The following is a 144,179-nucleotide window of genomic DNA, read 5'->3' on the forward strand; positions in this document are numbered from 1 at the left end:
TAAGTCTAGAATTAGCAACTTAACACCGCAGTGGCCCCTCAGTATATAAAATCATGACGATTAGTGATACCCGTTAAGAAATATACAACAGCGAATGATTGTCGAAACTCATCTATAGACATTAAAAATTGGTATGTATTTGTATTTCTTAGCTAATTTCAGTTATTAACCACCCTTGTATCAGCTTAATACCCATGATCAGGCAGCTGCGTCGTCAATACGTAATACCTACAGATCTGAAGAGCAACCAATTCGTATAATACGATCTCGACGTGGATACTAAAATCGTTTTAGAGTGATGATACAGCAAAAAAGGTGCCAAATACGAATAAACTACGATATGTTGTTAAGACACCACGTATAAAATCGAAATATACCTTGATCAGCCACAACATTTTTTTCTTTAACATCAATACTGCATAATAGGCTATATTTCCTTAATGTTATGTAGAAACTGTAACTCGTTCAATCTGAGTATGCCTGGTTAGGTGTAAGAGAGGGCCTGAAGGCCCTAATCTTGCCAGGTAAAATAAATGCATAAATAAATAAAAAAATAAACATTATGACTATGTACCTAATACCCGGTATGTCCACCTTAGACACGGATATTAGCGGGGACGCCTTGTGGCATGGAAACAACGAGGCTTTCGTAGGTCGCTCTACAGAACTGCAACCACATCTCCACACACATGTCACCTAATTCCCGTAAATTCCGGGGAGAGGGCGATGAGCTCAAACGCCACATTCAATCGCATCCTAGATATGTTCGATCCAGGGCAGATCTGGCGAGTTGTGGTGCAAGCACGTCAATTGGATCTCGCCACTGTTTTCCTCGAACCACTCCATCACACTCCTGGCCTTGCGACATGGCGCATTATCTTGTTGAAAATTGGCACTACTGTCAGGGAACATGATCGTCATGATGGGGTGTAAGTGGTCTGCAGCCATTGTACGGTACAACACTCGGTCATGGAGCCTTACAATGGATCATGGTTGCGCACTGAATATTACCTACAGCATAATCAAGTCGCCACCAGCTTGTCTCCGCCCCGCAGTAGAGTTGTGAAAAAGTTGTTCCCTTGGAAGAGAAACAATTTGCTCCCTCCCATCGACATGATGAAGAAGATATCGGGATTTGTCAGACCATGCAGTGCACATTTCATTCATAGTTGCAGAAGTCACGGTGTAAATATTGGCATGTGCGTGGGGCGTCAGCAGTGGAGGCCCGTCGTTAGGAGTGTCTGGCGCACTGTGTGTTAAGACACTCTTGACTCTGGCCAGCATTAACGTGTGATGTTAGTTCCGCCACAGTTCGCCGCCTGTCCTATTTTACCATTCTGCCAAGCCCACGAAGTTCTCTGGACGTCGTTTCACCTTGGTTTCGCTTCTTGTTGAAGACACGTACCACAGCAGTCCTCAAACACCCAACAAGTCGTGCAGTTTCCAAAATGCTCGTGCCGATCCTCCGATCCATCACAATCTGCTCTCCCTCAAACACAAATACATCGTGCCTCTCTCCCATTCTACACGCGGACAGCACGCTCACAAATACTACCGACTAGCAGTCATTCCTCGCCAGGTGACGCTGCTATTACCTGGACGAGTTTGTATCGACAGTAGGTCGGTACTCATAATATTCCGTCTGATCAGTGTATTGCGATATGTACGTGTTTAAGATGAGTCGTTTTAATGCAGTCTTTGATGTACTATTGTAATATTCTGGTTTTCTTCCGTCTCACAGTGAATGACACTAAATGCCTGGTCATCGTCTTTTTCCTCCCACAGAGGAAGCGACCATGTACTAGTTTCGATTATTTGTTTTTCCTTGGGCGGTGCATGGATACTGCATATCGTAGAAGGCTGGTTCCGCTACTGTTTTCTTTCGTCAAAGACTTCTTTCCCCACATTTGGACCCTCATTAATTAATCAGAACTGCACGAATAACAAAATAAAATCAGTTGGCGGCCAGTTGGCTCAGCCACCTAATTGGAGGGGTTTCCTTTCGTCACACACATCGTCTCCTTTCCTTCACGAAGGAAGCGGTCCGGGTCGGTGACTAATCGTAAGCGTCTTTTGCAGCAAGGAAAGGGAGGAATGGAACCCGGTGCCTGTAAGTAACCCCTGTGTCAAGCATAACATCCCCATCTGACGGACGGCGTGACTTCTCACCTTCTGATAACTCTATAAAAAATACATTTGTGGTTAAAATTTGCCCCATACATTGGGTCAGTGGTATTAAGGAATGTAGAAAGGGATAAATAAATGAGAAAATTTCATGACGTAAATGCTAGCACTGACGGGAATCGCAACACCAAGGAGTTGCGCGACATAAACGGAAATTGTTAGGAATGTTTCTACATCTGAAAGATGTTGTCTATTCAAATTTCAATCCGTCGGATTAGAGATGAGCTAGTTGCATCACTATGATGATGCGAATCTGGCTTGCTTTTAAGTACACGCTGTAACGGTCGTACGAGTTAGACACCTTTGAGACTGGAAGTGGTAAATTGATGTTAGTCAAGAATATCTGTAAGGCGACAAAGACGCCAATATCAGCACCTCACTGAGTCTGAATGAGGTTGTGAAATATGGGTACGATAAGATGAATGTTCATTCTGCGATACCGTGTCCAGTCTCGGCAGGAATGTAACCACTGTGCATGGATGCTGGCGTCCGCCTAGACAGCTGAGTAGTCAGCCTGACTGATTGCCGTCCTACAGCCCCGGGTTCGATTCCCGGCTGGGTCGGGTATTTTCTCCGCCCAGTACCTGGGTGTTGTGTGGTCTTCATCATTATTCCATCGCCATCCGGCTCGCAGGGCACCCAATGTGGCTTCGAATGGAATAAGACCTGCACCAAGGCAGCCGGACCTGCTCCGTAAGGGGCCTCCCGGCCAATGACGCCAAACGCTCATTTCCATTTTTCCATGGCTGCTGGCGGTGATGGTCACGAGAATGTGCAGTCGCAAGAAGACCGGTCTCCGAACGGCCGCTTGGTACTACGGACAGGGAAGGCCATCGTGTTCAGGGTATGTCTCTAGCGCATCGTACTGTGTCTGCAGCTGCAATTTGAGCTGCCGTTGGCACCACAGTTACACAACGAACTGTTACAAATCGATTACTTCAAGTCCGCAGCTCGTGGTCGTGCGGTAGCGTTCTCGGTTCCCACGCCCGGGCTCCCGGGTCCGATTCCCGGCGGGGTCAGGAATTTTCTCTGCCTCGTGATGACTGGGTGTTGTGTGATGTCCTTAGGTTAGTTAGGTTTAAGTAGTTGTAAGTTCTAGGGGACTGATAACCATAGGTGTTAAGTCCCATAGTGCTCAGACCCATTTTTGTGATTACTTCAAGGACAGCTCTTAGCCAGACGCCCTGTAGCGTGTATTGCTCTGACCCCAAACAACCTCGATTTGCGACTTCAGTGGTGTCAAGCGAGAGCTATTTGGAAGGCAGGCTGGACGTCTGTTGTATTTTCTGATGAAATCTGGTACTGCCTCTGTGCCAGTGATGGCCGTGTGTTGGGTAGTTGGAGGCCAGTTGCGGGCCCGCAACGGACCTGTCTGTGTGCTAGACTCACTAGACCTTCGCATCAAGTTACGGTTTGAGGTGCAATTTCGTAAGACGGCACGTGCATTCACGTGTTTATTCCACGCTTCCTGACTAGAAAATCGTATGTCAGTCTGGTGATTCGACGAGTTGTAGTATCACTCATGAGCCTTCACAAAAGAAGACGAAGTAAATATTCCAGAATTCGAATCGAGAACAGCTGCCAACATGAGTAACGTAGAAGTAAATATCCTCGGAGTAGTGAACCAACTTAAATCACTTAATAAAAGCATGTCTTCTGGTCCAGACTGTATTCCAATTAGTTTCATTTCGGAGTATGCAGATACAGTGAAGTTAAAATCTTCTGTGTTTTTAGGCCGCGTCATGTTTCTTCTAAAATGTTCGACGTTTCGCCCCCTCTGCTGGGATCTTCCTCAGGATCGTTTGGTGTTCACTACTGCTAGAACACTTTCAGAGACGAGTGTCGCGTCCACTTATAAAGGGGGAGTTTCCTGGCGTTCGTGCTGGAGTATAGTATTGGTTAAAATTCATATGGCTACCATTGGTGGGTCACAGTCATAGGCTAATGCAGAAGAAGGGGAGTTGGCGGCTCATCTCCTGTGGATACCATTGGCGGGTCATCGTCGTTGGACAGAAAGGCACTACTCCACACTTATGCTGGAGAAGGGTTATTGGCTGGAATGCCTGCTACCACTATTGGTTGATCGTCATCAGTGGCTACATTCGAAACGGGCAGACCAAGAGATGGGGAATGTTTACCCAAAATGTTATTGTCCGCCCAGGTGACTTGCAGCTCGTTGTTTCCACCGCGGCCGCGTATTTACTTCCTTGATGGCGGGGAGCCACGATGCCGGAAGCCTATAACCGTCCTCTCTATTGAAATTAGATGCATCCTTAGAAATTTCAACCGCTTCTCGGACCTTTCTTCTATAAATGTTTGTATCTTCAGCAAGTGTACGTACGTTATTAAAATCGATGTCAGAGCCACAGTTCTCGTCATGTTCCGCTACTTCCGATTTTACACTTTGTTTCAGCCACATGTGCCGTTCGTGTTCCTTAATGCGTTCTTTAACAGTTCTTACCGTTTCTCCTATATACACTTTGCCGCAGCCACATGACACTTGAAAAACCGCCTACATTATGGAAGAAATCAGGTGCATACGTTTTCCGTCGGAAAAAGTCTTATTTTATTTTGACTAAAGAAAGATGTCTGAATACCATTTTTCTTTAAAATTCTGCTTATGCGTCAGTGACCCCAGAAACGAACGGTAACCTGACGGAGTGAGAAGGCGGTCCCTTTTCACTCTTATTAGCGGTATAAATATTCCGCCTGAAAGCCCTGTCGATTGAATAACTATTATACCCATTTGCCTTCAATGTCCTCTTTAAAAAATTCAACTCCGACTCTAAGTTGTCTTCATCGCTGATACTGAAGGCGCGTGAAGACAGATAACTCCCCCGTTATAAGTGGACGCGACACTCGTCTCTGACAGTGTTCTAGCAGTAGTGGACACCAAAACATCCTGAGGAAGACCCTAGCAGAGGGGTCGAAACGTCGAACATTTTAGAAGAAACATGACGCGGCCTAATAACTCACAAGATTTTAACTTCAGTGACAACGACCACGAGAGCCTGCAGATTTACACATGCTGATGCATTAGTTCCATAATAACAATCATATACAACCGTTCGCTCGACGAAAGATCCGTATCCAAAGACTGGAAGGTTGCACAAGTCACACCAATATTCAAGAACGGTAGTATGAGTAATCCATTAAATTACAGGCCCATAACGTTAACGTCGATATGCAACAGGATTTTAGAACATATATTGTGTTCAAACATTATGAAATACCTAGAAGAAAACGGTCTATTGACACACAGTCAACATGGGTTTAGAAAACATTGTTCTTGTGAAACACAACTAGCTCTTTATTGACATGAAGTGTTGAGTGCTATTGACAAGGGATTTCAGATCGATTCCGTATTTCTGGATTTCAGGAAGGCTTTTGACACTGTACCACACAAGCAGCTCGTAGTGAAATTGCGTGCTTATGCAATATCGTCTCAGTTATGTGGCTCGATTTGTGATTTCCTGTCAGAGAGGTCACAATTCGTATTAACTGACGGAAAGAATCGAGTAACACAGAAGTGATTTCTGGCGTTCCCCAAGGTAGTGTTATAGGCCCTTTGCTGTTCCTTATCTATATAAACGATTTGGGAGACACTATGAGCAGCCGTCTTCGGTTATTTGCAGATGAAGCAGTCGTTTATCGACTAATAAAGTCGTCAGAAGATCAAAACAAATGGCAAAACGATTTAGAAAAAGTAACTGAATGGTGCGAAAACTGGAAGTTCACCCTAAATAACGAAAAGTGTGAGGTCATCCACATGAGTGCTAAAAGGAATGCGTTAAACTTCGGTTACACGATAAATCAGTCTAATCTAAAAGCCGTAAATTCAACTAAATACCTAGGTATTGCAATTACGAACAACTTAAACTGGAAGGAACACATAGAAAATGTTGTAGGAAAGGCTAACCAAAGACTGCGTTACATTGGCAGACCTGCTGAGGAGACTGCCTCCACTACCCTTGTCCGTCCTCTTTTAGAATACTGCTGCACGGTATTGGATCCTTACCAGATAGGACTGACGGTGTACATCGAAAAAGTTCAAAGAAAGGCAGCACGTTTTGTATTATCGTGAAATATGGGAGAGGGTGTCACAGAAACGATACATGATTTGGGCTGGAAATCATTAAAAGAAAGACGTTTTTTGTTGCCACGAAATCTTCTCACGAAATTCCAATCACCAACTTTCTACTCCGAATGCGAAAATATTTTGTTGACACCTACTTACATAGCGAGGAACGCTCACCAAGATAAAATAAGGGAAATCATAGCTCGTACGGAAAGATATAGGAGTTCATTCTTTACGCTCGCTAAACGAGATTAGAAGAATAGAGAATTGTGAAGGTGGTTCGATGAACCCTCTGCCAGGCACTTAAATGAGCTTTGCAGAGTATCCATGTAGATGGTAGATGTAGACAGACCGTTGCTGTAAGTCAACATGCTCTACTAAGTTTAAACCTGTTCCCTTGGCCTGTTCGATCACCAGATGCGTCTCCAATCGATCACATATGGGACATCATTGGTCGCAACTCCAGCATCATTCACAAAGAGCATTAAGCGTCCCCATATTGCCCAATCAAGTGCAACAGCCATGGAAGACCGAAGTCCATGTCAGACTTCTCGCACTTGTGCAAAACCATGCACACATGTGTGCATGTTTACATTCAACATTCTGGCTGTTACACTGCTTATTAATGTGCCAGCAATTTACACTTGCAATGGCTTATCTCGTTCTTACGTTAACGTGTAATCTTGCAATGTTTATTACTTAAATATGTTACCTAGAAAAATGTATTCCCGACATTTCGTTACTGTAGATTAATTATTTTATCATGTTGCGATTTTTTTCCGTTACTGTATTTTGTTTGTTTGCATTGCGGTAGTTTCAATTGATTTCCGCGGAGAGTGCGCCAAAAGGAATCCTTGGGAGGAAAAGTGAATCTCTACAGATACCGACGAAGCCACCTACCACACCATAATGTGAAGTACGGTATCTCGCTCAGAGTACGAAGTAATGCGAGCCTCATGAGATATATTTAGGACACCCATACTTTACTGCCGAAGAATACAGATTCTGAAAGGTTTATAAAATGCAAGTCAAAAATTACTCTCAAAACAGTTTACAAAAAAAAAAAAAAAAAGCTTCAAATGGCTCTGAGCACTATAGGACTTAACATCTGAGGTCATCAGTCCCCTAGAGCTTAGAACTACTGAAATCTAACTAACCTAAGGACATCACACACATCCATGCCCGAGGCAGGATTCGAGCCTGCGACCGTAGCGGTCGCGCGGTTCCACACTGTAGCGCCTAGGACCGCTCGGCCACACCGACCGGCAAAACAGTTTACATTCTACATCTAAACTTAAGTGCCTGGCAGAGGGTTCATCGAACCATTTTCATACTACTTCTCTACCATTCCACTCTCGAATGATGATCATTTCTCCCTACGTAGGTAGTGTCAACAATATATTTTCGCATTCGGAAGAGAAAGTTGGTGACTGAAATGTCGTAAATAGATCCGCCGCAAAGAAAACTGCCTTTGTTTCAATGACTGCCTCCCCAACTCGCGTATCATATCAGTGACACTCTCACCCCTATTGCGCGATAACACGAAACGAGCTGCCCTTCTTTGCACTTTTTCGATGTCCTCCGTCAATCCTGCCTGGTAAGGATCCCACACCGCGCAGCAATATTCCAGCACAGGAAGTGTAATGTAGTGGGTTTGTCGCATCCTCTAAGTGTTCTCCAACAAAGCGCAGTCTTTGTTTCGGCCTCCTCACAATATTATCTATGTGGTATATCCAATTTAAGTTGCTCGTAATTGTAATTCCTCGGTATTTAGTCGAATTGACAGCCCTTAGATTTGTGCAATTTATCGTATACCCAAAATTTATCGGATTTCTTTTAGTACTCATGTGGATGACCTCAAACTTCTTTGGTTAGTGCCAGTTGCCACTTATCGAACCATTCAGAAATTCTCTCTAGATCATTTAGTAATTGGAATAGATCGTCTGATGATTTTGCTAGACGGTAAATTACAGCGTCATCTGCAAACAATCTAAGGGGGCTGCTCAGATTATCACCTAGATCATTTATGTAAATCAGAAACAGCAGAGGGCCTATGAAATTACCTTGCGGAACGCCAGATATGGTGTTATTGCAAATTACTGCTAGGAAAACTATTTTTGTGAATGGGAATGAGAAACATGACATGAAGTAGCGACTACTGTCTTGTCTAGATAATTTCATAGGATTATGCAGATTGTCGTCTGCAGCAACAAAACTCTATTTTCCTTTTTGCGTTGTTTTGCGCAACTATAGAAAGGCTTTTTATTTGGTTTTCTTTTTCCTCATTCGTTTATTTGGTGCTGCTCTATCAGACAGCGACTGTAAAATCCATTAACATGGACGCCTTGCAGCTGGTGACCCACTTCCTTCCACGTCGTTCCTCAATTGGAAGTGGCAGTCGATACGGTCTGCGAGTGTCGTTTCGATAGGAGTCGCGGTCGCCATTATCAGAAGCGCGCCAACGGCTCCGGAAGCCGATGGAAATAGCGCCGTAGCCGCGCCAGTAAACAACGCACCAAATGGCGCCGGCTGCCATTATGCGCAGCCAGACGTATTTTTTAATATCTCTGCAACCGCTTAGTCCCTCCGTTTTACTGCTGGAGCAATGACTATGTCGGCTTTTATTGAAACGTTCTCTACTTCCACGATTGCAAACATTCGCAACATACAGGTGAGGCAATGGATCTTTTATTTTTATGTCACGCGAGCGGCAACTGATGTAAAATTGCAAATGCGAAAGCGGCTGATGCTGAGTCTATAGCATAAGCAGAACAAATACATGCTTAAATGAGATGTGGACATTATATTGTGTGTGAAATAAAATACGTAGATGGAAGAAATCAGTGTGTTGAGCAATACATTTCTGGAATGTAAATGGCGTCAATTCTAAACGCCCCCTCGAAGTTTCAAGAAGCACTCACTCCTTTCCCACCCTCTAAGGTAAGGGTTAAGTCTTCATTAGAAGATTGGAGGGGATGTTATACAGTAACATCCCAAAGAAATAATTTTATCACTTGGAACTAGTTATCATCTGAAAATTGAAATTATCAGATACCTACAAACACTAACTTTATTTTTTTATTTAACCTGATCAGATTATAACTTTCAGGCCCTCATTTACATCGGATAAGGGTTTCACACGTCCTATGCTTTTTATTTCGCGGTTTCTTAAAAAATAATAATTTTAATTAATACATAGTAATAACATAACAGACAATTCAAAATGGTTTGCAACGGTATTTGAATCCCCCATTTGCAGTAAGAGTAGTAAGAATCTACAGCAATAATACTAGCTTTATCACTACTACTGCTAATTATGATCCTAGCAAAAGTGACAGCAGAAGGACAAAATGTGTTCATGAGTGTACGAAACTGAGATCTGATGACACGGCGAATTCGGGGAGTGAGAAATTCAGTCAGACTGCACCAGCTAGGGGCTTTGGGAAATGAGGAGTGGCGGATGGAAAAGAAGGTTACTTAGTTCTAATGGATAAAGAGTGCATAGTGATCAAAGGCAGACTTTATTGTTATTCTAATAGATACGCTATCAGCTGCAATTCGAAAATGAATATGCATTTAGGTGTCTGGTTTAGGGAAAATGTTCATTGCAAAGTCGGTTTCTGCTACTGACAAAGACGAAAAATTTTTGCTCTGATGTGGGCGAGTTTTTCAGTTGTGTTTTTCAGACAAGACCGGACGTATACGCTTATAAGATGGTTAAGGAGAGAATGTGTTAAACTCGCTGTACTTTTGTGTACGTAGCCATGATAGCTCTGGTGAAATTAAAAAGTCGAATGCTGAAGTATATCGTACGCAGAAGTTGATCACCAGCTCCAACCACTGTAGGCTCCCCTGAGATAGACCTCGCAAATTACTACTGCTGTAATCAGCAATTGGAAGTATAAACGGTCTGTACAAGTTTCTTTTTCAAGTCAAAAGTTAAGAGCCTTATGTATTTTTGGACAGAGAGGGCAATCCTGAAATTTCGGTGTTATGTGTCTAGAATGACAAACCAGAACCGTTTGAGTTTTGGATAGTTTGAGCTTAAACCCCTTACACTGCACCCAGTCTGATAATGCAGACAGGTCGGCATAAACGCTTTCGATATCTGTCTTGAAACTGATTGTATTTCACGTAGGCATGTTGAAACAATATTTAGTTACACTTTACAATAAATGAATAAAGATACGAACTCTCAGTTTCAGTTTTTGAACAATTTGCGGCAAAGAATGTTGCAGACATGTAACGACACTCATTCTCAGTAAGTGTAACATAAAAATAACGGTGTCTGTCAGTTCAGAACTAGCTAATGTTTATTTTTGCCACAGATTCCACGTCTTTGTATGGTAATCAGAGTGGCCTCAGTCCCGGGTTCGAGTTCAGCTACTACATTTTGAATAAAAATCGTCAGCAACATAAACAGGCACCCTCTTTCTGCCCAAGTCTTTGTCAAAGAGGGTGGAGAGCCGATCAGAGGTTGGGGACTCCCTCTTGCCCTTGAGGTATGTCGGAGAATCAGCAACGAACAACGGCATGAGAATTCAGTAAGTGATCAAAACCGTTGCGTTAATGATAAATCGTACTCACCTATAGAACATATGACATATAGAAAAGAAAAAGTGTCATAAGGCTGGCTCCTTGGTAAAAGATGCCACTCGGAACTTCGGTAGGGGATTGCCGAGGTAATCACAAGAAAAGGACTGAAAAAACAACGAAAAGGTAACATTCGAAGTGTCGAAGCGTGCAATGTTGGAAGTCTAAATCTATCAGGGAACCTAGAAAAATTGGAAAGGTTAATGAAAGTGCCGAGTCTAGATATAATTGGAGTCTCTGAAGTTCGGTTACACATATCGACGTCGCGAGTAGAATACGTGATAGAGAATTTGAGGGTACTGAACGTGTACACCAGTATTTGAAAGTAGATGAAGTCTAATGTGTGTGTAGTCGTGTGACTAGGGCCTCCCGTCGGATAGACCGTTCGCCGGGTGAAAGTCTTTCGATTTGACGCCACTTCGGCGACTTGCGCGTCGAGGGGGACGAAACGATGATGATTAGGACAATACGACACCCACCCCCTGAGCGCAGAATATCTCCGACCCAGCCGGGAATCGAACCCGGGCAGTACGACGGTATGTCGCGCTGGCCACTCAGCTACCGGTGGCGGACATGAAATCTAATAACCATGAGCGAATGGAACACTGTGACAGGAAAGGAACATAACACGAACTTACAGGAGAATATGAGCTCAGTAATGGGAACAAGCCAGGAGAAAAATTTATTGAGTTCTGCATTAAAATTGTTTTAGAAGTAGTATACTGCTCAGATATCCCAAGAGGAGGTAATATACTTGGAAAAGACTAGGAGACACAGAAAGATTCCAGCTGTATTACTTCATGGTCCGATAGAGATTTCTAAATCAGAAATCGGATTGTAAGGCGCAGTCAGAGACAGCTAAAAACGCGATCACAATTTAGTAATGGTGAAGAGCAGAATGAAGTTTTAGAAGTCATCTCGAAGACTCCTTATGGAAAGCAGAGGGATACTGTAAAAATGAGGAATGATGAGTTGCGTTTGAAGTTCTCTAAAGCAGTGGATACTATGATAATTAATACCACAATATCCAGTTCGTTGGAGAGGAATGGGCGTCTTTAAAAAGGACAATCACAGAGTTTGGACAGACAACTACAGGTACGATGAAGGGAACTGCAAAGAAATATTGGGTAACAGAAGAAATAGTTTAATTTCACAATGAAGTGAGGAAGTACACAAACGTTCAGGAAAGAATAGGAATACAGAAATATAACCCATTTAGAAATGAAATAAATAGGAAGCTCATGGGGGCCAATGCTAAATGGGTGCGGGAAAAATGTGAAGTAATCGAAAATGAAATGTTTGTTTAAAGGACTGATTAAGTCACAGAAAATTCAGAATAATCTTCGGTGAAATTTAAGGCCAAAGTGTCAATATTAAGAGTACGGAAAGTATTTAACTAAGAAATTTCACTGCTAAAAGCAGAGGAGAGGGCCTCTGTAAGGGGTAGGAACCTTCTGACGTGGTAGAAGAAGTAATTGGAATCGATTTGGAAGACATAGGGGATCAGTATTGGAGTCAGGATTTGACACAGTTTTGAAAGAATTGCAATCAAGTAAGGCGAAAACAATAGATAAATTACCTTATAAATTTCTACAATCCTGGGAGGAAGTTGCAAACAAACGAACAGTCCAGTTGGTAAGTAGCTTGTAGCTATAGGAGGTGACTTTCTGTAAAAGTATCGTCCACACAGACACGAAGGTAGCAATGGCAGTTAAGTGCGAGAGCTAAGAATGGAAAAGAGAATCTGTTAGATGACTGTCACTTTGGCTTTATCAAAGGTAGAGACTCATAAGAATAGCATTTGTAGGCCTGGAAAAAGAATTCGACAATGTGAAATGGCGCAAGACGAACGATATTCTGTGAGAAACAGAAACGAGCTACGAGAAAAGACCAGCTTCCCCAAGAGGGAACGATAAGTTCGGAAGACTAAGAACGATGTGCAAAGTGAGAAAGGGTGTAAGGCAGGGATCTAATCTTTCTCCGCTACTGCTCAATCTAGACATCGAAGACGCAATGACAAATAAAAAAATGTTTCACGAGTGCAATTAAAAGTCAAAATGAAAGTATATCAATGATGAGATTCATTGATGACATGGCTATCCTCAGTGAAAGTGAGGAAGGATCACAAAACTTGTTGAATGGAACGAACAGTCTAGCGAGGGAAAATTATGAACTGTGAGTAAACCGAACAAGAGGAAATTACTGAGAAGTAACAGAAACAAGACTGGCGATAAATTAAATACCAAAACTGGGAACCGCAAAGGAAGTGAATTGTTGGATTTTTGCTATCCTGGAAGCAAAATAACACCCGAGGAACGAAGTAAGAAGGACATAAAAGGCAGATTAACACTGGCCAAAAGGGAATTCCTGGACAAGAGCAGTCTGTTAGGAACCAAGCATAGGCGCCAGTTTGCGAAAGAAATTTGTGAGAATGTACGAGTGGAGCGCAGAATTGTATGGGAATGAATTATGTGCTGTTGCGAAAAGAAGAAGTAAAGAGTCGAAGTTTTTGTGTTATGGCGCTATAGAAAAATGTTACAAACAAGCAGAGAAATGCCCTTATGCAAGAACAAAAATGGCGAATATGCTCTTCCTTAAAAGACTCTGACTGAAAAGTGGGGTACCAGCTGCACGTTCTTTAGTACTACAACACAGAGTTCCCAGAAGCCTTCTGCTGATAACGGAGATACTTAACAGCATATTTCGCACTGCTACGTCACTTTAGGAATTTCGTTTTCGCCCCACACAGGATTTTACGTACGTACTTTAAGTTTACAAATAGGGTAACTTTGAGTGTCTGTATGTTGGATACAGATAGAGGAATCAAGAAAATTTTCAAGATGGTTCGAGACCTGGATCTTTGAAATATATCGTAAAAATCACAGCCATTTTCTGTGAATAACCGTCTTGGAAACAGCGTCTGGGTTTTTGTATTCAAAAACCATGCTTTTGGGGTGTTTCTCGATAGTGAATAAAGTTTCAGAAAGCAGGAAGGTTGAACTTTCCGAAAGGAAATCAGAGTCGAGTCGCACAGCTGAGACGATACTAAATTGGCATATAAATTGATTATAAGCCGCTTGTGAGGAACAATATCAAAAGTTTTTTGGAAATCTAGGAATCTGAAACCAATCTGAGACCCCTATCGCTAGCACTTATTACTTCGTGAGAATAAAGACATAGGTGTGTGTCATAGAAACGATACTTCACGAATCCGTGGTGACTGTGTGTTAACAGATTTTTTTCCTCTAGGTAATTCATAAGCTCTCCCCTCTTCCCTTACATGATACACTGGCCAACAATTGCCAAGGAAGAGAGACATCGTTGGTCAGGAATGATGACAGATAACGATGGACGATATGAAACACAGCACATACGTAACAGACATTGAGTCGTCTATTTAGAACGAAAAATGGTATACATTTCATCACACGGGGAAGTAGGATAACATACATAAATTACGTTCGTGTTTGACACCGATCAGAATTCCAATATAAATTACGATATCGGATCCTTAATAAGGAATACGCAATCCTCCGTCAATAAAGCACGTTCTGTGTCAGCAATTTATTCTGGCTATCAAACTGCTGAGGAGTCCTGAGAAACACGCCTTCCAAGAGCATCCTTGGCATGCTCTATAGGCCTTTACGTCTGAGGAGTAAGCAAGCCATTCCATACGTTCAATATCTTCGCTTTAGGGTGTATCCAACATCTGAGCGGTTCTGTGTAGGTCGGCATCTTGTCCATAAACAGAAAGACGGGATCTGCCGCACCTCTAAACGGACGAACATGATCCAGAGCAATCTACCTGCAATGCTGTTGCGTTGTTACGGTACCTTGCGCAGATATATGCAGCCGTGTTCCGCCACTAGGCGTAACGCCTGTCCACACCATAACGCCTACGCCATACGGACTACCTCCATGAAAATTCTGTGGCGCGTAACTTGTTCCACTCTCTCTCCACACTAACTGTTGGCCCGAATCAGTTGCCACAGTAAAGCGGAATTAGTCTCAAAACATCACTCTGGACGACTGTTGCTGACCCCATCCAAAATTCTCCCAATTGATGTGATTGATGTGGGATGCATTTGACAGGCTTCCGAGCATACAAATCAGCCTGATTTTCTCACCGCCAAATGATTCTGGCATAAACACGTGTATCGTGTAATATCTGCAGCTGTCTGTCTAAGAGAGATGTTTGCTCTTTTCGCCACTACGTACACGTATCAATCCTCTTGCGGTGTGGTGGCCGTCTACAGCGGCATGCTTTTGCGTAGGATTTCCACCTTTACCACCCTTTCTTAATCGTCAGATGACATTTGGAGATACACGTTACTGTGACCACAGATTGACACTTTGACGACCTTCGAACCGTCCAGCTGCCGGCCGCTGTAGCCGACCGGTTCTAGGCGCTTCAGTCCAGAACCGCGCTGCTGTTACGGTCGCAGGTTCGAATCCTGCCTCGGGCATGGATGTGTGCGATGTCCTTAGGTTAGTTGGGTTTAAGTAGTTCTGAGTCTAGGGAACTGATGACCTCAGATTTTAAATCTCATAGTGCTAGAGCCATTTGAAGCATTTGAACCGTCAAGCTGGTCTTCCATGATTGAAATTCCTGAAATGATTTCTTGCAGAAACTTTGCCACACCACACAGAAGCCGGCCGGTGTGGTCGAGCGGTTCGAGGCGCTTCAGTCTGGAACTGCGCGACCGCTAGGGTCGCAGGTTCGAATCCTACCTCGGGTATGGATGTGTGTGATGTCCTTAGTTAGGTTTAAGTAGTTCTAAGTTCTAGGGGACCTATGACCTCAGATGTTAAGTCCTATAGTTCTCCGAGCCATCTGAACCATCTGAATCACACAGAATATCGCATTAATCGGTTCCACAGCAACCGTCATTAAACAGGGAGCGGCATGAACCATCGAATGCATACAGAGCGTTCATGCACAGGCTTCGCAGAGGTTAACAGGTCCTGCCCTTAATATTTCCTTTTACTATCATTGTTATGGTGTTACGCAGCTATTTCCGCGTTTTCTGTACCAATTAGCAGTTGTTCATTAGCAAATGTCAAGCAGTGTAACTGTGAACGTGATCGCGTGCTTCCTATCAGGTGAACGCCGACTATTCAGTCGGTATCACAGCGGTGTTTACAACTAAGAACTTGTCTGCGAGCAACTCTGCAGCTAACAAAGCACGCCGTGACACCCCCTCCGTGATGCTGCTACGCCGAGACACTCCGCCGCCCTGCCGGGGAACTACGAGTTAATGAAGCGTTAGAGGAATCATCCTTCACGAGGGCGGCGCCTGGTACTGGAGGAGCCGGCGGCAGCTCATCTGGAAGAGCCCGGCCGGCCGGCCCTTGTCTAGCAGCTCATTACGGCGAGTCGGCAGCGCCAACGGCGGAACTTGCAAGACGCCATCCGTCATCCTCAACGTCGGGCCGGCACCAGCGCTGTGGTTGCAGCTGGAAGCCAGCAAGCCAGTGGCACCCGCTGCACGAGACAGACTGGCGAAGAAACATTGTATCTCAATGAGCACTTGAGCCACTTCACGGCTTCCAAATTACTGTGTTGCGTTCTACGAATTCACAAACCAGACTGTAAATGGAAATGCCGTGTGGATAGGGCTTCCCCGTCGTGTAGACCGTTCGGCTCGTGCAAGTCTTTCGAGTTGACGCCACTTCGGCGAAATGATGATGATAAGGACAATACAACACCCAATCCCTGGGCGCAGAAAGTCTCCGACGCAGCCAGGAATCGAGCCCGGGCCGTTATGTACCACATTCCGTCGCCCTGATCACTCAGCTACCAGGGGTGGACAACCAGACTGTGAGACAAGGATAGTAGACACTGAACGACTACTGCTCACTAAACTGTCAATTCATACAGAGCATATGATTCAGTGGATCTTTGTTTTCTGTAGCTTCTAAGGGTAACGCGCTCAGTCGTAATTATCTGTTAATACGAGGGCTTTCAATAAGAAATGCAACACTTTCTTCTGAAAGTTGGTTGTTTCATTCAGAGTTCCAATATACGATATTCTTTCCTACTCTTTCGGACTGAAAACCCTATTTTTCAACATAATGTCCGCTCAGTGCGACGGCCTTACTCCAACTTACTGGGAGGGCCCGTATGCCCGCATGTCACCATTCCACTGCTCAACGCTGGAGCCAAGGTCTTACTGCATCAAGAACTTCTCCAGTATCCACGTACTGCTTCCTGCAAAATAAACCTTCATTAAGCCAAACAGATGGAAGCCAGAAGATGCGGTATCTGGGCTGTTGGGTGGATGAGCAAGAAAAGTCCAATGAAGTTTTGTGAGCTCCTCTCGGACGAGCCGGCCTCAACGACCGAGCGACTCTAGGCGCTTCAATCAATAACCGCGCGACTGCTACGGTCGCAGGTTCGAATCCTGCCTCGGGCATGGATGTGTGTGATGTCCTTAGGTTAGTTAGGTTTGAGTAGTTCTACGTTCTAGGGGACTGATGACCTCAGATGTTAAGTCCCATAGTGCTCAGAGTCATTTGAATAATTTTTTTTAACCTCAGACTTGTGTGAGGCCTTGTGTTGCGATGCAGAAGTCGAATTTCTTTGCATTCCACATGCTGAAGTCGTTTCTTCAGTTTCCTGCTGGTAGCGCAGTGCACTTCAGAGTTAATCGTTGCACCCTGAGGGAGACTATAAAACAGGTTACCCATTTCAGAGTCACAGAAACCAGCATGACTCTGCAGGCTGTGATTACGCTTTGAACTTCACTGTTTTCGGTTCGGAGTGATCAACCCACGTTGCATCGCCTGTGATGATGTTCGACCAAGTAACGACAAGCTGTTCGACACGGGTGGTCGTTCGTTGCCCTTACGGTCTTCTGTTAATCGGTGAGGTACCCAGCAGGACCACACCTTTGAGTACCCCAGCTGACGGATGAGATCGTCAGCAGTACCAACAGGGAGGTCCAGTTGAGCAGCGGCGAGTTCGATTTGGCTAAATTGCAGGAGTTACAGCTGTGTGCGGCCGGTCGGCACGCGAGAGATCAGACAGGTTTGCACGACCTTGTTGCGATGATGACAGACGCCTCGCCCAATGACTAAACCGTGCCTACGTCACTCCCAGGTATCCTTAGATATTCGCAAGCGCCTACGAATATCTGCGATGCTCCGATTTTCCAGCAAAATAAACTCAGTGACAGGGTCTCTGTTCGGAACGCACATCCGTTACAGACACTGTTTTGAGTGCTATACTCCGCCCCTGATAGCTGAGTGGTCAGTGCAACGGAATGTCATACCTAACGGCACGGGTTCGATTCCCGGCTGAGTCGGAGATTTTCTCCGCTTAGTAACTACGTATTGTGTTGTCCTTATCATCATCATTTCATCTCCATCGACAGGCAAGTCGGTGAAGTGGCGTCAACAGGGAAACGGTCTACCCGACGGGAGGCCCTCGCCACACGGCATTTTCATATCACACTATACGAGCTGAAACGGAAGTATTCCATAATGTTTCTCAAGCCCCACAACAAATTCCACATTTTTCAAGAGAAAGTAGTTGAGAAAAAAAATTCTGTGTTAGCTTTTGAACGCCCATCGTACAATTAGGAGCGAGTGGCTTAAAAGTTTATAAAATTCGTACAGTTGATCGATGACGAAAGAAAGTACAAACATTCTCAAGGTGTGTGAGTGCGTGCGTGTGTGTGTGTGTGTGTGTGTGTGTGTGTGAGTGTGTGTGTGTGTGTGTGTGTGTGTGTGTGTGTGTGTGAGTGAGTGTGAGTGAGTGAGTCAATTCCTATGGGACCAAACTGCTGATATCATCGGTCCCTAGCCTTAAACTAATTTAAACTAACTTATGGTAAGGACAAGACACACTGATGCCTGAGGGAGGACTCGAACCTCCAACGAAAAGGGCCTCGCAGTTCGTGACATTGTGCCTCCAACCACGCGGCCACACCGCGCGGCAAATTCTCAAGGAAGTACAGGAAAACAGCAGTATAAATCACTCAGAATGAAATAAAAAGGAAGTGCGGGGCAACGAAGGCTAAATTTTTTCATTGAAAAAGCAGTGACCGTGGGAAGGAACCACTGACCATATCATATAAAAAAGTCAAAACAGCCTTTAGTGAAATTAAAAGTAAGTATGGTAACATTAAAGAATTCAATGGCAATTCCACTGTTAAGTCCAGAGGCGAGAGCAGATGGATGGAAGACTACATTGAAGGCTTCTATGAGGGGGAGCGCATGTCTGATGTGATAGACAAAGATGCTGAAGTCATTATAGAAGACAGAGGGGAACCAATATCAGCGTCAGTATTTAAAAGAGCTCTTGGCGACTTGATGTCAAATAACACAGAAGGGATAAATAACATTCCATCGGAATTCCTAAGATCGTTAGGGGACTGGCAACCAAACGACTATTCCAACTAGTGTATTGAATACATACTAGTGTCCAAAATTAATGCAATAAACCGCTACTTCACCATGATGTGTCTAATTCACGGTACAGTCGTACAAAATGTCAACAGATGTCCGTAAAATAGTGTTTTTCCCGGTAGATGGCATTCATGTTAACGGACAGCCACGTCAACGATGATGTCAGGACACTTATCAAATGCGGTAGTGTTTACCGAGTAGCTCCACATCCTCAAACACTTTGTATATAGTCACAGACGATTCAGTATGGCAGAAAAAAGACGCCTACCAGATTCTCTGCGGTGAAGGGCCGTAAGAAGAATGGAAGCAGGACAGTCGCAGACTGATGTTGACCGAAGGCTTAATTGAATCGTTCTGTTGTTTCTCGGATGTGACAACAATTTATAGAACTGAAACTGTATCGCAAAGACCAGGGCTCCGTCTACCACGTAGAATATAAAAAGGAAAGAACCGTTATTTGGCCTTATGGGCACGATGGTACCGCCATAGTACTGGCATCTGACCTCGCACTGTCCACTGGATGTGTTGTAGCGAGACAAACGGTAGTTTCGGTAGCGTAGCCTCTACTGTCGGATACCTTCAGTATGTGTACCTCTGGTGCGTCTTCACAGAAGGGACGTCTAGAGTGGACTCGTCAACACGCCCCCTAGATGGTCGACTAGTGGACCAATGTTCTTCCGCAGATGAGTGCCGATTTGGTTTGGAGCGTGATTCTCGACGCATTCGCATCTGGAGAGAACGTGGAATCCAAACATTATAGAAAGGGGCCGATATCAAGCAAGATCCTTTATGGTGTGAGCAGCGATTATGTTGACCACTCGAACACCTCTTCGTGAAATTGTGCGCGCGAATAGGCAAAGTTCAACTACTGTCAGGTATCACGATGAGATCTTGGGACCTTACGTGCTGTTGTTGCGAGATGATGTGGGCTCAGACGTCGTACTGATGGACGATAATGTTCGACCTCATAGAGCAAGGGTTGTTGATGTTTCCTTGGAAACGGAAAGTACTGCAAGCATGGCGTGGCCCGCTCACTCTCCCGCTTTGACTCCCATAGAGCATATCTGCGATACACTATGGAGACAGGCTGCATCACGTCAGCAGCATCCACTGGCCACTCTCCAAGAACTGCAAGCAGCTCTGGGGAAAGAATGGGCGTTATTGTTTCAGCATGAGACTGATGACATCATCCACAGCATGCCCCGTCGTTTCAAAACCTGTATTGCAGCCAGAAGGGGTAACACTTCATGCTGAGTATATTAACCAGTTGTCGGGTTGACAGAATGTGTGTACGAAGAACATTTTTGTATATCATTACGCAAGTTTCTGTTGTTTACGTTCGGTGTTCTTTACATTGTTTCTACTTTACTATCATCTATTTACACTGTTTTATGGCAAAATAAACATAACCTGGCTAAACTTAGGCGTGTTGCTTTAGTTTTGGAGACCGCTATATGAGACCGGAGAAGTACCATATACTTTTGGAATATTATCATCCATACAATTACGAAGACAGCAAGGGACATAAGTGCGAGAACTATCGCACAACTAGTTTAAAAGCTCATGAATGCAAGTTGCTGTCAAGAATAATATACAGATGAACGGAAAATAAAATGAAGGATCTGTTAGGACGTTAGGCGATGATGTGTTTGCCTTTAGAAAAGCCGAAGGCACCAGAGAGTTGCGGTTCTGACGTCACATTTCATATGACAGCAAGACTGAACCAAAATCATAACACTCTCATAGCATTTTTCAAGCTACAAAAAGCGTACGAAAATGTAAAATGGGGCAAGATGCTCGAAATTTTGTGAAGTATAGGGATAAGCAATGGGAAAGACAAATAATACAATGCCCAAAAACCTACAAGGAAAAATAAGATTGGCTGAGAGAGCGAAATATTTGGTTTAAGAAGGGTGTAAGATACGGATGTAGTCTATGACTCCCGTTTTTCAATCTATACATCGAAGAATTAATGACGGAAATAAAGATTTAGGAGTCGGATGAAAATTGAAGGTGAAAGGATATTAATGTTGAGATTTTCTGATGACATTGCTGTCATGACTGAAAATGAAGAAGAATTACAGGATCTGTTCAATAGAATGAACAATCTAATGAGTAAAGAGTACGGATCTAGAGTAAATAAAGAAATACGAAAGTAATGAGAGGTAACGGAAATGAGAACGCCCAGAAACTTAACATCAGAATTATGGATTACGAAGTACATGAACTTAAGGAATTCTGCTACCTAGGCAGCAAAATAATCCATGACTGACGGAGCAAGAAAGACATCAAAAGCAGACCACCAGTGGCGAAACCGGCCATCCTGGTCAAGAGAACTCTATTAGTATCGACCGTGAGCCTAAATTAGTGGAAGAAATTTCTGAGAATGAAGGTTTGGAGCACAGCATTTTACGGCAGTAAAACATGGAACAGGAGAGAACAGAAGCGTTTAAGATATGATGCTACAAAAGAATGCCGACAATTGGGTGAAGTGATACGGTAAGAAATGAAGAATTCTACGGAGAATCGTCAAAGAAAGGAATATATGTAAAACACTGACAAGAAGAAGAGACTGGATGGTAGGACATTAGTTAAGAAATCACGGAATAACTACCATGGTACTGGAGGGAGCTGTAGAGGATAAAAGCCATAGAGGAAGACAGATATTGGAATACACACAGCAAATAATTAAGGACGTAGACTACAAGTGCTACTCTTAAATGAAGAAGTTGGCGCAGGAATTTGTGGCGCGCCGCATCAAACTAGTCAGAAGATTGCTGACTCAGAAGATAGCAGTGTTAAGATTCATTGATAACATTGCAATCCTCAGTGAAATTAAGAAGAATTACCGGATGTGTTGAAAGGAATGAGTATTCTGATGAGCACAGAATATGAATTAAGAGTAAACTGGAAAAAGAGTAAAGTAATGAGAAGCAACTGAATTGAGAGCAGCAAGGAATATAACATCAAAACGGGTGATCACGAAGTAGAAGAAGTTAAGGAATTTTGCCACCTTGGAAACAAAATAAGCCACGATGGACGAAGCAAGGAGAACATAAAATTCAGACTAGGTCACTTGAAGAAGGCATTCCTGGCCAAGAGAATTCTACTAGTGTCAAACAAAGGCCTTAATTTGGGGAAGAAATTTCGGGGAATGTACACTACTGGCCATTAAAACTGCTACACGAAGAAGAAATGCAGATGATAAACGAGTATTCATTGGAGAAATATATTATACTAGAATTGACATGTGATTACATTTTCACGCAATTTGGCTGCATAGATCCTGAGAAATCATACCCAGAACAACCACCTCTGGCGTAATAAAGGCCTTGATAATCTTTGGCATTGAGCCAAACAGAGCTTGGATGGCGTGCACAGGTACAGATGCCCATGCAGCTTCAACACGATACCACAGTTCATCAAGAGTAGTGACTGGCGTATTGTGACGAGCCAGTTGCTCGGCCACCATTGACCAGACGTTTTCAGTTAGTGAGAGATCTGAAGAAAGTGCTGGCCAGGGCAGCAGTGGAACATTTTCTGTATCCAGAAAGGCCCGTACAGGACCTGCAACATGCGGTCGTGCATTATCCTGCTGAAATGTAGGGTGTTGTAGGGATCGAATGAAGATTAGAGCCACGGGTCGTAACACATCTGAAATTTAACGTCCACTGTTCAAAGTGCAGTCAATGCGAACAAGAGGTGACCGAGACGTGTAACCAATGGCACCCCATACCACCACGCCGGGTCGCCAACACGGATGCGACCATCATGATGTTGTAAATAAAACCTGGATTCATCCGAAAAAATGACGTTTTGTCATTCGTGCACCCAGATTCGTCGTTGAGTACACCATCGCAGGCTCTCCTGTCTGTCATGCAGAGTCAAGGGTAACCGCAGACATGATCTCTGAGCTGATAGTCCATGCTGCTGTAAACGTCGTCGAACTGTTCGTGCAGACGTTTGTTATCTTGTAATCGTACCTATCTGTTAACTCAGGAATCGAGACGTGGCTGCACGATTCGATACAGCCATGCGGATAAGATGCCTGTCATCTCGACTGGTAGTGATACGAGGCCGTTGGGATCCAGCACGGAGTTCCGTATTACCCTCCTGGACACACCGATTCCATATTGTGTTAACAGTCATTGGAGCTCGACCAAAGCGAGTAGCAATGTCGCGATACGATAAACCGCAATCGCGATAGGCTAAAATCCGAAAAAAAATGGTTCAAATGGCTCTGAGCACTATGGGACTCAACATCTTAGGTCTACTACTTAAACCTAACTAAGGACATCACACACACCCATGTCCGAGACAGCCCGTAGCAGCCCCGCGGTTCCGGACTGCAGCGCCAGAACCGCTCGGCCACCGCAGCCGGCCTACAATCCGACCTGTACCAAAGTCTGAAACGTGATGGTACGCATTTCTCCTCGTTACACGAGGCGTCACAACAACGTTTCACCAGGCAACGCCGGTCAACTGCTGTTTGTGTATGAGAAATCGGTTGGTAACTTTCTTCATGTCAACACGTTGTAGCTGTCGCCAACGGCACCAACCTTGTGTGAATGCTCTGCGAAGCTAATCATTTCCATATCGTAGCACCTTCTTCCTGTCGGTTAAATGTGGCGTCTGCAACACGTCATCTTCGTGGTGTAGCAATTTTAATGGCTCGTAGTGTACTTAAAGCGTTGCATGGTAGTGGCTCACTGACAGTGGCAAAACCGGAACGGGGGGAGAATCGAAGAGTTTGAAGTGTGGCGCTACAGAATAATTTTAACTGTTAGGTGTGCTGATACGATAACGAATGAGGAGGTTCGTAGCAGAATCGGTGAAGAAAGGAACATTTGGCAAAAAAAAAACTGACGAGGAAACGGGACAGGATGATAGGACATGTGTTAAGAGATCGGGCAGTATCCCTCACGGTACTAGAGGAATAGAGGGCAAAATCTGTAGGGGGAGACAAAGATTGGAATACATCCAGCTAATAATTGGGGCTTGAGATGAAGAGGATGGCACAGGAGTGAAATTCGTGGCAGGTCACATCAGGCAATATTTGAAGAATTTAACTGTTAAAGTGAGTTAGTTGCACTATACATGAATAAAGAGCTTATACTTATGGTGCAAACTCACTGCTTATCATAATATTCATATTAACTCGCAAATCCTGAAGCAGCTGTCATCAAACGTAATAATTCTATTACTGAGAGAACTATGTGGGAGACAAAATCAAAGATTTCTGTTATGGACTCAATATATATCCTGTAGGGTGAACTAATCAAACTTATCTTTTCTGGTGGGACTATGTGAACTGTTACTTGATTCTTCTAATGATTCAATACCAGCGTTGCCAGATGCTTAAGCACCAATGATTTATACAAAAATAAAGGAATATATCCTTTGGTCTGTAGGGTTATCGGGAGCTATTTGTTGTTTACAAGAAGATTTGCACCACGAAATTGTCATAAGGAACAAAGAAACTCACGTAAAAGTATGACAGGTAGCCTTGGTTAATCTACGTTCAAATGTCACGAGGTTAACTAACTGCTAAAATGACATCGAGAGGAATTAGACTACTGCACAGTTATTTTACAAAGATCTACTACACACATGGGGAAAACTAAACATGACGAACGTCTTCTTTCAAAAACCAAGAAATAGATGAAGTTTTAAGCTGTCTCAGTTACAAGTAAAACACGTATGCTGGGTCCGCAATGCACTGGGAAACGCAATATAAAAGAGGTGTTACTTCCAGAGACCGCGCTTTAATGGACTATAAATGATGTGGCAGAAATAGTTGCTTTACCTATAGTATTAAGGAGAGATTAGACATGCTCTTCAATTAACGCGTGCATTGGAGAAGTTAACGAGCAAGTCATGGTAATTTATCACTCACTGTAATAAACGTTGAGTCCCGAATCGCAAAAGGGTTGAAATGACAACAATTAGAATGGTGACTGTGGCTGTAAAACTTGATTTCAAGGTTCCTGAAGTTCAAACGATGCTGATCTCAGTTAAATCCTAACATCGCAGCGAGAACGCTTACCATTCTGGTCAGGTCGTGCGTCTGAAACTCACTGCAGCCTCTCTCCACGATCTCGGAGTCTGAAGGCCAAAAGCAACTGAATAGCACCTGTTCTTTCCGCTTTTCTGCTCCTGGTATCTCACCAAAAATACGTAATTCCACCAAAAAAACCGCGTCAGCCTACCGGGGCACTTGCATATATATTGACCTATCGGGTGAGAGAGAAATTTAGTGTTCGCCAACTGTCGTCTAACGAGCTTCAGAAATATCCACGCCACATATTAGCGGCCAATTAGATGTGTTGCCTCGGCATTAGCTTATAAAACATGAACCAATACTCTCATCTTACCCTACCATTCAGACAATTTTTGAAGGAATTTTAACGAAACCAAAGTTTTCGCGGTCTGATAAGCACCTCTAACATCCGTACATTTGCCGCAGCCGTAACTCCACTTTCAAACAGCGGGCTACCATGTATCGGTTGGCACAGGCAGGTCTGTCTTGCGCGTCACCCACCGACAGTCTCTAGGCTGTCTTTTCGTGACTGGTGCCATAGCGTCTGGGGGAGGCGTGTCTCTATGGTTAATCAGCGAAGTGTCCTCCATGGCTCATACCGATAAACTAAATGTTTGAAGGTCCCCTGGGGAGTTTGAAAAGAACTCGTAAGCGACCACCCAAGGCAGAGTGTTCTGTATGCGTTACGTTAGACGAAAAAGATACTGTTATTTCAGTAGAACCTGCTGCGCTTTTCCTTGCCCTTTTTAGAGGAGTATCGAATTATTTATTCTGATTCTATTAATGGCTAGCTACTAAGCAGGCTGATCTCAGTTACCTCTGCTCTGCATCACATTGAAATTAATTGTGCAATCGAATCTTAAACGACTTTTAATTACAGCATGTGGATAGTTCGCTCAAAGTACAAGCATTCAGAAACACGCCAATTCTCCCTATATTCCTTTTATCATTTTACCTCCTTGTCATCCGTTGCCGGATTTCATTTTCATACTAGTTTATTAGGAAAAGAGATAGGAGTGTGGAATCAGATTACCAGTTATCAGAGATGCAAACTTAAAGAATGCAATGCCACCCGTCTTTCCGAGAGTGAAAACATTTGGCAAGTGGCAAAAGCCAATGGACTGTTTAGAAAAGCAAAACGATATGAGAGGTATCTGACAGATATCTCTCAATTAATGTAACTCCCATAACAAGAAGGCGTTTTTCAAAATAATTTTATTTGCATTCACTGTAAGGTGATGTACATGTTTATTATGAAGCAAAGCGGTAACTTGAGTTTATTGTGTGCCTCTGTAATATTATTCATCGTATTAGACCATACTACATGTGTTCATGGAGAAACCTGTTATCCACCCCGTATCGCATGTTCGTTTTCCAAAGTCAGTCGTTTTTTTCTATTATAATCAACACACTTCCGACTGCAGTGAAGACATCCTCACTTTCCTTTTCAGTCCGGAACCGCGCGACTGCTACGGTCGCAGGTTCGAATCCTGCCTCGGGCATGGATGTGTGTGATGTCCTTAGGTTAGTTAGGTTTAAGTAGTTCTAAGTTCTAGGGGACTGATGACCACAGATGTTAAGTCCCATAGTGCTCAGAGTCATTTGAACCATTTCAACCATGCATGTAGATTTGCACCAAGTATTTCTCAGCTTCGCTTGCAATTAACTAGATATTATTTTCAGTGCTATGTTAATGTGTTCTCTTATTTTTGCTCTTCAAATTGTGTTTTTCTGTGTTGTCGCGTGAAATATTGTGGCAATAATCGCTCCAAAGTAAACTGAGAAATGACATTGAAGACGAGAGCAGTGTGTTAGCGCCACCATGTAATGAATTAACTAATGTTCAAAGTAGTAATTTGGTAATATTGCATAGGGAAATGGAGCGGGCTGCAAATAATGGCGTAGGCAGTGTAACAATTAGTGAACAGGGAAGCATTATCGGTCGATCGGTCGGCAACAGCTCGTGTCAGAAAACCAAAATGACAGGACACAATCTAGGAAATACTGTACATTCAGGTTTTGCGTCCTCACCGTTTTCTCAAATAAGTCAAGACACATTTTTTGCTTGTCAAAATGTGAATGTTGCCGGTGCAAATGTACTGCCGAAAAGCATAGAGGAACAGATTCCAGACACTAATACATTATTATTGCAATTAATGCAACAAATGAAACAAAATCAGAGACAAACACAGCAACAGTTAGACACAATGGAACAAAATCAGAGACAAACACAGCAAAATCTTCAAAAGTTAGACACAACACTTGAACAAAATCAGAAACAAATGAGATAAAATCTTCAAAAGTTAGACACAATGGAACAAAAGCTTCAAAAGTTAGACTCAGTGGAACATACGCTTGAACAAACAGGTAAATATTTAACTACTGAGTTGCATAAAATGGAATCGAAATGTCAAAAAGTCTGTAATGACGTAAAAACACAAATTTGTGAGCATTTTCAACCTATTTTTTCGCGGCATGAAAATGCATTACAGAATCACGAAGCAGCCATAAAATAACTGCAAACTATTGTTCATGAAAATCATGAGACCTTGCAAGCTAAAATTGACTCAGTTGCATCTACCGATTCGGTTACGCAACTTGCAAAAACTCAGGAAAACTTAAAGGACACAGTAGATATGATTTCAATCAAATGGACACTCTGAAACTTGGTTCAGAAAAACACACAGAGGAAACAATTTCACTACCGGATAAAGTAGCCGAACTTTCAGATCAGTTCACTAACTTATCTACAAAGGTAGATGATGATCTGAATGACACAAAACCTGTAGCCTTCACTGACACTGAAGAGTATGAACAAATTAGAAAATTCAAACAGAATCAAAATCAAATCAACACACAGTACAAAAGAGAAATGCGGAAAGTACAAGATCAGTTGGCTCAAGTAATACAAGAATTACATATTTCAGGGGACACTCGCGCCTAAGTACAGGAAGAGGGACATAGAAATACAAAACAACCACAAAATAATAACACAGGACATTTCGGAAATTATGAAAGATATTGGCAAGGTGCACCGAATTTTGAGATGGAACCGCCGACACGACGTAACAATGAGCGATATGCGACTAGCCGACACGATGATTTTGACTATAAGTTGTTCATTACTACACGTAAATTCAAAACATTTAAGAATTCTGACAACGACATTCATCCACAAGCGTGGCTTCATCAATTCTCTCATTGTTTTCCTCCCAACTGGTCATTAGAGCACAGATTAGAATTTATGTGTGGCTATTTAGAGAATGAACCAGCTGTAAGAATGCGATCGATCATTCACGATTGCCACAGTGAAGGAGAATTTTACCATGCCTTCCTCTCAGCATATTGGTCCCAAGCCACACAAGACCGAGTAAAACATAGCATCATAATGATGAAACATTTCGAACAATCTGAATTTTCCAGTCTTGTCAAATATTTTGAAGACATGTTACATAAGAATCAGTATCTTTCAAACCCATACAGCCCCTCAGAACTCATCCGCATTTGCTTAATCAAATTACCTGAACATTTACGACATATTATTTTGGCAGGATGCTGCAAAGATGACATTGAAGCTTTTGAGGGACTGTTACAAGAACTGGAAATTGACACTGACAATCGCGGAACGCGAAAACAGGAACGCAACAATTACAGGTCACATCCGTAGCAATTCCACGATGGAAGAAATAATAACTGCACACGACAAGGCTATTCTCACAATACAAATCGTGACCAAAACAGACACCACTCGTGTGACAATCGTTGGCAGACTAGTAATAATTACAGGAAAAGATCACCTCTCCGGGGTAATGAATATGACAGAGATAACCATAGAAACAGACAATATAGGAACAAAAACAATTATTATCAAGGGAGACAGAATAACTTCAGACGCATCGGTCCAGCACGCAGTTACGATTCAGGGAGAAATTCTCCACCACGTGACCGACAAACAAGAAACTATGTAAACTACCGACAAAACGACAGACCTGAATTCCATCAGAACTGGCGAGCTTCAAACAGGGCACGGCCTTCTCGTCTAGGTGAATTTGTAGAAGTTAGGTCTCCTAATCCCAATAACGGCGCGCGCCAACAAAGAGACAGACAATGACTCGCACCGCAGGCAGCCGCGTGCGACGGCTGGCTCAGAGAAAAATAACATAAGCTAACCTTGGGCAAAATTCCAGTGTTCCTTACCGACGTAACCACATGATAACTGCGTTGAAACTGAAACTCTGCGTACTAGGAAGAGTAAAAGATTGCACCACATTTCACATGTGAAACCGTTTATTGAGAGATAATCTGCTTTTTAACTTTGTATTTGCCATATAACTTTTCACTTTACATTACTTGTATGCTTTGTCAGACTTAAGAAATTGTTAACATGCAACAATATTTGAAGTTAAATATCCAGTCAAGAACCGAGAGAACTTATTTAAACAGAAATTACGAATGCATTGTTATTGTGAACAGACGACAGAGTGTTATTGTGTGTGTACATTATTGCTTGTTATTTGCACGATTACGTAACGACCATAAGGCTTACATACTTAGAACATATACTGTTAATGAGATTTTAATGCAACATTTTGGTTTAGTTGAAAAGACATTCTTTATTTGAAGTACTTTCTGTGAGATACCAGATGACACAGTGGTTAGTTTATGTGACAGCTACAGGATTTTATCACGACGCTACTAATAAGTGACAATTTACAATGTTGCTTTTGCGGTTTATCTGTTTTATATCTGCATAGTTTTTCTGAATTCTTCTGGAAAAGAAAACATGTTTTAGTATTAACTTTTGTGGTATAGCTACAATGAGACAGCCTTTTCTGTATCACAACAATACGTTACAGTACAGTTCTTACTTCATCAATAAGCGTAGTAACTACGATATCCATACGCAAAGCATTTTACTTTAGTTTATCATGAAGTAAGTACATTGACTTCTGCAGAACTTAGCTTTCGGAGGACGATAACTACGACATTTCCACAGAGATTTTCTTACAACACGACGCATAATTTGGCGCTACAGTATACGTATTTGCGTGACTAATTTTGTACTTTCAACATTTATTTTTAAAGATGTTTGAAGTACAATGATACAAAGGTTTTCCGTGATACATTTCATTCTATTGCTGTAATCTGCAACACCTGAGGATATAATTACATTAATCATGATTTTTAAAGTACGTTTGAGGCAGATGACACTTTTGAGATGAGCAGAGTATTTTTTTTTAAGTTTTGAAATTATTGCAGAAAGCTATGACGTTTTTGAGATTTGACTGAGGTGTTATGATGTTATTATTACGACGACGATGTTAATTATGCTGCTGAGGTATGTTTGAGCTGAAGCTATATGAGGTATTTGGTTATGCTACGTATCTGTTATGATGAAATATTGAAGAAGTGTCGACGAATATGTATATGTGTAATAAGGTAAGGAATAATGAGTAGTGGTTAGTGACTCTGGTTTGTGAAAAAGGATGTTGGAAACCGAGAATCGTACTTTAAGAGTTATGAAATGTATGTAAATGCGTGAATGTGAAACGTCACCTTAGAAAAATTTATACAGGACTGTGCTTAAACTGACACACAATATTTTTAGCGCAACGCAATCTGACTTTCAATAATCCCTACAAGAGAATGGCCCTGACTAACATTAACCTATATGTTTCACAAATCACTTACCTCACAAAAAAATTGAAGACTATCGGTAGGTAGGTCATCACAGAGCAGACCCACTGTAGTCCTGGTAGTGATTACTATTGGTGGGCCACCAGGGGTGCAGACCCACTGCAGTCCTTGTAGAAATAATGGTATTGGTGGGTCATCAGAGGTGTAGACCCACTGTAGTCCTTGTAGAGATGGCCAGCAGCCATCTGTTTGACTGTGCAGGCGCACAATCACCATTGAAGAGTCTTGTGGATAATATAGCAAGTCCATAACCACCACTTGTGCACTCAGAAAAATTGTTTTTGAAATGTCCTTACAACCAGCAATGCTGTTATCCAGTCCCTTACTGAATTATTAACACATGTGCAAACACTATCAGTCCCTACTTCTCACATATTGTCCATATACTATGACCAACAGAAACGTGTGCAGTGAAATGTAACTTACAAGTTACTTAATTTGATGAACTGGTGTCAATTACAATTTTATAACATAAGAATACAATAACAAAGGTACAAAATATATCATTAAAGAACATAACAGTACAGATAACTTTTGCAGTAATACAGGCTTTACAAAAGAATCGAAATAAGAAATGCATCAGTGTTACAAAAATTATGACATAAGTACATACATAGAAGAGCAGAATAACTTTTGAAACATCAACTTCACACATGAGCATTTGAACAAAACAGAATAAATAATGCGTAAACATCTTTACGAAGTAAATAACATGTTCTTAACGCAAATTATATTTGAGGATAACAGTATTCCTCATCATAGTGAATGTAGCTTAGTATTAGAAGAGAAAAAATTCCATGAAACAGCACACAGAGACAGGAAGAAAACAAATACACAAGGGTACACAAACACATAGTGGGATAACACAAGGAAAGGACAGGGTTTGTTTTACTGCAGTATTTTGCATAGAGATCTCCCTTACTTCATCATTATTCCCAAAAGGTCCTATCTAAACCTGCTTTCTGTATTCTGTTCACATCCTCTTTCAAAAATAGTTTTTCTCCACTGTACACTGCTTTTTTGGCCAAACCATTTTCTTAAAGCTTCTCAATGCTTTTCTTCCAATTCATCATAGTTAGTTTCTTATATAGTCTACCCCCTCTTAAGCTAACTTAAAGCTACTGAGCTCAGATGCTAAACTACAGGACGATGCAATGCAGCAGCACAAAACACTTAACACAAACAACAATGACAAAAATGGAAATTGTGAAAGCAAGCAGCAGCAAATGCAATAACTTATATTAAACATGACAAAGCTGAAGCAGAAAAAATATTACAGTAAAAATGTTTAATACCTATGCCACATCTTAACTCTAGAGTGATGCATCATGAGAACATACGCTAGCAGATAAGTTACCAAATCGTAAAAAAATTATTTTTGCAATTCCTGTCAAGGGAAATGTCTTTTTGAGCTCCTTCGTGTTTTTTAAGTGCATCATAAGGTTATTATTTACTGGATCTGTAGGCATAAAATATTTATATTAGTACATCCATTAAATTTTATAGTAACCAATGCTGCAGTGCAGCTATAAACTAGATATTAAACAAAATAGGCAAAGCAAGGCGTGAAACGTCATTCGCTAGCCATATGGCGTTTCATAGTGCAGTAAACAGTCTTTCAACTGCGTATCAGAAGATTCCAGGTTCGAATCCTGGCAGGGTCGCCATATGAAACGTCCCCTTAGAAAAATTTATACAGGACTGTGCTTAAACTGACACACAATATTTTTAGCGCAACGCAATCTGACTTTCAATAATCCCTACAAGAGAATGGCCCTGACTAACATTAACCTATATGTTTCACAAATCACTTACCTCACAAAAATCTTTGTTACTCGAACTACTGCAATACAGCGAGCGCCACTACTGCCAGCTAACTAAAAGATTCAAACTACAGAAGTCACTAACTACTGAGGCACAGTTAGCAAATGAAAGATTTTAATAGAGAACAAACAATGTATTTACCTTAATAGTCATAATATATATATATATATCAGTTCATGACACCAATTCTTACAAATTTCAAAACTCCGCCATCTCTCTCCCCACGTCCACCACTGCTGGCGGCTCACCTCCAACTGCGCAACGCTACGCACTGTTAGCATCCAGCTGCCGCTGCTCAACACTACAGTGGCAGACAACAATGCAAACTAAACACAGACTGCGCACAGTATGATTTTTCATACCGAGCGCTAAGTGGCGTTACAAATAAGAAAACCTAAACAGCCTACTTACAAATGTATTACAATGCCGACGAAAATTTTTTGGACACTATTATATTTATAGGATTTTATTTTCTTTACATTTGTAACGCAAATTCTAAACCTGTGAAAATATTTTTATATGAGACTGTCACTGTAGCGGAAACTGCTGTCGTAAATAGTTTGTTGTGAAAGGTATGTGACCGTGACGTAATGCGTTGTGAGCGTCCAGGTGTGCCAGCCGCCTTGAGAAAAAGTCGTTAGTGTGTGCCTTTCAGAGGCACAGGTGGAGAAAAAAGGAGGCCATTAACCTCGCTATTGTCATTCCTTTGTAGAAAGTAGTGTACAATGGAGAAAAACTATTTTTGAAAGAAGATGTGAACAGAATACAGAAAGCATGATTGGATGGGATTTTTTTTTTTGGCTGGAGCAAATGTTGAAATAAGAGGGATGATCTATGGAATGAAGTTTTGGGTTGGACTGCAGTACCAAATGTTACACTTAAAATAAACCCTGTCCTTTCCTTTTGTGTTATCCCACTACGTGTTTGTGTACCCTTGTGTATTTGTTTTCTTCCTGTCTCGGTGTACTGTTTCATAGAATTTTTTCTCTTCTAATACTAAGCTACATTCAGTATGATGAGGAATACTGTTATCCTCACATATAATTAGCATTAATAATATGTTAGTTACTTTGTAAAGATGTTTAGACATTATTTATTCTGTTTTGTTTTAACGCTCATGTGTGAAGTTGATGCTTCAAAAGTTATTCTGCTCTTTTATGTATGTACTTATGTCATAATTCTTGTAACACTGATGTACATGCTTATTTCTATTCTTTTGTAAAGCCTGTTTTACTACAAATGTTATCTGTATTGTTATGTTCTTTAATGATGTATTTTGTGCCTTTGTAATTGTATTTTTATGTTTTAAATTTATAATTGTATAGACACCAGTTCTTCAAATTAAGTATCATTTCACTGCACATGTTTCTGTTGGTCATAGTATATGGACAATATGTGAGAAGTAGGGACTGACAGTGTTTGCACATGTGTTAATAATTCAGCAAAGGACTGGATAACAGCATTGCTGATTCTAAGGACATTTCAAAAAAAATTTTGTGAGTGTACAAGTGGTGGTTCATGGACTTGCTATATTCTCTGCAAGACTCTTCGATGGTGATTGTGCACCTGCACAGTCGCAAAAGATGGCTGCTGGCAGTCTCTACAAGGATTACAGCACCTTTGATGACCCACCAATACCATTATTTCTGTAGTGGGTCTGTACCTTTGATGACCAACCAATACCATTATTTCTACAAGGACTGCAGTGGGTCTGCACCTGTGATGACCCACCACTACCATACTCTCTACCAGGACTACAGTGGGTCTACTCTGTGACGACCTACATTCCAATATTTTTCAAAACTTCGACTGACTCTGATGTGGGTTTGCTCTGTTGTGGCCCATTACCTGTCAGCATGTCAAGAGTCAGCACTGTCTTCCCATTGGAGGGACAATATTACTTCTTCAAGACTGCATGGAAATCCAGTACTTCCGTGTGCATTTCTTTTACTGCTCAGATATTGAGCAAAAACACTGCTATTTTACTGTGATGAACGATCAGGACTGTCTTTATGGACTGTGAGAAAATTTTAGCTTTTGACCAACATTGTATCAATAAGTGTGTGCATTTCATTTCTTTGTTATTTCCAAATCTGTATTGGCCACTGCCCAAAACAATTTGTAAAATTTTTGTGGGGAGCGTGGGGGCTATGTAAGTAGTCTGTTTAGGTTTTTTTTATTGGTAACGCCGCCGCCACGTAGCGCTGTGTATGAAAATCACTGGCTGTGCCGTGTGCAGTCTGTGGCTGGTTTCCATTGTTGTCTGCCATTGTAGTGTTGGGCAGCTGGATGTTAACAGTGCGTAGCAGTGCGCAGTTGGAGGTGAGCCGCCAGCAGTGGTGGACGTGGGGAGAGAGATGGCGGAGTTTTGAAATTTGTAAGAATTGATGTCATGAACTGATATATATATTATGACTATTAAGGTAAATACATTGTTTGTTCTCTATTAAAATCTTTCATTTGCTAACTGTGCCTATCAGTAGTTAGTGACTTCCGTAGGTTGAATCTTTTAGTTAGCTGGCAGTAGTGGCGCTCGCTGTATTGCAGCTGTTTGAGTAAAGAAGATTTTTGTGAGGTAAGTCATTTGTGAAACGTTAAGGTTAATTTAGTCAGGGCCATTCTCTTGTAGGGATTACTGAAAGTCAGATTGCGTTGCGCTAAAAAAATATTGTGTGTCAGTTTAAGCACAGTCTTGCATAATTTTTCTAAGGGGACGTTTCAAGACTAATCAATTAAATGAAGAAGAAGGAGACGACCATGGTATTACTGCATCCATTCTAAACTCAACGGCTATCTGTGTTGCATGTCCACGATCTTTTACTTTCACGTTGTCGATTCTCAAACCATTCCTCAGTTTGAATCTCTTTCTCTTATATATTTTCCGTGTATAACGGTCCTCGCCTATTCTGTTTAACAGTTTATTTCAGTAGTCTATTAGAAAATACCTAGAAATCTTTAAAGAGAGAATTTAGTTGACTTTAAAAAATCATTTCTGCAGCACTATAGAAATACATCGATAAAAGCTAAGCAAATATAAACATGGATCACCAGACCACTTCCAAATCCGAAGTATTTTATACCGGTCTTTCTCTCGTCTCCCGAGCCCTGTTTGCACTCTGTGAATCACTTCACGCTTCCAGTTCCCCACAGTAAACCACACCATTCGGCTGTCTTTTAATTGTTAACGACAGTCACTCAGAACTGTTGCGAATGTTCACAATTTCCATGAGTTTTCGAGACATCTGTGTTGGGCGACGTACTTTGTCAACGACGTTCCCCTGGTAGTATCACTTTCGCAACGGTGGGACAGTGACCTGCTGATGCATACGTATTTCCCAAGCTGTTTAGAATACCTGAATGCTCGCATTTGTTAAGCTGCTACACAACGCCAGCTGGAACATCAACAAACACTCCAGCTGAGCTTTGAGCTTATCCTTGAATTGCCTGGGTCGCTGGTGCTTCATCATCTTTTATTGCGGTCTTGACTGATGCAAACTTTCCACGCTATCTGTCCTGTGGAAGTCTTTCATCTCTGCATAACTATTGCAGCAAGTATTTATTTGAATCATTCGGTACTCATATAGTCGAGCCTTCGGTCGGTCCCCTCTACAATCACCCACCCCCCCCCCCCCCGGTCCCCTCGCAAACTCACTTATTCCTGACCTATTTATTCCTCGCTGCCTCCGATAGTGTCATATTATTCGAACCCTCCCTTTAGCCAAGTAGTACCATAAATATAGCTTTCCTTCCGTTCCGTTTAAAACCTCTTAATTAGTTAATGAAACCACCCACCTAATATTCATCATTCTCCTGTACCTTTCTAGTCCCTTCTTGTCCCAGGTGTTTATTGTCCACATTTTAATTCCACAGAGCGCTTCACTCCAGGTAAATTCCTTCAGAAGATTCCCTAATATTTAAATTTGTATTTGATGTTAAGACAGTTTTCTTTTTCACAAAAGCTTTCCTTGCCTTTGACAGTCTGCATTTCGACCACTGTCAGTAATGTTCCTGTCCAAACACATTGTCCAATCACATTACTGATTACTGTGACCACCACATTTGTTCGAGCTCAATGCACAATAACTGATGGCAATTGGGGGAGGGAGGGGGGCGGGGGTTAATAAAACGTGCTGTTGGGGGGAGGGGGCGAGGTACATGGAAAACAGTGCAGTCGAATCACCGTGTTTAAAGTATACCATCCACGACTATGTTATGTTATGTTAACTGGGGACATACAAACGATGGAGAGGCCTCGTCTCCACCGCGGTCGCAGTGGTCCGCAACCCCATGAGGACTACCGCAGTCCACTTCACCCCTCCGCCGCCCCTCACCGAACCCAGGGTTATTGTGCGGTTCGGCCCCCGGTGGACCCTCCAGGGAACGTCTCACACCAGACGAGTGTAACCCCCATGTTTGCGTGGTAGAGTAATGATGGTGTAAGCGTACGTGGAGAACTTGTTTGCGCAGCAATCGCCAACATACTGCAGCTGAGGCGGAATAAGAGGAACCAGCTCGCATTTGCCGAGGCAGATGGAAAACCACCTAAAAACCATCCGCAGACTGGCCGACTCACCGGACCTCGACACAAATATGCTGCCGCCCGCTCAATGGAGGAAGTCCGCGGCCATCGTCAGCTGCGCCGCCAAGCTGTCGTCATGGTCGCAGACGGAGACAACGCTGACAGTACCACTCAAGTGACGCCATGCTTGGCCCCATTATTTGCGCTGTCAGCAACGCCTGATGTCTATTGTTTCGCATAACAGGCAATTATTGCCTCCACCACGCTGTTCTTGGTATACTATGGCTGAGAGCTGGAATAAATAAATTAACTGAACAACTACATTGTCGCCCTGACGTCTTATTTCATTCTTCACAAGTGACAATCCAAGTGTCATTTAACAATCTTTTCAAAGACCATTCAGCGAACGTTGCTGCATATGGCCCTCAACAGCAGGTGCCCGGTTCATGCACGCATGCTGAACGCTGTTCATCGGCGATGAAGAACAATACCTCAACTGAACTTCCACTGTGTGCCAACAGGTGGCCTTTTCAGATTAATCACGTTTTACGCTCCATCAGACAGATGGCCATTTGTGTGTATGACATGGCACGGCTGAAAGCAAACACCCTGCAAACAAGAACGATCGCTATGATCTCCCTGGGTGATCTCGTCATTCTGGAAGACATAATGGATAAATACAAGTATGCATCTCTCCTTTCGGACTATGTCCACTCATAAAAGCTGTTTGTTGTCCACGACACATAGGATTTAGCAGCAGGACAATTCAACATGTAACAGTGTACTAGCGTACTTCGAAGAGACCCAGCAAGACTTTGTCGTACTCCCCTATCCACCAAACTCCTCGGATTTAAACCCAATTGAGAATCTGTGGGACCACCTTGAGCGGGCTATTCGTTGCTTCGATCCTGGTCCGAGAAGCCTAGCGCATGTGGCCACAATACATGAGTTGGCATGGCTCTGCTCTACATCACTGTCGGTACCTTCCATAACATTGACTCATTTCCTCCACGTCTCGCGCTGCAAATATTGGTTTATTCAGGCCTTTGATAGATAGCAATATTAATGTGACTGGATAGTGTAGCAAAACACATCTACTACTGTTAGTCCCTCATTTCTTCATCGAATTTCCTCAGAAATCCCTCCACCACCATTGTGTCATTGCTTCTTTTGAAGACATTGTCCATGATAGTTACCTGCCATGTTTTCAAATGGTTCAAATGGCTCTGAGCACTATGGAACATCTGAGGGCATCAGTCCCCTAGAACGTAGAACTACTGAAACCTAACTAACCTAAGGACATCACACACATCCATGCCCGAGGGAGGATTCAAAGCTGTGACCGTAGCGGTCGCGTGGTTCCAGACTGAAGCCCCTAATACCCTGCCTACAGCCAGCCGGCTGTACAGTCAGTATTGTCTCGTACGTATCTACATCTCTCCAGATTTTCCCAGCCTCTAAGTCGCCTTCTGCAAGAAGCTCCATTCTTCTATAGGTAATTCATGTTATTATTTTGCAGCCACGGCTTACTAAACTTATTGTTCCCTAATATTCACACTTACCCACACATGAATTTTTGCTATTGAGTTTATTACATTCTATACTCAGACAATTGCCAATCAACTTCATGTTCACTTCTCTTCGATCTTCCCCTTGCAGTTTTCTGAGGCACCAGTTATTTTAGATGAAATTTATTCTATATTCAGAGAATTTCCATTCAGCTTCATATTCACTTCTCTCTAAGCTTCTCCTTGCAGTTTTCTGAGGTACCGGTTGTCTTTAGATGAAATGTATTCTCAGTTGCAATTATGGACAACCGTCGGCTATATAATGGAATGGCGACAGAGAAAATTTGTGGCGAACCGGAACTCGAACCTGATTTTACGGCTTATCGCGAGCGGATACCTTACCATCAGGCTTTCAGAACTCGCTTCACGGCCAGACCCAATGTTCCATATATCGTCACCCATGTGTCTACAATCTGCACTCGTACATTAATTATATATATTCCCCTAATTGAAAGTTGCTTCCCCAGGTGTCGGCGGATACATACAATACTGAAATGCCCGTGTTGCTCACAAGTACGAGGGTCACTCCAAAAGAAATGCACAACATTTTTTTTGTTCCATATTTTATTCTAGATGTTTGAAAGTTTTACAGTGTGTAGATACATCCTTTAGGAACAATAGTTTCATTGCTCCACATAATTTCCATTCCTCTCAACTGCTTTATGCCATCTTGGAACCAGCACCAATATACCCGCATGGTAAAATTTTGGACGAACCTGTTGGAGCCACTGTTTGGCAGCGTGCACAAGGGAGTCATCATCTTCAAACCTTGCTCCACAATCACAATGAGAGTCTTTCAGTTCCCCAAAGAGATTATAGTCACATGGAGCCACGTCAGGACTGTAAGGTGTTGACCATCCGAGTTTTGTGATCGCTTCCATGGTTTTCTGACTGACATGTGGCCGTGCATTGTCGAGCAACAGCAAAACATCCTGCTATTGCCGATGTGGTCGAACACGACTTAGTCGAACTTAAAATTTCTTCAGTGTCGTCACATATGCATCAGAATTTATGGTGGTTCCAATTGGCACGATGTCCACAAGCAAGAGTCCTTCGGAACCGAAAAACACTGTATCCATAACTTTTCCAGCAGAAGGTGGGGTTTTGAATTTTTTTCTTGGGTGAATTTGTATGATGTCACTCCATTGATTGCCTCTTCGTCTCTGGTGAAACATGATGGAGCCATGTTTCATCACCTGTCACAATTCTTCTAAGAAATTCATCTCCACCATTCTCGTACTGTTCCAAAAGTTCGCTGCATGCCGTTTTTCTTGTTTCTTTGTGAGCCACTGTCAACATCCTGGGAACCCACCTGGCACAAACCTTTTTTAACGCCAACACTTTCAGTAATCTGCAAACACTTCCTTCCCCTATACCAGCGTAGCGTGACAATTCGTTCACTGTGATGCGTCTGTCAGCAATTCGTTAACTCTCAGCACATTGTCTGGCAGCGTCTCCGTGCACCTTTTTCAACCTCTTGTGGATGTTCCCTACTGTCTCGTTTTCACATCACAGGAATTTTATGACAGCACGTTGCTTCTGACGAACGTCAAGTGTAGCAGCCATCCTGAAGACATGCTGTGACGGCGCCACTCACGGGAACAGGTTGAACTAAGTTTGAAAACAAGCGGGAAGGATGTATCTACACACTATAAAACTTTCATAATTGCAGAATGAAAACTGTATTTTTACAAAAATAGTGTGCATTTAGTTTGGATTGACCCTCGTACATGCATGCTTGTCCAAAGGAACATTGCGTCGTACTTCTGAACAACACAGGCAGTGCAATGTCGTATTTACCATTTATTCTGTAACCTACATAATAAAATGAGTGTCACAGTCATTAAAGAAGAGTTAATAACTAAAATTGGAGGCACGGTTTACAGCACTCCAGCGTTGGCAACAAGAAAAAGATAAACGAATTTAGGGCACGCCTGGGTGTACAAAGACACATTATTATTCGCCCTGTTTTGATGAGTGGAAGGATGAAGCAATTGATAAACCGCGGAACAGTATGCAATGGAGGGCAGACTGTTGATGTAGACGTAGACTGGACTCAAGGAGAGCCAACAGTTCGCCAGATGCCCCTCAGAGGTGGCATCAGTCGACAGCTGCGCAGCCCGAGACAAGGAACGCGAGAGGCTCCATCTGGGCGTAGTGCAGGCGGCCGCAAGACGGAAGCGCAGAATATTGGAACACACCAGGCGGATGGCGGCACGGCTATCGATCTCCAGCAAGAATTCGGCGCCTTGTGGCGCTGCATCAGAGCGTCCCAGCCTGCCCGCGGCCCCATTCCAGAGCTGCAGCTGTGTGTTCACACCCGGCCTCGCGGCGCTGTCGAACATACCTGCCGTGTATAGGCGGACCGCGTAACGAGGTCGGTGCCTTCGGCAGTCCAATACTGAGGACGAACTGCAAACAACACTCGCGCAACTCACGCAACGCTCGTTAGGCATTGCTGTTGATCCTCTGTCTTCGTCTCTATCACTCACGCCTCATTATTACAGCACACAACAGTCCCTCTCCTACACTATGCTTGCACCATTCCGGCACTATTTTCCTTCCTGCAGCTTCGTTCGAAAAACATTTGTGTCTCAGAGACCTACTGCTCAGACTGCTTGTAACGGAACACTTCAGTGAACGTAACTTATTATGAGTCCTACTGCCCACTTCATGGCAAAACACATATGATTCTGTCCACGCAAAAATCGCTTCACAACAGTGGCCTTTTACTTATTTCCCATGAGGTTATAACTGGCGAAATTCTGTGAATTTGGAATTGGTTGCATGATGTTTATATCTATTGGTTCTCACCTTTGTGGCACAGTTTATATTGTGTCTCACTGTCTATCTGTGTCAGTCACGTGTCTACAACATGAACTCGAACTCCACGGTAAAAATCCGGAGGTCGTTCAGCGTAAGTTTCTGACTGTTCCGCCATAAGGACTTTAAGTCTATATCCCACTGGAAATATCTGTGCAAAAGTGCCAATATCTACGTCCGTGTGTCTTCTTTGGAACCAAAGTTGTTGCAGTCCCTGACGATACTCAATATTAATAACAGTAGTATCCTCTCTATAACTCGCCCTCATTCTCCTGCAATTTTTTCTTCTATCAGAGATACTTCTGGGATTACAGTGATTCACACTGGTAAGAATAATTTTACTAATGAAAAATTAGACGGTGTGCATCTCGCGTATAGGTGCACTCACTGCCATGTAAGAGCGATACAAAGACGCAGCGGCGTTACTGCAAAAGATTTCGAGACTACATTAATACACTACAGAAATACAATATCTCGAGGGAGGTACCGACGTCAGCCGCATTTAGGCACTGAAATAATTCGATGGGCACAGCTGAAAATTTATGCCACATCGGGACTCGAACCTAGATTTTGCGTTTTACGCGAGCGGTCGCCTTACACGCTTTTTTATCTCATTTTGAGTACCACAGCCCTTGCTTTGTGCTATTCAACAGTGGAGTACGAGTGCCCAGTGCGGTACATTTCTAGCCACGCCAAGCAAGTGGACATACCGCTTAAGGAATCCTGCCGCATCATCACAGGCAGTCTGAGACCAACCCCGACTGACAAACTGTACTGCCTGGCAGGCGTGGCCCCACCAGACATTAGAAGGAAAGTAGCGGCCAGGAAGGAAAAGACAAAGGCGTGGACCTCACCAGCCCATCCGCTGTACAAACATCAGTCAGCACGCAAACGACTAAAATCTAGAAAAAGCTTCCTGCACACAGCAGAAAACATGGTCGGGACACCGCAACACGTGAGGCTGGCAATGTGGCGATAAGAAAACGCGCACCTTGGGGAATGGTTAGCCCCAAACGAAGAACTCCCTCCCGGCCATATGGAAGGATGGACGACATGGAAATCTGTTAATAGGCTGCGCTCTGGTGCCACACGATCCAAAGAGAATTTGCGCAAAGGGGGCCTCTCAAATGAACCAGCGCTGTGTGACTGTGGGCACACTCAAACCACCACCCACCTCACGCAATGTGTGCTGTGCCCAAGCATCTGCACCATGAAGGATTTGATGAATGCCACCCCGGAAGCGCTGGACGCGGTCAGGTTCTGCTCCAAGACTTCACAAAATACAAAACTACTTGACCCTGCATATATATATATATATATATATATATATATATATATATATATATATATATATATATATATATATATATCCTGGAAATTGAAATAAGAACACCGTGAATTCATTGTCCCAGGAAGGGGAAACTTTATTGACACATTCCTGGGGTCAGATACATCACATGATCACACTGACAGAACCACAGGCACATAGACACAGGAAACAGAGCATGCACAATGTCGGCACTAGTACAGTGTATATCCACCTTTCGCTGCAATGCAGGCTGCTATTCTCCCATGGAGACGATCGTAGAGATGCTGGATGTAGTCCTGTGGAACGGCTTGCCATGCCATTTCCACCTGGCGCCTCAGTTGGACCAGCGATCGTGCTGGACGTGCAGACCGCGTGAGACGACGCTTCATCCAGTCCCAAACATGCTCAATGGGGGACAGATCCGGAGATCTTGCTGGCCAGGGTAGTTGACTTACACCTTCTAGAGCACGTTGGGTGGCACGGGATACATGCGGACGTGCATTGTCCTGTTGGAACAGCAAGTTCCCTTGCCGGTCTAGGAATGGTAGAACGATGGGTTCGATGACGGTTTGGATGTACCGTGCACTATTCAGCGTCCCCTCGACGATCACCAGAGGTGTATGGCCTGTGTAGGAGATCGCTCCCCACACCATGATGCCGGGTGTTGGCCCTGTGTGCCTCGGTCGTATGCAGTCCTGATTGTGGCGCTCACCTGCACGGCGCCAAACACGCATACGACCATCATTGGCACCAAGGCAGAAGCGACTCTCATCGCTGAAGACGACACGTCTCCATTCGTCCCTCCATTCACGCCTGTCGCGATACCACTGGAGGCGGGCTGCACAATGTTGGGGCGTGCGCGGAAGACGGCCTAACGGTTTGCGGGACCGTAGCCCAGCTTCATGGAGACGGTCCTCGCCGATACCCCAGGAGCAACAGTGTCCCTAATTTGGTGGGAAGTGGTGGTGCAGTCCCTTACGGCACTGCGTAGGATCCTACGGTCTTGGAGTGCATCCGTGCGTCGCTGCGGTCCGGTCCCAGGTCGACGGGCACGTGCACCTTCCGCCGACCACTGGCGACAACATCGATGTACTGTGGAGACCTCACGCCCCACGTGTTGAGCAATTCGGCGGTACGTCCACCCGGCCTCCCGCATGCCCACTATATGTCCTCGCTCAAAGTCCATCAACTGCACAGACGGTTCATGTCCACGCTGTCGCGGCATGCTACCAGTGTTAAAGACTGCGATGGAGCTCCGTATGCCACGGCAAACTGGCTGACACTGACGGCGACGGTGCACAAATGCTGCGCAGCTAGCGCCATTCGACGGCCAACACCGCGGTTCCTGGTGTGTCCGCTGTGCCGTGCGTGTGATCATTGCTTGTACAGCCCTCTCGCAGTGTCCGGAGCAAGTATGGTGGGTCTGACACACCGGTGTCAATGTGTTCTTTTTTCCATTTCCAGGAGTGTATATCTGTATACTTTCATACTCTTTTTGTATTTGTTATATACTTGATATATGTGTGTTAATCATTCTGATTTTATGTACGATTATTCTGACACGATCAAATAAATAAATAATTTTTTTTTTTTTTTTTTTTTTTTTTTTTTTTTTTTTTTTTTTTTTTTTTTTTACAGAGAGCAGCTAAACTTCTGACCGAACACATGGACCTACAGTGCCGGCGCTTCCGCTATCCGAGCACGTTGTTCGCCTGACCCGAGTTCTGAACTTATGGCGCGCCACGAAGTAGCGTCCCTGTCTATTTACCTCATTTGCTTACAGCGTTTCCTGCATTCCTGCAAGAGGTACGAACGTTATTGTGTATCTGCACTGAGGATATCATAAAAGTCAAGCTAACAGACACCACTGTTTTGTATACGGCGGTGATAAATATCACTGTTTCGAGGGAGGTACCGACGCCACATTTGAATATTGACTACTATCATATCCTCTGTGCGGACACACAGGAGGGTCCAACCTTCTGCGGGAATACAAATGGTTCAAATGGCTCTGAGCACTGTGGGACTCAACATCTGAGGTCATCAGTCCCCTACAACTTAGAACTACTTAAAGCTAACTAACCTAAGGACATCAGGCACATCCATGCCCCAGGCAGGATTCGAACCTGCGACCGTAGCAGTCACGCGGTTCCGGACTGAAGTGCCTAGAACCGCACGGCCACCGCGGCCGGCTCGGGAATACAGAAATCACTGCTAGCAAAAGAGGTAAATGGACGGGGAGGTATTTCGTAGTGTGCGATAACTTGAGAACAGCCAAAGCGGTTAAAGCACCATTGAATTATTTCAGTGCCCAAATTGCAGGTGACGTCGGTGCCTCCCTAGAAATATTAATGTTTACGGCCGCGGTGCCAAAATCAGTGGTGACTAACCTGTTTGACATGGCTTACAGAAACTGTAAAAAAAGTCCTTCTCCGGGAAGTTCTTCAACTCGCGCCTCACATGGCTTGAATGTCGGTTATGTCGCCAAAGCGTAGACCTACCATGTGAATTTCTGTACTTTGTCGTCTTATGGGAGATTCGTCTTGATCACACTAAGTCTCGTCACCCTTGATGGTCTTTATTTTTTTTCTTTCCAGAAAATAATTGCCGACCTGCGTGGCCGAGCGGTTCTAGGCGCTACAGTCTGGAACCGCGCCACCGCTACGGTCGCAGGTTCGAATCCTGACTCGCACATGAATGTGCGTGATGTACTTACGTTAGTTAGGTTTAAGTAGTCCTGAGTTCTAGGAGACTGATGACCACAGCAGTTAAGTCCCATAGTGCTCAGAGCCATTTGAACCATTTTAAACCAGAAAATAATTATCTGTGTTTTGCATTTCAGTTAAGTCACAGCATGCGTCCGAGTGTCGTCGTTTTTGACCAGGAGTCCATCGTGTACGGGACAAACACACATTTCTCTCTTTCAAAATGTTGTAGAGAATGTCTTGAACACATGATTTAGAGAGGTTACTCCACTGCATTTTGAGAGACAACAATTTCGATACACTATAGCCCTACGTCCACCACTTAACACTGCCTGCTCGCAACTAGCTGGCTGATTGCACGTATATTGTTTGCGGTTGTTAGTTCACGCTGTCATCATAGTTATTGTGCTGACGTCACTTATACGGCAGCAATTAAATCAGCCTTGCAATGTCATGGTAAGTGCTAAGCTGTTCCCGCAACGACGACAACTGCATCACGTAATTATCAGGATACATTATGTAATATAAATACAAAAGTTAAAAATAATACATAAGTCAACTGCTTGTAGTGTGCAGGGTTTATTGAGTACGTACCAGATCCCTGCACTCATCACAATGAAATGGCGAAACCAGTATGGTTATTTTATTGATACCATTATCTCACATCTCTGGGAGGTCATTTAATCGTCGCCCTACAGTCCCGAATGTACCTTCCCACATCTGTGTCTGTTGTGCTAGATTGAATGGACTCCATTCATGTCGACGAGCAGTTCCTTACTGTGACATTTCAAGGCTCTGCTAGCACTAACCGCTTATATGAAATTCATAATGTACATCTTTCATGAGTCACTATATGCTGCATCTTTAGCGAACTCTGTATCATATTTGCATACTGCAAGACATTTGTTTAATACGTGCAAGGCCGGCCGTGGTGGCCGAGCGGTTTTAGGCGCTTCAGTCCGGAACCGCGCTACTGCTATGGTCGCAGGTTCGAATCCTGCCTCGGGCGTGGATGTGTGTGATGTCCATAGGTTAGTTAGGTTTAAGTAGTTCTACGTCTGGGGGCTGATGATCTCTGATTTTAAGTCCCATAGTGCTCAGAGCAATCTGAACTATTTTAATACGTGAAATAAATACGTATATCTGCGAACCAGCTGCAAATGAAACTTTCAAAACCGTGTTTAAAGTGAATAGTCAGATAATAACGTTTCCGTCGCGTCCAGAGAGTGCAGCTGATTGCTGTGGCTCTTTGGACAGAGAGAAGTGTGTCGCACACCGCCCTACAACGATACAGCTGCTAACCATGAGAAGCTGCGATGGTCGTAACACCTGAATCCTTTACTCTGAAAGAAAATTCAAGATGATGTCAAAGCTGTCTATTTGAAGAAGAACTGCCTCATTCTACAGGGCAAGGAAAGATTACGCTGGCTACAACATCAACTGCGGTTTTACACAGGAAGATCATCGACATAATTTCTCCTTTTATAAATCCGCATAAATGCCATAAAAGCAATCTAAACTGTTAAATATCTCTCTGAGCCTATTACATTAGGTCTTCCGATATCTTCTTCGTCGTATGCCATAGTTATGAGCTTAGTTCATTGAAACATGATTAATATTCTCAACTTACTCTCCGGAACGTGGCAGCAGTTATGAAGTGGTGGGGAGGTGGTAAGGTGAGTAGTAAGGCTCTTGGCCAAGCATACTATATAAAATTTTAACATCTGTGTACTAACTTTAAGAGTCACTAAATAAACAAATACTAAACCTGAATGTGGAAGCGATTATGGTTCTACAGAATGCTCCTCGCAAGACAGTATACATAGGTACTACAATTCCCCACCGAGGAAGTAATTTATGAAGACAGTTGATTACTACTCTTTTAGCACCATACACAAATATAATCTTAATAACAACTTTAAAACCTTACAGCACATTCAAAATAAATTGAATACCAAGATTTTAGAAATGAGTTAGGCCTTCTGGCAAATGAATAAATAATAACTAAAAAAGTACAACGTTTATGGCTAATGACGACTTATAAGTTTACTGGAAGTGGGACACAGCAGTATTGTACTTAACATCAACACAGTACCAGAATGGAATGTAGTCGAGGCCCACTGAGATAAGAAAAATAATTTTATGTCAGAATTCTCCGGCAATGGCGCATCCACCGGTTACCCAGGAACGGGCAACGACGTTCCCGCAGAGCATCTGCTATCGAATTTGCATGTGCGTAGCTCAGATATGCCAGGTGTAAAGTTCAAGTGAGAATACTCCCGTATTTCTGTATAGTAGGTACACTGCATCCAAGAAACTTCATTTACTGTTGTAATCAGACATGACCAGTACTTAGAAGTTAGGACTACTTTTGGCATCGATACACCATCTCAAACACAGTATGTTAATTTCCTGTTTTCCTTCAACACGTTATGTAGATATAACTCCATTTTCAAGAATTACACACATATTTTGTTTTGTCGTTATATCGATTTTAATTTATCATCTCCATTCGACCACAAAATTTTCACCTTTGTTGATGAAAATCTCTATACAATTTATTATGTTTGCGACTGTACAATTCTATGAAACTGAACTAAACTATGTGATTGCAACCTGAGCAAAACCTGAGGTTGCGCTACATTCCAAAGGGGTGCAATCACAATCGGTGGAGTCGCAGGTCCCTGACGTTCTTAGAGACAGATTAAATCGTCCAGGAGATTCAGCAGTGTCAAAGGTTGTAAAGGAAGTTACTCATAGCACTGCACAATGTGTGTGAATCAACGTCCCACGGGAATAGATGATGGTTTCAGTGACGCCTTTTACATCACCCCCTGAGGCCTTTTCACGTGTATACTGAGCAGCGGTGTGTCTGAAGTGTTTTCCTCGCCCATGGTGGTGTTGAACAGAATTGTGGTGAAATTCAGTGAAAATGTGACATAATTAATCCATCACACCTCAGATGAACTGAGCTCTGGCCTATTTTCTGCGTGTGTTGACATGTTGCTGTTTAAAGCGTCACTGCGACTTAGGATGATGTGACAGAGCGCCACGCCTTTGCACCGTTACAGTAAAAGGTTGTAGGCACCTTCGAACCAAATTCTACTTCGCAATGGGAGACAATTACGTGGCTGCGAAAAATAGATACTTAAATTCCGTTGCGCAGTTTGTACACAGGGTGAAGAAAAATTCGCGCGCTCGGACTTTGCATCGCGATTTCTCACACACTGGCCCTACAAGAATGTCTCTCACAGAATTTCGTCCCGCACATATCTCGGGCAGTAAACGGGCGTTAAAGACTGGCAAACTGGCAGCATGTAGTTGCAGTGCTGTGCAGGTGCTGCAGTGGAGAGCGTTTTGGGTTAGCATGCAGGAGGTCAAGGGATAGATTCTGGATTGAGGCTTATTTGTTTTGATTTGCCAAAAGTAGTCTGCATGGTACGATATCTGCAGTCTTAATCGTCATACAGCTGTTCCATTGGGCTTTCTACCAAACATTTTCAGTTACATACTACGAGTACAGTAATGGAAGTATAATCGTTTTCATTGGTCAGCTTTTAAAGAAGCCTTCTGCACGTCGTGGACTCGAATTGTTTCACGCCACTGTATCTACTAGCTTCCAAACCTGCTTTCTTAGTACCCTCCCCTAATTGTCCCTTCGAAATTACTTGAAAAGCACGTTGCTAGCCCTACTGGTGACGTACGGCCGCAGCGAAATGTAATGGACCTGAACAGTAGTTGGTATTATTCAATTGGACCATTAGGGGAGGGTACAGATAATCCAAGTTTGGAATCTAGCAGATGCACTGGCGCGAAAGGTTTCTTTAAAAGCTGGCCAATGAAAACTATTGTATTTCCATTTCTGTGTTCATACTACATAACTGCAGATGTTTTGCAGAAGACCCACTCTGTTCAGTGTATGACTATTAAGACGCGAGATACCGTACCACGTAGACCACTTTTAGCAAAAAGAACCAATAAGCTTCCACCCAGAATCGAACCCTCGACCTCCTGCTTCCTAACCCGAAACGCTATTCATTACACCTATTGCTCAGCATTGATGGTGTATCCTGTCAGAGGTATTTACTGTATGGGCGATTGCAGTGTTGCCAGATTGCCAACTTTTAATGTCCATTTATTGCCCAAAATATACCCAGGACGTAATTTTGTGAGCGACATTTTTGTATTTCCAGTATCTGAGGAATCGTGTTACGAATTTGTCTTCACCTTGTATATTGAGATTAATAACAGTAATTTCATTTACATTTGTCACATAAGAAGCCAAGTAAAAAATGTAAGGTTTGCTTGTAACTTCCCGTTTCCTTAACCGTCGCAAGAAGACGAGAAAATATCCATTTTTGAATGTAGGGCATTGTCAGGATTTAACTCCCCATAGTGTTCTTGTGCCCAAGTACCATTACGCCTACCTTCAATCACAATAAAAGAAAAGTAATGATAACGAAGATTTTAATCGGCGTCTACCTTTGCTATAGACAAACTATCGTTTGAAAGTACTGCAGTACTATACCACATGCATTATAATAAAATAACGTTATTTCAAATGATTTGCTGTTAACTTACGTTCTCGACAAATAAGCGAAGGCTGGTGACTGAAAGACACATTTGCATTTGCCTTGTTCTTCTATTTGTTTGCTTTTAGCTCCAGCAAGTGGACGAGATACTCCGGTTACCTGCACTGTGTGCTATTGCAGGAGAATGAAAGTTTTGTGTTGCGTTTTTAACGAGTTCTTGTTCCCGTTAATGGTACACTATGACAAGATTTTGAATAAGTCTTGAGATGAGAAAGTGGATTACCCAGTAAAATATATAGGATGATATTGATAAAGTACTGCTGTTCATATCATTATAACGAACAAAGGTAAGAGAAAGGCAGTCATCCTGCTTAACGACGCCCTGGTAGCCACACAACATTTGATTGATACATTTTGTTATTTTGCTTCTGGACGCAATGTTACTTGGGGTCGTCTGAGACAAACGGGGCTTCTGAACAACTGAGGTACAGTGTTCCCAAGTTCACGTGGTTCATTCCAGTCCAAGGTATATTCCGCCAGATAACGACGGTAAGTTAAAACCAGTCGTAGTAGAAAGAAGTCTTATTCAATTGCAACTTGTGGTGGCACAGAAAAACTTCTTTCAAATAAAGTAAGCTCAACAAAAGAGGACTCTGAGGACGCCTGGTGCGCCTGCGAAGCTAATGACGTGCAAGATACTGGTCCACCCAGCGTCAAAGTGCTGTTCCATTGTTTGGAAACTTCGTCCAGCAGGCTTTAACTGCAGGCATCGAATAAACTCAGTAACGCGCTTATACTACTGCCTCCACCGCATATCTTGCGTAAGGGTTATGAGAATAAGATGAGAGAGATTAGGATTCGGGTGGATAAGTGGAAACAATCGTTTTTCCGTCGCTCCAGACGCAAATAGAATTGGCAGTGTGATACGAAGTACCCTCCACCACACTCTTTACAGGGTTTTAACTAAGTTTACACGTATATGTAACACATCCAATATTACCAAGCAAATGCTACTTTCTTTACGGGCCCTAAACTACGAAGGGAAAAAACAATGCTTTCTAGTTCAGGACCTTCCACCGTACGAATGTTAACAGTGCAACTTGAGGCACCCTGGTTGAAAGACAACGGGAGAAGAGGTTAGAACGATTCTGATTTTACATAGCTTAGATCCTTTTCAAATATCTCTCCAACTGCAGTTTAATTTTTAATTTTGTATAAATTAAGAGTTGTGAAGAATTAACAGTGTAGTAAAACTGAATTGCGGCCTAAATAGCATATTCTGTTACAATATACTATTAGCCGAATATATTACAGTTGGCCACAAATTTTAAGCGAACATAAATTATATCCCCCTGATATCCGAGTATATAACTAAATTCAGTTTGCATTCCATATTGGAAATCTGATTGGAAGCATCTCGCATTAATGGAACTGACCTTAATACCAGTTTTATGCAAATCCTAAATAAATGCGGAGCTCTGGAGCATTATAGACAGAAGGAAATGGCATATATACATTATTCTATTTTAAACAGCATACAGAATTGAGTCACTGAGTTTGACGTAGATATCACTGTCTTAAACTGGAAAGCCTTAGGCTGTGAAGTGAGTCAACGGAAAGCCGCAGTTTATATTCAAACTCACAGAGTTGAAAAGGTTTACCTTGATGACATCGTTGGATCAAACACTGTATCCTCAGCTTTACTCATCAGATTCGTCGGCAGTAAGGTAAGATAAGGGAGTATCTCGAAGATACGACATGACTTACATTCCCAACACAGTGCCTCGATCCTGTCTGAATAGGTAACCATTTTTATCTTCAAGGTCTTTACCTGGAGGATTATCGATGCTATATTACCCACAAGGACAGAAAATGGAAGAAAAGTTGTAACCATTCAGTACTGTGAAAAATGGTCTCAAAAATAAAGCATATGGAATCCTTTACTACTTGAACAAGGAATTTGTTTTTTCTATGGTTACACGGTTCTTTGAAGGAGCCTGATATATAACACGTTTTTGCAGTACTGTCCAATCCCATGACTTAACTATATTATGGGCAATACTTGCAATGCGTCTTTGCCCGTTCCTGTCTGTGAATCGCCTTATACCGATACAGGAACTGTGTTACCGTTATCTCTTATGAATTCTTCAGTTGTTCATTAACGGGTGTCTGACTACTATTCCAACATTCTGTTGGCTACTTTCGTATCAGTCAATGGAAGCATCGTAATGTTGTGTATCTGTGAGTCGTGCGGTGGATCTGCCATCCTTATTCCAATTTTAATAATTTGCGCAACTTCCTAGACTTCCTCTGTATCCTTCCGCCTTTCGTTTGACCAGTTTATAGCGTTCTAGGCGAGGAGTTTTGGACACTCTACTTTTTTATGGTGTAACTCCATCAAATTTATAACTTTACCCTTAATAGATAATTGTTTAATAATTGTCTATTATATTCAATAGTAATTTGAATTTGGGTAGTTATTCGTCGATTACCTGCGGCTGATTTTGTATCGTTGCGTCGGTAACGGTAGAGGTAGACGTTTGACCCCTAAATCGATAGCACGTGGAGTTGACGGTAATAAATACTTCTGAGACGCAAAAGAAAAACGAAAGAAGAAGAATTATAAAATTTTAATGTTCTTCCACGAATTCGTCAGCTGATATCGCCACCATCACCATGGAGGCTAACAGACGTTGTGAGTTTACAAGCCTGAATCGTGAGAAGCATGAAAGCAGTGACGGGATGTCATTTTGAGGCCTGAAGCATCTTAGACTGGGCAGGGAGCGAGAAACGAGCGAGCACTGAGCGGAGAACGGTCCCGGAAATCCTCGGAGGGGAGCTAACGATCAAATCAGCGGCTGGCGACTGGCCAAATGCAGATATGCCTTCTTCTTACGGCGAAATACGGGATGGCAAAAATGAAACTGGCCTGTAAAATTTATTTAACACTGACGTGGAATTTACCCCTGTTAGTGAACATAAAAATGCTTAAAATCGTGTTTCGAGTGCAGCAGTAGGTTACTTAGTTATTTCGTGTTCCATGAATCATTGGCACGATAAATATTAATGATATGAAACGAGTCCTGTTATATTCACATTATAAAATGTTTAGTAAATATAACCTCATGCTGAAGTCTTCAGGTGTTTCTTTTTCAAAAACAGCAGACTTACAAATGTGAGTTAGTAATAAATTACCATCATTTACTCATTATAGTAATAGAAATTCTTCGGCGGAACAGAAGGAGTTCTCAAGGAAAAACATTTTGAGTTTGTTTTCAAATTGTACTTTACTGGCTGTCAGACATTTTATGTGACTGATTAATTGATCAAACATTTTGCTTGCAGTATTATTTATTCCTTTTTATGCTAAATACAACCTTAATGTGCACTAACGAATGCCATTTTTTCTTCTGGTATTGTAGTTATATAGATCATTGTTCCTTGGAACTAGTATGACAGCTCACTTAATTGCCTCTCCCCAAGATCTACATTGATTGTAAGTACAAATGTAACTGAACTAAGATGTTTTAAGAAGTCCAAAACGCGCATTTTCCTGTTTATATTCTCGTCGATATGGACAAGCAAAGCAGGCATGGATAGAGGACAAATGTAAGGATGTGGTGGCTTATCTCACTAGGGGTAAGATAGATACAGCCTACAGGAAAATTAAAGAGACCTTTGGAGAAAAGAGAACCACTTGCATGAATAAAGCAGGTGTTGACAGATGTGAAAATTACCGAACTATCAGTTTAATAAGTAACAGCTGAAAAAGACTAACACGAATTATTTACAGACGAATGGAAAAACTGATAGAAGCCGACCTCGGGGAAGATTAGTTTGGATTCCGTAGAAATGTTGGAACACGTGAGGCAATACTGACCCTACGACTTATCTTAGAAGAAAGACTAAGGAAAGGCGAACTTACGTTTCTAGCATTTGTAGACTTAGAGAAAGCTTTTGACAATGTTGACTGGAATACTCTCTTTCAAATTCTGAAGGTGGCTGGGGAAAAATACAGGGAGCGAAAGGCTATTTACAATTTGTAGAGAAACCAGATGGGAGTTATAAGAGACGAGGGACATGAAAGGGGAGCAGTGGTTGGGAAGGGAGTGAGGCAGGGTTGTAGCCTATCCCCGACGCTATTCAATCTGTATATTGAACAAGCAGTAAAGGAAACAAAAGAAAAGTTCGGGGTAGGTATTAAAATCCATGGAGAAGAAATAAAAACTTTGAGGTTCGCCGATGACATTGTAATTCTGTCAGAGACAGCAAAGGACTTGGAAGAGCAGTTGAATGAAATGGACAGTGTCTTGAAATGAGGATATAAGATGAACATCAACGAAAGCAAAACGAGGATAATGGAATGTAGTCAAATTAAATCAGGTGATGCTGAGGGAATTAGATTAGGAAATGAGACACTTAAAGTAGTAAAGGAGTTTTGCTATTTGGGGAGCAAAATAACTGATGATGGTCGAAGTAGAGAGGATATCAAATGTAGACTGGCAATGTCAAGAGAAATGTGTTAACATTGAGTATAGATTTAAATGTCAGGAAGTCATTTCTGAAAGTATTTGTATGGAGTGTAGCCATGTATGGAAGTGAAACATGGACAATAAATAGCTTGGACAAGAAGAGAATAGAATCTTTCGAAATGTGGTGCTAGAGAAGAATGTTGAAGATTAGATGGGTAGATCACGTCACCAATGATGAGGTATTGAAAAGGAGTAGGGAAATGAGATGTTTGTGGCACAGCATGACTAGAAGAAGGGATCGGCTGGTAGGACATGTCCTGAGGCATCAAGGGATCACAAATTTAGCACTGAAGGCCAGCGTTGAGGGTAAAAATCCTAGAGGAAGACCAAGAGATGAATAGAGTAAGCAGATTCAGAAGGATGTAGGTTGCAGTAGTTACTGGGAGATGGAGGAGCATGCACAGGATAGATTACCATGGAGAGCTGCATCAAACCAGTCTCAGGACTGAAGACCACAACAACAACAACATAGACACCTAAGAATTTTGAAGTTTCCACCCTTAATATTTCACTATGCATAACACTTATCATTGGTGTAGTACCCATAGATAAGCGCAACTCAATATTTTGTGTCTTTCTAAAACTGATGTTGAGACCATTCGCATAAAAACAGTCCCTCATACTTTTTAAGAACAAGTTTACCATTTCTTCTGTTGCTGAGTGTATGTTTGGATTGACTGCAATTCTAGTGTCGACTCCAAAAAGAAATAGTTGTGCTTGTTGTATATTAGATGCAAGATCGTTTACATATACCAGGGTCGTCCAATAAGTAATGCAACTTTTTCCTTAAAGCAGATCGACTAGAAAATCCTTCTTTTGAGCATAATTCCGTCCAATGAGATGGCCTTACGCTACGTTACTGGGAGCCCCTGTGTGCCCCTATGGTACTACTTTACTGGTCAACGTCGGAACCTTCGTTAGGCCGGACACGTGGAAGGAACTCTGAAGGTGCGAGATCTAGGCTGTAGGGTGGATATGGAGGTAAACCGTTCCAATGTAATTTAGTTACCATCTCTCGCATACGCAGTCTTGCGTTGTCAAGGAGAAGAAGAAGTTCGTTTGCATTTTTGCGGCGACGAACGCGCTGCAGTCGTTTCTTCAATTTCACAGCTGTGCATGGCCGGCCGACAAGCGGGATATCGGACAGGTTTGCGTGACATTGTTACGATGAAGACAGGCGCCTCGTCCCACGACTCACCTTTGTCAGGTTTCTCTAGACATTCTGCAAGCGCCTTTGAATATATGTGATGCTCTGGTTTTCCGCCGACAGGAACTCAGCTCTCTGCCTGATGCACCTGTTATATAGACGCCCTTGTGAAGACTACATATAGCGCCGCCACCAACTGGAGCTTCATGCAACTTCAAAATGGTTCAAATGGCTCTAACAAGGGAACCTCCCCATCGCACTCCCCTCAGAATTAGTTATAAGTTGGCACAGTGGATAGGCCTCGAAAAACTGAACACAGATCAATAGAGAAAACCAGAAGAAGTTATGTGGAACTGTGAAAAAAATTAGTAAAATATACATACTGAGTAGCCCATGGGCAAGATAGGCAACATCAAGGAAAATATGAACTCTGGAGCGCCGTGGTCCCGTGGTTAGCATGAGTAGATGAAAAACGACAAGTCCTCGGTTCAAGTCTGACCTCAACTAAAAATTTTATTTTCGCGAAGTTGTGATCTGTCCGTTCGTTCATTGACGTCTCTGTTCACGGTAATAAGTTTAATGTCTGTGTTTTGCGACCCACCGCAAAACTGTGCGATTAGTAGACGAAAGGACGTACCTCTCCAACGGGAACCGAAAACATTTGATCGCAAGGTGATAGGTCAACCGATTCCTCCACATAAAAACACATCTATACGACACTGATGACGGCATGTGCGTCACATGACAGGAATATGTTGTCGACCCACCTAACTTGTACATTTAGCGCATGGGTAAAAAGATTCTTCTACCTTGCCCGATTTTGTTTTCTTGTGGATGTGATAATCACTCCAAAAAAAGGGATGAAAACATAAGAGTTTGTCACATAAACTAAAAATAAAAAATAAAACTTTTCACTCGAGGGAAAACTTGAACCTAGCACCTCTCATTCCGCAGCTGCTCTCGCTAACCACGGGACCACGGCGCTACTTCACTGCCATTGTCCTTGATGTTGTCTATCGTCGGACGGACTGCTCAGTTTGTACATTTTACAAATTTTTTCATAGTTCCACGCAACTTCTTCCTGTTTTCTCGACTGATCAGATTTTCAAGGCCTATCCATTGTGCCAGCTTATAACTAAATCTGAGGGGGGTGCGATGGGGAGGTTCCCTTGTAAGCACTATGGGACAACATCATCAGTCCCCTAGACCTAGAACTACTTAAACCTAACTAACCTAAGAACATCAGACAGCTCCATGCACTAGGCAGGATTCGAACCTGCGGTTACGGACTGAAGCTCCTAGAGCCGCTCCTCCACAGTTGCCGGCTTCATGAACCTACTGGGGGGATGAAGTGGGAATATTCCATAATGTCCCACAGGAAGTTCTGCATCTTTTCAATCGAAATTGTCCTAGAAAAACTGCGTTGTATTCCTTGTATGAGGAACAATAGCGGACCTAACACTGAGCCTTGGGAAATTCCGAATGTGATTTCTCTCCAGTCACAATAATGTCCCCAGACTACATTTGAGCATTCTTTTGCTTAGATATAACATTATCGATTGCTTGGCAATACAATCAATACCAAAAAAATTCTGTTTAACTAAGAGAATTTTGTGACACACAGTCTCATGTCTCTAAATGTACATTTCTCACATGCTCTGTGCCTAGCACACTGCTGTGTGACCACAAACACAAAATGACGCTCACGGGAAAGAAGCACGTGTTCATCGTCGAGAGTTATGCGAAGCACCGTTGGTGGGAAAATTGTGCGTAACTATATACGACTGGAGAGAGTAAAACTGGGAGTGTTTTAACCAAATCTCTAGCAATATCTGTAATGCAAGTAACAAAACATCGTGAATGTTTGCCAATTTCCTGCATCTTCTGTGACGTTCATTAACTAGGATCAGTTCCGCATCAGTCTTACTGTAAATATTGCCCAGACCAGCTTCATTTTGCCCATCATGTATTACACACAATCTTACAAAACAAAAGTCCTAAAATTTATTCTAATGGAACTACATAATAACTGAGGGTAACACAATAGTGAGTACACCATACGCAAATGCGTTACAAATTTGCGCACTTACCGAATATGTTCAAAAAGTGGACGTTTCCTCCAAAATAAAACCTATATGAGCCCACATGTGCGTCTATTCACTCCCTCTGCTTCTCAGACCTGTGGTGACTTCCTTAGCAGCCTAATAACCATGGACGATTACTAACTGTGTTGGTATGACCACGAGCAAGGCAAGCAGTGGAAACATTTTACCACCGCCGTGAAACCGAATCATGCTGAGTGGTTATTGGGAGTACTACGATTAGTGCCAATGGATTATACACTCCTAGAAATTGAAATAAGAACACCGTGAATTCATTGTCCCAGGAAGGGGAAACTTTATTGACACATTCCTGGGGTCAGATACATCACATGATCACACTGACAGAACCACAGGCACATAGACACAGGCAACAGAGCATGCACAATGTCGGCACTAGTACAGTGTATATCCACCTTTCGCAGCAATGCAGGCTGCTATTCTCCCATGGAGACGATCGTAGAGATGCTGGATGTAGTCCTGTGGAACGGCTTGCCATGCCATTTCCACCTGGCGCCTCAGTAGGACCAGCGTTCGTGCTGGAAGTGCAGACCGCGTGAGACGACGCTTCATCCAGTCCCAAACATGCTCAATGGGGGACAGATCCGGAAATCTTGCTGGCCAGGGTAGTTGACTTACACCTTCTAGAGCACGTTGGGTGGCACGGGATACATGCGGACGTGCATTGTCCTGTTGGAACAGCAAGTTCCCTTGCCGGTCTAGGAATGGTAGAACGATGGGTCCGATGACGGTTTGGATGTACCGTGCACTATTCAGTGTCCTCTCGACGATCACCAGAGGTGTACGGCCAGTGTAGGAGATCGCTCCCCCCACACCATGATGCCGGGTGTTGGCCCTGTGTGCCTCGGTCGTATGCAGTCCTGATTGTGGCGCTCACCTGCACGGCGCCAAACACGCATACGACCATCATTGGCACCAAGGCAGAAGCGACTCTCATCGCTGAAGACGACACGTCTCCATTCGTCCCTCCATTCACGCCTGTCGCGACACCACTGGAGGCGGGCTGCACGATGTTGGGGCGTGAGCGGAAGACGGCCTAACGGTGTGCGGGACCGTAGCCCAGCTTCATGGAGACGGTTGTGAATGGTCCTCGCCGATACCCCAGGAGCAACAGTGTCCCTAATTTGCTGGGAAGTGGCGGTGCGGTCCCCTACGGCACTGCGTAGGATCCTACGGTCTTGGCGTGCATCCGTGCGTCGCTGCGGTCCGGTCCCAGGTCGACGGGCACGTGCACCTTCCGCACGTCATCATCATTGATGTACTGTGGAGACCTCACGCCCCACGTGTTGAGCAATTCGGCGGTACGTCCACCCGGCCTCCCGCATGCCCACTATACGCCCTCGCTCAAAGTCCGTCAACTGCACATACGGTTCACGTCAACGCTGTCGCGGCATGCTACCAGTGTTAAAGAGTGCGATGGAGCTCCGTATGCCACGGCAAACTGGCTGACACTGACGGCGGCGGTGCACAAATGCTGCGCAGCTAGCGCCATTCGACGGCCAACACCGCGGTTCCTGGTGTGTCCGCTGTGCCGTGCGTGTGATCATTGCTTGTACAGCCCTCTCGCAGTGTCCGGAGCAAGTATGGTGGGTCTGACACACCGGTGTCAATGTGTTCTTTTTTCCATTTCCAGGAGTGTATCTGTAAGGGACAAACCGTCATGGAACTCCACTGTCGAAATTTCCTGGGTTAGCTTACAGAAGTCTACCAAGACGAAGACTCACAGTAAGCTGTTTTTGATCCAGGACCACGTCCCGGCTAGTCCCGCACAGGGCACGCTGCTTCTTTGGACTGCCAACTTCTTCCTCATCGCCTGTATTGTCCTGACATTACATGCTGTGATTTTTTCTTCTCTCCTCTGATTAAGAAATCGTTGCGAGGCAGACATTTCCAGAACGACGACGTGATTTTCGAAGCGGAACGTATCCTCAATACACAAAATGAAGACTACGATAGAGGTTTCCACCAAACTATCGATTCTTGAATGTATTGCACTGAAGGTTGAGGATGTAGGGAACGACTCACACATTCAATAAGTGTCATAGTCACCGCGTGATATTTTTTTTTTTCAAGGTAATGATTAGAGCGTCATGACCACCTCTCGTGGACACAATTCGTAAAAATCGTTAGGTCGCTCTTCGGTGCTCTAATGTAGCGTTCCAGTTTCGCAGACAACAACAGACGAGAATCGTCGCAGTACACATCAAGCTGAAGCAGTCCGCGACTAACAAATGCTGGTGGTATCTGTTATTGTGTCGCGTGGGTCGATCGACTCCCGTAGCTATTGGCCTATATTGCGGTATAGGAAGGCGCGCTGGGCGGTAACGAACATGTGGGTTCCTACAGGATCCTGGGCACGGTTATTCCCACCGTTGAAATTTCCAGTGGTAAATGAGTAGATTCGATATATTGGGCGTCTTTCGACACAACTTCTTATCAACCCTTCAACAATCGAATACACAGAAGAGTACGAAAGATACTTTTAAATTACGTCTGAATTGGCTATCGTTCTGTTTCTGCCCTGATATCAATCAAAACAAGAAATAATTTGTATGCTTACTTGCATGTCTGAAAAGGATACTGCTGACGAACCACAGCTGTACTAAATACTTTCGAAGTTCATTCGCTGACTGCGGATTCCTAGACATCAGCTGTTTAGGTAGAGATCTACTACCAAGTAGTGACACATGAAAATTTGTCACACACCTGGACTCAAACCCGCATATCCCTGTTATCACTTGCAGTCACCTTAACCGCTTCCGCTGTCCGAAAAGCTCTTCAGAGCAAGCCAAGGATCCATGTGTCATACTATGTACGTCCTAAGATCGTACTCCACTAAATTCGTCAGCTAATGCTCGCAACACCCTTGGATTCCTCCAACAGGGTTCAAAACGGTTCAAATGGCTCTGAGCACTATGGGACTTAACATCTGAGGTCATCAGTCTCCTAGGAATTAGACATACTTAAACCTTACTAACCTAAGGACATAACACACATCCATGCCCGAGGCAGGATTCAAACTTCCGATCGTAGCGGTCGCGCGGTTCCAGACTGTAGCGCCTAGAACCGCTGGGCCACTCCGGCCAGCCCCAACAGGGAGAATAAGTTTAGAATATTTGGGTTGGTACGGGGATCGTTCACAGATAGCTGAAGGGGTTAAGGCGACCGTTCGTGATAAGAGGGAAATGCGGTTTAGAGTCCCGGTCCGGTACAAATTTTTATATGCCAGTAATGAGGGTGGATGTATACCTAAAATGGCTAAGGTCAAGCAACCGCAGTCAACGAATACATTTAGAAAATATTTTGTGCAGCTGTGGATCATCAGCATTGTCGCTTTCAGAATTATACACCTAATCGGGCATACGACGACAACATTGGTCTCGATTCCTCGTTGCCTCATTCTATTGCTGGAATCGAAGTAATGGTGCGAGCATTAAGTGAAGAATTGAGTGGACTACAATGTAAGGATGTAGACAGAGTGACATATGGAAGTTCGGGGTCAGTCCAGACAGCGTGCAAGGATAGCCCAACTGGACACTTCTTGCACCGCCGCACAGGCAGGACGTGTTTACTGTTCTTCTCCGCCACAACGTTTCGAGTCGTAGCAGTTGGTTGTTTACGCGGTTGTATCTAACATTTTTATTCGTCGTTGCATCGTCTTTTGTGTCAGTTTAAGTGGGTTTTTGGCAGCGGTTCCGAGCACTTCGTTAAGGAACTGTTCGTTTTGCTTTTGACAAGTCTAGCCGAGATGTCAAGCCAAATTAAATCGAAATTCATGATAGGTTAGTGGAAACGTCTGGTGTCACTTCAGGTCAAGTTCACACCGCAATTTTAACAATGAGCTTTAATTCAGGTTTCTTTCCATCATAAAGAGTGGTCAGTTACTGTTCTGGTCCTTTTCAGTGCTTATGTTGAATATACCATTGTACGGCTTTTCCACTTGCCGCCGCAAGTTGATGAACAATATCTTGAGAATGTGTTGCTTAGATTGGTGTTGTTAAGAGGAATTGCTGGGAAGGCTGGTCGTGTCAACACGCCTGCAATGCTACAGTGGTAAATGTTCTGTCGAGATGTACAAAAACAGGAGTTCCCGTCGCATATTCGTATTTGTGGTTATCGAGACATTGTTACTCATCGTGGTTAGGTGGGACTATGCTTCTTATGTAATGAGAGCGGTCATCAACGTCGCAATTTTTAAAGCAGGTTGTTCTCAAAAATTCTCTTCACCGACGACATGAATTGACGGTAGTAAATCTCGCACCGCCTGGTGCTGATTCTAGTGTCAATGCACAGTCAGAGTTTGAGTTCCGCATGCAGTTTTCTCCCCTTAAAACCGAAGACGGATTCTGCTCCCCTTGCTAAAGCTCAAGTGCTCCAACATAAGTGACGTCGTGGGCTCCCTCTGTGTTACCTTATCTTGCATCTTGTTCATCAAATAGCATAGTGGCCTCCCGTTCTCCTGTGAAGGCTGTGGGGCCGGCAGATTCTACAGTTCGTTCGGTCACTGGCGTGGATACCGCAATGTGACGAACAAGGAAGCCTTCTTGTCTACTTGTCGGAGCTTCCGCCGTTGTATCTTGTACTGCAGGAGTTTTTTTTTCTTTTTTTTTTTTTTTTTTTTTGGTCATCAGTCTACTGACTGGTTTGATGCGGCCCGCCACGAATTCCTTTCCTGTGCTAACCTCTTCATCTCAGAGTAGCACTTGCAACCTACTGAAACCTTCCCGTCTAATATTGGATGAACGTTTGCTTGCTGACTGAACGCTGCGTCTCTTAAAATCTTTTAACTGCTGCTCTGTCAAGACTACCTGCTGATTATTACGACGAAACATAAAATGTGTTGTCGCCGTGGCCCTCAGTCGTTACCTGAAATTATTAAGACTGATTCTTACCTTTAATTATTTATACTGGATCGCCATCTGACTGCTACAGCAAACTGTGGAATGAATATACTTACTTCTCTTTAACATAATTATAAGCTGCTGGTGGAGTTTCATAATACTTTGTGACTGGAATTCTTTAAGTTGAAGTTAATTTAGATTTGATAAAAGCTGAAGCTCAGTTTAGACTTTTCTTTTAAGATAACAATAAATTCCGTAAAGCATTTACGTGAATGATTTTGGGATAGAAAATTCTTAATGCATTTAATCTGGTAGAAGTTAACTATAGTCTGAGAACGATCTTAACAAACAATTACAAGGGGTATAGTTCTTTACAAAAATTCTTAAAAAGTAGCGTTGCGCTACATACCTAATTTTCCATCAAAATTACATAACTATATTCTGAGAACGATCTTGACAAACAATTACAAGGGGCATAGTTCTTTACAAAAATTCTTAAAAACTAGCATTGCGCTACATATAGCGAGTGGCTGGCGAGCACACCGCTTCTTTCAAAGTGTTAATTCATACCTCACTTACAGCGGCCTCCTCTCATGTCTCGCTAGCTACGACTGCCTCGTCTCACATCTTACTCGCAACTGCTCGCTTCCAACGCTCAATGCTACAAAAGTGCGGTCTCGCCGCCAACAATGGTTTTTGGTGCAGACAATCCCTGCTACCATTACAGATGTATTACTGCGCGCTGTTTCCCGCTCTTTCTCAAAATGTATCTATGCGCGGTTTCCCGCTCTTTCTCAATAATACACAATGCAATTTAATTAACAAAACAATTTAAATAAGAAACAGTTCAGATAATTACATGCTAAAACAGTTTAAATACGCCTATTACATAATTACATATGCCGCTACTCGGCTTTCTTAAAATTTTACTACGTTGTTGAGTCATATGGACTCAACATAAGTATAAAATTTGATTATAGAAAATAGTTTGAACAAAGTGTATACACAAATGCTGTCATACGAAATGATTTGTCTATCTCTAATAAAGAGAATATGTAAATAGAAAGGGTTTTAGTAGGAATTGTACATCAAGTAAAATTTGGTTCCCTTAAATTTAACAACAAGAATAAGAGTAAATGTGAAAATCAATATACAGATCATATGAAGCAATTGAAAGTTTACATTATGAAACATTTAATTCAAATTGGCATCTCTTAGTACCACAATTAAGGAAGGTACAAAAGGAATTGGATAGCATGGTCAAAGCACTGGCAACTGTCTGTGAATGCACTCAAAAGTCTGTTCCTTTCCCTCACATAGCACAACACCAGGTTTCGCCATGTGGTTCCATCATCGCCTTGCTCCATAGTTTTAGTGTACCCAAACACTAAGTACGTCGTCGAATAGCCTGAGTTGCCGCAGCCACATCAGGATTAAGTTCCATCTCCAATGGTCCATTAAGGTTTGTGGTGTGCATCTTGGTATGCAAACACCTATTGTCGTACATCATACTGTGGTGTGTATCTAGGTATGCAGGCACCAATTGACATACATCGGGCTGTGGTGTGCATATAGGTATGCAAACACCTCGTCGAGAACATCATTGGTTGAAGTCACGTGTTTCACAATTCACTGATTCTGTGCTCAATAACCATGGGGATGCACAGGAATTAAGGTACGGGTAAAATTGTTTTGGCAATGGGTTCACGGACATTGTTGGTACCATAATTTGACTACCAAATAATTTTCCCTATGACAAAATATGTTGTGTCGTAATTTGTAACAATATGTAGTTTTAATTTAAGAATTCTTCCAGAAAATTATTCCCATATATAAAAGACATAAAAGTTCCTACTTATTCAGTATTTGATAGTATACAGATTTGTTATAGACAAGTACATTATTACTTATTCTGTATTTACATATCTCAGTTTCTTACATCATTAATTATAAATTTTGTTGACAATGCATTTCTTGACTTACTGTCCTAAAATTTTATCTTCCATTCAGGGGTGTAGTCGTCAGTTATGAGTCGTCAAATGTCAGGTCATAATATACAATAAAATTACTGTCATAATATTATTTAAAGTATTCTTTTGCAGCTGAAAATTAAGGTAAACATTATTCTGGTTAGACATTGTAATGTGTGGTCCCCATCCATAGTGTTGCAATGTGTCACATGCTAGCAAAATTATTTCTTAACATTATACATTTCTTATATACTAACATAACATACACATTCTTCTTCTGCATCTGTGTCAACTCTCTGCATAACCTGTTATAAACATTCAGCATTAATTAACGTCAGCGCACGGCATGACTTATTATAAAACATTCAGTATTAATTATCGTCAGTGCACGGCATGACTTCAATAAACATCTTCTGGTACTTCTCGTCCGCTCCTGGCATGACCTATAAAACACTTTATCATAATATTAACTGCTGCAAAATCACGTCAGCTCCCGGCATGACCTATAAAATTTCTGTAATGACAATTAGCGTCAGCTATCTGCGTGACCTAAAGATTCACATCCTTATTCTAACTAAAACTACATTTCATTTTGATGACGTGTGACAACAATGCTGCATTCTGGAATAAAGAGTACATGTTAATGTTATCACTAAAATAATTGATTAATGAACGATCTATATTATCAGTTTAGCTATTGCAAAAATCGACATTTTCTTAAGTAATTATGTCACGTTATAAAAAAAATTTCTTTCATTTATGAGCTCTCAGTGCACAAATTCATACGTCGTGTCGTTGTCTGCATGTTCTCTTTAAGTTAGGAAATGTTTCTCGTGTTTTTATTTGTCTTGGCTGGCGTAGCATCATTAAGTACTGCTGTGTTCTTTAAGGTACGGTGAAATATTAGCGGCCCGCTGCGTGTCGCGGCTTTGTTTGTTACTGAAGCGCGCTGAAACTACCATTGTTGCATACTTACGTGTCACGCCGTCCTTTCGTCAGCTGAAATGCAAAAATTTAAGTCAAGAAATGTTTCACGTTGGATACATGATGATTCCCTAATGATTTCTTCTTACGTAGCGTTTCCACATGCACTACATTAGCGTGTGGAATATTACGAACTCTGTAAGGGCCTGCATACAGAAGTTCGAATTTACGGCATCTGTGCTTACCTTTGTTGGAAAGAAAATGAGTGCGAATCAGTACTTTGTCGCCAATCTCGTACTTCTGTAGTCGACTTACCTGCTTCTGTTGTTTCTTCCGCCGATCTGCAGCTCTTTTAGTGTTTGCTAATGCTGTGTCTATTATTTCACAATGTCGAAGCCTACGCGTCTTAGGAAAAGTAATTAGTTCTGTAATTTTGTTCGGTGGGTCTTTATTTGTCAGTATTACGGTTGGTGATAGCATCGTAGATTCATTGGGTATTGCATTTATCACTTCTTGAAACTGTAAAATATATTTATCCCATGTTGTATGTCTTTTATGACAATAAATTCTGCATAACTTCCCGATCTCTTTCATTATTCTTTCTGATGGGTTGGAAGAACTGTGATATCTTGATATGTAAATAGGTGTTATGTTCTTACTTTCTAACATTTTCTTCCATACGTCTGACCTAAACTGCGGACTGTTATCCGAAATAACCGTCTGTACACGTCCTACTACTGATAGAAAATCTCTTACAAACGCTCTTGATACTGTTCTTGCTGTTGCTTTCCTTAGTGGAGAAAATGTTACAAATTTGGATGTTAGTTCTACAGCTACAAAAATATAACTATAACCATTATTTGTTCTGGGGATTGGACCGAAAAGATCCACTGCTGCCATGTGTCTTAACTTAACCGGTATGATGGGATACAATGGTGGAATGTGTGACACTGTTGATGATTTAGCTTTTTGACATATCTTGCATGATGCTATTACTTTTCTTATGTGTTTTTCCATGTTATTAAAGTGGCAATTTTGTCGCAGAATCAGAAAGCATTTCCTCGCTCCGTAGTGTCCATAACTTAGATGTGTATACCATATCAGTTTATTTACGATCCCTTCCGGAATGCATAAAAGCCAATTATTACCGTCTCAGTATGATCGAATAAAGAGTATATTTTGATGTACAGTGTAATGAAGTCTGACTTTAGCGTTACTTCTGTCTTTCCAAAGCGTTACAATCTCTTTCAGTGTTTCATCTTTCTGCTGTTCTCTCTCTATATCCTGTAATGCTGCTGATATAAAGTTTTCGAAAGCTACTTGTTTAATATACATAATACTATGGTTGTTGTAGCAAAAGGTATTTTCTTTCTCCATGCGTTTATTGTGAATGGACCTCGACAATGCGTCGGCAACAGTATTCTGCGTGCCTGGAATGTGTATAATGGTAAAATCAAACTCTTGTAAGTATAATTTCCAGCGGCTTAATCTATCGTGCGTAAGTTTTGCTGACAATAAAAACTGGATTGCTCGGTGATCGGTATATATTGTTGTATGTCGGCCATATAGAAAATGACGGAATCGCTTAAAAGCGTAAATTACACATAGTGTCTCTAATTCTGTTACAGAATAATTGCGCTCTGCTGGAGAAAGTATCCTGCTTGCAAAAGCAATGTGTTTCACGACTGTCTTATCTTCTTCCTTTATTTCTTGGAAAATATGTACTCCTAGTGCTGTGGTTGAACTATCTGTTGCAACGGAAAAGTTTTGTGTTGGGTCAGGGTGTGATAACAGAGGTGCTTTTAATAATGCTTCTTTCAAGTTCTCGAATTCAGCTTCAACGTCTTCATTCCATGACCAAAGTGTGTTTTTACTTGTAAGCTGGTATAGCAAGGGCGTGTCTAATGCTTTGTAGTGGATAAATTTTCTAAAATAATTGATAAGACCTAAAAAGCTCCGAAGTTCCTTTTTGTTTGTTGGCATGTCGATGTCTTTCAGTGCTTGCAATTTGTCAGGGTCTGGTGCGATACCTGTTTGTGAGATAATGTGCCCTAGAAATTTTATTGACGCTTTACCAAATTCAGATTTACGCAAGTTTATAGTTATACCATTCTGCTCGAATGTATTCAGTAATTGTTGAAGAGTATGATTGTGTTGTTCCCAGTTTTCTGCTGCAATTAAAATGTCATCGACATATGTAGTAATTTTGTTTTTCAGATCTTGTGGTAGAATAGTATTCATGCCTCGTATAAAGGCGGCAGACGAAATCGTTAGTCCAAACGGAAGTTTACAAAATTGATAGCATTCCCCAAAGCAAAGGAATGCCGTATATTTTCGGCAATTTGGGTGTAGTTGGATTTGCCAAAACCCGGATTTGAGGTCGAGTGTAGTATAAATGCAGGTGCCATGAAATTTTGGCAGTAACTCTTCTAACGTCTGTGGTCGGTCGGTTTCTGTAATGATTATTTTATTAACTTGACGTGAATCTAAAACTAAACGTAGTGATCCATCCTTCTTTTCAACAATGTGTAGTGGATTTATATATTGGCTGGCTGCTGGTTCTATTATTCCTTGATCGATCATTGCTCGTAATTCTTTCTTAACTGCTTCTGTGTGTATGTGTGGGATTGGATAATGCTTTGCTTTGAAAGTCTCGTGTGGTTTCACCTGAAATTCGTACATAAATCCTGTCATTGTTCCTGGAACATTGGCAAAAACTGCTTTGTGTTGTACCAGAATATTTTCAAGTTCTGTGCGTTCTGCGTCGCATTTTGCTACACTATTGTCTACCTTGCGTGTAATTGTCTCGAACATATTGTACTCCTGTTCCTCTACCAAGTCATTATTAAGTGTGTTCGTGTATAGTGCGATATAACAATCGTTATCTTGAGAATCAGTAATAATCTCGATCCTGTGCATATTTTGTTCTTCGGAGGATACTGTGTTTTGAAATCTTACGATCACTTCCCTGTTTTCCTTTTGTAGTGTGAGGTATGACGATTTGAAGTCAATCTTCGCATCGTACTGAACAAGAAAATTTATTCCTAATATCATGTCTGTTGTTAAATTCGGAACTATCCAACAATCACTGTGGAACGTTTCCCCTGCAAAAACAAATGTTAATTGTGTCTGTCTTTTAACTTCAATGCCTTTTCCTGCAAAAGCTCCCTTGACCTTCGTTCTGTTTAAAGGAAATACTGGGTAATCATTATTGCTATTGCATCTGTTAAATGTGTCTTCGTTAATTACGCACATAGGTGAACCTGAATCAATTATCGCTAAAATATTGTGCGACTGTAAATTTATCTCTATTATTGGGTGATATATTGTTTTCTGTAGGATTGGTTTTTCCTGTAACAATGTGTCTCTCACGTCGTCAAATGTAATGGCATTTTCGGTCGTTATGTTTTCTCTGTGTGATTTCATAGTATCGACATTAAGAGATTCATTGCAGGTTTTCTCTAGTCATAATTCTTCCGATATGTGATTTTCAGCTTGGGAGTTTGGTATGTGTTCTATCAACTGTACAGTTCTGCCGTTTTGATTATTAGCAGTGTCTGGTGGATCAAATCTGGTGTCTGGTACATTCATACGGTAACGCAGCTGTTGGGCCCTGTTGTAGTTTCCGTTAAAATTGTCATTGTGGAACGTCCTCGGCGGTCTGTGTTCGTTTTCTTTTCTCCTGTCGTTATAACTGTGACTGTACGGCAGCCCACCTGCACCCCGTAGAAACGTTTGTTTTTGTTCATTTTGCGGTCGACCCGCGTAATGGCCTTCCCCGGTCGCATTATCTGAGGGATGATTCATATGGAAATTTGACCTATTCGGTTGCGTGTTAAGTCTCGGATTCTGTTGCTGTCCTGAATATAAATTTACCGTGTCAGTATAATGTTTCTCATTACTCCTGTTTTCGTTGTCATTTTCGCTGCGAAAGCGTTTACTCGGATTGTTATTACCAAATCGTGTTTGTTCAAAAGTAGCTGAGTTTGTTTGTTTTCCGTTCTGTCGTGAAAAATTTTAGTTAACAAATGCGTAGTCTGCCTGGTGTGCTTCTAATAGTTGTAAGATGTCTCTAAAAGCGGATACATTGTCCTTTTGTTGCCCTGTCAGTAATGACACTTTCAAAGCTCTGGGCAGTTTTGAAATGCAAAGCTGTATTAATGCCGATTGACTGTATGGCTAGTTGAGGTACTGGTTCTGTTCCACCATGTACTCGAAAAATTGTGTGATTGTTGGAAAGGTAGAATTTTCAAAGTTTGGCAAACTAAGTAGCCGATCTTTGATGCTGTTTTGTGTATTGTCAGACCAATATGCTGATAAAAATGCTTCCTCAAATGCTTCTACGGAAAAACATTGTCTAGCAATTGGTCGCATTCGTCGTGCTGGTTCTCCTTCAAGAAAACTGACAATAAATTCTAACTTATGTTGTACTGGCCATGATGGTGGAAGTGCTGCCCTGAACTGTTGGATAAAATCCAACGGATGTATTTGCGCCCTGTCGTTTTTAAATGTTTTAAACTTTCTAACTGAAAGAAAATGTTTGTGATCAAAACTGTCATGTCTGTGTGTGTAAGTGTTGTCGTATTGTCTTGAATATGGATTCGGGTGTCTTTCTTCCTGGGTAAAATCTCTTACTCTCTGAAGTCTACCAACATTATATGTATTATGGATCTGAGGCATTTCGTAACGGTGTGTGTTCTGTTGAAAATGATTATGTGCGGCGGTTTCTTGTGCGTCCGCTATCTCTTGCTGTAGAGAATTTATTTGCTGATGCAATGAATCATTACGCGATTTTAGATCTGTGATAGTTTGTTGTATATTTGTCAATGGCGTGTTATTACTATTAGAGTTCTGTTGCACTGGGACTGGTGCAGTGTCGTCTGATCTCTCGTCATTGTTAGTATCTAAAAGATCTATTCTTGTAGTGAGTTCATTGATCTTTTCTGTCAGTTCGTTTCGTAATTTACGGTTGCTTTTGGTGACTTTCTTAAAATCTGCCTTTAAATTTTCTGTGTCATGGTTAATTTCTATGTGTTCTATTTTGTCAGTTAGTGTCTGAACGTCCTCTGTTAATTTATCTTTAACATTCTGGATTTCAGTGTCTGTAGAAGTTTTCACATCGATTGTCTGTGTTTGGATTTCTGTAAGCCTGTCTTGTATTTGATTATTTGTTTCTTTGACCGTTTCGATTTCTTCCGAGATCGACTGTATGTGATTGTCTACATATGTTTTGCCCTGGGCAAACACTTTCTTTTTGTCGTCCTGACGCTGTTTAGTGATTGTTTGTAGTAATTCTTTTCGTTCTTTATCCTGCGATCGCACCAGTTTACGGTGACGTATCATACAGTTTTCTGTGTGATTGTTAAAACGTTCATCAATCTGAGCGTTTTGTTTAGCAAAGTTTTCTGTCATTGTTTCCCGTATACTAACTGCAAATGTTGCTTGGTTATCGGATATTTCTTGAATTTTGTCGCGTAATTCTTGTGTTGATTGTGAACATTTTTCAGCGACTGTTTGAATTTCTACTTTGATTTCGTGTTTTAGATTTTGGTACATGTTGTCTAATTTCTGATCTGTGTGTGCGTGTTCTGCCTTAATTTCGTTTTTTAGATCTTGTGACCTTTTTTCTAATTCTTGTGACCCTCTGTTAAAGTTTTGATTCATGTCTTGTCTCATTTGTAGCAAAAATGCCATTATTGGATCCGTTTCGGATTGACTTCTGTGTGTATTTGTATTCGTTGTTAAAGGCTGTAGATCTGTGTTCATTTGAACATCCTCAGATGATTGTGACTGCGTCACGTTTTCCGTAATTTCGGAATTTTGGTCATGAGAACTGTTGGATCTGCTACGCAGGTTGTGTAGCTGTGTACCGTTTGAATCTAAATCAGTGCTTAATGGAGTCTCTCTGTCTGACTGCATTGTAGTGGTTTCGTTACTGAAACTGTTATGTCTACTATGCGGAATTTGTGACTGTGTACCGTCTGTTGCATTTAATGCCAAATTATTTCGCACTTCCGTTTCATTGTCTGTGGGCATTTCTGAAGTTACTTGTTCGTTAAACGCTTCCATATTGTTACAGTTATTAAATGTCTGTTCACCTAACGTATCAGAATCAGGGTTTTCACACGTATTACTACTGCCTATTCCAGAAAAGAATCTCTCGTCAGTATTTTGTACAGTTTTATCAGTTTGAGAACGAGTAATTATTCTGCGGGACATTGTCTATAATCATCACACGCAACAAAATATATCACTGTTCAAAGCGGATTCAACACTGAACAAACACTTTTCAACGCCGAATCAATAAAGCAAACAGAATTGCCGATGACCTGTGAATAAAAGTTATACACTTTAGTATATACGTTGCGCCACTTAACAGTAACTTATTCACACTATTATCAAAGTCAGTATATTCATATCCACAGTAGATTCACTAAAATGTCGTACTGAATGGATATCGCCAAGTGAAACCTTCCCGTCTAATATTGGATGAACGTTTGCTTGCTGACTGAACGCTGCGTCTCTTAAATTCTTTTAACTGCTGCTCTGTCAAGACTACCTGCTGATTATTACGACGAAACATAAAATGTGTTGTCGCCGTGGCCCTCAGTCGTTACCTGAAATTATTAAGACTGATTCTTACCTTTAATTATTTATACTGGATCGCCATCTGACTGCTACAGCAAACTGTGGAATGAATATACTTACTTCTCTTTAACATAATTATAAGCTGCTGGTGGAGCTTCATAATACTTTGTGACTGGAATTCTTTAAGTTGAAGTTAATTTAGATTTGATAAAAGCTGAAGCTCAGTTTAGACTTTTCTTTTAAGATAACAATAAATTCCGTAAAGCATTTACGTGAATGATTTTGGGATAGAAAATTCTTAATGCATTTAATCTGGTAGAAGTTAACTATATTCTGAGAACGATCTTGACAAACAATTACAAGGGGTATAGTTCTTTACAAAAATTCTTAAAAACTAGCATTGCGCTACATATAGCGAGTGGCTGGCGAGCACACCGCTTCTTTCAAAGTGTTAATTCATACCTCGCTTACAGCGACCTCCTCTCATGTCTCGCTAGCTACGACTGCCTCGTCTCACATCTTACTCGCAACTGCTCGCTTCCAACGCTCAATGCTACAAAAGTGCGGTCTCGCCGCCAACAATGGTTTTTGGTGCAGACAATCCCTGCTACCATTACAGATGTATTACTGCGCGCTGTTTCCCGCTCTTTCTCAAAATGTATCTATGCGCGGTTTCCCGCTCTTTCTCAATAATACACAATGCAATTTAATTAACAAAACAATTTAAATAAGAAACAGTTCAGATAATTACATGCTAAAACAGTTTAAATACGCCTATTACATAATTACACTACGTCCTCAATTATTTGCTTGACGTATTCCAGTCTCTACAGTTTTTGCCCTCTACAGCTCCCTCTAGTACCATGGAAGTCATTCTCTCATGTCTTAGCAGATGTCCTATCATCCTGTCCCTTCTCCTTATCAGTGTTTTCCACATATTCCTTTCCTCTCCGATTCTGTGTAGAACCTCCTCATTCCTTATCTTATCAGTCCACCTAATTTTCAACATTCGTCTATAGCACCACATCTCAAATGCTTCCATTCTCTTCTGTTCTGGTTTTCCCACAGTCCATGTTGCCCGGCAGCCTCGCCAGCGGCTAAGTCCGCTGCAAGGTCACCCGCCTAGCGAGCAACCAAGAGGACCATCTTTAAAAAAAAAAAATTCACGAGTGGTCTGGTGCGGCCCATAACCACCTGAATCAATCTTTTTTTTTAGAAAGGAGATAAGGAAAGGAGATAAGGAACTTTATTGTCTATAATAAATGATACAATCTCCGTTGATATTTATTTTAAAATTGCCATTACCAACTTTGGCCCATATAAAAAGGTACTCATCAGCATTTAATTTCTTCTTCTTTCTAGTACTCAAGACAAATGGCATGCTTGGAACAAGAGTACCATAAGGCTGTTTAGCCAGCAGTCCTGTAGTTTCCGAAATACTCCATGTCTTCCAAGTAAGAATGTTAGCATCTGGAAAAGCTTCAAGGCCACCATAATCTGCTTGATTGCCCCACACAACAGCGAGTGTGAGCCATGTACTACCTCCAAACACTGCTTGTACATCACAGGCAAAGTTGAGATGGAGTCCACGAAAAACATTTGGATCTCCAATCAACTGCTCTTTATTAAATTGACCAGCAAGGTCAATATCAATAGCTTTCAAACTGCGATAGACAGATACACTACGCCGCCAGCGACGACGCCATGCACGTCGCAGAGGCATTTCTGTGGCACGTTAACACAAGTGCTGTACTCCAGACATACATTCTCAGAAATTTCTTCCTCAAATTAAGGCCGGTATTTGATATTAGTAGACTTCTCTTGGCCAGAAATGCCTTTTTTGCCATAGCGAGTCTGCTTTTGATGCCCTCCTTTCTCCGGCCGTCATTGGTTATTTTACTGCCTAGGTAGCATAATTCCTTAACTTCATTGACTTCGTGACCATCAATCCTGATGTTAAGTTTCTCGCTGTTCTCATTCCTACCACTTCCCATTACCTTCGCCTTTCTCCGATTTACTCTCAAACCATACTGTGTACTCATTAGACTGTTCATTCCGTTCAGCAGATCATTTAATTCTTCTTCCCTTTCACTCAGGATAGCAATGTCATCAGCGAATCGTATCATCGATACCCTTTCACCTTGTATTTTAATTCCACTCCTGAACCTTTCTTTTATTTCCATCATTGCTTCCTCGATGTACAGATTGAAGAGTAGGGGCGAAAGGCTACAGCCTTGTCTTACTCCCTTCTTAATACGAGCACTTCGTTCTTGATCGTCCACTCTTATTATTCCCTCTTCGTTGTTGTACATATTGTATATGACCCGTCTCTCCCTGTAGCTTACCCCTACTTTTTTCAGAATCTCGAACAGCTTGCACCAATTTATATTATCGAACGCTTTTTCCAGGTCGACAGATCCTATGAACGTGTCTTGATTTTTCTTGAGCCTTGCTTCCATTATTAGCCGTAACGTCAGAATTGCCTCTCTCGTGCCTTTACTTTTCCTAAAGCCAAACTGATCGTCACCTAGCGCATTCTCAATTTTCTTTTCCATTCTTCTGTATATTATTCTTGTAAGCAGCTTCGATGCATGAGCTGTTAAGCTGATTGTGCGATAATTTTCGCACTTGTCAGCTCTTGCCGTCTTCGGAATTGTGTGGATGATGCTTTTCTGAAAGTCAGATGGTATGTCGCCAGACTCATATATTCTACACACCAACGTGAATAGTCGTTTTGTTGCCACTTCCCCTAATGATTTTAGAAATTCTGATGGAATGTTATCTATCCCTTCTGCCTCATTTGACCGTAAGTCCTCCAAAGCTCTTTTAAATTCCGATTCTAATACTGGATACCCTATCTCTTCTAAATCGACTCCTGTTTCTTCATCTATCACATCAGAGAAATCTTCACCGTCATAGAGGCTTTCAATGTATTCTTTCCACCTATCTGCTTTCTCCTCTGCATTTAACAGTGGAATCCCCGTTGCACTCTTAATGTTACCACCGTTGCTTTTAATGTCACCAAAGGTTGTTTTGACTTTCCTGTATGCTGAGTCTGTCCTTCCGAAGATCATATCTTTTTCGATGTCTTTACATTTTTCCGGCAGCCATTTCGTCTTAGCTTCCCTGCACTTCCTATTTATTTCATTCCTCAGCGACTTGTACTTCTGTGTTCCTGATTTTCCCGGAAGATGTTTGTACTTCCTCCTTTCATCAACCAACTGAAGCATTTCTTCTGTTACCCATGGTTTCTTCGCAGCTACCTTCTTTGTACCTATGTTTTCCTTCCCAACTTTTGTGATGACCCTTTTTAGAAATGTCCATTCCTCTTCAACTGTAATGCCTACTGCGCTATTCATTATTGCTGTGTGTATAGCGTTAGAGAACTTCAATCGTATCTCGTCATTCCTTAGTACTTCCGTATCCCACTTCTTTGCGTATTGATTCTTCCTGACTAATGTCTTGAACTTCAGCCTACTCTTCATCACTACTATATTGTGATCTGAGTCTATATCTGCTCCTGGGTGCGCCTTACAATCCAGTATCTGATTTCGGAATCTCTGTCTGACCATGATGTAATCTAATTGAAATCTTCCCGTATCTCCCGGCCTTTTTCAAATATACCTCCTCCTCATGTGATTCTTGAACAGGGTATTCGCTATTACTAGCTGAAACTTGTTACAGAACTCAATTAGTCTTTCTCCTCTTTCATTCCTTGTCCCAAGCCCATATTCTCCTGTAACCTTTTCTTCTACTCCTTCCCCTACAACTGCATTCCAGTCGCCCATGACTATTAGATTTTCGTCCCATTTTACATACTGCATTACCCTTTCAATATCCTCATACACTTTCTCTATCTGTTCATCTTCAGCTTACGGCGTCGGCATGAACTATCGTTGTCGGTGATGGTCTGCTGTCGATTCTGATTAGAACAATCCGGTCACTGAACTGTTCACAGTAACACACCCTCTGCCCTACCTTCCTATTCATAACGAATCCTACACCTGTTATACTATTGACTGCTGCTGTTGATATTACCCGATACTCATCTGACCAGAAATCCTTGTCTTCCTTCCACTTCACTTCACTGACCCCTACTATATCTAGATTGAGCCTTTACATTTCCCTTTTCAAATTTTCTAGTTTCCCTACCACGTTACAACTTCTGACATTCCATGCCCCGACTCGTAGGACATTATCCTTTCGTTGATTATTCAATCTTTTTCTCATGATAACCTCCCCCTTGGCAGTCCCCTCCCAGAGATCCGAATGGGAGACTATTCCGGTATCTTTTGCCAATGGTGAGATCATCATGACACTTCTTCAACTACAGGCACATGTCCTGTGGATACACGTTACGTGTCTTTAATGCAATGGTTTCCATTGCCTTCTGCATCCTCATGTCGTTGATCATTGCTGATTCTTCCGCCTTTAGGGGCAATTTCCCACCCCTAGGGCAAGAGAGTGCCCTGAACCTCTATCCGCTCCTCCGCCCTCTTTGACAAGGCCGTTGGCAGAATGAGGCTGACTTCTTATGCCGGAAGTCTTCAGCCGCCAATGCTGACTATTTATCAAAATTTATTCAGTAGCGGGGATCGAACCCGGGACCGAAGACGTTTTGATTATGAGTCAAAGACGCTACCACAACGTATTTCAGTCTTGCAGCCTGCTTCGTCTGCTTTTCTGTTCCTGCCTGTCATGCCGGATGATCTCCCTGACGAGCTGGTTGCTTTTCCAATTCCAGAGCGGGTGGATTCAGAGGTTGCGCTTGATCCCCCTATTCCTCGGGCTGCTGAAGAGATTTTGCCTCACGGCCGGTGTACACAGCGTGTCCAACCGGTTCCAGATGCATCGCGTAAGGAATCACGGTGCAAGGGTTCTGCAGGTTGTGGGACTAGCCCCCCTTCCTCGGAGTCGTCTGTGGACTTGGTTTTGTGTTAGCAGAAGAGCCAACATGCACGTGATTTAGCTCACGCAGGCTGGTGTGAGGATGGAAGAACTATACTGACCTGAGGTCTGGAACATGACAAGGAATGAGAATTCAGAAAGCGGACGTAATTAATTTGATATTTAACTTTAATCCATCAACGATGAACGTCGCTCTTGACAGTACATGATTCACAATACTATCTGTTGAGAATACATTCTTGAAGTAATTATAGCAACTTAATATGGCGCCTTGCTAGGTCGTAGCAAATGACGTGCCTATAGGCTATACTAAACTGTCGTCTCTGCAAATGATAGCGTATGTAGACAGTGAACCATCGCTAGCAAAGTCGGCTGTACAACTGGGGCGACTTCTAGGGAGTCTCTCTAGACTAGATCTGCCGTGTGGCGGGGCTCGCTCTGCAATTACTGATGGTGGCGACACGCAAGTCCGACGTATACTAACGGACCGCGGCCGATTTAAAGGCTACCACCTAGCAAGTGTGGTGTCTTGCGTTGACACCACACTTGGAAATGGATTAATGGTCGCAATGTGGCAAAGATGGACTTTTATCTTCCTTTGGTAGATGACTCACTTGTTCTCTGAATGTCAGTACCATTGAATATGAGTTAAATCGTGCTATTTTCTGTCTGTTTCTTTATGGTTCTAGTGCAGACATTATGTTATTGCAGGAATTATTGTTTACCACCTTTCCTCTCCCCTTGTTTCTGACTTTTTTAATGTAGCGTCCGAACTGAAGATTCGGCGTGTACTGCTCTGTTCTTTCGCGAAGGTATTCCTATCACTAACACTGAAGTTCTCGATTCCGGCCGCGGGATTGGTTATATTTTCTGCCTTACACTGGTTGTACTTTATGCACCGTCTGGCGCAGGTCAAACGGTGGCACGCTCGAAATGGTACAGGGAGGATCTCCCTAATCTTTAAGGTAAGAATCCTAGGAATGTTCTGCTGGGTGGTGACCAATCCCTTCATTTAAATTTTAGTCGTGATCTCTTTGAACTGGTTCGTACGACTCGTCTGAGGGACGGTTGGGAACATAAGTTTCCAACGGTGATGAAATTCAAGATTTTTGGTGAAACGTCTAGTAGCGGACTTGGCAAATTTTATTTGTTCTGTGTTTTGTGTCATCAGATTGGACGTAATTCCAGCACCTTTCACTGATCACTCTGCTGTTGCAGCGACTGTCAACTTAGCCCGATAACTCATGGAATATTGATGTGCTCAGTGGATGCTCAGCGTTTCCCATCTTGCTGATGAGTCACTTGATGCCGTCATTGGTGGTGCGTAGGTGTTTTGCCTCTGTAAGGTAGTGCGTTACCCATCCTTGTTGGGATGGTGGTCTGAGTATGGAAAGCCACGAATCCGAAAAACGCTGAAATGTCGTTGTGATACAAGGACAGGATACTTTCGGAGCATTTGTGAGATTTATCACTCCATTCTACGTGAATCATATGCACGAGCTGGTTATGCCCCTCTAAGGATAGCTGACGTTAGGTGGATCAAGTGGAAGTTGTGGCTGATTAAGAAGCAACAGATGGTAGGTTTGAGGGTGAACCATGGATTTACTTTCAAAACTTTTCTTGAATAATTAACTTCTTTTTTTTTACTAGCGATTCAACAAGAACATTAACTCATTTAATCACACTATGTCAGCGTGGAAGTAGTTGCCAGTGGGTAACTGATGAAAACAAATTTCTTTCAAGAAATGGAAATTTTATTCCTAAAACCCAATGTTTTTTTTAAAAAAAAAGGTTTAAAAATTATAATCAGAAAGCACCCTCTAAATATCAAGTACAATTTATACAGAGGCAGAAATAACTTTTTCTTCGTGGGTATGAGCTTTCGGGCTGAGAATCTTGCCGCTCCCTTTTAACACGGCCGTAGTCACGACCGCTCACAACAACCTCTGAAAGAGTACACTGGTGCCAATTTGCAACACACCAGATTACTGTAAACTAAAAATTTTAACAACTCACACAAAATGTTCAAATGTAACTTCTAATAAATTCGACGCGTGACGAAGACCTGGCGCAGCACCCCCAAAACGCTCTCCCGCACCGTCTCACGGCGTCGCAGCTCGCACCGTCCAGGCCGATGTCGTGGGTCGGCTCCTGTTACTGTCGTGTCGGCCGCGAAGTCACTACTCCTCGCTATACGGTGCGGCCCACTGGACTGATGAAGCGACCTCACATGCGCCGACGCTCAAGACGGATAAATGATCTTGTGTCCCAGTGCGCGACCGATCAACCGATCGATCCAACCGCCAATGACCATTGCCTGAGCAACTCGAGCAGACTGGCGGCCTAACACATACTAGCACTCCGGACGAAAGACACTGTCTGCTCCACACTGACCCGGCTGACCAACTGATCAGACTCCCCGCCTCGTGAGCTCATAGCGCCCCTTAAATGCAACTCAACAGGCAACCTTTCCCTTTTCCCACCAGAGGGAGACACCACAGCTGCGATTGCCACAGCGGTGCCACCGCCAGAAACGGAGGGCGACTACTTCACACTACGCGCTCTTCAAAACAGCAAAATTTTTATCACGGCTCAGAGAGTAATGTCTAAACCACGTTCTCTCGCTACGAAGGAACTGACATCCTCGTATCATATTCTTCGCCATCACACTCGTTGTCGTCGGTCTCGTATTACCTTCCTCACCGCACATGGCGGCAGTAAATAGGGTACTGAGGGTGAAGTGACTCAAGCCTTACATGCCAGACGTATGCTGCACGTGACACCTAGGCCGCCATTCTGACGATAGTTTCGCTACTCTTTGTGAGATGATTATGCCTGACCGGAATGTTTAGTTTTTAGAGGATTTTCAGGAGAACGAAATGTCTGATTTTGTTGATGATACCTCACTCCATAAATCCCATGGTCCGGAAGGCCTTCTGAAACACTTTTATTTAAACTTTCAGCCTCTCTTGAGTTCTACTTTTGCTTTCATTTTAAACGAGATTTTGCGGGGGAGAGCTGTGCCTGCGGGCTTAAAGGTGCGGAACACTGTTCTAATTCCGAAGTATCATGTCCGTTTAACAGCAGCTGGTTTTCGTCCCCCCACGCTACTCAGTTTTGACTAAAAAATTGTTTTACGGGCTGTGAACAGCGGATTGTCATTATTACTTGGTTGTGTAATTGGCAAACATCAATGCAGCCATCGTAGCCATACTATTTTTGCTCTGGTGGCAGAATATATGGATGTGGTTGCGGTGGCGGCTGTTACATCTATTCATTGTGCTTTTCCCTTTTTAGATTTTTCTAAGACATTTGATCGCATTAGTCACGCGTATCTCGATTGCCTGTTAGAGATTGTTGGCTTCACCGTTCCTTCACGCGTCGTTCTTTGTAACTTGTACAAAGACAGTGCAGCGTCAATGTTGGGCAATGGACGACTGTCGCCGCCGGTTGTGCCGTACTTCACGTGCTCGCTCAATGAAGACAAATGCAATTTCCTCGCCCTAAGCGGTTTCAAGGAGGCTGTCCTTTCTTGGATGCGTTTTGTGGGTCGGTATACATCTTTAGGGGTTGTCGCTGACCGTTACCCATTGAAGATGGCGGCTTTGAACTGGAAATCTGTTGCTAATAAAGTTCAGGGTGCCGTCCTGGAACATGAACGACCCTCGCTTACCATTTTTCAGAAAGTATGAATGTTGGGTGCCTATATTTTGTGTAAGGTATATTACAGAGCGCTTATCTTTCGCCCTGCCAGAATGGTTGCGAAGATATTGCGCCAGCTGTAAATGTCGGGTAGACGGTTCGCCGGGTGCAAGTCTTTCGATTTGATGCCATTTCAGTGACTTGCGCGTCCATGGGGATGAAATAATGCTGATTAGGACAACGCAACACCGAGTCCCTGAGCGGAAAGAATCACCGACCGAGCCTGGAATCGAACCCGGGCTCTTAGGATTGACATTCCGTCGCGCTGACCACTCAGATACCGGTAGCGGACATCGCGGCAGCTGTCTTGCCGATTTATATGGGAAGGCCATATATTTAAACAATGCTAAGAGACTGTTACGAAACCGCTCGTAAGGGGTCTCTCTCTCTTTGATATCACACGCAAAGCTTCTGCATTGTATGTTCGAACATGATACTGATTGTTACCCGTGAATTTCATCCTATCACCTTACCACTCTTCACTCTCGTACATCCTGTCAGTCTTGCTTCGCCTGTTGACGTAGGTCGCATTCATTTCAAATTGCGTCACGTTCAAGAATTTTATATTGCGGTGAGCTATCTGGAGGAGGCGCCAAGTGATTATGAAAGAACGCCCGCTTGCTTGTTGGGACGGAGTTATCTGCTCGAATGCAGGTGAACTGTCGTCGTCGCGTGTTCGTTGGAAGGTTGTATCGCCGGCCGTTGTGGCCGAGTGGTCCTAGGCGATTCGGTCTGGAACCGTGCGATCGCAGGTTCGAATCCTGCCTTGGGCATGGGTGTGTGTGATGGTCGTAGGTTGGTTAGGTTTAAGTATTTCTAAGTTCTAGGGGACTGATGACCTCATATGTTAAGTCCCATGGTGCTCAGAGCCATTTTACCCATTTAAGCTTGTATCAACTAACATCAATCTTCTGTTTCACACGATGGAAGTGGCTTCATATTGGTACACCGAACTGGACTTAGTGCCATGGTTACATGTTGTCATGTGGTTCCTTGGACACGCTTTCAAATAGATTTACCTGCAGTGATCACCTGGCGAACTGGTTCTGGCTGCGGAATCAACTTGCTTTATTCACTAGGACTTCTGTCACTGCTTGCACCATCAACATTATCATACGACTGGATTCCTCCTCCTTTCCCAAGTCGAAAACTAGTTATGTGAACTGGTTAACTGCTCATTTTGTACATTTTGTTGTTGCTGGTGTGTGTGTGTGTGTGTGTGTGTGTGTGTGTGTGTGTGTGTGTGTGTGTGTGTGTTATCGGGATAATTTTGCTAGCATGCTACATCTCACGTTTACCAGTCAGTCTGTTGGTTAAAGTGGTCAGTGGGTGTGGCCTTTATCTGACAGATGTCTTTAGCAAAGTGCTTCGCCGATAGTGTTCTCTGTTATACGTAGGCGAAAAAAGTAGCTAAATTCTGTCTTCATGGCGTAAGGACCCTGGTTCGATTCCTGGCACCTTCTCAGATTTATTATGAGATAGGGAGGTCTGGTACAGGGTATACTCAGCCCCTGTGAGGTCAAACGAGGAGCTTCTTGAATAAAAACGCAACAGCATAATCAACATTCACCTGACTGCCAATTACGGCTGGATGAATTGGCGATACGTTGATCAAGGATCACTTCTATTAAGTCCGCCCCGACAGCTGAGTAGTCAGCGTGAAGGATTGCCATCCAACGGGCCCCGGTTCGTTTCCCGGCTGGGTCGGAGATTTTCTCGGCCCAGGGACTGGGTGTTGTGTTGTCTTCTTCATCATTTCATCCCCATCCGGCGATCAGGTCGCCCAATGTGGCGTCGAATGTAATAAAACCTGCACCAAGACTGCCGGACCTGAGCCGCATGGGGCCTCCTGGCCAATGACGCCAAACGCTCATTTCATTTTTTACTCCTCTTAATGCTTTATAGGCACCAGTCGGCCAGTTGGAACAGGCCTAATCCGGAAAAATATATACAATAGCGAGCGCTGATGCTCCTTTCCAGAGCCTCTTGGGATATTTGGCTGTCAAGATCTTAGTTTATTAACCGCGGAAAAAATGAATAATTTGAGAGTTTTGTTACAGACATAAATACACAAATTCTGCTTTACGAGCGTTATAGACAACAATCAAATATTTGCACTTTAAAGAACGAGTGAACTTTATAAATATGACCCGGCCCTTGTGACCGAGCGGTTCTACGAGCTTTAGTCCGGATCCGCGCTGCTGCCACGGTCGCAGGTTCGAATCCTGCCTCGGGCTTGGATGTGTGTGATGTCCTTAGGTTAGTTAGATTTAAGTAGTTCTAAGTCTAAGGGACTGCCATAGTGCTCAGAGCCATTTGAACCATTTTTATATATATTAACAATACTAGGAATGTGATTACTGTGAATATACTTTGAACTAACCAGGACAATTACGGTTTTGTGGTCACTACGGAGCGGGACAGTGTATGCGCAATAACGCTCCGTAGTTAATTACGAGTTGCGTATTCTCAGTGTGCACATCTTGTCATCGGAAGCCTGCAGTATTAAAGTTTCGACGGCAAAACAGGTCAAATAATAGTAGGAACATCTACTAAAATAGACGGATAAATAGTGTTGAGTCATCATCTTCAGAACGAAGATCGTCGAATGCCAGCATATTAACCAAAGCTGTCACAAACAGTTTGAATCCAGCAACGAAACAAAACGTATCCAACGCAGTAATTTTTGTGGCAATCTCTTAACGTAGTTGAAATACAGGATGAAAAGTATTTAAACCAACAAACTCTGGGAGGTTGTAGGGGCATCAAAACAAATATTTTCCCCTAATGTCATTTTTTCCTATGAGGATTATTCAAACCGGTGGTGGCCGTATTACCCTCTTCAGTTGTAGGCAACTGCTGTCCTCCAATGTAGTAGTGCATTGTCTGTGATTACTAATGGAGCGATACACCTGGAGTGAGTACACTGGTATGGTTGGTGCGCACTACGTAGCGCACCACAACGGACGAGCTGCACAGCTCCTAATCATCGTATCCAGCATCATACGACCTTTGCCGCTGTGTAACAACGTCAGCAGAGACCGAGTCATTTAGCAGATTACCTGGACAGGGACGCCGTCGCTCGGTAAGAACGCTGCAATGTGAGGAAGCTGTCTTGCAGTATGTGGAGAGGGATTCTTTAATCAGCACTCGTGCAACTGCACGTAACATGGGGACGAATCAGACGAATGTAAGAACAGTCCTTCGAGAGCAATTGTTACGTCTATTTCACTTACAGCGCGTCCATAACCTGGAACCAGTTGATCATCCACCCAGAGCACAGTTTTCGCAATGGTACCTGGAACTGTGTGAAATGCATCCTACATTTCCATCCTCTGTGTTGGTTACCGACGAAGCAACGTTCGGGAGTGATGGAGTCTTCAACATGCACAGTTCGCATGTTTGGAGTGGGGATAACCCACATGCCATAGTTACTAGCGCTCATCAAGTGTGTTTCTTCGTTAATGTGTGGGTCGGTGTTGTTGGGGACTGTTTAATTGGGCCGTATCTGCTACATAGGATATAAAATGGCAGCCACTATTATAATTTTCTCGCCAGAGCATTTTCCAACATGCCGGCACATTTCATTCGTCCTGTGCGTCGATTCCTGGACCGACAGTTCCCAGAAACGTGGAGTGGCAGAGATTGGACAATCTCATGGCCTACTCGATCCCCAGATATGTCCCCTCTGGACTTCTTTGTGTGGGGAGAGATGCGCAACCTTGTTTACGCAACTCCTGTTGCATCAGAAGAGGATCTGGTTACCCGGATAGTAGCAGCAGCAGGAACAATTCAGGGTACTCCTGGGGTTTTTGCCCGTGTCAGACAGAACATGATCCGACAGTGTAACATTTGTTTACGTGTCAATGGAGGCATTTTTGAAAATTTACTGTAACTGAAATTGGGTTGCGTTAATGTGTTGTCTCTTGGTCATAAAGAAATGGAAAAGTGTTGTTGGTTTAATTAATTTGTCGCCAGAGAAATCTTCCTCTACCGGTTTAAATACTCCTCATAGGGAAAAATGACATTAGGGAAAAATATTTGTTTTGATGTCCCCTACAACCTCCCACTGTTTGTCAGTTTAAATACTTCTCACCCTGTATATGGCCTTTCCATATAAATCGGAAGGATCGCAATATCTTCAAAACAAGCTGTCCTATGAGAAAATGTTAATTGCTTTCTGTTTAAAACTAAAATGTATTATATTACAGTAAATCAAAAGGAGTGTGTGGAAACATTGTTGATTTGTAAATTAACAAACTTCCTTTTATCAAATGAAACTCTATGGTTCGAGAGACCTTTTCAAGTTTCAGTTAGATAGAGTCTGAGACCTGAATAAATCTTTGGGGCCATATGGTATCATTTGATTGAAGCACGTATTCCTGGGTCCCTCGTTTCGTTCGATGCTGAGGTGCTGTTCCCGTACAGTTGGAGAGCCTCTGCAATACTGTTCGAGTTTAGGGGGAATACCAAGTAGTCTGAGACGAGAATGGGAATTTGGGTTGAGCAGGGAGGCGTCCTAGCGTATTCCGTGCAGTTGCGCATAGCCAATATATCACGGTGGCGTAGTGCGTAGCGGACATGTCTAGCGAGTCTGGCTTTAGCGCCCGCCCGGGGAGGACGTGCCGTACTTCCGCCTGCGGAGCGGGTGAGCTCCTGTTTGTTTACATTACGACTTAGCCTGCGCTCGGGCTTCGCGCACTGAGATCGTGGCAAATACGTTAAGGAAATCGACATTATATTTCAACATTTGACCGGAATTTGCACGACCGAAAGCCGTAGATGTGGAACGCTTCCTCCGTGAGGAAGCGAAGATCCCGCTATCGGAACTTCTGCTATCCACCCCTCGATTCCCAGAAACACCGTTTGCGTTACAATGATCAATAACGAGGCGTCCTAGAGCGTTTTGAATGCGACCAAACAGGGACTCCGTTTCCGTCCCGCTGACGGTAACATCGGCCTGGTCAAAGCCCAATATGCAGGATTAGGCGTTCGAATTATTCGAGTATTCGAACTGCCATTCGAGGTACCTGCAGAGGACATCATACAGGCTTTTCGGCCGTACGGTGCTGTTCACGATAATAAAGCAGAACGCTGGGTTCACTGCCGCAGATACCCTGTCAGATGACAAATGACCTGCGAAGCCATGTCCCGTCTTATCTGACAATCAGTAGATGTCGGTCCGTAATCATATACGACGCACAGCCGCGTACTTGTTCTGTGTGTGGAAAAGAGGGACTCATCAGATCTGAATGTCAGCAGTGACGGATAACGCAGCTACCACGTTGAGGAGTGGCACGTCCCTCGTCGTCTACGGTGCTTTCGATCACATATGTGTCGGCGCTTAAGTCGGCGGCTCTCGGAATCACGTGACCAGCTGATGGATAGTGTTCCGATACTTCCTCAACCGCTTTTGGAGAGATGCCAGACGACGTTCAGCGATGTTCTCAACTCCGGTGGTTGCTCCAGCTGCGCCTGACACGTTCCACATCATTACGAAGTGTTGTATTCATGATCTATGGAACAAGTATTAATCTAATCTAATCTAATCTGTGTACTACTCTTATAACGAACATGACCCCTTGGTCGAAGCTCTGGCTATCCCAACCGGAGCGCCTCCCTCCCGTCTTCGGACACGGACGAACAATTGGATAAACAAGGCTACCCTAGAAGATGGAAAAGGAGGCATCGTAACGGGACTGTTTGCCCTGTCCAAATGATACACTACCTGTTGAGGAAATCAATGTTTCAGCGTCTGAGACCGTGGAGCACGGTGACGTCAGTGCATCAGTGGAACAACGGCCCTCAATGGCTTTCGCGATTTCCTGATTCTGGAGGCCCTACCGAAGAAGGAACAATACCAGCCGATCTGGAAGTGTCGGCAGCCGTTGAACATATGGATACCATGGCGACGGAGTCCAGTTTTATCGCAGAGCCTACCTTGCCGATGATGGCGCCGTCCTGGACTACGATCCAATCGCCAGGACGTTCCTCGTACCCTCACACTTGAAGAGGGGCTTACATTAATGGAACCTTTCACCACCGAGGAGGCCACTACTGCTATCTTCGGGGGTGCATTGTGCAAGTACCTGGCATCAACGGACTCTCTACTGAATTTGATCTTACATTTGTAGTCCCATGTCCATACGATGTGTAATGAACTGGTTACGTCTGCAGCTGCGATTCCGCCAGCTTTTGTAGAAGGCACTATTGTTCCTGTTCATAAACGGACGCCTGGAATTACTACTAGCCACTACAACCCCATCATGATCACAGCCCTGTCACCTTATTAATACTGATTACAATACCTTTGCGCGGCTATTGGCGGCGCGCTGCAGACCCCTCTTACCACGTGCCCTCTCCACCGCGCAGGTGGCACAGTTGACGACCAGACAGCAACTGGAGACTGTCGTGCGTAATTGCGCTGTCAGAGGTGTGCAGACTTTGGGCGGCGATTGTTGCCGAAGATTTTGAGAGCGCGTTTGACAAGGTGCGTCATGTCTTTCTGTACTCTGTCTTACAACGTTTGGTCTTTCTTGCCCCGTTCATCAGCGTCCTTCGGCGACTATTTAGCTGCACGCATTCGTTGGTCCAGGTCAATGGGCGTGTGGCGGGTCCGGTACCGACAATACATTCTGTCTGATAAGGCTTCCCTCTGCCCATGTACCTTTATGAAGTGGCGCTGAAGCCGCTCACAAGTCTGATGACGACGCAATTGTCTGGAATCTCCGGTTACACCTTCCGATGTTGTGCATACCCAGATGACGTCCTGTTGCTGGTTCGTTCTCGGGAGCAGGTCTCACGGATCCTCGACACCGTCACGGCTCATGTGAGGGCGGCTAGAAGTGTGATGAATGGGCGGTGTGATGAATGGGCGCAAAGCCAGGGCGCTGTCTATTGGTCGCGGGCTGCCCCCAGAAGATCTGGCGCCTCTAACCTGTGTCCAAGATATCTGCTATCTTGGGCTCAAATTTATGTCGTCAACGCGCCATAGCGCGGAGTCAGCTTTCGTCAAGTTCTGAGAATTACCCGCAGTCACAGCTCCATACGCCGCCTCGATCCTTTGCAGCGTGTTGCCTACCACTGTTTCTATATAGCATCCAGACTGGTTCATATTGGGCAAATCCTAACGCTGCCGATTACGATAGAACGTTGTTTTCAAGCGTCATTCCGATATTTTCCGACGGCTGGGTCCATCTTCAAAGTACGCTGTATGACACACTCACGTGTCCCCCGGGCGCAGGAAGACTTGATCTTACGAACGTCCGCTGTTGTGCAACAGCCACTTTACATGGCCACGATGCACAAACAATGGCAAAGTGTCGAAGTTTCTTTATGCCCCATTTCCTTGCCGTTCTTGTACCAGTACCCCTTTCTCTGCCGGTCCGGGTCGGTAGATCAGACCAACGTTGCACACGTATCGGCCTTCATTGTGGAACGCTCCTGCAGCAGCCAAAGGATTTCTACGTCCTTTCCTTGCGTGTTGTCGCCTGTAACGCTGTAGAAATCAAATTCCTATTGTTGGGGTGGACTGTGATTTGGCGGAACATTCATCACAGCTTCTTTTCGACGAATATCAGACAGACTTGGTATTATGTGACCTGAGGGAAGCATCCAACTAATGAGCGGTTCCATGCCATAGGACTGGCGGACTCGCCCCTCTGCGCCATCTGTCGTAGCGTCGACGATGATCATCGCCGATTCAACTGTGTAACGGTTGGGGATGTCTGGTTGTTGGGGCGATAAGTGGTCGCTTGTTCGAGTGCCGCCGCCTTTTATTGACCCCGAGTCCTTTCTTCACCCAGCGGCGGAATATTTTTCTGCAACAAAGTCTAAGGCAGTTCTCTGCATAAAAGGTTGCACTTTGGCATATCTATGTGGAGTTGCTTCTCACTCGCGCCTTGATGTTAGGCAGTAACTGAAGACTGAGGATGCAGCGGTTGCGCGCAGTTCCCATTACCGCGCGTATTTTGGCAATCATCTTAACAGTGTTTTTACCTCGCCTCCACTATGTTGGCGTCTTCCCGACGTTGCAGCTTCCCGCCCGATTCGGAATGAGACATGACACTCCTACACCTATGACTCAGCCGCCTGCCAACCTGTATCACCTTGCGCGATTTCCAGGGTTCTAGATGGGTGGACTAATTTTAATTTGTTTTCGTCTGTATATATGTGCACAAAAATGAAAAATAAATAAATAAGTAAAATTAATATGAACATTGTGTAGGTGCAGCAGCACGGCGGCAGGAAGGCGGAGGCATCGTGGACAGGGCCTCGGAATTCGACCCCTGCCCACCTTGTCTTCTCCAACCTGTAGCTGACTGTGGCCCCAACGAACCGAAAATACAAAAACAAATAAATTGAAATTTTTAAATAAAGAAAAGAAGTTAATTAAAAAGAAAGATGTTTTCTTATTTCAAGCATTGAGAAATTGTAAAAAATGTCGGTAGAAAAAATTAAAAACAGTAAAAAGGAGGATAAAAGTGAGCAGACGACTTGGGTTCGAATCATGGCTGCGCTACAAAGTTTCAACGTCGCTTCACTCTGCGCATATACATCAAACTTCATTTTATCTCCTCCTAGCTTTAATGAGTCTTGTTTCTTACAGAAACCTACTAATTCAGCATAGAGGATACACGATAATAATTTATTGTGTCAGTTTGTCTAAAAATAATTTTTGTTTCGTATCGCAGGCAAGGTTACCCAAGAGACTCATGGGTTCAGCAGTAGAGGGTATGAGGAGTCGAGGCAGACCAAGGAGAAGGTACCTAGATTCGGTTAAGAATGATTTTGAAGTAATAAGTTTAACATCAGAAGAGGCACCAATGTTAGCACTGAATAGGGGTTCATGGAGGAATTTTATAAGGGGGCTATGCTCCAGACTGAACGCTGAAAGGCATAATCAATGATGATGATGATGATGATGATGATCGCAGGTAAATAATATCTGCGTGCTTGTGTAAATGTTATTTAAACGGTATCTGGACCGGCGGCGTGCGTTGACCTCTGTAGTGGATGGTAGAACAGCTGCTCTTCCGATTTGTGGGGACGGCAGTGGACACTCCCACATGGTCGTTGTGAATTCGAAAGGTTTGCAAGAACTACGTTGGCCTGTTTGAGATGTAGTTGTCTGCAGAAAGACAGACGGCGTTCAGGAAAACACTTTATTACTTCTTTATTGCGGTACAAATCGTTAACCTTTTGTCATTAATGAAAAATTGCATCGAAAATTTGCTAATAAATAAATCTTGCTCCGCAGACAGATGCTTCTGATTAATCGCACTCTACTGCCATTAAAGTCAGTGTTATTACGTAGTACGCCAACAACGACCACAGCAAACTTATAATTTTTGTTCGTTAACTTTTCCACAAATTTGCCAGCAATTTTTATGTCGGTGATATTTTTTTTCTAAATATGCGCTGACGAACTTATTGTCCAGTGTTATCCGCCATGACCGATGGCCTTAGCAGTCTGGTACCTTTAATCCCCCAAACCAACCAACCTTATACGCCATGCACGCTAAGTTAAACGCAATCTCTAATAGGAGCAATATTCAACACTGAGAGTTAATGGAATTTCTTGCTTATGTTGTTGCACGACACGTTGACATTTGGCGAATCTCTTAAGCTAATGCACTTTTAGCTGTATGGAATCGTATTATCCATCAGCAGATTTGCTGTCTGGCAGCTGTTAAATACATTCCTACATGAACATCTACATGACAAAAAAAGTTATACTTGCCAACAAGTTATGTATCCATTACTTCCACTCGTCATACAGACGTTCCCTTCACAACACAGTGACAAAGGAGGAAAAATTTACGCACGTCAAAACTGGTAGGTGTTCTCGTTACGCCTTTCGTAAACTTGTCGTTGAATTACTCTTTACGATATAGAGTGAACATTAACGGAAGTGTTCGTTTTTCTCACTCCCTATCTACGTAAATACTCGTAGTTACCACTTCAGAATATATGGGAAGATAACTTGACAACTTTATTGCTGCATCTATTACAGCATGATCGGCTACAGAACATAAGAGTTTCAGTGTTAAATGTATTATGCTAAATTTAGTGCAGTCAAAACAAACAAAAAAACTTTAGTGTTTATTTATAGTTCCATGACGCTTTGAGACAGATGTGATACCTATTGTAAGTAAATGTGTCCTGTGTAATGACACATTCCGACGCAGAGACATACAATACCATACAGGCTGCGCCGAAGATTAAATTGAGAGGGATGTAGAATATAATCTCTGTAATGTTCATATTGGATTCTCTTTTGTTTCATACTATAAGAAGGAGTTAAGATACACTTTCGATTGTTACCTTGTAGGGGATGGACGTAATTTTTTATGTATGCGGAAAGGCAGCCATCTTGTTAGTATTTATTGTTTGTGCGACGAGCAGGACAAGTGTTATTGCCTTGTGAATAAAAAATAGTGAGAAGTATCGAAGTTTTACGAGAATTATTTAAAGCGACGTGGCATTGTATGCCTTGGGTTCCACCGTCTTCGTTAAGTGAACCGATTCCGACTTAGGAAGATACACACGGTCGACAAAGAGAAGACCATCGATGGCGACTAATGAATTAATATTGTGGCAGAAGGATTAATTCTACGTCTAAGGTGAGAAGTGTGACTAAATGAGCAATGACGTAGAATTCGAAAACGTAATTAATCGGAATTGTAAATTATATTACAGGCAAATTTCACACAGCACTGAATTTGTCGGCATTCAAGCCGGTCAATACAGTCTGTAAAAAAACCTGTCAAAAATTCTGAAGTTACAGTTCCATATCCATAATTTTTTCTCTTTTCAAAAAATCAATAATTTTTTATTATTTATTTATTTCGCCACACCTGCAAGCCGCACACACTATACACACTAACGTACTTAGCCCACAAGTCTTAGAACGTCAATTTTCTTGGTGACTGAGCTGTCTTGTGTGAATCAGTCAGCGAAGAGTGCAGAAAATGTGCTACAGAGATGGACGAAAATGGGTATCTTTGGAGATTTTGCTGTCGTGTAACGTGCTGGTTAAAGTACGAGTATAGACCCGTCATTCTAGGAGGAACGTGTAATAATTCTGTTTCTTCCATCGTACATATCTCGTAGAAGCTCTAATATTTATACGAGACTGGGACTGCGTTCCGTGAGAAGCACACAATTATATCGCTTTTGGTTAATACGTTACTAGACGGGACAAAGCGAAACTGGTACGACCTACCCACTATCATTAACTGTATATCGGTTTATGGAGAATAACTGCACATATGCAGCCGGCCGTTGTGTCTGAGCGGTTCTATGCGCTTCAGTCCAGAACCGCGCTGCTGGTATGGTCGTAAGTTCGAATCCTGTCTTGGTCATGGATGTGTGTGATGTCCTTAGGTTAGTTAGGCTTAAGTAGTTCTAAGTCTAAGGGACTGATGACTTCAGATGTTAAGTCCCATGGTGCTTAGAGCCATTTGTAATGGAAAATTGTACTGAAATGCAGGAAAATCTGCAGCGAATTGACGCATAGTGCAGGGAATGGCAATCGAATCTCAATGCAGACAAGTGTTATGTAATGCGAATACATAGAAAGATAGTTCCCTTATCATTTAGCTAAAAAATAGCAGGTCAGCAACTGGAAGCCGTTAATTCCATAAATTATCTGGGAGTAAGCATTAGGAGTGATTTCAAATGGAATGATCATATAAAGTTGATCGTCGGTAAAGCAGATGCCAGACTGAGATTCATTGGAAGAATCCTAAGGAAATGCAATCCGAAAACAAAGGAAGTGGGTTACAGTACGCTTGTTCGCCCACTGCTTGAATACTGCTCAACAGTGTGGGATCCGTATCAGATAGGGTTGATAGAAGAGATAGAGAAGATCCAACGGAGAGCGGCGCGCTTCGTTACAGGATCATTTAGTAATAGCGAAAGCGTTACGGAAATGACAGATAAACTGCAGTGTAAGACTCTGCAGGAGAGGCGCTCAGTAGCTCGGCACGGGTTTTTGTTGAAGTTTCGAAAACATACCTTCACCGAAGAGTCAAGCAGTATATTGCTCTCTCCTACGTATATCTCGCGAAGAGACCATGAGAGTAAAATCAGAGAGATTAGAGCCCACGCAGAAGCATACCGACAATCCTTCTTTTCACGAGCAGTACGAGACTGGAATAGAAGGGAGAACAGATGGATGTACTCAGGGTAGCCTCCGCCACACACCGTCAGGTGGCTTGCGGAGTATGGATGTAGATGGCTGTAGATGTAGATTTGTAGATATGCAACTATTAAACAGCAGACATTTGCTTCCAACCTTACGAGCTCCACCTACCGTTCGCTCACAACTCACCACGCGCGCCTGACAACACTGCACACGAGAGGACAAAGAACAAATTGTGTGTCCGCGTTCCAAATACCGGCACGACTCGTCGATATATCGCTCTTCACGAAGACGGGTACACCTATCGATTCCAGACAATGCATATTTTTCCGAGTAGAGCTGCGGACGTCTCCCTCGATCAGTCGCCAGTCCTCCTAAAGGGGGTCCTCGAGACGGCGGCAGCGGGTCTGCAGATGTCTCTGTGCGGCGGGCACAGCACGTAACAAGGCAGACGCGGCACCGGCTGGGCGCTCCCCGAGGAACGAAACCCCTCTGGGCGCCTCTCCAGGTACCACCCGCCTACACTCCACTTTAACGATTCCGGGCGAGTTTCCTTTCCGCACGAAAGCGCTGCGTAATTCTCTTGCACTACTGTAACCTATCGTCCCAACTGCTACATAAGCTGACCGGTGAACTGTGATTTATTTTCAAAGAATATTCTTAAGAATTAATTTTATTTACTAGCGATTCATCAAGAACATTAACACATTTAATCACACTAACAAGGGAAACTCTCCATCGCACCCCCCCCCCCCCCCCCTCAGATTTAGTTATAAGTTGACACAGTCGATTGGCCTTGAAAAACTGAACACAGATCAATGGAGAAAACAGGAAGAAGTTGTGTGGAACTATGAAAAAAATAAGCAAAATATACAAACTGTGTAGTATATGTGTAAGATAGGCAACATTTAGTAGAGTCTGAGCTCAGGAACGCCGTGGTCCCGTGGTTAGCGTGAGCAGCTTCCGAACGAGAGGTTTTTGGTTCAAGTCTTCCCTCGAGTGAAAATTTCACTTTCTTTATATTTGCAAAGTTATGATCTGTCCGTTCGTTCATTGACGTCTCTGTTCACTGTAATAAGTTTAGTGTCTGTGTTTTGCGACCGCACCGCAAAACCGTGCGATTAGTAGACGAAAGGACGTGCCTCTCCAATGGGAACCGAAAACATTTGATCGCAAGGTCATAGGTCAACCGCTCCCTCCACAGGAAAACACGTCTGATATATTCTATACGACACTGGTGACGGCATGTGCGTCACATGACAGGAATATGTAGTCGACCCACCTAAATTGTACACTTGGTGAATGGGTCGATTCTTCTACCTTGCCCGATTTAGATTTTCTTGTGGATGTGATAATCACTTCAAAAAAAAAGATGAAAACATAAGAATTTGTCACATAAACTGCAACAAATGAATGCAACAGTTTCACAGTCACGCAGTTTTCCCTGTCCTCTGTCAAAACATATGTTTTTAACGTTTTCAAATTTTTCCATATGTCCCAGCAAATCTGAACATGTCCTGGAATTTTGGAGAGCGAAGTTGATTATGTGTGAGTGCCTGAACATTGATAATTGTATGAAAATAAAAAAAATAATCTTTCCACTCGAGAGAAAACTTGAACCAAGGACCTCTCGTTCCGCAGCTGCACACGCTAACCACGGAACCACGGCGCCCTTCAGCTCATACACACCTTGATGTTACATATCTTGGACATGGACTACTCAGTTTGTATATTTCGCTTATTTTTTCATAGTGTCACACAACTTCTTCCTGTTTTCTCGACTGATCTGTGTTCAGTTTTTCAAGGCTTATCCAGTGTACCAACTTATAACTAAATCTGAGGGGGGTGCGATGGAGAGATTCCCTTGAAAGTAAGCATGGAAGTAGTTGCCAGGGAGTGACTGATGAAATCATAACAAAATTACTTTTTAAAATGGGAATTTTATTCACTTTAATAGTGCCTAAAAGCATCTTTTAAAGGAACAGATTTAAAATTATAATCAGAAAGCACCCTCTAAATATCAAAGTTACAATTTATTCAGAGGCAGAAAGAAACAAGTTTTGACTGTATGAGCTTACGGGTAGAGAACCTTACCGCTCCCTTTTGACACGGCCGTAGTTACGACCGCTCACAACAGCCTCTGATAGACTACACTGGTGGAGATCTGCAACACACCAGATAACTTTAAACTAAGAGTTTTAACAATTTACACAAGCACACGAGGTATGCACCCCCCGGCCCCCCCGTAATAGGGGTGGAGATGGTACAAAGCACTAACAATTAAAATACTAACCTTCCCACCGAAGGTGCTACTTGATTTTAACTTCTAAGAAAAGTCTTACGGTGGAAGGGTTTCAACTTTATACACTAAAATGGTCATTTAAATAAAAGCCCATGAAATGCCATCTTATATAAAATTCTACAAGGTTGGCCAAACAATAGTTAAGATGCTCTACAGTACACAGATACCGCCTCTCAAGATCATAGGCAATAATATCAAAATTTCCAAAGATCAAAAGATATTTCAGGTATTAGGCCGTTACACTCCAAGCAATAAATTCGTTAACACACCGAATCCGACAAACATGACAGAAGCAGCTACTAACGTATGCTAGATTGATAGGGAGATTACCGAATAAACCGAACCGCAGGTTGCTCTAACACGCCCCTCCTCCACAAGGGAAAACAGACCACCCAATTTAGAAACAACCACCTTCCCACGGGTGGGCAAACGGAGAAGTATGGTGGAACGAACCGAAAGCAAAACGGCTGGTGACCTCACCAAGAAAATAAGTAGAATTTAACAAGTAAATGAAACAACATATCTCCAATCACTTAACTTCTAATTAAGTGCTATTTCTGGCGAAGACCTGGCGCAGCACCCCCAACGCTCTCTCGAACCGTCCGTTTCCAGCCGCTTCAACGGACGCATGAAGCCGCGCCGAACTCCCGTCTCACGGGGTCGCAGCTCGCACCGGCCAGACTGATGTCGTGGGTTGACTCCTGTTACTCTCGTGTCGACCGCGAAGTCACTAATCCTCGCTATACGCCGCGGCCCACTGGACTCACGTGGCGACCTCACATGCGCCGCCGCTCAAGACGGACCAGTCATCTTGTCTCTCAGTGCGCGACCGACGAACCGATCCATCCAACCGCCAGTGACCATTGCCTGAGCAAACTCTAGCAGACTGGCGGCCTAACGCGCAGACTCAGATGCTGGAACTAAGCCCCGACCGGGTGACCACTCGTTGAGTTCTCTTACTGGCGGTATGGAAAGACTCTCATTTTGCCGGCTTTAAAGGTTGATCCGAACGGCAGACATCCTAGTACTCCGAACGACAGACAGACACTAGCTGCCTAACAAATGCGGACGAGAGAGAGACTAGCAAGCTGGGGACAAGAGACTGATCCAGACTGACCCACTGGCGAGATCATAGCGCCCCTTAAATGCACGTGAACAAGCAAGCTTTCCCCTTTCCCAGCGGAGGGAGACACAAAGCTGCGACTGCCACAGCGGCGCCACCGCCAGAAACGGAGGGCGACTGCTTCGCACTACCCGCTGCGGCGCGCTCTTCAAAACAGCGATTTTTACCACGGCTCAACCAGGTTCTTATGTAGCTTTCTACAATAACACAAGATACTGAAAACAAGATAAAACGTTTCTATGTAGTAGTAGTTTACTTCCTGTTACAACGTTTTCTAATGCTCGGGATATTTAAATCGCGACCTTGTAATGTACTAAGGGCTAGTAGTCCAAAATACTGCCTTTTCCTTCAAGTCGAACAAATTTTTTTTTTCCAGTTAGATTTGGTTCTAGTCACAGTACTTAGTCATATTCAGTAGCTGAAAATCAACATGGTGCAAGCAAAAGTTACTGACTACAAAAATGCACATTCCACATAATAAACTGGCACTCTGTGCCTCTGTCACACTGGAGTTATAAATGCAGTAAAATGACACTGTGCCCATGGCAACAGGCAGGCTCACACCAACCAACACTGTCACGTCGCTCAGCCTTCCTCGCTTTCCACATAATTCGTCGTAGGCGGTGAAACCGACAGGTCACAAAGTAAAACTTGCTACATTCACAGCACTACTATCAATCTGAGCAGTGCTTTGGTCGTCAACGCTGAAAGGCAGTTCTTGACTTCGTGGAAGAAGCATAGTACACAAATACACGAAAGATATGAAAAATAAAAGTTTCTTATCAGTTTCGCTACTGAGATATTAATGAAAGAAAGTAATTAACATTCCAGCAACAAGCTACAACAATGATAGAGTTAATCAAGCAACATGTAATTGGAGCACATGAGTCTATTGTTTAAAACTACGCTAATCGCAGTTCTATGTCGACGGAAAGTTCACTTACTTGCGACTCCTTCACAGCGCCGATTTTGTCAAGATACAACCCAGCAGCACCCTGCCTATATTGGCACCGATCCCCACTAAATTTTCAGAAAGAAGCTTTGCAATGGGGGCAGATTCAGTAATTCACTTAAGGAGATAAAAACACCACTGGTTCAAATACCGTTTATGAATAACGTATTCTCAGAAAACATGACATCTTATGAAAATGCAACTCTCAATCACTATTACAGTGTTATGATCAGTTATTAAGACGTCCATCCTGCAAGTGTTTAAAGTTACAGGGATGGTGATTGTGGTCCCTTCCTCTACGTGGTGCAACAAACAGAACCATCTTCACTTTAGAGACTAATACTCATCTAATCCTTGCACCCTTTGAATTGTGACGCATGAAACAGGGGAATTTAAAAGTGGTGATGTATTGCGTGGCTGTAAATTCTTAATAATTTTGAAGTACACGGAATAACCCGTAGAGGTGCAGGTATTTCTATCGATGACAGAGGACAGCGTACTCAACATTACATCAGTATTTACTTTATCTGCAGACCAATAATTGTAGGTATTAGAAATAGTATGTTTTTAGGTTGTTTAGTACCTCGAAGTACAAGTGGCAGGAAAAGGCCAGTGACGCTTATTTTCTCCTGGACAGCAGGTCAGGTTTGAAGTGTCATGCATGGACGCAAAATGGTTTGGCTGTACTGACACGTACAGCCCACTTAGTGGTGCAGTTATGGCCATGCGGAAAGCATCAGATGGTAAAGTTTGTGACGCTTTTGTGGAAACACTGTTAGAGGCAAACAGAAAACAACCAACACACTGACGTGTGAACATATTAAGGTACCACATATAAAAATACCTGCACTTATACTCGTTACACCCTGTCTATTTACTAATCTACTTCGGCAATTGTAAGATCATACTCAAGAAGACGCAAGTAATTTACCTAAATGCAAAACTTAATATCTGACGCAATAGTACACACGACAAATTAAACTGCCTCTTGAATTTCGCAAACTTTACAATAAAGGAGGCAAGAAATATTGAACCAAAAGTACTAACAGAACAGCAAAAATGTAAAAAGAAAACACACAATAATCAACCTTAGCCCAGAATACAAAAGACTAAAATAGACTGAAACAATCGACTGTCACCTCAACACTAAGCAAGCAATTAACAGAACAGTGAAAATCTGAAATAGAATACACCAGACCAAGTTATCGTCTGCTGGGCACAATAAATGGGGTCAACAAAACAGTGGGTGCCAGTAAAAAGGTGAGATTAAAATGTTACTGAGCACATTAACAACAACGTCTCCCTCAATCGCTCAACGTCCACTACACGACGTCCTTGAAACGGTGGCAGTGGGTCTGCAGATGTAATTCAATCTAACATTAACACATTATGCCCGCTTTAGATAAAAATTATCATTTCTTGGTAACTTAATTTGGCCATATCCGACCTTATCGACTGCACTACAAGACTGCACTCGTCACAACTGGCACAATTTCCTTGAACTTTCGTAGTCAACACACCACAGCTAACGGTTCTGGCCTCCTGGCCTCGCACATTACCTGGATCCAGGAAGCCAAGCAATCCCCACTGCTCCAGACCGTACGAGTACTGATGACCCATGTTGACAGCGAGCCTCCGCCAGCCCCGACTGTTAGTCCAACAGGCAGCCTTGCTGGCGAAGCCTCTTTTCCAACAATAAAATCACTAGAACTGAAGATTTCGAAGGAGCCTTCATCAGAATTACTGTATAACAATCCTATAAAACCGATAAAATAGCCACGAATATGTAGTACTTTCACTGTTAATTATATTTATATTTGTGTTTTTGTCGCTTTTGTATGATACTTAAAGTGTAATTTTAAAGATGAAGGCTTGGTCTTTGGAACGCTTCAGTTCCAGGTTTATTGCATCGAGAAAGGTGGTTGAGCCTACATTTTAACATTGAGATTAATAACCATGGTCTCGTCTCTCCGTTATGCACAAAATGAAAAGCAAGTTGTCGATTTTATTTCTGTCGAACAGACTGTTTTTAAGCAATTTGTTTAACCTGCTAAGGGAGCTGGCAGAGAAGCATGTTGTGTGTTGACAGGGATGCATTTGCCGAAGAGTAATATTGCAGTAGCAGAGAAGTCTGCGTTGCGCTCTCTCAGTGTAGATCCTGATATTCTTATCGTAACGTTTCACATAATTAAGTGTACTGGAGACGTATTGCGAGAATCGATATGTCGCGGCATACTATTTGTTTCCACATATTTTATGTCAGGGAACTAGAGCCGCCAGGAGACGTGCGGGCTCTGGACGAGGTCTTTTATCAGACGAACACTGGCTGGGGCGTGGCAGTTGGCGACAGGAACAGCTGGGTTGAAAGGGAGAGTTTACCAGCGACTGGGTTCGCTCTGCTGTACTCAGTTTGGGATTCGCTGTAGACGATGTGCGAGCACGCTGCCCGTGTGTAGCGAGTGGCATCAGCCGGGCCGAACAGCACCAGACCGCCCGGAGGGAATCAGTTGTTTATCTCGAATGACCAATCCCGAAAGCTCGTCATCTTGTCAGCGGATACACAACCACAGCCCTTTCTGTAGCGCAGCAGGACAGCGGCATCTAGAAGGATGCAGAAGATTGAAATTAACAGCACAGATAGTCTGCAAAAATTAACAGAGTCCTCTAACTGGGGAGATATCAAGAATGGTGTCCCACAGGGTTCAGTCTCAGGTCCCTTATTGTTCTTAATACATACCTGTATTAATAACCTGCCGCTCTATATTCATGAGGATGCAAAACTGGTTCTTTTTGGTGATCATACAAATATAGTAACCAAACCCAACAAACAAAAATTAGCTGAGAAAATGGTAAATAATATCTTTCTGAAGATTATTTAATGTTTCTCTGCAATTAGACTCTGTCTATATTTTGAAGAAACACAGTATATACAGTTCTGCACAGTAAAAGGCATAACACTATTGATAAATATATACTTTTAACAGAAGTCTGTTGATAAATCAGAATATTGAAAATTTCTGGATGTGTGCCTTGATGAGAAGTAGAATAGGAAGAAACACATCTATGATCTACTGAAGCGTTTAGGTTCAGTTGCTTATGCTATAGGGTTATTTCAAATTTTGGTGATACACTTATCAGTAAGTTAGCCTACTATGCCTATATTCATTCGCTGCTTTCATATGGCATTATATTTTGAGGCAATTCATCAGTAAGAGAAAAAGTATTCATTGCACAAAAGGGTGTAATCGGAATAATGGCTGGAGCCCACCCGCGATCAGTTTGCAGACATTTGTTTAAGGAACTCGGGATGTTTGCAGCACCTTCGCAATAAATACATTCGCTTACGAAATTTGTTATTAATAATCCATCTCAGTTGACAAATAATAGCAAATTACATAGTTATAACTCTAGAAGAAAGAATGATCTTCACTATTCTGGGTTAAATCTGACTTTGGCACAGAGAGCGGTGAATCTTTGGTCATTTGCCAAATAGCATTAAAATGCTGATAAACAGCCAACCAGCATTTAAAAGCTAATTAAAAGAATTTCTGTATGACAATTCCTTCTACTCAGTAGGTGAATTTTTGGATGTGAAGTAGTGATTGTAATAAAAGAGGATTGTATCATGTAAAGAAAATTTATCTTAAATTGAAACGTTCCACATCGTTACGAAATGTCGTACTCATGATCTATGGAAGAGGTATTAATGTAGTTACACTGCCTGCCCGGGGATCGACAGGAGACCTCGTGGGGAACAGGAAACCGTTTGCAGATGGCCAACATCCACGATACCTATACAGGTCTACCACCACCGGCAGACCTCCGCCAAGTGACTATAGCGGGTTAGGTTGTTTCGAATTGGTTAAATTGCGACTGCACTGTGGCATTGTGGCATTCTCAATGAAATGATTATACATAGGACCTAGTTGTGCGGATATGTGAGTGATTGACAGAAGGTCTTGTTTTTTTATGTGTATCGTAGCTCCATGCTACCTTATGGAATAGTCTCGAACGGCGTCTGAATATTTTAAAGATTCTAGAGGAATAGATTCCCCTGTGTGATACTGTTCCGTCTCCTGATCTGGGTACTTTTCAGTGTATTTTTATTGTTTCTGTATTTAATAATGAACCTTTGGGACTTTTTTTACCTGTCATTAATTGCAAATTTTCTGCCGGTCAAGGTTACCTTGTAAGTCGTTGATGAATTGTTCTGCTGGTATTGTCTGCCTTGTTAGTCAGATATTCCTTATATTAAAGTTTTATCCTCTATTTGCAATTGTTGCTGATTTACTGGCTGTTCATTAGCCTTCCCAAATTTTGGAGGGGTTTGTTATTTAAATTCACCATGTCATGCTATTTTAAAGGCAGTCTGTAAGTCTCATTATTTTGAATGAAATTTACTTTCTTAAAGTGTTTTTTCATTGGACAGGTCAACCCGCATTTCTTTTCTTGGAGTTCATTTTTAAAAGGCTTCATATATGTGTAATAAAATGAAACACCCAAGCCGCTTACAGGATCATTTTTTGTATGGATACCAGTTTCGGTGCTTCAGTCCACCATCTTCAGGCGATAACAGATACTGAGAGCGTTAATACCATCCACATTCACAATGCATCAGTGGACAACACCTATAACTGGTTTTCGTAGACTACCTGTAACTGCTATGTTGTCTCCCAGCCATCAACTAGCAACTGAGTTGACTGTCAGAGGGATAAAATCACGGATTCAGGTAGTCTGTGAAAACCAGTTACAGATGTTGGCCACTGATGCATCGTGTTTGTGGATGGTGTTACCCCATTAGCATTTGCTGAGACCTGAAGATGGTGCAATGAAGCACTGAAACTGGTATCCATACAACAAATAACAGGTCGGCTGTAGAAATGTGGTGCTACAGAACAATTCTGAAGATTAGATGGGTAGATCACATAACTAATGAGGAGGTATTGAATAGAATTGGGGAGAAGAGGAGTTTGTGGCACAACTTGACAAAAAGAAGGGACTGGTTGGTAGAACATATTTTGAGGCATCAAGGGATCACAAATTTAGCATTGGAGGGCAGCGTGGAGGGTAAAAATCGTAGAGGGAGACCAAGAGATGAATACACTTAGCAGATTCAGAAGGACGTAGGTTGCAGTATGTACTGGGAGATGAAGAAGCTTGCACAGGATAGAGTAGCATGGAGAGCTGCATCAAACCAGTCTCAGGACTGAAGACCACAACAACAACAACAACAACAACACAGAAGTGATCAGCCGAAGTCCCTCCCAAACGTCTAATCACGAGGATTGACAGCAAAAATTTCGGATAAGTGTGTTAGAAGTAGCTGGTGTTGACATTACACGTGTGTACTCTGACACGTCCAGACTAGTGGTCAACCTCAGGGTTTGAGTATCATCTCCTGAGGTTCTACAGGCGATCAGCTTGATTATTTGAAACTCAATCATTTGCACATTGGTGTTGGATTGATAAAATTGTTCGAAGTGTACGCCACTCCGCGAAATAATATAAACTGTGTTGCTGTTATGAATGATGTTCGATTTCCATTGCACAGTCCTTCCACTCTCCAAGTAACCACAGATGGCATGCTGCATATCACTGCAGCTGCAACAGCGGGGTTATATTCATAAGATGCATTGTATGTTATCCAAACTAGCTATCTCAGAATATCCGACAAAAAGAATTGAGAGAAAGACGAACACACTCCTCAAAAAAGTTTCCTTGAAGCAAGATATTATCGAAGTCTTTAACTAGTGTTGTGCTATCTTCCCTAAGTCATACGGCTTTCCAATGATCCATAAGAAAGGTTTGCCTCTGGCCTGTTGTCAATAACATTGATGTTCCAACATACCATTAGCAAAACACCTTACTGTTCCGCTGAGCGAACTGTGAGTGGTAATTAATAATGTACATGACATTTGGGATTTGGCTGGTTTCACACTTCTATTAGAGGGAATGTGGTTGCCTGATATTTTACTGAGTTTCGAGGTGGTCTCTCTTGACTCACATTCGTTTGTCAGACTCATTGACTAAAGTTAGGTCTTTTATTGAATTATCTAATCTTCTTCAACCTGTTTGCAAATCCATTTATGTTTGATTGAATGGGCAGTTCTATGAATGGACGCTTGGAGTTTCGATATGCCTTTTGTCGGTTTTTTCGAAAAATCATTTTATGGATGAGGCCGGGGAACGATACATTTGTTATTTGACTTCTTGGCTCTGATAATTTATTTAGCTTTTCAGAACCTGTCAGTTCAATCCACCTGTATATTCACTCCTTGATGGCGGTTGAAAAGGATGGTTACCTTCCCTTGCTTGATATGCTGGTCTGTAGTAATGATGATCATACTGTGCAACGTGTCGTTTATGGGAAGCCGAGTCACGTTGATTCCTATCTTTAGGCTGATAATTGTCAGTATTTGGCTCAATGTGAAGGAGTTCTTCGTAGCATGGTTCATAGCACCAAGTCTTATCGGATCTTTAAAGTTTTTCGTCCACCTGACGCCAGACGTGTATAGTGAGAAAAAAAAGGTTTCAACACCAGAAAGCTGCAGAGAAACGCAGGAAGAGCTGCAGAGCATCAGCGGTTATTGTGACTGAAATGCCCGCTAAACCAGTTGGGCAGAACAGGTGATTAGGATTGTGGAATGGGCCAAATAAGGTTGGGGTCAGTTTCACCTTAAAATTTTAATTTAATATAATTTAATAACAAATTTACAACCAAAACGGGACATAGCCTAATTTTTACAACTACGAGTTTCAAACTCCAAATGTTTCATGGCTGAAGGCATCCAAACAAGAAATCTTAAGAATCAACAATTCCAAGTAACCGAAAACAGGCAGTGACAATTACAAATAAAATAATTAAAATATATAAATATATACATTACAGCTGGGCTGAAAGCCTCAAGGCAAGGTCGGATATACAAACATAAACAAGATGCAATGCAAACAGCTGAAGGACCACAACAAAATTTTCAAGAAACATAAATTACCATAACCTTTCAAAGGCAGAAGGCCGCAATGTTTAAGACAGAAAATTCCGCGGGTGCACTAGAATTTTAGTCAACCAATATTGTTAATTCCACCAGATGGCGGCTAAATTTGAGCAATACAAACACACGGTGTTGCTCACAGGAAAAGCTCTCCAACAGCGAACCACCGAAAGGGACCAAACAACATGAATGGACGTGGCTTGGGTACTTATAACACCACTCAACTTTGATGTCCTGGAATGGTGAATCACGAAGCTCGTAGCAATCGGACAGCTCCACAAATGCTCCGTCGCTGATCGTCAGCGGACCCAGCCGACTGCACCACATGGAGATAACTTCCCTGGCCAGCAGCAACCGACCGACTACCCTCAGAATGCCGACAACATCTAAAATCGTCATCAGTGGAAATAACGCCAACTACACACACACAACGTGGCAAACACTGCAAGAAGACCTAAACGATATCCAACAGTAACTAAGCACACATGAAGACAAGTCGGGAGTCGATGCACACACACACAACACACACACACACACACACACACACACTCACACGCACACACAGCCGACCCATGAACGATCGGCGAGCCAAAACGCGTCGTCCGGTAGGACAACGAACCGACGGTCCACCAAGACCGTAGTCTAGCTCAAGGTATGCGTCGCGGCAATGGTCGGGTGAGCCATGTCGGCGCAGACCTCACTGGTGCTCGAACCCGACTGCACTAGTGCCGCATTGCAACTTCCCGACTGGCAGGTCTAGACTGCGCTCCAGACGCGTTCCAACTGACTGGCAGCCCGAATTCACGACCCAAACTGCCTTACAACAGACGACGACTGGGAAGTAATAGCAGTTGAGCAAAGATATTACGAGAGGGGATATATCGATACGTGCTGCTAGCGTGTGCACAACCCCACTGCACTCAAAGAAACAAATGAACATTGTCTTGATGTCTGACTTGGCGAGCTTTTTTGGGACAAGCAGAGCCACTTGTCTATAACTGGCTTAATTGCTGCTTTGGTTTGGGGCCGTATCGTAGCACCACATTTCATCACCAGTTATCACCTAGAGAAAAAATTTAGGGTTCTCTTTGAGCTGATTTTGATGCTCAAAACATATCTAAAGGCGACGCTCCCTCTCCTCGTTTGTTGAAGTCGAGGGAGAAATGTAACTGCAACCCTTCTCATGTGCAAATCTTCGGATAAAATACTCTGAATTGAACACCATGATATTCCAGACATCTCACAGAGTTGATCAATGTTTTGGCGACGGTCTTCACGAACGAGGGCATAAATTTCGTCAAGGTTTTAGTCACTTCTCGACGTTAAGGGACGACCTGGGTGTAGTTGGTCTTCAATTGACGTATCTCCATTTTTAAAACGTGAAAACCAGTCACAAACTTTGGTTTTACTTAGGGCAGCATCTCCATAAACAGTCTTAAGCATTACAGTAGTTTCCGCGGCCAATTTCCCCAACAGGAAACAAAATTGCTCTCGAAAATCTGCTATCACGTTTCCGCCTAAATGGAAAAGTTCTTTTAGTAAAAAAGTCTCACGGGAGAACTGATGCACTCACAGTGACACGACTTTGCACACTCAGGTGGCGTGACCGTAAAAGAACCTAGTCGAACAATGGGCTCCCCCACTCTTTCTCCCCACCGCATCCTAATTCCCGTTACTTTTGGGTCCCCCCCCCCCCCCCCTCGCATTACTATGGGCCGGTTTGTGTGCTCACAGCTGGTGGGCGGATTGTATGGGCAAAGCTTCTCCACTAAAAAGTCTTTGTTTCAACTTTATTGGTGAGCTGCAGATCTTTTGTTTTTAATGACCAATTGTTTCCTGTAATGGTTCTGTTAATTATTGTAACGCACTCGCATTCAGCGTTATATTGTTAATAAAACCTTCTTTGGTGTTACACTTTATTGTAAAATATGCAAGCATAGTCAACAGCACTTTGATAACTGTTTGCACCAAATTCTGCAGGAAAGATTTTGCACACTGATTAAAAAGAATATTTCTACTGAAGCCATGTGAACTAACGTGGTAAGAGTGCAGGCACATCATTCGTCTCTGCATGGCAGTATAAATCGCTTCCTCAAAGTGTCAACAGGTATGTCACAATAATGTTCATGGTAATCAAAATTTTTAACTTCATAAGGAAGCTAGAAAGGCCAGTTACTATGGCTGTACCATTTCCTCTCTACACAGAGTGAAGCAACGTTCGTACAGCCGTACTCCGAAGCGCGTTCCCTCACATATAAGGGGCGTTCAGATAGAAACGAGCCAGAATTACAGAAACCAGCACCAGAATGTTAGAAGTATTGACCCTGGCTTTTGAGACAATTGTCCCTCTGTGACACAAGGCTTTAAATGGCTCTCTCATAAAACTCCCAGGGCTGCGATGTTCACCAGTTCCACATGTACAGCTGGACGTCGTAGTCCGAGGTGAATCGTTTGCCCCTCAGAGACCTTTTAAGGAGGCCAACAATGGCCCCCTTCTGATTCATATCCTGCAGTATGGGACAACAGTGAATGCCCAGCATTACTTGCAAAACCTTCACCACCCTTCACCAAGCAATCAAATCAAAATGACCAGGCAATCTCACCTATGAGGTCATTCTGTTCCACAATAGTGCAAAACCTCCTACGGTCAACACAGTCGCGGCAGAGGTTCTCGGCCATCCTCAATACAGTCCGGACCTCTCTCCCTGTGATTACGCCATTTTTGGTCCCCTTAAAAAGGCTCTGAGGGGCAAACGATTCACCTCGGACGACGACGTCCAGCTGTACCTGCGGAACTGGTTAACATCGCAGCCCCAGTTATTTTACGAGACAGCGATTCACCGCCTTGTGTCACAGTGGGACAAGTGTCTCAATAGACAGGGTCAATACTTCTTACAGGTACTGGTTTCTGTAATTATGCCTCTGATCGTTTCTTTTTGAATGCCTGTTATACTAGCAATACAGAAGTTTCTTTCACAATATTGCATCCAGAGCATATTTCCGTCAGTAAACGTATGTTAAAGATAGGAAATGTGGAAACACTGAAATCAGATGTACGGCAACTATCTCTGGCAGCATATAGGAGTTGTGTTGTGCAGTTGGCGCAATTGATAGCGTTTTGAGAGCAGCACGTAGGAAGTCGAGGGTTCGATTCTGGGTCGAGGCCTGTTTGTTTTTACTTTCCAACTTCATTCTGCTATCAATACTGTAGTATACACCGTTACTTAAGCCACTGGTATGCGAAATCTACATGATACAGTATTTTCTAACGGTGAACTTAATGAAAACGTGACCAGACATTTCAGAAATACACAGCTGAAAAATGACCAGTCGTAGTACAGAATCACTACAAAAAAGCAACACCGATTTCCAGATGCTAAAGATGATTGCAATAAACATCTATTAGTTATTTATGGTACATGCAGCACGTCCACTCAGATGAGGCACGTCAGCAATCACGGACAATAGTACTTTTCATATCAATGAGCGTAAGGCGTTTACAAAAAGTACATCGTCCTAAGAGCAGATGCTCAAAGCAGTCCCCCTTCACGTCCAAACACTGCGCGACTCGCTGGATCGTACAGTTCTGGACTCTTCGCAACATAGGTGCATCCACAGATATGTGAGCAGTGTTAACTCAAGCTATCAGTTTTGCCAAATACGTCGGCGGAGTAGAATATAAGTGCTCCTTCAAGTATTCCCACAGGTGAACGAGAAGGCCATAACCCTCCCCCCACCCCCCACCCCCCACCCCCCACCCCCCACAATCCGAGATATTTGCTTGGAAATGTTCTGTCTAAATACCATCGCACATTAATTCCAAAGTGTGGAGGTGCACCATCATGTTGGAACCATAAACTCTGTCGAACATGAAGTGGAACGTCTTCCATTACGTTAGGCAAATACTGTGAGAGGAGGATACCTTGTGCATTCACCCGGTCAAACAACAAGTAGGAATTCAAACTCCTGTCTTCCATTCTTCTGTCCCAGACGGTGATGTCAAAGCGACTTTGATATCCACAGACTCTGGTGACGTGTGGGTTAATGTTACACCAATGGCGGGCACTGTGCATATTAAAGACGCCCTCAGGAGTGAACGCTGCTTCATCTGACCATATTACATGGCTTATGAAGTCCTCGTTGGCTTCTTGTTGTTGGAACTATTCACAGAATTGCATCCGCAGACGGCGGTCTGTAGGATGCACGTGCTGGGTTAAAGAATAATGTTAGGGATGCAACCTATGCTCGTGCAGCATGTCAACGACCGTGCGTAAATACACGTAGCTGCCTACGTGTACTTCGCTAGGTTTTTAGTAGGTGATGTTCAGAATCGTTTCTTCGGTAGCTGCAGAACGGCGGGGCCGTGGACCACCTCTGTCACTCTATGGTGGAAGTAGACAACCCGCCTCCCAAGGACGAAGCTCCACACGACATTTTTATTTGGATGACGTCGACTAGGATACCTAAGGAAGCCTATCACGGGTAGCAATACTACCCCGATTATCAGATGCACCAATGACCAGAACCATATCCACGCAGTTATCGTTTGTGTATGCCATGCATCTGCCAGACTGTTTTAGAATAACACGAGAAGAAAACTCGATACGTGTACGAATGCACATGGTGTGGTGTCACCGCCAAACACGACACTTCCTGGGTGGTAGCCTTTAAATCGGCCGCGGTCCGGTAGTATGCGTCGGACCCGCGTGTCGCCACTGTCAGTGATTGCAGACCGAGCGCCGCCATACGCCAGGTCTAGAGAGACTTCCTAGCACTCGCCCCAGTTGTACAGCCGACTTTGCTAGCGATGGTTCACTGACAAAATACGCTCTCATTTGCCGAGACGATAGTTAGCATAGCCTTCAGCTACGTTATTTGCTACGACCTTGCAAGGGGCCATTATCAGCACTATGTATCGTCAAGAGCGACGTTCATCATTAATGGATTAAAGTTAAGTATTCCACCAGCTACGTCCGTTGTTTCTAAATTCTAATTTCCTTGTCCTGTTCCGGACCTCACGCCAGCCTGCGTGGCTAATACGCGTGCATTTCGTCCTCCTTTGGTAATCCTGTGTTGGCTCTCCTGCCAACCACAACATTGGCGACGAGAGTAAAAGTGTTCTTATCTAAACTCGTCCAGGGTCAACGTGCGATGCAAAACGATGCGGCAGCAGCCGCTCCACCGCTAACGCAGCCACAATACGCTGTTGCACCAACTTTTCGACCTTTTGATGCTGCATTGGAAAGCTGGACGGAGTGGTCACGCCAATTTGGATTCCATCTTGCCGCCTACAGAATTCAAGGTGACGAGCGGCAGCCATTTTTGTTGTCTTCGGCCGGCGTATAAATGTACCGTGTCATAGTCAAATTATTTCCCCGACGCGACGTAGCAACTCTGTCCCACGAAGAAATTTTGTCTGCCTTAGATGCATATTTTAGAGAATAAGTCAATGTAGTTGCCAAAAAGTAGTTCAAATGGCTCTGAGCACTATGGGACTTAACATCTGTGGTCATCAGTACCCTAGAAAGAATTACTTAAACCTAACTAACCTAAGGACAGCACACACATCCATGCCCGAGGCAGGATTCGAACCTACGACCGTAGCAGTCGCGCGGCTCCGGACTGAGCGCCTAGAACCGCTAGACCACCGAGGCCGGCTGTAGTTGCCAAACGGTATAGCTTCTTTCGTACGAAACGTACGGCAGGTCAGACTAATCGGGAGTGGGTTGCAACCTTGCAACGCCTTACTAGGGATTGTGCTTTTGAGTGTCAATGTGGCCTCCCTTATTCAGATATTATGGTACGTGATACAATTGCACAGAACGTTTCTGATATTCGTATAAGGGAACAGATTTTGAAACTAATAAATCACTCCCTTCAACAAGTGATGGACATATTGGATCGGCAGGACACACTTGACTTGGCTCAGGAATCAGTTGAAACTTTGCCAGCAGTGTGTCAGGTTAACCGGCCCGCCGGGCGAGCTGCACGGAGCAGTAAACAGCCATCGCGCCTGGCCGCGCCGCCAGGCTCTCAGCCACGTGTACCGCGCCGACATGCAAATGCAGTGATCAAATCGTGCCCGCGGTGTGCTACTAAACATTCGCGTGAGAATTGCCCGTCACGCCAAGCTATTTGCTTTTATTGTAATAAAAAAGGACATGTTCAGAGTGTTTGCCAGAGAAAGCTCAGATCGGAAGCTCAAAACCGTTCCAGGCCCTTTGCTTCACGCCGGAATCGGAATCGAACCAAGGATACTCCGGCTCGCGAAACTTCGCCCATGGAAATTCATGTAGTTCATTCCACTCCGCGCAGTGCCACTCTCTCTAACTGTGACTGTGTTAGTCCCAAAAATAGTGTGCGTCGACATCGCAGGAACACCCGTCAAGTCGCAAGTGATTATGTCCCAGTGTCAGTTCACGTTGCACGAGACAGTCGCTCTTGTCGTCAGCAGGACAATAAACTTTTTGTAGACTTGGACATTAACTGCAAAGTGATACCATTGCAGCTCGATACCGGAGCTGCAGTTTCACTGATCAATCAAGACACTTACAAACTCCTGGCAACACTCCGTTGCGTGCCGCAAATGTTAAATTATCTGGCTATTCCGGTCAAGATATCCCTGGGTTAGGACAGTGCTGCCTTCTTGCAACATACAAAGGACAAACAAAACTTGTGTCATTTAACGTCCTTCGTTCTTCTTCTGCAGTGAACTTGTTTGGTTTCGACTAATTTCAGTTGTTTAACTTGTCTATAGTAAATCAGGTCCTATCAGTGAAGCAGACTGTGCCTTCAGACCGTGTTTCACGTCTATGTGAAGAATTTGCAGACATTTTTGCACCGGGCCTCGGTTGCGCTACGAACTATACAGCACATTTGGAACTGAAAGTAAACGCGCAACCGAAATTTTTCAGAGCGTGCAATGTTCCCAACGCATTGCGTGATAAGGTCGCAAAAACATTACACGAATTGGAATCACAAGGTGTAATTGAACGTGTGCAGGCTTCTCTCTGGACATCACCCTTAGTAATGTTGCCAAAACCTTCCGCCAAATTGAGACTTTGTGTGGACTTCAAGGCAACAGTGAATCCACAACTGGTGATTGCAACTTTTCCTTTCCCCGCCCGGAAGATATTTTTTTTTTTTCAAACTGTGCCCGGGTAAATATATTTCTAAGTTGGACCTAGCAGATGCGTACTTGCAAATACCGGAGGACGAAGAACCCCAGCGCGTTTTGGTGGTTAATACGCATCTTGGTTTGTATCGATTCAAACGACTGCCATTCGGGTGTGCATCCACCCCTGCATTGTTTCAGCAATATCTACAAACTGTTTGTGCGTCGGTCCCTACTGCAGCAAATTATCTGGACGATATTGTGATCTCTGGAAAGACGGCAGAAGAACATTTGGCCAATTTCAGAACATTATTTCATTTCTTGCGACAAAATGGTCTTCGCTTGCGGTAGGACAAATGTGTGTTTTTTGCTTGGGACTTGCCATACCTGGGACATGTACTCAATCCCCAAAGCATACATCCCCCTCCCACGCACCTTCGTGCCATACAAGACTTCCCTTCGCCGCAGAATTTGAAGGAGCTACAGTGTGTGCTGGGAAAAATAAATTACTACCATCGCTATGTGCTACAGGCCTCTTCCTTTTCAGCTCCGCTTCATCGCTTACGCCGTAAGGGTGTTCCGTTCGTCTGGACGACAGAATGCGATCGCGCCTTCCGGCAGTTGAAATCGGCGTTCCTTTCCAATACTTGCCTTACGCCATTCGATCCCCAGAAGCCCCTCTTGTTGATGGTGGATGCATCGGATTTCGGGATCGGTGCTGTGCTTGCGCACAAAGATGGATCGCACGATCGCCCTATTGCCTTTGCGTCCAAATTGCTCTCGTCTGCTCAAAGAAATTATTCACAGTTCGAGAAAGAGACATTGGCTCTCGTACTTGGTGTTACAAAGTTTCATGATTTTTTGTATGTTCGTCACTTTACCATAATCACAGACCACAAACCATTGACATCGCTCTTTCATCCGACCAAGCCTATACCTCCACGTACAGCCCAGAAATTCATTCGCTGGTCTATTTTCCTCTCGCAGTGCCGCTACGATATCTTGTATCGGTCCAGTGCTAAGCACGGAAACGCCGATGCATTGTCCCGCTTGCCTGTTGCTGAGGGTAGGGCATTCGATTCATCCGAACTTGCTTGCATGTTGATTGATGCGGAAACCAATGACTTGGTGGAATCGTTTCCGATTGATTTTCGTCGTGTAGCTACAGCCACAGCTGCCGACCCTGTCCTTGCTCACGTTCTGCGTTTTGTTGCTGCGCAATGGCCCTTGTCAAAGCCACAGATCGGGGACCCGTTGGTTCGTCGATTTTTTGCTCACAAGGGGAGACTTTTTGTACGACGTGGTGTTTTGCTGTTGCGTTCTGATAATGATCAGTCCAGGGTCGTGGTTCCACGTTCGTTACAGTCCTCTGTCTTACAGCCTCTCCACCTAGGACATGGGGGTATAGTGAGAACGAAACAACTTGCTCATCAGCACTGTACTTGGTTCGGAATCGATGCCGCGATTACGAATATGTGCTCTTCTTGCATGGTGTGTGCCGAACAACAATCAACACCACCGCGGAAATTCTTTGCATGGCCAAAAGCCGCTCCCCCTTGGCAACGCCTACACATCGATTTTGCTGGTCCATTCTGGAATGCTCGATGGTTGCTTGTGGTAGATTCATTCAGTAATTTTCTTTTTGTTGTCCGGATGTCTTCCACGACGCCATCTGCCACCATCCAAGCGTTATCCGCTATCTTTTACATTGAAGGTCTTCCACACACTATTGTTTCCGACAATGGCCCACAATTCATGTCCGCAGAATTTCAGTCATTCTGCAAGGCCAATGGTATTCAACATCTGACGTCCGCGCCATTTTCGCCACAGTCAAACGGTGCCGCTGAACGATTGGTCAGGACTTTCAAGTCACAGATGTTGAAGTTGAAAGAGTCGCATTCTCGGGAGGACGCGTTATTGCTCTTTTTGCCCTCGTATCGCTCTCAGCTCCGAGATGGTCGCTCGCCGGCTGAGTTACTCCACGGTAGTCATAATAGAACCTTGATGTCTTTGCTACATCCGCCGCATCAGGTTACTGTGCCGCGGCAGACACGTGCTTTTGCTCCAGGCGACGTTGTCTACTATCGCCACTACCGAGGTTCACGGCGCTGGCTCGAAGGGCGCATTCTTCGCTGCCTCGGCAGCGCTATGTATCTGGTTTTTGGGGCCTCTGGTGAGGTGCGCCGGCATCTCAATCAGCTGCGCCTCTGTCGTCGCACGGGATCTGCCGCTCGCCGTCTGCTTTGAGTGACGGTGCCGTCCGGTCAGCGCCCCGGGGACCCATCTACTGGCTCGCCTCAGCCCCAGATGTTACCGACGCTGCCTTCAATTTTGCCCCATTGCGACGCGCCACCGCCGTCGCCGCCTGTTCTCCCGCCGGCGACGCCGACAGTGGACTCGCTGCAGCAGCCGTCGGGGGCCCCCTAAGGTCACACGCCTGCGATCGCTTCCCGTGACCAGTTGTCCTCCGACATGGAACTCTTGCCCGCTCCGGACCATATGTCGTCTTCGCCCGTCGGGTGCCCCGGCCCCATAGAGGTCGACCCTTCGGCCCCTCCTGTCTCTCTACGGGCGCATACACCGCATGTTGTCGTGCACCCTGCAGTAGGTTTTCAGGCGTTCCTAGCTCCCCGCGGTCCGAATTGCAGGGTGCTGGTGGCACAGCTTCGCCTGTTGTTAGGCTCCCCTCCTCGTCGCATACGTCCACATGGGGTCCTCCCCACGGCGGGCGGTAGCCTTATGCCACCACCGTACGCCGATTTGCGGGGGAGGAATGTGGTGTCACCGCCAGACACCACACTTGTTAGATGGTAGCCTTTAAATCGGCCGCGGTCCGTTAGTATAAGTCGGACCCGCGTGTCGCCACTATCAGTGATTGCAGACGGAGCGCCGCCACACGGCAGGTCTAGAGAGATTTCCTAGCACTCACCCCAGTTGTACAGCCAACTTTGCTAGCGGTGGTTCACTGCCTACTTAAGCTCTGATTTGCCGAGAAGATAGTTTAGCATAGCCTTCATCTACGTCATTTGCTACGACGCAGCAACGCGCCATTATCAGTTACTATTGATATTGTGAACTATGTACCGTCAAGAGCGATGTTCATCATTAATGGATTAAAGTTAAGTATTCCACCAGCTACGTCCGTTTTCCTCAATTCTAATTCCCTTGTCATGTTCCAGACCTCACGCCAGCCTGCGTGAGCTAAAATGCGTGCATTTCGGCCTCCTTTAGTAACCCTGTGTTGGCTCTCCTGCCAACCACAAAAAATGGAATCCGTCTGGGCGTGTTACTCCGCTAGCAGAAATCCCCTGTTTGGTGAACAGCTCATGCGGTATAACACGTCATTAGTTGCAGCAGGCTGTTCCAACTAACGCGCATCACATCTCTTGCAGCTTTTGGTCTCCATGATTCATCCCGATACTGCTAACTGGAGAATGTTAGTTTCAGAATTACGCTGTTTTCCTGCCGTTAATGGACGTGATAATTCCACATTTCCGTCGATTGTTCTAATAGTAACATAATAGTAACGCAGCGAGACTCTTACTAAACAGCATGCGCTTAGTAGACTCAGCGTTGCAACACGTAACTAGAGGTTTGGATGTTGATACATACATAAGCTAACCGAGTTCGGAAATTATTTTCAAAGCACGTTGCTTGCACTACAGGTGACGTAAGGGCCTAACGAAATGTAATGGACCTGAACATTACAACAATAATAGTTGATACTAATCGATGGAACGAGTGGAGAAGGATACGCAGAAAACCGGTCTGGAATCTAGTAGCTGCAGGTGTGATTAACGTTTTGTCATACTGCCAACCTTTAACGTCCATTTTCTGCAGGATATACTCTTAGAAGGAAATTTTGTGAGACACTTTCGAATTTCTTGTCTGCGAGGAATCTCGCTGCGAAGTGCGCGAACTTTTCTTCAAACTTCATATAAATTGAAGTCGCTCCCTCGCGTCCGTCTGTATAAGCTGATTAATCTCAGAAACTACTCTAGAGATTTTGATCCAGTTTTAACTAAGAGATACACTGATTCAAGAGGACCCTTTTCGTATATAATTTATACACTCCTGGAAATTGAAATAAGAACACCGTGAATTCATTGTCCCAGGAAGGGGAAACTTTGACACATTCCTGGGGTCAGATACATCACATGATCACACTGACAGAACCACAGGCACATAGACACAGGCAACAGAGCATGCACAATGTCGGCACTAGTACAGTGTATATCCACCTTTCGCAGCAATGCAGGCTGCTATTCTACCATGGAGACGATCGTAGAGATGCTGGATGTAGTCCTGTAGAACGGCTTGCCATGCCATTTCCACCTGGCGCCTCAGTTGGACCAGCGTTCGTGCTGGACGTGCAGACCGCGTGAGACGATGCTTCATCCAGTCCCAAACATGCTCAATGGGGGACAGATCCGGAAATCTTGCTGGCCAGGGTAGTTGACTTACACCTTCTAGAGCACGTTGGGTGGCACGGGATACATGCGGACGTGCATTGTCCTGTTGGAACAGCAAGTTCCCTTGCCGGTCTAGGAATGGTAGAACGATGGGTTCAATGACGGTGTACCGTGAACTATTCAGTGTCCCCTCGACGATCACCAGAGGTGTACGGCCAGTGTAGGAGATCGCTCCTCACACCATGATGCCTGGTGTTGGCCCTGTGTGCCTCTGTCGTATGCAGTCCTGATTGTGGCGCTCACCTGCACGGCGCCAAACACGCATACGACCATCATTGGCACCACGGCAGAAGTGACTCTCATCGCTGAAGACGACACGTCTCCATTCGTCCCTCCATTCACGCCTGTCGCGATACCACTGGAGGCGGGCTGCACGATGTTGGGGAGTGAGCGGAAGACGACCTGACGGTGTGCGGGACCGTAGCCCAGCTTCATGGAGACGGTTGCGGATGGTCCTCGCCGATACCCCAGGAGCAACAGTGTCCCTAATTTGCTGGGAAGTGGCGGTGCGGTCCCCTACGGCACTGCGTAGAATCCAACGGTCTTGGCGATCATCCGTGCGTCGCTGCGGTCCGGTCCCAGGTGGACGGGCACGTGCACCTTCCGCCGACCACTGGCGACAACATCGATGTACTGTGGAGACCTTACGCCCCACGTGATGAGGAATTCGGCGGTACGTTCACCCGGCCTCCCGCATGCCCACTATACGCCCTCGCTCAAAGTCCGTCAATTGCACATACGGTTCACGTCCACGCTGTCGCGGCATGCTACCAGTGTTAAAGACTGCGATGGAGCTCCGTATGCCACGGCAAACTGGCTGACACTGCCAGCGGCGGTGCACAAATGCTTCGCAGCTAGCGCCATTCGATGGCCAACACCGCGGTTCCTGGTGTGTCCGCTGTGCCGTGCGTGTGATCATTGCTTGTACAGCCCTCTCGCAGTGTCCGGAGCAAGTATGGTGGGTCTGACACACCGGTGTCAATGTGTTCTTTTTTCCATTTCCAGGAGTGTAGATATTTCGTATAAATTGCCTGAATTATGATGAATTAAAGTTCATTTGAAGGACATCATCTTTACGCCAGTGATTGTTAAAAGTTTTTATGACACACTATTGCAATTTCGGCCTTAGGTCATTATTAAGTGCTGCTGAAAAATCAGAATGTTTAAAAAATTATTTTCGAGATTCATTATGTATCTCGACGTTCTGCCGATTATACAAAACATTTTAACTATGTAGTCATGTTACTCACATATTATGGCTTTAAGCCATGTCAACTTAATGTAAACTGACAATTTTGTATGTCGTTGTCAATCCTGTTAAACATACAACGACATACATATGTGTCAACATCCATTACGTTGACATGGCTTAAAGCCGTAATATGTATGTAACATGGCTACATAGTTAAAATATTTTGTATAATCAACATAAAGTCGAGATGCATAATGAATCCATAAAATAATTTTTTAAACATTCTGTATTTTTCAGCAGCGCTTGATAAAGACCTAGGGCCGAAATTGCAATAGTTTTTAATAAAAAGTTATAACAGTCACTGGCGTAAAGATGATGTCCTTCAAAAAGGTTTTGATGGCTGTGAATCCCAGCTACAACAAGTGTAATTGAAGTTCAGTTGTGAAAATGATGCCATTATCACCTAGGACACAGCAGCCATAATTCGGGGTAGCAGCAAGCGCGATCTAATTTAGATTTGGTGTGGTGGTTTACCTGTAGAGCATACGACTGGATACTGGAAGTCTGCGGGATCAGATCAGGACTGGATCACTTTTTACATTCCCCCTTTTAACTTAGCATTTACCTTTCAAGAATGTGGAAATATGCATTTCGAAAAAAGAGTAAAACTGGCTGCCATATTCTGCTTCCCTGAGATACGCAGACGCTATTCGCACTCTGAGTTCACTGCAAATTTTTCGAACAATGAGCAGTGAGCTGCTCAACTTTGAGGTATCGCAATGAGTATGATCAATAACGAAGAGACAACCACCTCATCATCAGGTTGCCATGACAGACTTACATTTGAAATAATCAAATAATTTTAACCAACCGTTTCGCTGCAATCGTTTCAGAACAACTGCATGGCGAAAACACATGTGAATTCAAAATATATGGTGTTTAAGTTTTTTATGTTACACCTGAAAAGTTTTCCGAAGAACTGCCTCAGCAACTTTGCATCGTTTACATTCAGTACGCTCTTTCAGCAGCACAGCAGATGACTCAGCTTTCAGGTCTGCCTTCCTTGATTCAAACTTGGAACGGGACACGATTCTTTGCTTGACACAGCGAAGAAGTCTGCCATGAAGAGTCGACAACAAAGAATTATGGCAATGAGTCTCAACAATGTATCACAGAGAGTACTAGGCTTCACAAGAGGAATGATATGACATGAGACAAACATGTGTTACATGCTTACTTTTTCCTAATTTTTTGAGCTGTGTCACCTAAGCCAGCCTCAGATATGTATTGAATTACTCACGCACGTACACATACATTGTTTTCATACACTATTTACATTGACTGTAAACATATTACTTCCATCACGACATCTTCGCATCATTGCCATGAGATGTCACTCCAAACGCCATATTAGTATGAAACACATAACATTCATCCCTCCGGCTAACTTTCCTGCCATACGCTGCTTATAGCGCATTAGTTGTGTGAAAGTGATGACATTCAGTTACTGAATGTTGTTCTCTGAAATTTATTCATAACTCTAGAAGTTGCCACAAACAAATACGCTATGCCACACAAGTCCTCTGGCTGTAGATACTTAATGCTTTACTGCTAATGCGAAGCACGGCCGGATCGCTAATATATATATATATATATATATATATATATATATATATATATATATATATATATATATATATATATTACACTGCAATTACTCAGATATGTAAATTTTGTCATATGTGCTTAAAACGATTTCTATTTCTGGATTTGTTATTTGTAAAAACTTATACGTAAAGCTACCTCAGTATATTTATTTTTTGGGCTGAATAGGGTCATCGTTGGCCAAAATTAACAGCCTCATCAATAATCATTCGTTGTCCGTGACTAGATTTATGATAATATTAATATCTTAGATTGAGAAGATCTAACGAGGAACGGCGCATTTTATCACAGGTTCGTTTAGTAACCCAAGAGAGCAGTTCAGAGATCCTCAGCAAACTCGGGTGGCAGCCGCTGCAAGGTTAGCGTTGTACATCACACAGTGGTGTAACATAAAACGGCAGAGAGCATGCGTCCCTAGGAAACACGCATATCCCAAAATAACGGGAAAAAATCAGGAAAGTTAGAGCTCTTACGGACGTTTGTCCACAGTCGTAGTTGCCACGCACCATTCACGAATGGGGAATACGAAGCATACATCGAGGACCTTCAGTTCTCAATTTCTGCAGTACTACCAATAACCAATCAGCAATGCACTTCAACAGGCACCCATTGTACACCACTGAGTGCTGAACATCACTGAAATAATGAAATGCCTCATTTCTGAATTCCTGTTTCTTCCCAGTGACATATTAATATGACTGTTTCTTCGTTTGACCAGTAACATCAATTGCAAGAAGACCGAACTGTTTCTTTTAAAGCTTAGAGGCCACTCTCTGAAAATAGTTGAAATTTATATCGTTATCTGGAGCTGTGTTGAAATCCGCAGGCCCTTTAGTGCGTCATATCCTATTCTGGAAAGCTTCCAGATTCGTTGGCGTTTGTACAAGGGCGCAGAAGTCAATTTTTTCGATTTTTCAAAACAACATACGTACATGCACTAAAAGTCATTGCTGGATCAAAGGACTTCTTGGCCACGGAGGACAAGCAGCGCCGGTGTGACGTCATTCCCAGACTGCTGTACGTAACCTAAGAAAGTGTGTTGGGCATGTGACGCCACCGCTCTCTGTATTGCTGCTGCAAGGGAAGAGGCGCGAAGGCTGCAGCAATTCAGGAAAGAGAGGAAACACATCTGGTGTTGATAACACAACTGACTCTGGGATATCGTCAATATAATGGTCACAGTTTATAAAAAATTACATTTCGGCTCTATTCTTTGAGAAAATATATAAACATTCTGGTCTGATATGAAAGACAGCCGCGTTATACCGTAAGTGTAACACAATGTAATACCATTTTCGCTACAATTTCAGAAAGACCTGTACAGAACAACAACGTGGACTTTTCTGGCGTTTTCTGAATCGGTATCCTTCAACTAGTTTATCAATGTTAGGACGTAATGTTTGGTATTTTTTAATAACAGACTGCTTGCTAGACTGTGATCAGCATTTGGACTTTGCTAATTTCGTAACAGAACAGAACTGTTCGCACATGCTTGTCGAACAGAACGTAGGTAATATCCATGCAGCAAGTACATCCAACCTCGGAAATCTGGTTTGGAAAACATTCTTGTTGAAATCAGCCAGGCCTTCATTGTGGATTTGTTTGCCCTTTAATAAATCGTCATGTTGTGAATGTAAGAGTTCCATTTGGTACCTGGTAGGCACGTCGCTGACAACCTCAAAATACGGCGTTGCAAAATGCTAAAATGTAGTAGACAATGTATCTACATCTTGAAACGTGGAGACGAACTGGTTAACCGAGCGTGCTAGCGCAGTGGCTAGCTCACTGGATTATCATTCCGAAGAACAACATTTCAAATCCGGGTCCGGTCAGTCTGATGTAGAGCACAGCCGCGTTCTTTCTCCGTTCTTCCCCAATCCGAACTTGGGCTCAGTCTCTAAGAGCTCGTTGTCGACCGGACGTTAAACGCTGATCCTCTCCTCCTCCTCGAACTGGTTACAAAGATTTGCAGGATTTGCGCATATTATTCAGAGAGACTAATATCTGGAGTACACACGTGTGATAACTTCATAAAATGCACAGTTTCCAGCCGGTAGTTGATTTGTACAAAAATCCAACGTCATTTCGAAAGCTTCGATTCTATATTACCTCTCTGTTATGATGGGGCCCTTGCCTTGGAGTGAGGTATTTATGTCGTTCACGTGATCTGTTAAATAAGGAAGAAAAGCTAAGACACAAATCCGTTTTTTTTTTATTGCAACTGAGAAACAGGCTGACTTTGGTTAGTCATGAATAATAGTATTTTATCTCTAAAATAATCGATCTAACACGTTACCACAGCTCAACTAGGGAATATTACAATGGTAAGAGAGATCACCACACTGACTGCCACATTCTTCAATGAAAGTTTGTTTGTCTACGTCTAAGCTTCTTGACTGTCTGTAAATTGTAGTTTGTACCAAGGTATCCATAATATTTTGAACTTTAATGGACTTGCTGCAAAGATTTTCTAGATAAAGAATGCAATGGATTACAGTGATATCATGCGTTGCACCATCTGATGTAAGGAAATTTTATCATTATTAAGCATCAGATTGAGAAGGCGAAGCAACATATACTTGCGTGGCTCCTTTTCCTCTTTAGAAAGTGAAGCGTACCATTGTGGAACAGTGAGGCTCTGTGCGAGCGAGGTACGATTTGAGACGTGAAGTTTGCTAAGAAATTGCCGTATATCACTCGCACTGAAAATGTACCTAAGGGCCAGTTTGCAACAGAGTTTGAAAAATATTACAACGTGGGGAATAAAAGTAGTATGTTAACGTCGGCCTCGACTGTGTGTCCACACAATGATATGTCGGACACGGTTGGATGTCAATAACAGTGATAGAGCCTAAGTGGTTTGTTATGTCCATTAAAGTTTATAAATCGCGTAGAAATGTCCATTCATTATCCGCTCTGCGTTTTTCACCCATACTAGTCTCACATGCAACAAAATAGTGTTTCTCAATAGACTTACACAAACTAAAACTCTTACAATGACGCCTATCTAATGGTGCGTCCGTATTATTTAGGAGATAAAAAGAGAGTGATATTGTTCGGCAGTGGACGATGGGTTGGGCCCTTGTTCTTTTTCTTTAATATTCAAATGTCTTCAGAGTCTGTCTTTAATATCGATGTTTTTACATGTGCGCTGAATTAGTCTATAGTTTCTTAGGCGCGTCAGTGGCGCTGGATTCATTTCTCCTTGTAAATCGTCAAACTACATCATTACAAAGCATAGTTAAATATTATACATAGGGCAAATAAATGGCTCTTGGCCTCTTTCATTACTCAAATCAGTGTTTTATGTGACGAGATGTGGTGGTGTGAAAATAAAATATCTCAGCGAGAAACATGTTTTTTATATTCATTCATCCATGTTATTCATCCAAAAATGACTCCTGTCATTGACGGAGCCTATTTGTTGCGACAGGAACAATCTTAACTCAGACCAGCGTTTTCAACAGCTCTTTCAACACATTTGAAAATGCCCCTCTCCGTGGTGGTGCCCTTAAGGGCAATCATCTGTGATGTTCAACGTGCCATCGACACCTGTGACAGAAGTAGCTAATTGCGCTCTATATGATATATCACCTCTCTCATCGGCTGCTGAGTAATAATGTAAAGATTTACATGCCACAACACCTAGTTCCTCCTGGACGTTTGCACCCACTTCCTGAATATTTAACGTAATAGTCTTAGGAGACAAACGTATTTTTTCAAAGTCTTCTACCAAATTTCTTCAGGGGCCATCAATATCACTTCTTTCTCAAAGTGTCAGTCAGTAAAGGGCTTACTTATTTCGCTACACGAAGAGCTGTTCTGTAGCTCAGAAAGATTTTAATAGTCCTCCAAATCAGCATGTTGCTTTAATTCCGATATTACTGTGTCGCGTTCTTCTTGAAATTTCTCATGGTCATTTGCGAGACACAAAAATAATGAAATAATGACGTAACTTACATTTCGTACTACTCCGTACTTCTTCGTTACACGTTTAACAATTTGCAACTCCATTTCATCGCACAAATAGAAAGATTTTCCGAAACTGACAGAAATACAGGCTGCTCCGTATTACTTGCGCTAACCATGTTACTGCCACCGAGAGCGCTTCAGCTGACTGGAACCCTCCAGCTCCGTACCCAAAGCGCCGTTTCTGTAGGCAACACTGTAGTATACAGCTCCCGTCTAACGTCACACGAACTGACTTGTGCTCTTCGCTCCAACTTGTCACACCGTCTGCTCTCCTCTATTCTCGTGTCTGATTTTACAACGCTTCAGAACACTTTGCCGAACTATATACCCATAGATGACCCATGACACAAGCATATTACAGTCAGAGTAGCCTGGCATAACGTAAACAATCGAAAATAACAGCTGTCCAGTTTTCGAAAAATGTTTAATTTGCATGTAAGTGTACATCTCAAGTATCAGTCGCTTGTATTACACAAAATAAAAACGATTTAGAATAACGCAAAATCAAATATTATGTACAGTTGTGTTAAAAACTATCCGAAAGACCTTAACTGCATTTCGCCTGATTCGAATGCAACCCGCACAGCGCAGATGTCTAGCAGGTCCTCTAATCGCCACTCGGTACAGTCGTTTGACTATTGAAAATGGTTCCAACCACTAGAAAACACTGCTCTGTATCGCAATAGCTCAAGATGTAAATAATACCAAGGTACTACAAATATTAGAGAACGTCTTATCACAGATAACACGGTTCTTCAGGCTTTAAGCCCACATGTATTACAATAAATGACATACATGAAATGTTACCACTCTCATTATTACGTCAGATAGGTAATTCAGGTAGTACGTTCGTCGTATTCATGATTTCCTCTTCAAAATAACATACCGTACTTATTATTTAACACAAAATGGCATTAAAAATTTAAGTTATTCACGAGCAGCTAGTTGAGAATATGTATGAACTTCAAATGACACGACGAACCGTTTCGTTCTGCATATGGATTCAAACCCAGGTCATGCAGACTAAGCAATGACTTCGTGACTGACGGAAACTAACAGTCATTCCTGACTAGGCATACAGAGAGGGATATACCTGATTTTAGACAGTATCAGTTAGCAAATATCAACTTTAAATTATACATTGTTAAGGGACGCGAATTCCTACCCAGCATCTATTGTCCTTGTTGACGAACTACGAGAGATATTAAATATTGCGTCTTCACAAGTAACTTACTTGTAACGCCGTGAGGTAAAGCTTTGTGTTGGACAGGGATTCGAATCCAGAACCTAATTCGATTGTCATCTAAGCACAATCAACAGTGACATATCGGATTTTCTCGGCAGTAGCTAGATGTTTTAACTGAAATGACGAGACGAAACATTAATTTTTTCTTTCCCAGGACTCCAACCTGGCACCTATCGCTGTTATATTCTAGAGAAAACGAACGTTAAAAATGGGTTTGTTACACCAGCAGCGACATGTGAGTATGTTTGGCTCTGAGCACTATAGGACTCAACTGCTGTGGTCATCAGTCCCCTAGAACTTAGAACTACTTAAACCTAACTAACCTAGGGACATCACACACATCCATGCCCGAGGCACGATTCGAACCTGCGACCGTAGCAGTCGCATGGTTCCGGACTGCGCGTTTAGAACCGCGAGACCACAGCGGCCGGCGAGCATGTTTGAACTAATAATAATATGACGAAGAGTTCGGTGCTAACTGGGAATCGAGCCCCACACATATCGTTGTTGACTGCACAGAAAGAGACGTCAGCTACCGAATTTTTCTCCAGCTCGGTATAACATCCTTGAATTTGCAATGATTTCGCAAACAGTTCTGTGTCTCACTGGGACTCAAAAAGTCAGATACCGTTAGTGTTGACAACGAATGTAAATACATTAAAAATCAAAATTACTACCCACTAGCAAATAGGTGTTCTCATGCTAGAGCCTGATAATACATAAAGAAAGCTTTAGTGCAGGGCCAGGATTCGAACCCTTTCACGCGCAATATGTGGAGATGTTGAGGAATCTGCAGTTTTGAACAAACAACAAATTGCAGTCGAGCTGTATTGTCACAAAGGGATCAAATTCCGTGTTAAGGGCGGTCTGACTGGCATTCCCAGATCAGACCCAATTTTATCGACATACAGAATCTCAAATACAAGATGGAATAAGTGTCCTGTGACCCTACATAGCGTTTGTTTCGTCACTAGAAATAAATAACTAATATAAGAAAGGTTACTGTTTATAGAGTTTCTTCGTGTCGCGACTCCTGACTTTATTGTGGTTCAACGTAACGTCTACTTGGTAGAGAAGGAATATCATGTTTAACATGAATCTCAGGCCACAATGCCATTATACCTTCTTCACTCGGCGTAGCCAGAAGAGAACAGAATCTGTCTGTCCTTATCTAAAATCACCAGCAGAAGTTGGAATCGAACCCAGACCATAAGTATATGAACCTAGCATCAATCCAAGAGACCACAAAATTCTCTTCTCTATCATTCATTTTTCTATCATAACAATTTTGCGCCACACTGGATGAGAATTCTGACACACATACTCCCTGTAGTGGTTTGAAGCATGTTCAGTACATTCTTGTACTTGGTTGACCGAATCGCCATGAACTAGCTGCCTCGGCTGCCCAGTGCGTACATTCGGCTCTGTTTTGTAATCACCGAAATAAAATCACGTAACTGACACCTACACAGAACTGCCAACAGTGTAGGATGCAGAAATTTAAACAGGAAGTGTTCCTTTCGACTTGAGCTACTCTATTGCGCTATTTGTTTGTTAAAAACGTCATGCAGTGCAAAAGAAAAGCTGTAACTGTCTGCCTCTCAGAAGTCTAGATCCGGCCATATGCATTATCTTACAGCACTGTACAATGCGCAAGTTCTGGAGCAACTTTTGTTGAGTTCTGGACGTGTTGCAGCTATGTGTCAGCTAGTAGCGTAACGGTAAGCGTCGCGCAATGTTGATAAGACGTCGCGAGTTGTGGTACATTCACGGCTACATTTTTTAAAACGCCATAGTGCTGTCTGCTAACGTTATCGATCTAATGGAACTTTGGACATAATTCCTTTCACTTCTCAACCCAAAAAAGTCACATGTGGAAAAAGGGCTAACTTCTGCGACATTTAGTTCTTTTCGGGTTTCATAGATGGCCAGGCTGCAGATGCATCTCAAAACTTTTGTATTATGTATGGGGAGAGTGCATCGTGCCAAAATACGCCAGAAAAGTATTTTCTACATTAGCTGTCGTGTGGCAGTGGCATTTTATTCTTCATAAAATCTTGTATGACAGCTTCAACTTAGAACAAGTTTTGTACATGCATGTAATCAATAAACTGCATGTGCATTGTCACACTGTTATAGATAACATCAGAGAATTCGCATATATCGTTGATGATTAATTCTCTCTCATGTTAACTAACGTTTTAACAGCACTGAAAGAAACAGTACGAAAATTGTGCTCTGTATTATAATAAATGAAATAAAACTACCCACGATAACCTTACGACGAAATTCTGTTTCAATAAAACTGAGTGTACACAAGCGTGCCTCCATCAGCACGAATTAGTAAAATACTAATCACTTATATTTCGATTGCGTCTGTGTTTGTTTGGTATGCTGTGTCATACTCAAGTGGTATGCAAATATGGCATTTTATAAATAAAGTTATGTATTCCTAGAAACCCAAAATTTGTTTGTCAGCAGCGGCAAGAGGCGTTACCTGTGGTGCAGCATTGTACGTTTCTCACCACCGTACTATGAGCACTGTGAGTATTTTCTTGCAACTTCCTTATCGATGTGTGATCTGACTGCTTGTAGCTCTTTCACAGAAGGGATAAAAACGTTACAGTCAGCAAGATTGGAACCGGAAACCGTAACAGATGCTGTCTCTCAGGTTGGCCCGCTTCCACAGAGCTAGGGAAGAGGCACGAGACCAGTAGTGCCTAGAACTCGTAAACCGCTATTGAAAGGACGAGATTAGATGCGATTTTCATGTGCAACGACTATCCTGGGCTGAAAACCGTAAATTTACAATCTTTTGTTACAGCACAAGCGTTAATAATAACTCAGTTTATTCAATGGAAATTACAGGAAAAATCAAGTGAGCTTTGAGGCTTAATTCCGTGCAGACCAGAAAGTAACTCGTCGATCACAGAGTTGCCAAATATACCTTGCCGTGTTGCCAAATCTCAGCTACATTACCAGCAGGAAGAAGACGAACCGATGTGATCTTACAGTGGGCTGGGAAGTGAGCATAGCTGACGTCTCAAAGACGCGGCTGCTACGGCCTGGAATACGTAATCCGTTTGATTCACATTTCTGTAACTGGATTTAGGGACTGGAGCGTAGTTACTAATAATATTCAGAACTGACTGCAAACTAAGCTTCATAAATCAGTAACTCTCATACTTGTTTTCATATATCTTTCGTAAGTGTACTCAAATCTAAGAGAATCATTGACGAACGTTTTCGTGCCTCGACGATAGATGAGCACAGCAAACAAATAACAATAAAAAAAGACTCTGTGTGTGTGTGTGTGTGTGTGTGTGTGTGTGTGTGTGTGTGTTTTGTGTGTGTGTGTGTGTGTGTGAGAGAGAGAGAGAGAGAGAGAGAGAGAGAGAGTGAGAGAGAGAGAGAGAGAGAGAGGGAGAGAGATAAAAATAAAAAAGAATGAGAGAGAGAGTAAAAAATTGTTGCAAAGAAACTGAATCATGGTATGTAAAGAAATCTTTCATTAAAATGACACGTTCTACATCATTACGAAATGTCGTATTCATGATCTATGGAACAAGTATTAATCTAATCTAATCATATCATATCATATTGCATACTAGTCATGAAGAGGCACGAATTACAGAAATTTTCTCCAATATCAGTAACCAAACCTAAACTTGTAAAAAAAAGACGACTGTTTTGTAATAAACCGGAACTCCTGTAAAGACCCTTTCGTCCCTGTTAACTAACCACGAAAGATGTGTGATATACCTCCATTCACAAGGAACAAAGTGTTCATGAATTTAAAGATGAAGCGCATGATGTGAAGTTCTGTGACGGAGATACGAACCCAGCACACAATCGGATTGTTAACTAAGTAAAATTAAATGTTACGTATCGGTTTTTCTTACCAGCTGCTAGATGTTTCAATCTAAAATATGGATGCAAATTTTTGTATTGCGATTGTTGGCAACACATGAACTGACATTAAAAATGCACGTTCATTTTCACTAGCAAACTGGTATGCACGTGATAGGGCTCGAAATGAAATTATGAATATTTTTGTACTGGATCAGGATTCGGACCCACATACTTACCTTTGGAGGAGATCTAAAGAAGATTGCAGTCTTGGGAAAAGGAACGAAATGATTGATCTGTACTGTTCTGAGAGATTCAGATCCTCGAAAGATGAGATACGAATTCGAATCACAGTCCAGCACCACATTTTTCCACGTCTCTAGTTCAATCAAGTACAAGAAAAATAAGAGCCCTTTTCCTTTAAATGGCTGTCGTTTCATCAAATAAAATAAAATTTTCTAATGTAAGTAAGTTTACTGGACACAGTATTTCTGTTTACCATGACTTCCGCCTATGTCATTTCCCAACGTAAACCGGCTCTGCCCAATTGGTAATGAAGGAATATGATTTTTAATGCGAGTTCTGGATCATAACGTCTTTCTCTTGAGGTTACCAGAGGTTGGGGGGATGTTTAAGGGGGGACTATGGTTACCAGAGGAAAAGTAAATCTATTTGTGCCTCTTAAAAGTAAATGCCTGAACCCACGCATTGCACCTGTGATAGATCGTTCCACCAGACCATTGTGGCCACATTTCCCAGCTCCAGGACGATGCTGTAACGGATGATGTGCTTAGCTTACAAAATTAGTAACGGTGGAAAAAATATTTCGTAGATTCACTTGAAATACACGCATAGCTTCAGCACCGAGAGGAGAGTGGTGATAAAAAATACGTCGACATGTGCTCCCGGTCTCCAGTTGTCGTAGTAGCTAGTCCTGCGGTTTACCTCAAGACTACAGTCGCAGTGGAAAATGATGCACTCTGACTGCACTGAAGACTTCCTCCAGGACGTGACGCAGTCTTACAATGTAGCCAGATCGAGCATATTGCTGGACATAGAATTCTGATGGCAGCACAATTGTGTTGTCCACCTTACGGACATTTTTTTTTGTTTAAGACTGTATTTACAACACATATTGCACGCTGAACACCCAGAAACGGTTGTAATGTTATAAATGAGAAGGAGATAGGAAAATTATATTTTAAAAGTCTACTCTAGAAAAAAAGGGTGATAATCTTTATCCATTCTAAGTAATGGCTTTGTACTATTACATAAAATTATTATGTATTTGCGGCCGTTTGTTAAGAACGAAACTGTAATTAAAAGAAAGGTGTTTGGAACTTTCTACCTCTTCAAGAATTAAGTCTAAGGCTTTCCCTCTATGTGTGCAGCATACAGACCTCATGAACTTCTTTACGGTTATGATCTGTCATTAATAAAGGGTCGACAAAGGAAGAATTGTATATTTTGCAACTTTTTTCCCTAAAAGATATTCTTTGTATGTGATAGAGACTGTTCGTCCTGTTTGTCCTACATAATAGTTTGAACATAAGTCACAGCTAATTTTATAATTTTTTCAGGATGAAATTGAGTAATCAGTTGCAAATAAAATTTTATTATGCTTTACTAGTTGCGACAAATTAATTTCTTGTCTTTAGAAGCGTTGAAAATTATATTACAGACACTTACTTAGTATTGGTTTTAGCAGATGTCGGTATCTTCTTCATAGAATAGTAATGCCATGGGATGTCCAGAAATGAACATATCGTACTCGTTTGTGATTATTTTAAACCCTGATTGATAATGAATGTATTTGTTGTGTTAACAGAAAGGAACATATAAAAAAAATATAGCCGATATATATAGAAATAAATTATATACTGTCTATCACTTCTCTGCAAGTATGTATAATACATTTGAAAAAACATGATACATAGTTCTAATATATGAAAGGAATGGGCTAATCTGTTTGCAAGTGATGACTGAATTTTATCCTGAAAGACTGATATCAAAGTTGCTGAAAATTACACCCATGAATAAAACAATAATTTTATAAACACCTGACTTCCGTAAGGGAGACTGTGTAGATTTCAAATTATTAATGAGTGTATTTTAATCTATTATTAGTAAAAAATGCTACAGTACAGCCATATTTGTTTTAGAGGAGACGTTGATCCTATAAGACACAGATCCTAAATATAGTATAAAGAAAAAAATTTCTCTTCGTTATATTTGTTATCAGCAGAAGTACCAAGAGTGATAATTCTGTATTTACTTTTATTTTTGAAAATAGTATCTACTATGTTTGGCTCATATCCGTTATTGACCACAATAGTTTTAATCAAATTAATTTCAGCTTCAAGATTTTCACCAGAGCTATGAATGGAAGAATGACAAAAGCTTTTTGTGATTGAAGGTTTGTTGAACAAGAGGACACTATTTGATTAGTGCAGGTTTCTTTGCGAAAAATATGAAAGATATTTTATCAGTTATTCTTAATGTTAAACCCCAAATAATTTAACTGACAGAATTCGCTTTGTAGCTTACATATGAAAGTAATTTTTTTGTGGAACTTGTTGAAAATTTTGAACAGTCGATCGGTTGCATTATTACGTCCTATCTAAATATCCAAAATGTCGTCTAGATATCTGGAGAGTGAAAGAACACGTAATTTGGCGCCTACAGAAATTTTTTAATTTTCTTCTGAGGAATTTATGAATATACCGCAAGGATACCCCCATTACATGATCATCGGATTGCTGATACAGCTGTCCATTGAAATCTAAATACTTATATTTTACTACAATTCGAAATAAATTCATGTGAATAATTATTTTAAAAGATTTAACAATTTTTTTGACTTATCGTCAAGAAACTTTGCTATGTCGTGTTAAGTACTATTTATGTTATTCAATATCAGGAAAACTGGATGATCTATTTTGTGGGCTCTAAACTGAGAAAGTAATTTTGGAATTTTAGTTAACTGTCTCTTATGAAAGGTTTAACTAAAAATTTTGCATCCTAATAGTGGATCTAATTCCTCTTTGCAAATTAGAATAGGATCCTCGAATAGCTCGAAAATATTATTTTCCTCAAAAAACTGTTTAGTTTCCATTATGTACTCTTACTTTCTAGCAATAAGTAAGGCATTGCCTTTATCAGATTTCGTTATTAACGCATCATATTCTTTGTGCTTAACATTAATGGATTTAATAAATATTCTATTACAATTAACTGTATTTTGAATATCAGCTAAATTTTTCATTACAATATTGCAGACATCATGAGAACGGTGAGAATTTCCAATTTTTATGCTATCGAGGCCAGTTTTAAGATCCACATTCGAGTTTTGTAACATTTTGCTCAGACAAATTAGGCATACACATTAAACTATTTTACAATAATGAAATTTAGTCTTATGTGAACTTTGACAGTTTCATTCACAATTCTGTCGTAAAATTTGTAATTTTTTTTTGAACATTGGTATAAATATTTTTTACAGGTAGAAGGCAAAAAACCTTCCTTAATTGCTTTTCGTGCATATTGGGGAAGATTTGCTCACAGTTTTCGAGGATATCGTTGATGTGATTGCAAAATTCATCAATTTGAAAATTGTAATGAACACCATGCATTATCCCATTCCATTTCTAAAATATCCTTAATATAGTAGCAATTCAACCTATATTTGAAGGTGTTTTATTCACTAATTGTATGCACAAATACCCTCTGATCCATTCACAGGTATGCTAGATCAAAGGAAATCTCCTCTGTTTCTATACATACAGACGGGTAACATCTCCTGATTCCCGTCGACTTCACAATCATTCTTTCATCGCACAATTAGGACTGAGAAATGAGGAAGTCGCGTGCATGTGCCGAGATTTACTGGAGACGTTTTTATTAGGGCTTGTAAAATTTGTGCGTGCAAAAGTAACCTCGAATTACACTGAGTCGATAAGAGCACGCAAGATCTTCTCGGTGGCCTCTGATAGTTGGCATATCTCTGTATATGATGGTAATGAGGGCAAGAGCAGCTTCATTCACCTGCATGTAAACCATATAGTTCATACCTTATTTTGACTCTACAAGACGCTTCGACACAAGCTTGAATATTAAGAAAACATTCAGTGAAAAAGTTTACAAACACTAAAATCGTAAAACTCTACAGAACATAAAAACCCTGAATAAAGCATTCAACAACAAGGTGTTTGGTTTAAGAGCGCATGGTATGGGAAATATTTCCAGTACCTGTAACCGGATTCTCTTGTGCGTGACGCAGATCGTCGTCTTCAGAGTATACAGTGCGCCGCATCCGTGGAGCTCGGAGTCAACGGTCCTAGTTGCGCATGTATACGTTTCTCTCAGCCGTTCTTGTGGTGGGACGAAAATTGTGTTATGTCATAATTATTACAGTGACTGATGACGGTACCCTCTTCTCAGTTCATATGCAGATCGCGAAGGATGTGGCTTGCTTTAAGAAGAAAAGGAGAGCACGATGTAAATCAATAAGCCTACAAATAATTAACTTATCAAACTGGTAAACAGCAATAGTAAAACAAAAGACGATGGAACAAGTACGGGACGCTGTTTCCTAATTAAAATGTGCCTCCTTACAAAATGTAAGTATCTACACCTACGGTCTCCTCTAGCCTCCAATTTCTATGTCCCACACTAAGTGCCTCATGTTTTCCTCTTCCCTTTGCCGATCTTGTTTTTTCTAAGCTCCTCGCACACTGAAAGTTTAAAACATGCTGGGCATTCTTGATCTGGCGTCCCAACAGCTGTAGCCCGGGGTCCTTACATCCGTAGAAAAACAGCATTCGGTTCCCAGGGCGAAGCTAGCTGATTCCTGGCTTTCAGCAGCAACATTTTTGTGCTCTGTTCACTGTGCTTCCCTTGGAGCTCTTGGGCATTCTCAGGCCGGCTAGTCATCCCAAGTTGTAGAAAAACACTACAAGCACCCTTCACTGTACAAATTAAAGGAAACGGTGCAACATAGTTTTAATTGTGTGCGTACTTCATTAATCGTTAATACTAAATGGTTTATTAATAAGGTTACAGAGCAGTTTTGGGAAAACTCCTATAGCAATTGAATGGTTTACCGAAGCAAAAGCACTAGACCAACAGACTCCATATCAGAAAAGTTAACCAGTTACATATAACGTGACCAGTAATATAAGATTGCCGGCTGCAGTGGCCGAGTGGTTTTAGGGGCTTCAGTCTGGAACCGCGCGACCGCTACGGTCGCAGGTTCGAATCCTGTCTCAGGCATGGGTGTGTGTATGTCCTTAGGTTAGTTAGGTTTAATTAGTTCTGATTCTAGGGGAACGATGACCTCAGATGTTAAGTCCCATAGTGTTCAGAGCCAAAATTAAAATAAGATTATGACCCCAGGGTCTAATTTAACAAAGATCCTTCCACAACTGCAACATATTTCCGGCAAAGGCATCTTTATCTTCCAGTGGAACCGCTTTTAAGACAATAGTAAACAGGAAAACACTGAACCCTGTAACTGGTTGCGAGCTGAAACGTGAATCACACCGAAACAAAATAGCTCTAAGCACTATGGGACTTAACATCTGAGGTCATCAGTCCCCTAGACTTAGAACTACTTAAACCTAACTAAGCTAAGGACACCACACACAATCATGCCCGAGGCAGGATTCGAACCTGTGACCGTAGCAACAGCGCAGTTCCGGACGAAAAGTCTAAAACCGCTCGGCCACAGCTGCCGGCCACGCCCAAACCTCAGACGACTACACAGACAATGTTTTCAAAATCACCACCGACACAACACTCGTCTTTTGCATCACCATTCAAGATGACACTCTACAGATAGTATTCACTGTGTACAGCTACCACGACCTTCACAGAAGCCAAGAAGTCAGGCACCATCCACCCACTCTGACCACGAACCACTATCTGCATGTTGATAACGTGTTGCTGCTAGCCTCTATCTCAGACTTGCACACTACACCACGTTGCCCCACTGCTGGCCACGCAGACGGGCAGCTCCATCCCTGCTGTTCACACTGCTGTCTCTGTTTCTTCTTGATAGTCCTTTCTCATTGGTCGCGAGACTGGCTGCTGCTACAGTCGTCAAAACAACTATGGCCGTCTGGTGCACCATAGGGCCACTACCACAAGTTGCCAGAAGCACTGCTCACGCTGTTGCCTCTGTTGTTTCCCTATAGTCCTTTCTCATTGGTCCCCTAGATAGTGGCTGCTTCTACAGTCCCCAAAAGAACTATGGCCATCTGGTGGTCCGTGTATATGGGGCCACTACCACAAGTTGTCAGAAGGACTGCTCACAGTGTTGTCTCTATTGCTTCTTGATAGTTCTTTCTCATTGTTCCACCAGATATTGACTGCTGCTACAGTCCCCAAAACATTAATGGCCATCTGGTCCTCCATATATACGGGGCCACTACCACAAGTTGCCAGCAGCCTACTCGCACTCGTTTCCCAAGGCTCATGCTACCAGACTCCACGGCACTGTTGCTGTCTGACCAACTGCCAGCCTGCCAGTCTACTCTGCCCGTTCCAATCTCCTTACATACTAGGCCACTCACCTATGTTGTCAGCTTACTGGCCTCAACTCGTCTCCCAAGTCATCTGCTCATAGAGCAGGCGGTGCCGATGCTCACGACCAGATCCAGGAGCAGCCAGCCACTCCAGCATAAAGAACACAACGGACAGTGGAACCACATTACCAGTGTGTGCCGTGTGCCGCTAAATCACAGCGTAAGTGGAAGATTTGAAAGCTATCCAGTTTTAAAACTTATGTTATATCCACATGGTACATTCCTGTGCATGAGTTTCTTATCAAAACTTTACTAAATACCCAACACAAACCCAAGAATAGGAGTTGTGAAACCCCTGTATACATTACACACTGCCAGTCACATTAATGTGATCACCTGTCAAAGGCCTGAATAAGCACTTTTTGCAGCATGAAGCCCTGCGAGCCATGCAGGAAGAGGTTAGTGAGGTTCTAAAGGTATCGAAACGGATGTGGAACCATTCCGACACCATTGTCACGGCTAGCTACACCAGGTTTTGTGATTCATGTCGTGGACAGCCCGAACGAGGTGGTTCCACAGTTTCTGGACTGGGTTTTAATCCGAGGAGTATAATGCCCAGTGCAGTACAGTAAATTTATCCTGATGTTGTTCCGACCACGTACATACACTGCGACCTATGTGACACGTTGCTTTGTCCTGCTGGCAGATGTCGTCATGCCGAGGAAATACAAACTGCATGTAGGAATGGACATGGTCCCGAGGATAGATGCATATTTGTATTGATCCTTTCTGCTTTCCGCAGTGACCCTTCCGACAATTGCTGCAGGGTGTTTGTTTTCAAACGTTGGACGCGGTACACACCAATGGCCATCTTTCCGATGTCGCTACTCAGTGGACGTCCTGTTGCGTACAGCCTCCGTTAGCAGAACAGCAGTCAGCATTAGTGATGAATCAAGCGCCAGCTGCAGAGGCCAATGAGCAGTAAATTTCACGGAATCGTCAGTGAGGAAACACCCATGGTAGCCCCTTGGTTAGTTGGGATAGTCAGCTTCTCAACAGTTGCACGTCTATTCGGTCGTACACATCTCCGCAGCCGTCGTTCGCCTGTGTCATCTATGGCTTTTGATGCACCACAACTGTCTCGCCGCCGGTTTTGTATAGCGCCGTTCTCCCAACTTTAACCATAGTGGCACGAGAACAATTTACAAACAGACGTTTCGGAAATGCTTCCGTCCTTGGCAACTACTGCACTGTTACCGCGTCCTTCCGAAAGGCTTTATATTCCTTTCTCTACCGGTGCTGCCACCTATCGTCTGTGAGTGGTTATTACACATTTACGTTGAACATAGGCGGTGCTCACATTAGTATCACTGGAACGTGTATAAAACTAGAAATAAAAGATTTACCTCAAGTACTAAAACAACATTAAACATATTTGACATACGTGCGCTGCAGCTGATCCAAATGAAAGTACAAGAAGTTTTCCTTACTAATTCAAGCACGTTTGCAAAATAGGTAATAAATTAATGCTGTAAACCAGGAGTAGCCATGGTGGTAGCAAAGACCAAAAATGTATGGATAAATTAAACCAGGTATTTAGTTTTCATTCGTCGTAATCAAACTCTTGAATAGTGGCCTTGTAATGAAACAAATAGCGGATACCGTCGGAGCTCTAGATAAATGTCTTAAATATGATCATTGCAGTTTAAGTTTGTTTATGAGGTAACAAGCGTCACCACTTTCCGTCATGCAACTGCAACATAACGACAAAACCATCAAGCACCTAAGCTCCACTACAGGCCAACGATTAGTGTATAAAGATATTCAGTGTCTCAACACGCTATCCTAAGATCTATACAAAAAATGTTTAACTCTTTGACATTTTTTCATTCCGTTCCAACGACAGCACAAATGAAGTCCCTAAAGGGGCTACAACATTCACAAGCATGTTTAAGTATCGGCGCATGGCAAAATCTATCATCGAAACAACAGAAAAAAATTCTAGGACCCAAAGACCCTAACTGCCAGAGACTAGCAAACGTAAAAGTTTAAATTTTTAACAGGCACAGCCAATTCGCGGCACATAAACAGTCTTTATCACAAATCGGTATTGGTTCTTCTTTGACGAGCGACTGACAGCCGCAGACAACGATCGTGTTCGCGCGTGGCCTTAAAAACACCCGCAACTGCCGATGCTCCACCAAATGGCCTACTTTTATCAAATGGACCGTTAATTCAAGTTTACAATAATTTCAGCGAGTAGTTAACGTGGCGAGAGGAGCCCCTGTCTTGGCACGTCATTTTCCGACTCACTAGACATCCTAATTCTACTGGTTCATTATTAAACAATGAAAGTATATGTATTAGTATGAAATAATTGTATTTATTATTCCTTTCAGTAATTATTTATTTCTGCTAAAATTCACTTTACATCGAAACGACAGTAAACATTTATATCATGGCTTGCTTAAATCGGGTGTCTTACTTGCACTCCTTTCAATGGTACATTTTGCCATATTACACCTTTTTCATTTATTCGAAGACAAACATTCTTTCACTCTCGTAAGCGTTTGCATGAAACTTGCGAGATACACCGTGTTGTAAGTAGGCTGTTTAGGATTTTATGATGTAAGTAGGCTGTTTAGGGTTTTATGTTGGTAACGCACTATATGAAAATCACTGACTGTGCTGTGTGAAGTCTGTGGGTGGTTGGCATTGTTGAAATATTCGCTATTATAGAGTTGGGCAGTTGGATGTGAACAGCGCATAGTGTTACACTGTTGGAGGTGAGCCGCAGCAGTGGTGGATGTGCCGAGAGAGTTGGCAGAATTTTTAGAGCGGACGCTCTGGACGTGTGTCCATCAGAGAGAGTAAATTTGTAAGACTGGATGTCATGAACTGATATATACACTCCTGGAAATGGAAAAAAGAACACATTGACACCAGTGTGTCAGACCCACCATACTTGCTCCGGACACTGCGAGAGGGCTGTACAAGTAATGATCACACGCACGGCACAGCGGACACACCAGGAACCGCGGTGTTGGTCGTCGAATGGCACTAGCTCTACAGCATTTGTGCACCGCCGCCGTCAGTGTCAGCCACTTTGCCGTGGCATACGGAGCTCCATCGCAGTCTTTAACACTGGTAGCATGCCGCGACAGCGTGGACGTGAACCGTATGTGCAGTTGACGGACTTTGAGCGAGGGCGTATAGTGGGCATGCGGGAGGTCGGGTGAACGTACCGCCGAATTCCTCATCACGTGGAGCGTGAGGTCTCCACAGTACATCGATGTTGTCGCCAGTGGTCGGCGGAAGGTGCACGTGCCCGTCGACCTGGGACTGGACCGCAGCGACGCATGGATGCACGCCAAGACCGTAGGATCTACGAGTGCCGTAGGGGACCGCACCGCCACTTCCCAGCAAATTAGGGACACTGTTGCTCCTGGGGTATCGCAACCGTCCCCATGAAGCTGGGCTACGGTCCCGCACACCGTTAGGCCGTCTTCCGCTCACGCCCGAACATCGTGCAGCCCGCCTCCAGTGGTGTCGCGACAAGCGTGAATGGAGGGACGAATGGAGACGTGTCGTCTTCAGCGATGAGAGTCGCTTCTGCCTTGGTGCCAATGATGGTCGTATGCGTGTTTGGCGCCGTGCAGGTGAGTGCCACAATCAGGACTGCATACGACCGAGGCACACAGGGCCAACACCCGGCATCATGGCGTGGAGAGCGATCTCCTACACTGGCCGTACACCTCTGGTGATCGTCGAGGGGACGCTGAATAGTGCACGGTACATCCAAACCGTCATCGAACCCATCGTTCTACCATTCCTAGACCGGCAAGGGAACTTGCTGTCCCATCAGGACAATGCACGTCCGCATGTATCCCATGCCACCCAACGTGCTCTAGAAGGTGTAAGTCAACTAACCTGGCCAGCAAGATCTCCGGATCTGTCCCCCCATTGAGCATGTTTGGGACTGGATGAAGCGTCGTCTCACGCAGTCTGCACGTCCAGCACGAACTCTGGTCCAACTGAGGCGCCAGGTGGAAATGGCATAGCAAGCCGTTCCACAGGACTACATCCAGCATCTCTACGATCGTCTCCATGGGAGAATAGCAGCCTGCATTGCTGCAGAAGGTGGATATACACTGTACTAGTGCCGACATTGTGCATGCTCTGTTGCCTGTGTCTATGTGCCTGTGGTTCTGTCAGTGTGATCAGTGTGATCATGTGATGTATCTGACCCCAGGAATGTGTCAATAAAGTTTCCCCTTCCTGGGACAATGAATTCACGGTGTTCTTATTTCAATTTCCAGGAGTGTATATATTATGCCTTTTGAACACTATTAAGGTAAGTACATTTTTTGTTCTCTATCAAAATCTTTCATTTGCTAACTGTGCCTATCAGTAGTTAGTGCCTTCAGTAGTTAGAATCTTTTATTTACCTGGCAGTAGTGGTGCTCTCTGTATTGCAGTAGTTCAAGTAACGAAGATTTTCGTGAGGTAAGTGATTCATGAAAGGTATAGGTTATTGTTAGTCACGGCCATTCTTTTGTAGTGATTATTGACATTCAGATTGCGTTGCGCTAAAAATATTGTGTGTCAGTTTAGTGATGATCAGAATAAGTAAAGAGAGAAATGTCTGGCTACGTTCAGTTTTGCTCAGCTGTTTGAAAATCAATTAACGTAAGAGGTTTATCAGCACAGTCATTCATAAATTGTTCTAAGGTGAGGTTTCAATGCGATTAAAAGTATCAGGACACCTGGCTGAAAATGACTTACAAGTTAGTGGCACCCTCCACCGGTAATGCTACAATTCAGTATAGTGTTGGCCCACCCTTAGCCTTCAAGACAGCTTCCACTCTCGGAGGCATACGTTCAGTCAGGTGCTGAAGGGTTTCTTGGGGAATGGCAGCCCATTCTTCACGGAGTGCTGCACTGAGGAAAGGTACCGATGTCGGTCGGTGAGGCCTGACACGAAGTCCGCGTACCAAAACATGCCAAAGGTGTTCCGTAGTATTCAGGTCAGGACTCTGTGCAGTTCAGTCCATTACAGGGCGTTATTGTCGCGCAACCACTTCGCCGTAGGCCGTGCATTATGGACAGGTGCTCGATCGTATTGAAAGATGCAATCGCCATCCCCGCATTTCTCTTCAACAGTGTGAAGCAAGGAGATGCTTAAAACATCAATGTAGGCCTGTACTGTGATAGTGCCATGCAAATCATGAAAAACACGACCACACCATAACACCACTGCCTCCGAATTTTACTGTTGGCACTCCACACGATGACAGATAACGTTCACCGGGCATTCGTCATACCCACACCGTGCCATTGGATCGCCACATTGTGTACCGTGATTTGTCACTCCACACAACGTTTTTCCACTGTTCAATCGTCCAATGTTTACGCTTCTTAAACCAAGCGAGGCGCCATTTGGCATTCACCGGCGTGATGTGTAGCTTATGAGCGGCATCTCGACCATGATATCCAAGTTTTCTCACTTCCGTCTGACTGTCGTAGTACTTGCAGTGACCCCCTGCGGGTTCGGGGGTTAGAATAGGCCCGCGGTATTCCTGCCTGTCGTAAGAGGCGACTAAAAAGAGTCTCAAACTTTTCGGCCTTATATGATGGTCCCCTGTTGGGTTTGACCTCCATCTCTCAAAATTTTTCGAAGAGCGAGCCGATTGGGGAATGGCGCCTTACTTGGTGCATTGTGTCCATCTTGCGATCAGACCTTTCGCCAGCTTATACACCGTTGAATTGCAGTCCTGTCCGCTCTCCATCTCTTGGGCATGACTCTGTTTCTGCGTGCAGATTGCACCTCGCACTATGCAGTGTCTCTTTCTGCACCGACGGCGACCATGGACCACATGTTACGTAACATCCAGCACGGTAGCCAATCCGTTGTGGTGGGGCCGCCATGTACCCTGTGGGTTGTAGCCGCCTGACAACACAGGGATCGCTCTACTGATGCCTGCGCCGTTAACTCCCCACGTATGCCAAGGAGTAGATGCCTATCCTCCTGGGGTATCGGGACTCCCGGCAACGGCCATCCTGCCAGGTGGCTCTTGCCGTGGCTGGGTGGCGCCCGTGGGGAGGGCCCTTGGTCGGAGTAGGTGGCATCAGGGCGGATGACCCGCAATGAAGCGTGGTACATCGTCTCTCGCTAGTGGCCAGCCTCCAGCAGTCTCTAAGCGTTCTCGGGCTCAGTTTAACGCTCAGAAGTGCGTTCCGAAAACGTTCCCCTCCTTGGCCACACCGTGGGAGGAACGTAAGTCTCAGGATGGCAGTAGCAGTTATTCGCCCTGCTTCTTAGTTTGTACGAGGGTTGATGGGGAGTCTTTTCTCTCCACAAAGTCTCAGTTCTTCGTCGAGCATTTAGAGGACAAGTTTGGGGAGGTGGAGGGCTTGTCAAAAATGCGCTCTGGGTCAGTCCTGATACAAACGGCATCCTCTGCCCATTCACGACGGTTACTCGCTTGTGACAAGTTGGGGGATGTTGCCGTTACGATCACACCCCATAAGAGTTTTAATATGGTCCAGGGAGTTATTTACCATAGGGATCTTCTTTTGCAATCTGATGAAGAGCTGCGCGCCAATTTAGAGCGCCGAGGTGTACATTTCGTCCGGCGCGTTCATCGGAGTCCGAAGGAAAATCAGATTGCTAGCGGTGCCTTCATCTTGGCCTTCGAAGGGGATACATTACCGGAAAAGGTCAAGGTGATGGTCTACCGATGTGACGTTAAGCCCTATATCCCTCCCCCGATGCGGTGCTTCAAGTGCTGGAAGTTCGGCCATACGTCTTATCGCTGCACTTCCAGCCTCACATGTCGAGATTGCGGACGCCCATCACATCCCAATACTCCATGTGCCCCGCCTCCCATCTGTGTCAGCTGCAGGGAGCACCATTCACCTTGCTCGCCAGACTGCCGAATTTTTCAGAAAGAGCGTAAAATCATGGAGTAAAAGACCCTGGACCGACTAACCTATACTGAGGCCAAAAGGAAATACGACTCCATCCTGTGAGAATGACATCTTCCTACGCTGCTGCTACAACACCTGTGCTATCCCCGTCTGTTTCTCCAATTGTGGCCGGATCGACGAGTAGTACAACTCCTCCTGCCCCCTCGCCAGTGAGGGGCTCTACCCACCGGGTTACTCCTGCGCCACCTACCTCAGGAGCAACACCATCCCACCCATCGGCGACATTTGTCCCTACTTCTAAGCCGGAGAAGTGTCCAACTTCTTCGGCTTCCCACGCTCGCAAGGGGTCTCTTGGGTCCCTCCCTTCCCAGGTTTCCGCCAGCGAGAAGGCTGACGACCGACAGTGGCGTAAGTGCGCGCCATCGGCTGGTCGTAGGGCTTCACGATCCTCCTCCGTCCCGGAGACTGAATCGGTGAATCCCTCCCAGTCGGTGCGACCCAAGGAACGGCGTGAGAAACCCAAGAAGAGCTCTCAGCCCAAGGAACTCGCGGTGGCAGCCATCCCACCGCAACCTTCCAGCTCTGCGTCTGAGGATGCGGTGGAGATTCTGGCGTCCGCTGAGGACCTCAATCTCGCCGGTCCATCAGACGCCATGGAAAGCGCTATCACAGGTGCTAAATCGGAGGCAGCAGGTGACCCAGCGGCGTAATCTCCCTTCCCAGTCCCGTCACGCCTTTCTCGGCCATGGACAACACAATCCTCCAGTGGAACTGCAGCGGTTTCTTCCACCATCTAGCTGAGCTCCGCCAACTTATCAGCCTTCACCCTTTCCTCTGCATTGCTCTGCAGGGAACTTGGTTTCCGGCAATGCGAACCCCCGCCCTCCGTGGCTACCGGGGTTGTTATAAGAACCGGGCAGCTTATGAAAGGGTGTCTGGTGACGTCTGCATATATGTCCTGAACTCTCTTCAAGGCGAGTCTGTACCTCTCCAAACACCTTTAGAGGCTGTCGCTGTTCGGGCGTGGACGCCACAGGCTGTTACCGTCTGCAGTCTTTACCTTCCACCGGATGGTGATGTCGTGCAGCATGTTCTGACTGCTCTGATAGCCCAATTGCCGCCACCTTTCCTGTTACTGCGCGACTTTAACACACATAACCATCTGTGGGGTGGGTCGGTGGCAACAGGTCGAGGCGCCATCGCTGAGCATTTATTGGCTCAGCTTGATCTCTCGATATTAAAGGATGGTGCCTTCACACACTTCAGTGTGGCGCATGGCACATACTCCGCCATTGACCTTTAGATCTGTAGCCCTAGCCTCTTACCGTCTGTCGAATGGAGAGTGCATGACGACCTTTTCTGGTAGCGACCACTTTCCGATCATTCTGTCACTACCACAGTCTTCTGGGCGCCATAGCAGATGGGCTCCGAATAAGGCTGACTGGGACTTGTTCTCCTCCACTGCCGCTATTGAGCCTCTCTCTAACGATGCCATTGATGCAGTGGTTCAATCGGTCACCACCGGCATCGTTACTGCCGCCGAATCTGCCATTCCCCGTTCTTCTGGGTCCCCTCGGCGGCGGACTGTGCCTTGGTGGTCGCCTGAGATCGCTGAAGCGATTAAAGCTCGCCGGCGGGCGCTCCAGCGTTACAAGCGACATCCCTCAATCGAACACCTTATCGCCTTCAAACGGCTTTGTGCGCGAGCCCGCCGCATTATCCGCCAACGCAAGCAGGAGTGCTGGGAGCGGTATGTGTCCACCATTGGCCTCCATGTTACTCCATCGCAGGTCTGGGCCAAGATTCGCCGCCTCTATGGCTATCGGACCCCTGTCAGCGTCCCTGCGCTCTCACTGGATGGAGCAGTTTGTACTGACTCCGACATCATTACAAACCGCTTGGCAGAGCACTTTGCTCTGAATTCCGCTTCTACCAACTACCCCTTGGGCTTCCGCTCCATTAAAGAGCGGATAGAACGTCGGAGTCTTTCTTTTCGCACCCACCAGCCTGAATTGTACAATGCTCCATTCAGTGAGTGGGAATTCCGCAGTGCCCTCGCCGCTTGTCCTGATACCGCTCCTGGCCCAGATAGCATCCACTCTCAGATGCTGAAACACCTTTCAGTGGACTACCAGCGACGCCTCCTCGACCTTTACAACAGCATTTGGGTCGAGGGTGAGTTTCCGTTGCAATGGTGGGAAAGTCTTGTTGTCCCCATTCTGAAACCGGGGAAGAACCCTTTGGAGGTGGACAGATATCGTCCCATTAGCCTCACCAACGTTCTTTGCAAGTTGCTTGAACGGATGGTGAGCTGGCGCTTGAATTGGGTCCTGGAGTCTCGTGGCCTTCTGGCTCCGTCTCAGGGTGGGTTCCGTAAAGGCCGCTCCGCCGCCGACAATCTGGTGAGCCTGGAGTCGGCCACCCGTACTGCCTTTGCCCGCCGTCAGCATCTGATTGCTGTCTTTTTCGACATGCGGAAGGCGTATGATACGACATGGCGTCATCACATACTTTCTACGCTTCATGGATGGGGCCTTCGGGGCCCTCTACCGATCTATATCCGCAATTTTCTGTACCTTCCGCGTGCACGTCGCGGCCTCATATAGTTCCTACCAAGTCCAGGAGAACGGTGTGCCACAGGGTTCTGTTCTAAGTGTCTGTCTGTTTTTTAATAGCCATTAA

This window comes from Schistocerca gregaria, chromosome 2 (assembly GCF_023897955.1).
Source record: "Schistocerca gregaria isolate iqSchGreg1 chromosome 2, iqSchGreg1.2, whole genome shotgun sequence".
Taxonomy (NCBI): Eukaryota; Metazoa; Arthropoda; class Insecta; order Orthoptera; family Acrididae; genus Schistocerca; species Schistocerca gregaria.